Source organism: Nelumbo lutea, chromosome 1, assembly GCF_056320005.1.
Source record: "Nelumbo lutea isolate HS-2025 chromosome 1, American lotus-T2T, whole genome shotgun sequence".
Taxonomy (NCBI): domain Eukaryota; kingdom Viridiplantae; phylum Streptophyta; class Magnoliopsida; order Proteales; family Nelumbonaceae; genus Nelumbo; species Nelumbo lutea.
In genome coordinates, this window is record NC_142684.1 from 208,044,218 (window position 1) to 208,188,396 (window position 144,179).

General features: G+C 38.6%; 2 protein-coding genes and 2 pseudogenes across 6 annotated transcripts in view; 1 reads left to right on the plus strand and 3 right to left on the minus strand.

Moving 5' to 3' along the window:
• The first annotated feature begins 12,892 nt into the window (after nucleotides 1–12,892).
• On the plus strand, nucleotides 12,893–15,156 carry LOC148880661 (E3 ubiquitin-protein ligase ATL4 pseudogene; annotated as a pseudogene). The gene has a single exon (XR_016104626.1). The product of XR_016104626.1 is annotated as an E3 ubiquitin-protein ligase ATL4 pseudogene (transcript).
• Nucleotides 15,157–17,744: 2,588 nt separating this feature from the next.
• LOC148880662 (MraZ) lies at nucleotides 17,745–116,863 on the minus strand. 4 transcript variants are annotated; one of them, XM_088962637.1, is made up of 23 exons: nucleotides 116,653–116,863; nucleotides 112,651–113,737; nucleotides 109,474–109,586; nucleotides 100,696–100,904; nucleotides 96,587–96,706; nucleotides 93,980–94,108; nucleotides 93,763–93,888; nucleotides 77,887–77,942; nucleotides 77,682–77,781; nucleotides 75,671–75,788; nucleotides 75,328–75,537; nucleotides 71,108–71,432; nucleotides 50,058–50,151; nucleotides 49,009–49,117; nucleotides 48,334–48,602; nucleotides 48,083–48,210; nucleotides 46,799–47,033; nucleotides 37,340–37,528; nucleotides 36,970–37,256; nucleotides 21,068–21,275; nucleotides 20,731–20,970; nucleotides 19,164–19,249; nucleotides 17,745–18,387 (listed from the first exon to the last, which is right to left on the minus strand). In XM_088962637.1, exons 2-23 carry the CDS (start codon nucleotides 113,496–113,498, stop codon nucleotides 18,228–18,230), a joined length of 4,359 nt encoding a protein of 1,452 aa, XP_088818763.1. In that variant the 5' UTR covers nucleotides 113,499–113,737; nucleotides 116,653–116,863; the 3' UTR covers nucleotides 17,745–18,227. The 4 variants fall into 4 exon arrangements, with proteins under 4 accessions (XP_088818763.1, XP_088818762.1, XP_088818764.1 ...); XM_088962636.1 differs by having other exon boundaries at nucleotides 112,651–113,821; nucleotides 116,653–116,862; XM_088962638.1 differs by having other exon boundaries at nucleotides 19,136–19,249; nucleotides 112,651–113,821; nucleotides 116,653–116,862.
• A 13,493-nt stretch (nucleotides 116,864–130,356) lies between these two features.
• Nucleotides 130,357–144,179, minus strand: part of LOC148880663 (proteasome subunit alpha type-6) — a 22,503-nt gene continuing 8,680 nt past the window's right edge. The window contains exons 7-9 of the mRNA XM_088962640.1: nucleotides 141,162–141,257; nucleotides 138,584–138,643; nucleotides 130,357–130,680 (exon numbers count right to left, since the gene is read on the minus strand). Coding sequence (XP_088818766.1) covers nucleotides 130,588–130,680; nucleotides 138,584–138,643; nucleotides 141,162–141,257 — 249 coding nt within the window. The 3' untranslated portion in view covers nucleotides 130,357–130,587. The remainder of the gene's footprint in view (nucleotides 130,681–138,583; nucleotides 138,644–141,161; nucleotides 141,258–144,179) is intronic.
• Nucleotides 142,320–143,836, minus strand: LOC148880664 (putative pectate lyase 13 pseudogene; annotated as a pseudogene).

Here is a 144,179-nt window from a genome sequence, read left to right on the forward strand (position 1 = left end):
TTTTTATTTTTTAATCAAAAGCCCACTTGAATGCAAATTTACTTTTTTTTTATTGATATATTTTTACATCTTATTATCAATATAAATATGCATTGATCTGTCATTTGTCAATGCATAAATGTAATGTTGTCAAACACAGGCAAAAGTGAACTAGATTGCAAATTTACCTTGAACTGGGATTTACACTCCATTTGCATCATTTCCAAGCGCAGCCTTAGTGAACTAAAATTTTAAAGTCATTGCATTTAAAAAATTTGCCACCTAAACAATGCTATCATAAACAAACCATACTTTTCCCTATTGATGCTCATCTAGAATTTCATGTGAAGAGGGAGGTTTATTACAAAAAGACCATCTTGACATTTTTATAATTGGGGATGCTACAACAACACCCCTTTGATATGGCACATTGAGAAGTAAAAAAAGCAATTAGGGATGGCAATTTTCCCCATCCCCGATGGGGACCCGACTTCATTGGCCTGATGGGGTCGGGGATGGGGATTGAGGTCCCTAGCTCGCCCCAACCCCAAATATATATATATAGAAAAATATATTAAAAAAATTATTTATAATTTAAAATTTTTATTTATTTTAAGTAAAACTATTTTTCAAATAAATACCATTATCTAAAAAAAGTTTGGGGATTCAGGTCCCCACGGGGAACCCATTCCCATCGGGGATCGGGGATGGAGGACAAATTTTATCCCCAACGGGTATCGGGGATGGGGGTGGGGGTTAATTTCATAGTCGGGGTCAGGGATGGGGAATATGATTCCTGCCTCATTGCAATTCCTAAAAGCAATATGCTTTTAGGGTGTGTTTGTTGTAAAATCATTAGCTATTTGAAGGAAAAGGCCTGGGATGTTTGGGAGCTTCCTCTACATGACATATTATACCACTTAGTGTTAATGTGTTCAAAACAAAACAACTGCTGCATCAGCAAAATCATATTATTTTTGCTAATGTGGCATTTTTTATTTTGAAAAGCAAAATCATATATATTGGTAAAAATCCATTTAACTAGTTAGAGAAAAAAAATCAGTAATAGAAGTATTCAATTTAAATATCATTACGGTTAACCAAAATGAAATTTCATTAATTATTGGGTCCCTTAATTATTTTGACTACCACATCAGCAAAATCATATTGCTTTTTTTGCTGATGTGGCAGTTTTTCTTTTTTTTTTTTAATTTTGAAAAACAAAATCATACATGATACATATTGGCAAACACCCCCCTAAAGTAGTTAGTCAAAGCTTAATTGCAAAAAAAAATATAAAAAATCAATAATAGAAATATTCAATTTAAATGCCATAGTGGTTAACCAAAATGAAATTTTATTAATTATTTTGACCATAAAAAACATAGCAATAAAACTTAAGAATATTTGCACATAAAAAAATAAGGGTAAAATACAAAAAACTCCCCTAAAGTTTCTGACAATCATAAAAACCTCATCTATAGTTTCATTTTAACAAATATCTCCTCTGAACTTTTGAGACCTTCCTTCCGTTACCTTTCCAGATGGAAAACGTTAGACTAATGCACCAGCTTCTTGAAATACCCATTCTACCATTTTATAAATTATTTTACGCATAAAATTACTGAAATAACCATATTTTAACTCGACAAAAACATTAAAAGATGACTGTTAAAGGAGGTTTTTGTCAAATTAAAACAGAGTTATTTAAGTATTTTTACATGCATCAATCTAACGTTTTCTGTCTGAGAAGGTGGCAGAAGGGAGGTTTTTGTCAAGTTTCTCAAGAGTTCAGGGGAGGTATTTGTTAAAATGAAACTATAGGAGAGGTTTTTATGATTGTCAGAAATTTCAGGGAAAGTTTTTGTGTTTTACCCAAAAAATAAATATCATTAAAATAATTAAATCAATGAAACTCCAAATATTTTGAAGTCTCTATTAAAAATATTCTAACATAAATTGAATCATTTGAAATTTTAACCAAAATGAAGATGGCAAAATATTCAACTTTACATTTCAATATAACTCATAAAAACTGAAACAATCTGAAAATATGAGAAGTCTAAAACCATGTTCTCATGTCTCAAATATTATAAGAAATATTGGTTGGCATTTGGGTGGTTACAAACTCTGTCTCCTAATCCATTAATTCAGTTTCTGCCTGAGTACAACAGTCATGTGCTCCCACGCGCAGATGTATACATAATCATGTGAAGGGCCTTGCCTTAAATATTGGGTAGCCCTGGCACAAATAGGAGTATGTTAGTAGTTACTTTCTTTGAGACAACTTGTTAAAATCCTTCTTAATCTCTCAAGTACACACAAGACATAGCTTTGATCAGAAAACTATAAAATAAATAACTACTTCTGAAGAATAGTATCCATGTTTTTTATAACTATTAAATAATTATTCATCTTGTACTTGATTAAATTTGCCCAATTGAATTGAGTTTTGGTGTCAAAAATCTAGTAAAAATTTCGACATTTTGTGTTGTATATGTAGTGATCCAATGTACTATGTTTGGATTTTGGATGCCCAAAGTAGTATAAACTTTATACTATTTACAGGTAATAGTTAATACAATTTCAAAAGATCAAGTGGACAGTTGATGGAGCCTCTGAGAACTGTCTCCATTCACAATATACATGAAAGACCAAAAATCCTGCCTTCATCACTTCCATTGCCTTGGAGATGGATATGGGGAAATTAATCTGTGTAATTAATTGTAATAAGTTGGGTCAATAAAAATAGATAAAAAAACAAAAATTCAACTACGATGAATTCATTAATATTGATTGCATATTGAATCTAGATTTCAACCAATCATATTAAAGGTTTCCTAATAAAATAATGCTTCATGTTTCACAAAATGTATAATAATCGATCACGTCTTTTGCTGCATGGTACAGCTCATGCATTATAGATTTTTCTAAAAAATTAATAGAAAAAAGAAAGGGATAAACCTATTGCCACTCCCCTAGTTTCCAGTTCTCACTCTATATTTTCATTGAATTTAGCCTTTCAAGTTATGTGGCGTTCGATAAATCTAAAAAGTTAAAAAGATATTATTTGTGTCTGAAATCTGAAAAGCAACATGGATGCTTTTCTACTTTTTAGAGGTTCTGAATGGTTAAGTTTGTTTGTATTGGATCATTCCTTTAGCATTTGAAATTCCCTAATTTTATTATTTTACCCCTAGAATAGACAATTTGGTAATTTTGAGTTCAATTTGCACGAGTTCATAAAATAATTTATTAAATTCAAAATAATATTGAAAAATACGAATAAATAATAATTAATACAAATATTTAATAGTTAAAATGATCAATAAATAATTAATAAAAACTATTAAAATCATTAATAATTAATAAAAATTTTAAACAATTAATAGTTAATACAAATAACAATTTAAAAAAATAAAAATTATTAAATTCAAACTAATATTTAAGTTTATGAATAAATTATTAAAAATAAAAAATAATTTAAAAATACATATAAACTTAAAAAATAAAAAATGAATTATTAAAAAATAAAATAATATTGAAAATACAAATAAATTCCACAAATCCATTAAACAATATTTAATAATTAATAAAAAATGAAGTAATCAATAATTAATATTTTTAAGACTAAAAGAATTGTGGAATCCCATCACCATTGTTCATCAATCCTTTTTTCCCAAATAGAGACAACACAACAAAGTACAACACGTTAAACCCAAATCAAAAAGTCCAAGTACTAGGTGAGGAACACCAACACGTACAACTCCTATGTCTTAAGCGAAATCCCTAATTACAACACTAAGATTCAAGAAGAAGAAGAATTCAGCTCTACCACCTGAATCAACTTAACAAAAACCTAGAAAACATTGAGGGATTTCACTTTGGGAAAAAAAATTTCTCTAGTCCAAATAGAGAAATTTGCATCACTTGAACACAATTTGGTAGTGTAGATTTTGAGAAGCAGCACCAGGTTACTGAATAAATGCGTACGTCTATCTCTTGCAAGTCGAAAGATATTCATGGCTATAGAGATTGAATCAACTAGTTTTGTGCCCTAGATTTCAAAATTGGAATTGAAGGAACGAAAAACATCAGGACCAAGGAAGATTGTGAAACCAGATTGAAGAACTAAAAGTGCAGAATGACAAGAAAACCGGATGCAACAAATGCTTTTCTACTTTATGAAACTTTGGATTGAAAATGCAGTGTGGCAAGTTCCCTTTGTCATTCAAGAGGAAGAACTCGAATGAGATAATTTGGGGTTTAAAACATGGACATACCGTGTCTTTTTGAAATTATTTAGGCTACGTTTGGAAACGATGTAAATAGAGTGTAAATATCAATTTAGGGTAAATTTGCAATCTGGTTCACTTTTGCTTATGTTTGTCGACATTACATTTATGCATTGATAAATGACAGAAAACACATTTTCCAATGCATATTTACATTGATAAGATGTAAAAGTACATCAAGTAAATTTGCATTCAAGTAAGATTTTGATAAAAAAAGGCATATGTTTTATTGGAATTCGTATTTGCATCCATTACAACTAAAAGCCTATTTGGTAAGAAGGTAAATTTGTTAGTGCAAAATTAACCCAACTTTACAATTTATATGAACCATCTTATACTACATATTTACATTCACACTTATTTGCATCATTTCCAAACACAGTCTCATGGGCATTTTGGACTTTGCACCAGGTCTGAAACATGTCCAAACATGTTAAGTGTTGGACTACAGCCTTAGAATTTAAGATATGAGAATATATTTCAGATTCAAACACAAAAATAGGTGATATCTAAAAAATAACATTTTTAGACTTCAAAGTCTGAAAAATATTATCAAATGCCATCTTAGTGAAAGGGGAGTGGTAATAGCAAATAGGGTTATTATAAAATTATAATAAAAAAGATAACGTGAGAAGGAGTAGAAGAAGAAGCTCTGTGATTGGGATAAGCATTTGATTAAGGTATCATGGGAACCTAGGTAGGAAGTAGTTAAGGTATCATGGGAACCTAGGTAGGAAGTAGGGGACCCTGGAAAACACTGCACAAGCTTCTAATTTATTAGAACTGAATCATGTTACTGCAATTATGATGGGTGTAGATGGGGTGAGGGCGTACGATAGCACATTGATTTTATAAAAAAACGGGTAATAGAAAATGTGGTTTACTTCACTAAAAAAATAAGGGATTGTTGATATTATATTGTTTGGATTTTAAGCTTTAAGTTGTTAATTAATGCTTTTAATTAATGGGCATTCAAGCCATCACTAAACAATTAAAAGCTTAAAACCCTCGTGTTGACAGAGCCCTAATCATGGATTCAAAGAGCATGCCTTGATTGCAAAACACGCAATTTGGACAGTAGAGAGAGATGGTACCAGTGTACCATCGCCACTACAACCAACAAAATCATCATCATCATCATCATCGTGATCATCATATTCTTATAAAAAATAGATGGTGGGCTAGCTGTGGTACTACAATATTATAATACCACAAGTCTACCGGAACATACACGCACGCTTGCTGCCCTAACTTCAGGTAACAATCTGATCTCATGGGTGATCATTCTCTATCCTTTTGTTTAATTCAGGGTGAAAATTACTTAAACAGCCTTTTGCCCATTTAGTGGAAACACTTCCCTTGAAGGGGCACTTCAATTGCAAGTTTCAAGTTTCGACCGCTGGATTGGTGTCATCGAACGGGGATATGGATGTTATATAGATTCAATCTGACGATATACAATGAGCCTCCCTGCGTAAGGAACAAATTTGTTAGAATACAAAAAACAGAATGATCCTTGGTTAAGACTAAAAGAGTACATACATGCAGCCAAACAATAACTTTATTTGAACATTATCTTTAGTGTCTGCTTGGCGCCATGCATTATTCCATGGATTCTCAACTACTCAAACTCAAATAAGGGCCCACAGATATCCGACAGCCCAACTCCATAGCCCATAAAGTCTTTGTGTGCAGAACAGCAGAAGCAAGTCATTTACCAATACCACGATGGTCACCATCTCTCTCTCTCTCTCTCTCTCCATTACTGGTTTGATTAACCATTGAAGATGTTGATCTGAATAACTGAATTTGCTTTTGTTATAAAGAATTAAGGGTCCGTTTGATTCGCAGTTGGAATTGCAATCGGAACCAAAATCCTACAAAATCGAAATTGGAGTGCTCCATTCTCATAATCTGTTTGGTTCAGACAAAAATGGGAATATGAATTTAAATCAATAAGAATAGGAATTCATTCTCAAGGGAGGGAAGAAATGACTATTCCCTCAAATAGGAGAATGCCATTCCAGTAGGAATGGGAATGAGATTCCGATTCCATCCAATTATATAGTTGGAATCGGAATAGCCCATTCCTATTCCGATTCCAGACCCCTATTCCCACAAACCAAATAGGCCTAAGATGTTTTGAGATTCCTCATGAGGTGCTTATCAATGGAAGTAGTGTTGCCGATGGATTGGGTTTGGTTTAGGTCAGGCCATAAATAGACCTGACCTAGTAAATGTGTAGAACCAGTTCCAAACCGGACAATATTGGACCAATAGTTGTGGTCCGATAAGACCCGATTTTAATTATTTTGATAAATAAAGACCCCTATATATAATTTTTAATAAACTTACCTATTTGTTAAATTGATGCATTGGACGTATAATATAATAACATTACGATTAGATTGTGAGAAAAAAAAATATCATGGTAAAAGAGAAAGTATAAATTGTATAGTAACACAGACCCAAACCCTATATTAACTGGGTTGGTTCAATTTGGGTCTTTTGGGAGAGATATGATTAGCTGAACGCAATAGCTATGAAATCAATAATAATACACCATGCCAGTCATAAAATACATGAGGTTCACAACTATATTTGTCAGTGTGGGGTTTATACATTTTGTCACAGCCATGATTTTCAAAATCGGATCGGATCGGACAGTGAGATCAGAAAACTAGGAATCGGTCAGGTCCATTTTACCTTAAAACCATTATTTCTCCTAAGACTATTGATTTGGTCAGTAAACCATTGACTTGGGAGATCGAATTATTCAAACTGTTCAATGGTTTAGCTAATTTTTATTTTTTAATTATTTTACTTTTATCAGAACAGTCCATTTGTTTGATTTGAATCAGGAATCAGACTCCTGATCCATTCATTATATGAGTCGGTTTTAAAAACCTTGGTTACAGTCAAACATTATCATTCATTCCACAGCGTACTATACACAGTTAAAACGTTCAACTAATCCAAATTCTTTTCGCACTGTCCGGCCATTGACAGCTTTATTAATTGTTTTTCAATTTCTTTTTATATACGCAGTAAAGAACTGTAGTGGGCGGCAATAGGAATATTAGAATAAGAGGAAGAGGAAATATACGAAGAAGAAAAACCAAAGATTATTAATATTTTACCTGTTTGATCAAGCGTAAAATATGTCTGAGACTCTGTAAGTTAGTTTTAGGAATCCAACGAGTTAATAAGGATCAGGTCAAGGTAAAATATTAATTGTTTGACCATTCTCTGTATATTTTGAGGGCCTGTGGATTCATCCGAAGTGTGAAGTGTTTGAATTTGGGAGTGATTTAGGGGTTATATTAATAAAAAAATAACGCTTATTGCCCAACTTTAGGGTCTGAGACTGTAAGGCTTTTTTGTTTATTAACCCTCGAGTAGGGGGATTTTGAAGTTGCTCTTCTTCTTTCCATTTACATCCGAAGGAATAGGAAAAGTGTGAAATTTTCTTTCCAACTCAGTTGATTGACCTGATTTTGTCTTCTGTTTGCTGTCTTCGTCACTTTCTCTTTTGTTTTCTTTAGTCGGGAAGAATGAAAGACATGCTTTGGGCTGATGATCAAAGTTCAACATGAGTGAAATTTGAGAAGAGTGGTCCAACCCCGTTTTACTTGGCTCTATTTTTTTAATTTTATTTTTTTTTTTGTTTTTTTATGAAGTGATGGGGTGTTTTTGAAATTATAAACAACCATGGGATTATGTCTTTAAGGCTGCGCTTGTAAACGTTGCAAATAAGTGTGAATGTAAATATTAGAATGTAAAATGGTTCATACAAAGCTGAGTTAGTTTTGCACCGATGAATTTATCTTCATACCAAATAGACTTTTAGGCTGTGTTTGGAAAAGATGTAAATTTACCTTGAATGCAAGTTTTGCATTGACAAATTTACCTTCTTACCAAACAGACTTCTAGCTGTAATAGATGCAAACATGAATTTCAATAAAGCATATACTTTTCTTTTTTATCAAAAACCCACTTGAATGCAAATTTTGCACTGACAAATTTACCTTCTTACCAAACAGACTTCTAGCTATAATAGATGCAAACTTGATTTTCAATAAAGCATATACTTTTTTTTTTCTTTTATCAAAAACCCACTTGAATGCAAGTTTACTTCTTTTTTATAGATGTAGTTTTATATCTTATTATCAATGTAAATATGCAATTGATCTGTCATTTGTCAATGCATAAATGTGATGTTGCCAAACATAGGCAAAAGTGAACCAAAATGCAAATTTACCTTGAACTGGGAATTACACTATTTGCATCGTTTCCAAACGCAACCTTAGCTGTAATGGATGGAAACATGAATTCCAATAAAGCATATGCATTTTTTTATCAAAAGCCACTAATGCAAATTTACTTCTTTTTTATTGATGTACTTTTATATCTTATTATCAATGTAAATATGCATCGGAAAATATGTTTTTTGTCATTTGTCAATGCATAAATGTAATGTTGCCAAACACATATAAAAGTGAACCAGAGTGCAAAATTACCCTGAATCAGGATTTACACTCCATTTGCATTGTTTCCAAACACAGCCTAAACATTTTCCACTTAGTTTAGGTGATAATGGTACGACTTTCAGATGGCGAAATAAGGGTCCGTTTGGCTTGTTGGAATAGGGGTTTGGAATCGAAATTGGAATGGGCTATTCCGTTTCCAACTGTTTGGTTGGGTGGAATTAGAATCCCATTCCCATTCCTATTGGAATGACATTCCCCCATTTGAGGAAATGGCCATTTTCTGAAACCTCTCTTGGGAATGAAATCCCATTCCTTCCTGTTGATTTTAATTCTCATTTCCATTCTTGTTTGAACCAAACAGACTATGGGAATAGACCATTCTGATTCCGATTATGAACCAAATGGACCCTAAATACTTTCTAATGAAAGATGGATTAAGTAAATAAGTTATAAACTATAAGAGATATTTTAGTAAAATAAAAACTATAAGATAAGTTTAAATAAATCCGTTAAATTATAAAATTTAAAGGATCAAAAATTTTAGTTCTATCAAAAATTTTAAATTAAAAAAATGGAGAGAAGGATCCACACTAATCACATTGACAAATGTTGGTCCCAACTGTTGCCTAACTCACTAGACAAATGGTCCCTAGCTAAAGCAAATTAGACGAGACACTTTGCCCTCTCTGAATAGATTGCTTTTCAGATCTCCTTGAATTTTGAGACAATTTAGGGCCAGTCAACTTCAGGATCTTTAATTTTAGCTCTAATGTATTCTTTTCCTTCTCCGAGAAACAAAGTGGGTGCTGTTCTTTGAGTGAGTCAAGATAAGTATTAGTTATAGTTTGAATGGAAGAAAGTATGAAAAGATTTTGTATACAAGCGATGTGACAAGACTTAATCCTATATGGCATTTAGGTTTTATTTAATAAGTAAAAAGAATCCTTGACTTTTCATAGTTTAAATCCTCTACAGTTCTACTTGTAACATATGGCCAAATCACAATACGTTAAGTCAGCTTCCAAATATGGGTCCCACTCTTATGTGAAAGAAGTTGATTTATGGGTTATTGGTTAGGTCACCTAAAATTATATAGAAAGATAGCAAAACAAGCGCCATGAAGAATTGAAAATTGAAAAGTGAGAGCTCGGGTAGATGGTGCAGATGCCCAAACACCCCCCAACATTGCTTTCCAAAGCATATCAGCATCAATTGCGTTGATAATTGGACAAAAGCTACAGTGGTTCTAGCAAAACTCCCATGTCGATATTACTAAGAGGGTTTCTAGAGTTTAAAGTCATAGAAACCCTCCAAGTATATACAGCATTTTAATAGAATGAAAACCTGATATGATATATAATGATACGTTGTGAAATTTTTATCTTATTAAGATATGAAAATCAAAGATATTGGTAATTAACAAAATATTATGATTTTTAAAATTGATTCGGAGATTGAACTAGTCAGGGGTTCGGTTATTAGGTCGAATGGTCTGACCATTCGAATTAAACAGTTGGTCTATTCTAACAAAAAGTAAAAATATTTAAAAAATAAAAACAGTGAAAACCGTTTAAATGATTAACTGCCTGGGTCAGCGGTTTACTAACCAAAATCAATAATTTTTGGATAAAATCCAGTTTTGGGGAAAAACAGAACCGATCACCTGACCCGATTCCTAATTTGTCCGGTCTGACCATCCGGTCCGATCTGGTTTGAAAACCATGTAAATCACAGATTAGTTTAATGTATAGGCAAACGGAAATTAAAACAAAACTAGTCGTCATTGGTCATGAAAAGGGACAACTACACACCATGTGTATAGCAGGGCTAATTGATGAAGGGGATCCATCATCCATGCTCAGGTTCAACGTAGAAGATGCTAAGAATGTGCTTTCAATGTAGAAGAGCTAGAGACAAGAATCAGCGACAATAAGCTTGGAATCCGGGACCCTAGTAGACGTCGCACTCTTTGGAGACTGTTTGTGGTATATAGCTGCTGAATAAATGATCAATCAAGGTCAAGAATTTGATTTGATTCTATACGAGAGATTGGCCGTGCCCATTAAATGACTCAATCCAATCCTTTGAACTTTCAAAAAAGAAAGCTAGGGATTAATCAAACCGTGAACATATTTTTGAAATGGAACCGACTCCAATGGTTTTTTGTATTATGCCGAATTGAATTTGATGAAAGGTTTTTTGGTCGATGATTCAGAGGTAGAAGTGGAAGATTTTTGCTGGATGAAGACTTGAATGTCGAGTTAGGAGTAGATTGGGTGCCAAGCTAGTTTGATTGTTGAGCTGGATAGCTCTTTAGAGAAACCTACAAAGAATCAATGTTAGAGGACCCAGGGTGGCTAACCCAGTGAGGTCATTTCGATGATTAAGTTAGTACTCTCGTAGTAGATCGCGAGCTAAAAAATCATAAAGTACGAGAACTAAAATGTACTTACTCACCTCTCTTGTGTCATTAGGGTTGGTGCCTTTATATAGGCATTGTTTGGTTTGGGCCTCATGCACTGCATCTAAGATTTCCAAGAGGTCGTGCCTAACCGGTCCGAGATCCTCGGAGGTAACCGCTATGCACGTTGACCATTCTCTGAAACATTTGATACATAGGCCAACTTCTGAGAAACTTGGGAGCATCGGGATATGCATGCCGAATTTGTCGGTGAGCACATCTCGTAGGTCATCGCCTGGTCCCCATTCAGGTTGGCAAGCCCTTGATGGATGTCGCTCCTCTAATTGAGGTCACTTCGGCTGGTGACGAGGTGCTACAGGCTAACCTTGGACGAGGTGCTGCAAGCCAACCTAAGTTGTGGTCGAAGTTGCTAGGTCGGTATAAAGGCAAGTCGCCAGGTCAGGGTAAAGACGAATCGCGATCTAGGACCCCAAATCATCACTTTGGTGGTGTTTAAGTGTCATCTAGCTATTCTGAGATGCCATGTGTCACAATGTCATTGGAGGGCCAAATCTGCCTTCATCAGAATTGATTGGTTAATTGATGATTAATCAAGTCATTTCTTTGGTTCTTCACCTTTCATATTTATAATATATATTACAAATAAATATATAGTTGTTGGGGGGGGGGGGGAGTCTATTGCTCCATAATCTTCTTCAGGCAAGCTAGTTGTACAATGGGTTGGGGGTAGAGGTGTCAATTGGATTGGACTTGGTTCAACTTAGTCCAGTCCAATGCGATCAAGTCCACTTACGAATGGACTGGACCCAATTTAATCCAAATCCAATACAAACTAAATCCAATCTAAACTGAATGAAATATAAAAAATTATATAAAAAACAGAACATATAAATAATTATAAAAATATATTTAAATGAAGAAAATATGAAAATGACAAAAATATATCCTTTTGGTATTGAAAAAACATTTTTGTAAAAGCAATTTTATGAAAGTACTTCGTAAAAGTGCTTTTGTAAAAGTACTTTTATATAAGTGCTTTTGTAAAAATACTTTTGTACAAGTGCTTTTATAAAAGTACTTTCATAAAAATATTTTCATAAAAATGCTTTTAAAGAAGTGCTTTTGTAACAGTGCTTTTATAAAAGTACTTACATAAAAGTGTTTTCATAAATGCATTTTTATAAAAAAGTACTTCCATAAAAGTGATTTCATAAAAGTGCTTTTGTAAAAGTATTTTTATAAAACTATTTCTGTAAAAGTGCTTTCATAAGAGTACTTTTGTAAAAGTATTTTCATAAAATTATTTTTATAAAAGTGCTTTTGTTAAAGAAATTTCATAAAAGTGATTTTATGCTGGCTTCAGTTATGATTGATTTCAATTTGGATAAGGATTTATCATTATGATTAAATTATTGGAAATTTGGTTTAGATCCAATTTATACAAATAAGAATATGACCCAATTTATTTTAAATTGGCCCAATCGGATAGACCATTCAAATACGATTCGATAAAGTTTGGATTGGATTGCATCCAATCGACACCCCTAACTGGGGGTAGGCTATCCCCGTGGGCGCATATTAGTCATATCCCCTCTTAAAATTGCCTCATAGAGTTATAGTAATTATTCTTTTCTATGTAACCTTAGGATTCACGTCCCCTGACGCACTGTTAATTGCTCGTAGCCCTAGCATACTGAGTAGAAGGGAGAAAAAGCATCTCTCTCACTCGTGTATAATTATGAAGTTATAAGGTTGATGGCACGTGCGGAGCAAAACTAAGCTCGTGTAAAACTTAAAGCGAATAAACAAACGCTATCGACCAGAGTCCCAACCCTTAAATGGCGAAATGAATTGAAGGCTGCGCAGCATTTAAACTCATATTCTCTCTCTCTCTCTCTCTCTCCCTGCAATTGAAACTGAAGCTTTGAAGCATCATAGCTCCATCCTCTTCTCTTTCACACTGGATCTTCGCGGTCGAGGCAATTAGTTTCTGCTTCTCGAGCTTAAATGTCTCGTCGGCTCGATATCTTCATTTTCGCTCCTCTCCCATCGCCACCGCCTCCACCTCCGCCATTGCAGGATAATGTAGCAAGAACGGGAGAAGCAACCTTCGATCAAGCTCGCAGTCATGGAGGCGATTCTTCATCCAGTAACGTGAAACCTAGCTTTGAAATCCTGTCTCTCATCCTTGCCGTTGTCATCTTGGCTTCCTTTTCTCTCCATCTCCTGCTCCGCTGCCTTAAGCGATCCTCTTCTTCCGACGATGCTGTCCTCGCGTCCGCCGAGCCGCATCCGGTTTCTCGCGTCTTCAACCGCCAAGTGTCGCCGGCTAATCAGTCGCTGATCGAGTCACTCCCTCTCTTCTCCTTCGATTCGGTCTCTGGACTCCGCAGCTCTTCCTTTTCGCCCGAGTGCGCCGTTTGTCTGTCGAAATTCGAGCCGCACGACCTGCTCCGCCGTTTGCCTCTCTGTTTGCACGCATTCCACTCTGATTGCATTGATACGTGGCTCGCCTCACATCAGACCTGCCCCCTGTGCCGATCTGCAATCCACGTGTCCGAATCAGAACTTGCTGCCAAGCTGTCGTCTTTGTCCGCCCGCGGCGATAGTTTCCGGATTGAGATTGGAAGCGTCAGCCGCGACAGAACGCCGACGGATCACAACGCCTCCCGGCGGTCGTACTCGATGGGAGAGTTCAACTATGTGGTGGAGCAGGAGTGTGAGGTTGTGGTGCCACAGACGCACAGGCGGGGAGCTTCGGAATGCATTTCAAACGTGAAGGAGAAAGATAGCGGAGGTGGAGGCAGAGAGCCTCCTGTGAATACGCCTTCTCTTGAGCTTGCGCTTGCACATGCTCCTGCTTCTGCGCCTGCTCCTGCGCCTTTGTTTACGCCTGCACCACCGGGATCTGAATTGGCAGCAGAAGTAGCAGGCGGGAGAGCTTGGTTGAAGGATTACGTGGATAGGTTGGCTTCTTCGGCCTCGTCTTCATTCTCCTCGCGCACTCTCTCATTGGGACATTCCGGCAGGTTTTTTAGCGGAAGCAGCAGCCGCCGGAGCGAAGGCTTCGGGGGAAGTAGTCGACGAAGTGACGATGGTGCCGCTGGTTTTGGCGGCGGGAATTGGGATTTGGAGGGAAACCGGGTGGGCGAAGAGATCAGTAGCTTTTTCCGGTGGTTATCGGGGGTATGATTCGTAATTTCCTATCAACATTGGAGCAACTTCAATTCGAGGTCAAAATGACGGAAATAGCCTCTTCTCGAATGGTTTTATTATCCTGTACAGAGGTTAATTAGGAAGCGAAGGACAGTGATGGCACAGAAAAGCGAAAACGCCCTCAATGGTCTGGGAGACTTGGATTGGATCATTGGAATTGGAATCCTACTTTCATGGGCATAATCGCCATAACAACTTAAGAGGTGAGCATTTCAATGATTTTACTGAAATGCCCCTATAGGACAGAATTGTATTCTTAAACTTGTAAAAATTAGCTTGCGAGTTGCGACAATCAAACGGTTTGCATTAAAAGTTGGGAGGATTAGGTCAATAAAAGGAGCGAGTGAGATCATCATTCATCAAACATTAATTGGAGTGATTTGAGTGGAGTAGAGAGAGCGACCAAACCAAACTCACTTTTGCTAGGTCCAGAGAGAGAGAGAGAGAGAGAGAGAGAGAGAGACTGTTTAATGAATTATATGGATCACAGAGGAAGGGGTATGTATTAAATGGGCCCCCATTTATGAGAAGTCACAGATAACTGGTTTCATTACGTGACCTCTCATGGGAGATAGGCGGCTTTATCAATTTATCATATTCATGTGTGTGATTTTCTAGCTTGTGAGTTGTTTAAATGTGTAGTATATGTGTTAGAAACAGGACCCTCTACGTGGTGGTCCAAATGGGAGGTCCCTAACAATTTGTCTGGATCGAAGTTTCCCAAATGAATGATCAATTGCTTGTTCCTTTTAAATTTATTTTTTCTTTGGCCAAACTTAGAAAGTAGAAACTGTATATGTTTATTGATATCAACTCTGTAAGTGTATCATATGTCGTATTTCTGTACATTTAGTCTGTCTCTATGTCGCCTTGTAGTCGTCCCTACCAAGCCAAGTCTTCACTCTTCGCTAAGGAACTTTCAGGTGAACAGTAAGGAAATTGAGGCTGTCGTCAATCTATCAGCTTCAATGGGGGTGGGGGAGGTTTCTTGGTAGTTGGTCAAGAAATTCCGGGATAGAACCCTGGTATGGATGCTATCAAAAGGTCAGCTTTGAGGGGGGTCGAGGAATTAAAATACGTATTTATTTGATTTGATCTGTGGGAAAGTTCCAAGCAAGGGTCCTCTAGTCACTATCAACCTACTAATCTGTGTAATTTTGTGTATAAATTGATTGCTAGTTTGGGTCAATAGCATTAGGTCCTTGTCCTTCCCTTGCAAATGGAGTTTGTGCTTTAATGAGCAAATAAATAATAAAAATATAGCCTATAAAGCGTTGAATTCTTTTAGAATAAAGCTAGGTATACTGTTTACGAGCTAAACTTGATGTTGAAAAGCTTATAATGGGCTGGAGTGAGGCTTTTCCTTTTCCTTTTTCTTTTTTTTAAATACCACTTTGGTGTGAAAGTAGGGTTTATTAAAACTTGTTATAGATGGATCATAAGATGCATCCTAATCCATTTTATTCAATAAATTATAAGTGATATTAGTATATATCGTATACCATATATTATATGCTTATTTTTTGTTGTCTGCAATATCTTTGTCTTTACTCCTTAGTGAGGAGTAAAGAACTTGCAGATGAGCTGCTACGAAGCTATCGATAAGCTTCAAAGCTTGAAACCTTTCAGTATTTGATAGCACTGGAACCTTGGTATGGGTAGCTATTGAAGCTTGTCTTGGGGGATGACCAAAGAATGAAATTAAATAATCAATCGTTTAATCCATGAAGGCACCGATCTAGAGTCAATTGGCTCATTAGTCTATGTAACTTCATGTATAAGTTGGTTCGTAGACCCGTCAATCACTTTAGGCAGTTACTGGATAAAATAACTTTTCCTTGAAAAGTGTAATTTAATACAAATTAACAGATGAATGATAATATTCTTGAAGAATATGAGGCATTGAATTCTTAAAAAAATAGAAGAGAGAAAAGATATATGGAACGATTTGCGTCTTACGAGCTACGCTTGAAAATGTATGATAGGCTGAAGTGGGATTTTGTTCCTAAGACTTCAGTAAATTTAAGTTTTAATGAAACTTGATACAGATGGATCATAAATGCACATTAATATCTTTCTTTTCGATGGGGTAGTAATATGGATTAGAATAAAAAGCACAAGTCAAATTTTGGTAAGAGAATTGCTTAAAGCCTCTAGAGTTATCACATTACAATGGTCAAGATAGCTTCATTTTACGTGCTTAATGCCTTGTTCAAATGAACGAGGAAATATAAAAACTGTATTGGTATTGATGAAATCAAACTAGGGCTACGAACAGCAAAATTGGTGTTACCATTAACATGCTTTTCGCCAGAGCTGGCGCAAGCTTCTCGCACTGTTCCCGGGGCTTTGTTGTATCTTGAAGACCTACTCTGACTCTCTGAGCCTGAGGTCTCTGTGCAACAGTCGATTAATGGCTTAATTCGAAGGGCACAAAGTCCTTTCTTCTGCGTCGCAAATGCATTCCAATTCTCTAGAGACAGAGGAGGAAAAAAAGAAAGACAAAATGGTTCCCGTTTTCTCTCGTCTTTTTGTTGAAATCAGAATACGATACGACTACAAGGTTGCCGACTTGACACTTGGCCATAGAGTAGTTACTAGTTAGGGTCTTTAGGGAAGACAATGCCACTCGAGTCTTGGAGTCTTGAAAATGCTGGGGTTACGGTATTGCTTTTGCAGATAATAATATTGCGTTAATGTGAAGCTTCTGTTTAGTTTATTACAATATGGTCGGACTTAAAAGTCTGAAACACAGCTTTTTTACAACATCGAACATTATATCACTCAACTTGCCCTTTTCAATGAAGAGATTCCATGCCGAAAACGTTTTAAAAAGCTACATCGGAAACCGCAAGGCCCGGGGGGACTTCCAGATAGGAGCTGGTGGATTAGCTTCCGCAATACCAGCAGATTCGTGTAAGATTCTTGGGGTTTTTATCAAATTTCATAGGTAGGGTACCCTGACAGTGGAATCTATCAGCGATGGATCGGGAGATGTTTTGTCTTTGGGGGCCAACAACCATGTGCCCTTTTCAGCGCTAACCTTCCAAATTGTGTTAATAAGGTCTGTTTGATGGAAGCAATGTGAAAAAAAAGGCTGTTGAAATATCACCAATCCCAATGTCACGGGATAGCGGCATTCCTTGGTGTTCATTTCACATATACGACATACTTGTCGATTGCCTTGTACAGTTTATAAATGCCATCATAAAACACTCTTAAATCTTGGTAAGAAGAAAAAAAAAAGATTATTAAAAATCTATTACAGAAAATTGAGATCTTACATAATGGTAGATCATAGAATGATAGAAATTCTTCTAGTTTGAATAAGCTTCATGCTCATAGACTCGCAAACATACCCAACTTTTTCATTACAGCTCAATCAAATTGCTAATGCACCATAAATCCTCAGCATTTTTTATCATATGTAAAGGTATCCTGGTAGAAAAAAATATATATGAAGGTCAATACAATGGATGGCTACAGGTTGTCCAGTTAATTTGTGTTCTTTATCTGCTGGCAGATTGGATGAAAAATGACTGCCCGTTCACTCATAAATTAATAACTAGTGAAAAAAGAATTTTGACCTTTGAGTTCTCTTCTACCTACTTATTCACATGGCTTTTTCTTCGAAATCCCTTAGGTGGTAATACAAGCTGAACAGAAAGAACCCCACGCAATAACAAATGCATTTTACAAATTTAGACATATTTACAGTAAGGATGATATGGTTGGGCTTGAAGAAAATTCTCCACCTTCATTTGAATCTTTTAGACTGTATGGTCATGCTTGCTAATTCATTCTGAAGCCTCTGATTCTGCCATGCTACGAAGGATTCTCATGGAGCCAGAAACTCTCAGGATCTCTACTGAATAAAGAAAAATCCTCAATTTCCAGATTTGCTATATGCCAGTCAACAAAGCGTGCTTGTACTGCCTTGACCAGAAGAAGGAAAGTAGGAAGAATCCACCATTTATCATCCTCCCTGTCCATAAAAACAAGACACAACATGAGACAAAAAGAAATGGGAGTAGGACTATGTAATATTAAAAGTAACATGTACCTTCGTAAACTCTAGAAGGGCTAGGGGCAGACAAGAAGGACATGGGTCGAAGTAGTAAGAAATGATTTACACGCTCATAATTTAACGTTGGATATGACATTAAATAGAATGGAATGGAAAAAATGGATTTGTGTTAGAATAAGGCTTAGATGATAATGATGACAAAGGTCAGCCAATAAGCTAGTGATTTTTTTTTTTTTTGAGGAAAATAACCTAGTGGATGAATTGGCTCAAAAGGGGATGAACATGAATAGTTTGTATTGGGGAATTATCCCCCATGGAGGCTGAATGTAAGACTTAAATCATGATGAAAGGGGGATTAGGTAGCTGGGTTAGCGTAACACTTATAAGGGTGCATTGTTACCCATTCTTTTTCATAAATTGATAAAGTTTATGGTTAACAATAAAATAAACATGACCTACCAAAAAACAATAAATAAATATGGTAGTGGTTGTCTCGACATTGAGGTATCTAGTGCCGCAAAAATGTTTACATTAAGGAATATATGGTTTGCCACAAGTTGTGTTATCTATGTAAAGTAGGCTAGACCATCAAATGAAGCAATATTATTAACTTCAGAAGGCTCTTTTACAGAAATCTCTTTGAAAGTTCTACCATGTATGCAAGCTAATATAACTTGGTCAATCAGCCTCAAAATCTAAATCTCACATCATCTAAAGAGAAGTTGAAGCAACACCTTCTAAGGTTCCATGAATTTTCCTTTTGTGGTGGCTGGGAAGAGGAGAAACCATAGTGCAAAATGCCACAGACAAAAGCCACAGCCTGCAAGATTACCACAGCAATCTCATCAAACAGACAAATATGTACCCCAAATAAATACTGAAAATTAACCATGGGAAGCTGTAAGATCCTTATCACTATATCCATACTTCCCAAGATACAAAAAGGTCGCCAACAATGCCATTGCAACTTAATCTAGAGAGATTTGTACTTGATTTTATGGTATTTTCATGATAAAACATCAACACACACCTTTATGCACAACTGACAAAATAAACAGTGCATACGAGGAAATAACTAGGGGTGTCCATGGTTCGGTTAACCGAACCATGGGCATATTTTGCAAACTGAACCGGTGGTACCTGTTTTTCCATTTCTCCAAACCGAAACCAAACTGGTACCACTGGTTAACCGGTCCACCGGTTTCAGTTTTTGACCGGTTCGGTTCTTCGGTTTTTTATATTTATAATATATATTATATAACTATGTGTATAATATTATATTATAAATAATAAATGATATATAATATATTATAAATATTTTAAAAATATATAATATATAATATATTTATAAATAGATTATTATAAATATGATATAAGTATATATTTATATATATATATAATGAATATATATTTATATATAATATATAGAAAATATGTGACATATATTAAAAATTATATAAAATATACATATAAATATATATACTGGTTGGTTCAGTTAACTGCCAGCTTTTTTGTAGGTTAACCGAAAACCGAACCAGTCCTTCGGTTTTTCAAAAATTCCAAACTGAAACCGAACCGATCGGTTCGGTTAACCACATTTTGTGGTTCAGTTTTCTTGGTTTGGTTCGGTTTTTTGGTTTTTCATGGACACCCCTAGAAATAACAATCCACCTTAGAAGAAGAAAAAGTAATTCAAGGGGGGAAAAGTAGTTGAAAAATCATATATGTTCTTTCAGCTAATCAAAAGTGGTAATGAATATTCAGTGAGTTTCTTATTTTTACTTCAAAACAAACATTTATGAAAAAATATCACTGAAAGGTTTCATGGGGCTTCTTTCTTGAAAGAGATGCAACCTCTAAATAGGCCTATGCAACTGAAAATCATACCCTATTTACAGAAAAGAGAAAAGGGAAAAAAGAGAAAAAAGAAACACGGACACCAAAGAAGGTTAAATGAAAACATGTCAAGTAAAATATGTTTTTCTTTTTTTCTTTTCTTGCATAACATTTTATATGACAAGAAAAAGGGAAGAAGAACAATTAGCATCCGACTAAACACTCATAGGACGCAGGAGCAGCAGACATCTCAGATACCAAATAAGAAATAAGAACGCTCAGAAATAAAATCAGGGCAGAGAGGCCGACTAGAAACAGAAAGTTAAAACAGGATTCCATAAAAACCTAGATAGAAAGCATAGGAAATTGTATGATACATCAACTAGAATTACACTCTAACATGCAGAAACAATGATTTGACACTTCTCATGTCTATTGAGGTAACAAACTTAAGATATAACTTACAATGTTGGACAGAGATGTAGCATTCCACAATGCATAAACACGCGAGAGTGAAGCTCTTTTAGGACCTTGACTGAAAAGACCATTCAAACCAGCAGGAAATGTAGAGAGCAAAGACAGAGGAAGAATAAGAAGGACAGCAAGAAAGGCTCCAAGAGAAATCCAGTAGAACTGAAGCAATGTAAGGAGAGTGATGATAAGATCTCCTAAAAGCATGATAGAGATCAGGAATTGAAGACTTTCCTGAAACACAGAGATATCCAAATATTAAATGAGTAAATAACAGAAATCCGATTACCCATTTTATTATATGAAAAATACATTAGCTGCATCTGCTTACCTGAAGACCAACAGGTCTGGTGTTGTGTAATAAAAGAGAAAATGGGAATAGGAAATCCCTTTTATAATCCAAGGATTTTAATGTTGCTTCATTTAAAATCCCTCCACTCACTCCTCCAGTGATTCTTTTACGAGACAATGCATGGCCAATGAATGGCTGACCCTGTGGCAATTGCTTGAGGCTCTTCCGTGCGATAGCAGAACTTTTCCTGAGATGTGAAGTCCATTCAAGTCAACCATAATTCTTATTGAATATATTTAGCCACATGAACAAAATCAACAAAATAAATAACAGCTTCATCACTTAAGGAATAAATAAGAACCAAGGGGATTAAAAGTGTCTACATGGGGAAGAAAACACAGAGAACACAATCAAGACCCAACTTGCATGAGATATATTTCCATCATTTTACAGTAACTTTATTTCTGGAGAACAAAACTTCCATGTTACCTCTTTTTTGTTTTGGTCAAATATATTAAGAAAGCATATTTACAACGAAATGAAGACCATTGGGCATAAATTTTGGAAATGAGGTTTCCATGTGCTCATTCAAAACCAGATGTACAATGTATTTTGTTCTCTTTAATAATAAAGTGAGACTTTTCTTTACAAGGCATTCTATTTACAGTTAAGGTTTCAAATTTCAACACGATGCACCCAATACGGGGTGTATTGGTGTTGCTAGCCCTTGGAAACTACGAATTTCAGTTAAGGTCTTTGGTGTTGGCCACTCTTGAATAGCTTGAACTTTTTCTTGATCCACTTCAATCTCCTTGGCTGAAACAACATACCCCCAAAACACCAACCGACCTGTCACAAAATTACACTTCTTCAAATTTATATATAGCTGATTTTGTCTCAAGACTTCTAAGATTGCTCTCAAGTGTTCTCAGTGGCTGTCATGATCTTTGCTATGGATGAGTATGTCATCAAAATAAATTACCACAAACTTCCCCATAAACAGCCTTAAAACTTGGCTCATGAACCTCATAAAGGTGCTAGGAGCATTAGACAACCCAAATGGCATAACCAGCCATCCGTAAAGACCTTCCTTAGTTTTGAATGCAGTCTTCTACTCATCCCCCTCTCGGATACGAATTTGATGGTATCCACTCTTCAGATCTACCTTCGAAAAGACTTGTGAGCCAGCCAATGTGTCTAACATGTCATCAAGGTGGGGTATGGGAAACCTGCATTTCACTGTAACCTTGTTAATGACACAACTGTCAACACACATTCGCCAACTACCATCTTTCTTTGGTGTGAGCAAAGCTGGTACAGAACATGGGCTTAATCTCTCACGGATCAGCCCCTTCTTCAACAACTTTGTTACTCTTTGGAGCTCCTCGTGCTCCTTGGGGTAGGTTAGGCAATGCTTCTCCTGGTATTAAATCTATACGATGTTGTACATCTCTTAGGGGAGGAAGACCATCGGGTAATTCTTTAGGCATCACATCAACATACTCATGAGCTTCTTCACCAACTCTGGAACATGTGTTTCTTTGCTTTCTTTTGTAACCAGCAAGTAAACAACACCCAAATTCCCATCTTCTTGAGCCAATTTATTTGAGGTGAAGAGAGTAGTGGTTGACTTTGTTTCCTTCTTTGGAAATGAATCAAGTTGCATTGGTTTAAGAGTTGTCTTCTTATCGTCTTTCACAAAGTTGTATGTGTTCTTGTCTCCATAATGAATGGTCTTACAGTCATATTGCCAAGGGCGACCCAAGAGAATATGGCATGCATCCACTGGAACAACATCACACCGTACCGATTCTTCAAATATATTACCAATAGAAAAATGAACTAGGCATTTAGAAAAATCTCTTACTTCACTTCCTTTGTTAAACCACAGAATACGATATGGTTGGGGGTGTTGAACAATCTTGAGCTGTAATTTATCCACCATCTCTTAAGAAACAAGATTCTCACTACTCCCACTGTCAATAATCAGGTTACACAACTTCTTGCTAGCTGTACAATGTGTTCTAAAGATATTCTTTCTCAACCAGTCCCCTGGTAGTGGTTCTTGAGGTGAAACCATAAAGTGTCGTATCACTAGAGCTTCACCCTCAATATCCCCATCCAAGTTTTCTTCCTCTGAAGCATTAGCTCCAGTAGTTTTAGCCACTTGCCCATCCTCAACATGGCCTATATTATCTTGTTGTTCATTAGTGACTTCATTAACCAAATGTGTTTGCCCTTCAATCCTTCTCTTAGGACATTCATTTGAACGATGTCCAACTCCATACACCTGAAACATCTAATAGTAGGCTGCCCTTGACGGCTCTTTTTTGCATTTGAAGTCCCTTGGACTGTAGGTCATGTTTTGGTTGATCCCACAACCCCTAACAGCCCCAACACTTCGACCTACTGATGAAGATGTACCTTGGACAGAACTTAGCCTCTGCCCTAAGCTCCGACTCAATTGAGCTTCAACCTTTAGAGCTAGCTGATATGCATCCTTTACCTTATATGGGCAATGTAGGCAGACTTGATCTTGTATTGGCAACCTCAAACCATTGATATATCTACTAATTTTTTGCTGTTCAGTTTCTGACATATTACTCCAAAGAGTTAATTTATTAAACTCTTTTGTGTACTCCTTCACACTCTTTTCCCGTTGCCTTAAATTCTGCACCCTTTGGTAAAGAGTTTGCTCATAGTCTGATGGTAAAAATTGGGATTTCAGCTTCTCTTTCATTCTTCCCCAGGAACTAACCTTTCTTTTCCCCTTCCTTTCTCTGTCCCTTTGGTAATTTTTCCACCAATCTTAGGCTGTCCAACGCATCTTTGCTGTTACAAGCTTCACTTTTCTTTCTTCATTCATTTCTTTCCAATCAAAATAATTTTCAATGCTGTCCAACCAGTCTAGAAGCTCTTCAAGTTCCAACTCACCATCAAACTCAGAAATATGAAGTTGAACACCATGACCTTGATTGGATTGTAAAGCTTGCACTATTCGATCTTCCTACCACTGGTTGTTATTACTTCCATGCTGATCACCTTCAGGTTGTTCAATGTCTTCACTTGATTCTTCACTAATAATGTTAGTGAGTTGTTCATCAACTCTAGGAGCTTGTCTTCTTCTTTCTAGCCCCAAATCATTTGCTACGTTACCATCCCTAGCAGCATTTTGAGCTACAAGTTGAGCAGATGTTCAATCTGTTCTTGCAGTCCTCTTATAGCCTCTTGGAAAACCTCTACAGTAACATGTTGTGGACTTCTACCACTCCTACCACGTCCACCCCTTACAGCCATGATAATATAGAAAAACAGAAGAAGGAATGAACTTTGAACCAAACCCAAGGAACGAACTTGCTCTGATGCCACGATGTGGACAGAATTACATGCAATACCTCAAGTATACAGCAATAAGCACAAGAAATACCAAGCTGAAAACAACAAAATAAGTTGGAATTTTATGGATTTCAAACCTGAACCTGAAGTAAAATTCCTCCTGGAACAGTTTCGCTACAGTAACAATGGCAACGGGTTGGCCTCCCATGTGGACATGCAGCGCTAGAGGGATTGGAAGGTGCCAAAATGGGTTGACTCCTCAAAACCCAGCTCCCAATACTTGAAAACCCTAATCGGGGCTGAGCTACAACTCAAACAAGAGGGAAAAAACCAAAAAGACCCCTATAGAAACAGCCCCCTTCTCTTTTATAAGACTTACTGGCTTTGCTGGACAAGCCAGTTAAAATATTTACACAAACCCCCTAGAATGTTTCCCTCTCACAAGCAACTCCTTGGGAACAAAACTAACTTCAAATGAACCCTCAAAAGATAACTTTTGTTACAAAAAGACCCAAGAGACCAAAACCCAACAGATATGCACCCAACTGCCCCCGACCAAAAATCTGACTTATAAAATGACGAAAATATCCCTGATCCCGAACTGTCAACAAAGCTACCCAAAACAACAATTTGGGGTCCTACTAAAAAACATACAAAACAGAATATATCTACACATTTTTTTGTTTTGTTTTTTTTTTTTTTTTTTTTTTTTTTTTTTTTTTTTTTTTTGCCTCGTCATAGTTAGACCAGGACTCTAGTAGAGGAACCCCAGTGAGGCTAGGATTCCTGCATAAGTCTCAAAGTAACATCAAGAAGAATCTTAATTGAACTAGGACTCTTGGGGAGGAGCCCTAGTTGCACCAAAATTCTAGTAATCTGGTTCTAGAGGAGTCTAGAGTGGATATGGGAAAAGCCTTTGTGGCACTAGTAGTCACAAAAAAGTTTCTTAGGACTTGTCTTGTAGTGTCCTGATTGAACTGGAATCGTTAACATGCCTAGGTGATCACATTCTAACAATAACATTGAAAGAGCTTCAAAGCAAAAGACTAAGTTTTAGATGGTTTCCCCATTGGAGTATGACTATTGATTAAATCCCATTTGATGGTGATTGATCTAGACTATGATTGTACGACATCCCAACCAAATTTGGACATTGTAATGCAAAAGGATTGCATTATAAATTTACTTTGCATGAAAGGGCTCATGTGATAATTTCCAAGACTCGAGGACTTAACTACAAATGTGTTGTTAGACTGCTTTGCAGTTTTAGGAAGTCTTTCTAATCCTGACCAAAGATTAGAAAGAGTAGTTGGAAGATTCCAATCCAAGAGTAGAGAGAAGCTATCTCCTGGGAAACCCTAATAGGATCTCGCACCCCCCTTATATTTTTCTTCTCTTAATATACAAGTTATTAGAGAGCTCAAAGGAGTGCAACTCAACCATCCCTCTTAGGTGACCTCAATCTACACTTTTTGGTGTCCAATAGATCTAGAACTGAGTGTTGAAAAGTTGTAAAGGAAGTAATGTGACTTCCATTGGGGGAATTGATCTGGCTCGTTGGATCGAGCAATTTAACAGTTTTTTTCAATGTTTTTAAACCACCATTGATCTGGATGGTTGAATCGTTCAACCTGATAACCAGTCACTAATCTGGTTCCATTTGTCTTATAACCCAGTATTATAACAAAAACCATTGACAATGTCAGAAAACCCTTAACCCAGCCATTTGAACTGTCAAATCATTTGGCCCGAACAATGGTTTGTAGGTTAAAAATGAATTCCCACCCCACTACACTTGCTTCCTCTCTCAGATCAAAGACTAAAATGGCATCTGACAAAAAGTCGAAAAGGTGAAAAGGTTGCAAGACTCAAAATTTGACAAAACCCATTAACCATATTACAAATTTTAACTAAATTAAAGGAATTATTCATTGAAGATCATTGGAACAACCCTTTACACTGCCATGTCTTTATGAGAACCATGTCATGAATAAACAAATTATTTATTCAGTTAATCCAATTGTTTAGCAAATTCTAACGAATTGTACTTTTTCTCTTCTGATGTACAAGGAGGCAAACCCCATTGCGCTTTTAAATATTTTTATTATATTTATTTCATCATGGGGTAATCCGTTCAACCTAGACGGTTGAACTGCCAAACTGTGACCTAGAAGGAAAAACGGTTCCATTTGTGGATTGTTTTTAAAGCATTGGTTTTTTCTATTCAAGAATTCTGTTTCGGATGTGTTAAACAAGTTTGTATAGGCATGAAATAAAAGAAAAATTAAAAATAGTCAAATATTTTTAATTGATTACTTTTCTTTTCTATTATTTCATTTTCAATAGATAGTGGATTTCTAAACAAAGCTAAACACCAAATAAAAACTGAATACATGAATAATTTGATTAGAAATATCATGCAAAACACACAAGTTTTCTTTATACATAAATGTAGACAAGGAAATAGGGTAGCTGATGTTTTAGCTAACTTGGCCTGTGAGCTTTAGGACAATTTATTTTTTCTGACTTGAATTCCTTGCTTGTTCATGATGACAGGTTGTGTTTGTCCTATATTCACATTAGATCTTACTGTTCTTTTCTTTAGACCTTCAAACGTTTTATTGTATATTTTATGAGTTGGAAGATCTCCTTGTATAGCTTTTTAGAGGTAAGGTTTTTCCCCTTGTAGAGAACACTGATATGGACCCCACATCTATAGTCCCACTGTGTTCATAGGGTAGAATGTGTTCTAGTCATCCTAGGGTTAACTGGTGGTCAGTTGGTTATTTCAGTTTTATTTTACTCTATTTGTTATGTAAATACTAAGGGCAGATCTGTCCTTTCTATGTAATGAGCATAACCTATAAATACTAAATAAAGTGGCGGCGGCAAAACATTAAGATTCTGTCCCTCCTTTCAACTCGTGTTCTACTGCTCTCTCTTCTCTATACTTTTTCTTCTATTTTCGAACCTGAAATCTATTAGGGTTCAAGACTGATAGCAGTCTTGAACATCCACTTGGTATCAGAGCTAGGGTTTCTCATGTGAGTTTAGTCCAGCCGATCACATGAGAACCATCTAAGGCTGGAAGCTGAGAAAGTAGAGTTCATTGAATGATTCTTGGAGATCGCCAGAGAGTTTAGCAGCTGTTTGAAGATTTTCCACGGTTGCAGAGTGTTGGTGATCAGGAAGAATCAGAGAAGGCTAGGTTCGGGTAACCTTGGAAGGCAGCGAACAACATTCTCTTGTAAGTTTCTTATTTTCTGAGAGAAGTACTATCAGAGAAGATAGGTTGGACCTATCTAGAAAGGGCAGACGAACCACTCTAGGGTTTTCTTCCTTCTATTCTCTAGGGTTTTGTCTTAACCCTGCGCAAACCCTAATGCTGGGCCGAACCTTGTGATCTACCTGTGAAGCTTTTTTTAAGTTCTCTCCTCGACATTGATCAGTTTTAGGGTTTCATATTAACCCTACTACAAGTTTTATCCGTACAATACTGCCTAGAATGTGCGGCTGAGAATTTTCTTTTAAGGACTAAAACCCTAATTCTGCTTTAGCATATCAGATTATTCTCCAAGCTGTTTTCAGATCTTTTTTGGGGTTTCGAACCCTTCTAAGGGGTGAAAACTGTACGGACTATTGCTGTTGTGTTTGCTAATTGGTTTCAGATCAAACTTATACCTGTTTCATGCACATATACCATGAATACAGATTGGTTCTATACTGATTTTTTATTGTGATTGATAGTCCAAGTGCCGTTTTTTACTGTAGTAACCCTATTTTTTTAGACTACTGGTTCTTGACCGAAATGGAGTTTAAGAATCAGGTAGAAGGCAGTTTTGGGAACATGAGTTATGGTGGTGTTTCTGAGACAGGTTTTCAGATTACAACCGTAAGATTTGATGGATCAAACTATTTGGAATGGGCCCAATTAGCCATGATGGCTATTGGGGGAAGGGGTAAAGTAGGGTATCTCTTGGGAGATGTGAAAGAACCCTCCAAGGGAGACCCCATGTATAGCAAGTGGGTCCAAGAAAACTACTTGGTTATGACATGGCTGTGTAATTCTATGCAGACTCATATCAGCCGAAATTACTTGTGGGCAAAGACAGCCAAGGAGATATGGGATGCTATGAAAGAAACTTACTCCCAACCCCTTAATGTTGCTAGAGCATATGAATTGAAATGTGAAGTGAATACTCTTAAACAAGGAGAGAAACCGGTTTCGGTTTACTTCTCTACCTCGAAGTCCCTGTGGCATGAGATTGATCACTTAGAAACTCTTGAGTGGGAGAGTCCCAAAGATGCACAAACCCATAGAAAGTACATTGAGACAAACAGGGTGTTTGAGTTTCTGGCAGGCCTGAATTCAGAGTATGATATTGTGCGGCAACAGATTTTGACCAGAGATAGTGTGACCCTCTCTCAGGCATACTCCTTAGTGCATAGTGAAGAGACCAGGAGGAAAGTCATGATGCAACCTCAGCCTCTTTCACTGGCCCTTGTAGCTGTTAAACCCAAATCAAGGGGTGATTCAGAGAGGGACAGGAAGAAGGAAGATAAAATGGATGTGGTATGTGAGCATTGTAAGAAACCTAAACACACAAAAGACATGTTGGAAGCTGCATCCTCATTTGGTCCCGGCAAAGTTGAGAAGCAAGAAGGGTAATGCTCATGTGGCCGTGACTACTGATTCAGCATCCTTGTCTGGCACAAGAGGCACACCCTTAGAGACCTTAGCTGCACTTTGGGCTGCTCTAATACAGTTGGAAAAGGAGGTTGGGAACTCAACTCAGTCACCGCAGTCACCATCAGCCCCTGCCACATCTGCTTTCGCACATTCAGGTACTCGAGCCTCAGCTCTAGGTACTACTGAACCCTGTTGGGTAATAGATTCAGGTGCATCCAACCATATGACTAGCTTGCCTTCATTGTTTACCACTTATCATTTATCTTCTGGTAGGGATAAAGTATCTATTGCTGATGGCTCTCTTGTCCCCATTTCTGGCAAGGGTGACATCAAACTGTTGGATACTATCTCCTTGTCTTCTGTCTTGCATGTTCCTAAGCTTGATACTAACCTTCTTTCAGTTAGTAGTATTACCAAACATATGAACTGCTCAGTAACTTTCTTCCCTAACCGATGTGTTTTTCAGGACCTGGAGATGAAGAAGGTGATTGGGATTGGCCGTGAGACGAATGGGATCTATCTGCTCAGGGAGAGTTCTCGTCGGGAAGAGTCGGTGGATAAGAAGTCACTTGTTTCTCAGATTGTGAGTCTGGTTATGCTTTGGCAGAACCGATTAGGTCATTTGTCTTTTCGGTCATTAAAGAGTCTGTTTCCTACTTTGTTTGAGTCTGTTGAGTTGTCCCAGTTGAAATGTGAAAGTTGTGAGTTTGCTAAACATTGTAGAAACTCTTATTCATTGAGTAATAAAAGGAGTAATAGTTCCTTTGATATTGTGCATACTGATGTTTGGGGACCATATCACATCCCTTCTATGGGTGGGTACAGATATTTTTTGTTATTTGTTGATGACCATACTCGGTTTTCTTGGGTTCATCTTATGCGTTCACAAGATGAGGGTCCCGCCCTGACCCAAAACTTCCACTAAATGATCCTAACCCAGTTTGATGCCAAGATCAAAGTTCTTAGATCTGATAATGCAAAGGAATACTTTGCTAAGCCATTGGCATCTTACCCTCTTAATCATGGGGTTATCCACCAGAGCACTTGCCCTCATACACCTCAGCAGAATGGGGTTGCAGAAAGGAAGAGTAGGCACATCTTGGAGGTGGCTAGAAGTATTATGTTTACTTCCAATGTCCCTATTCTCATCTGGGGTGATGCTATCCTCACGGCGGAATATCTTATTAATTAGGTTCCTTCCCGGGTTCTTGATATGAAACCTCCTTTTTCCCTTCTATACCCAAATGAGGAGTTGTTTACTTTTGCCCCTTAAAACATTTGGTTGTACCTATTTTGTTCAGCTTCTCGGACCCCATCACTCCAAGTTCGAACCAAAGGCCTCCAAATGCATCTTTCTTGGTTATGCACACACTCAAAAGGGTTATTGTTGCTATGATCCTGTCTCAGGGAAGAAGTTTGTCTCCATGGATGTTACTTTCTTTGAGGAGAAACCCTATTATTCTCGGGTTTCTCCTCAGGGGGAGAGCAGTGAGAGTGGGGATTTGGGTCCATTTCTTTAGGGGGAGCGTAGTGAGGGTAGGGTTAATACTTTTGGGGCTGTTCCTTTACCTATTCCATTGGGTGATGAGGGCTGCTGTAGTGAGGGTGGTCAGAGGGATCAAGAGTTGAGAGTCTATCACAGGTGATGTTGGCAGATTGATCCCGTTCGTCAGTAGTCTAGGCCAGCTCCAACCTCTTCTATGGCTCCAAGTCCAGGTATTACACTCCCAGGGCCCATAGAGACTCCTTCCATTGTTGCCACTTCACCCATTGTTGCCACTTCACCTCCTATAGACGACCTTGACCTTCCCATTGCACCACATCTACAGCCCACTGCATTTCCCAGTTTTTATCCTATGATCGCCTATCTCCCTCCTACAGGTCCTATCTTACTTCCGTTGCTAATGTCCCTATTCCAAGAACAGTGCAAGAAGCCCTATCAGTCTTGGAGTGGAAAGGTGCAATGCAAGTTGAAATGGATGCCCTGTTGAAAAATAATACCTGGGAGCTAGTTGATCTGCCCAAAGGAAAGAAACCAGTTGGATGCAAATGGGTATTTACTGTGAAGCACAATGCGGATGGCTCCATTGAGAGGTACAAAGCTCGGCTAGTTGCAAAGGGTTCACCCAAACTTATGGTATAGATTACTTAGAGACATTTGCCCCAGTAGCCAAGATGACCACCATTCGAGTTCTATTATCTCTTGCATCAAGCCACACTTGGCCTTTGTACCAAATGGACGTTAAAAATGCTTTTCTGAATGGAGACCTGCAGGAAGAAGTTTACATGCAGTTGCCTCCTGGATTCTATGATACAGAGATAGGTAAGAAGGTTTGCCGGCTCAATAAGGCATTGTATGGTTTAAAGCAGTCACCTAGAGCTTGGTTTGATAGATTCAGACTAGCCCTTGGGAAATTCGATTATGTACAGGCCCAGTCAGATCATACATTGTTCATCAAGAGGGTGGAGTCCTCTCTGACACTACTTGCAGTATATGTTGATGATATCGTGGTGACAAGAAATGATAGCCATGAGATTGAGTCCCTCAAACAGCTCCTTCATCAAGAGTTTGAGGTGAAAGATCTTGGTGCACTACGGTATTTTTTGGGTATTGAGGTTGCTAGATCTAAACGGGGGATATTTGTCTCTCAGAGGAAATATGTTCTAGATCTGTTGGCGGAAATTGGAAAGTTAGGTGTCAAGCCTGCGGATACACCCAGCTCCTATATCTCTGTCTCACTCGGCCAGATATCAGTTATGCAGTTAGTGTTGTCAGCCAGTACCTGCATTCTCCTAGAACCACACACCTTGTAGCAGAAAGAATATTAGCATACTTGAAGAGATGCTCGGGTAGAGGTATATTGTTCAAGAACAATGACCACATGAAGGTGGAGGTCTATACGGATGCCGATTGGGCTGGGAGTGTTGATGACAGAAGGTCTACCTCTGGATATTGTGCCATTGTGGGATGTAACATTGTCTCTTGGAGGAGTAAAAAACAGAGTGTTGTCTCCCGATCTAGTGCTGAAGCTGAATACAAGTCAATGGCTAACGGAGTGGCTGAAATTCTATGGCTGAGATCACTACTTGAGGAGTTGGGTATTGAGTATGAGAAGCCCCTGATGTTGTATTGTGATAATTAAGCGGCTATTAATATAGCACACAATTCGGTGCAGCATGACAGAACTAAACATATTGAAGTTGATTGACATTTTGTACGAGAGAGGGTCTCATCACAAGAAGTGTCTCCCGTACATCACATCCAACATGCAGCTAGCAGATATCCTCACCAAAGTTGTACCAAGGAAGAAGCTAGAGGCGGATCTCTCCAAGTTGGGAATGATAAACATTTATTCCCAACTTGAGGGGGAGTGTAGAGAACACAGATGTGGGCCCCACAGCTATGGTCCCACTGTGTTCGTAGGGTAGAATGTGTTCTAGTCATCCTAGGGTTATCTGGTGGTCAGTTGGTTATTTCAGTTTTATTTTACTCTATTTGTTATGTAAATACTAAGGGCAGATCTGTCCTTTCCATGTAATGAGCATAATCTATAAATACTAAATAAAGTGGCAATGGCAGAACATTAAGATTCTGTCCCTCCTTTCAACTCTTGTGTTCTACTGCTCTCTCTTCTCTTTCTCCTCTCTTCTCTATACTTTTTCTTCTATTTACGAACCTGAAATCTATTAGGGTTCAAGACTGTCAGTCTTGAACGTCTACTCCCCTCTAGGAGAATTTTGGGGTTAAAAGAAGAATAAACCCGGGTCATCTTCTAAATGGTTGATGGACATAAAACATGTGTTGGTTTGTACAAAGGCCACTAATCTATGAATTGATGGCCAGAATACCATACAGAGCAGCCATGGATCTACCTCCACCTTTGATGGGAATGAACTACCCAAAAAAAGCCCTTTGTGAATGCTCCACTTGGACTCATACAACCACATCATAAAAAAGGCTTAACTTAATTAAAAGCATCTTCTGATGCATTCTTTCCACCATCTTGCATCTGGATCAAAGAAGCTGGATGACTCCAATTTGCTTAATAGATTAGCATATTCCTTCTGCCGTTCAACCTGTATATTTCTAGTCTCAGAATATCAACTAATTTGTAAATTGTAATGTCCTTAAAACTATGAGCATACAGTTTAGAAGAGATCTTACAAATTTTTCCAATGCCACACCTTTCATCTCCCTAAAATCTAATTCTTAAACAATAAATTTTGTAAAATTAGGACAAAGTATCCATTTGTACTCAATGCAGTTCTCTTATCTATTATTAATGGTAGGGTAAATTACAGGGACCACCTAGTACTATTTTTGGTGAAACTTAGCTCCTTGTACTTTCATATCATGACAAATCATACCTTTTGTCACTAAAACCATCAGACAAGGTGACAGTATTGTTCTCTAAAACAAAAGGGCATTTTAGAATTTCAGAAATATTTAATAATGCACATGGCATGCACATGGATATTTCTATTTATGATCTTTTAGCCAAGATCTAGACCATTGATTGAACCCATGTCTCAAGATCAATAAACTAATCTTGAAGATCCCAATGATATGCACTGGTTCCAAGTAATATGGGCCATAGAAGTGGTAGAGTAAAGAGTTCTTTTCTCAAACTTTTATTTTTACATAATTGTAACATCACTTATTCATTACCTATATGTGTGCGTATATTAAAGCAAAGTTTGCAAATAGGAGGGTTTTTCCCCTTCAAAGACATTGTCAGGCCACCCACTCAGGAATCAGGGTATAAAAAAATTTAAGGGAAAATTCGCGATTAGTACCCTGTACTTTGGGTCTAGTTCCACTTTGGTCCCCAAACTTTAAAATGTGACAATTTAGTACCCAAACTTTCAAAGCATGACAATCCAGTACCTGCCGTTAACTTACTGTTAACCAGCCATTATGTGGCATTTGAAAAAGACAAAAACGCCCTTTGAGTGTCATCTAATTTTCTTTATCAACCATCCAAACATTGACAAAAAATTAACAGTCCCAAATCATTGCCTCTTCTGTTCAAGAAAGTTGGGGTCACCAAAATGCCCACTCAAATGAGACCCCAACTTTCTTGAATGAAAGAGGCAAGGATTTGGGACTGTTAATTTTTTGCCAATGTTTAGATGGTTGATAAACAAAATTAAATGACACTTGAAGGGCATCTGTGCCTTTTTCAAATGCCACTTAACAGCTGGTTAACAGCTAGTTAACGGTAGGTACTGGATTGTCACGTTTTGAAGGTTCGGGTACTGAATTGTCGCATTTTAAAGTTTGGGGACAAAAGTGGCACTAGGCCCAAAGTACAGTGTACTAATTGGGATTTTTCCCAAAATTTAATTCAAAACAAATATATTTAAGGCAGTCTAAGTCCGACACTAACTTCAAAGTTGATTTGTCTTCTAATTCAAAATAGAAACTTATCTCATATACTTTAACAGCAAATCAAATCTAATTTAGTTTCTCAATTCCAATAAAAAATCCCACCACAAAGACTCCAGACATTAGATTGGTGTTGGTCCTATTATTCTAGATAAAGTGGGTTGTTTAATTACAAATCAACCTAATTTGGCCTCCTAAATCAGATTAAAAACATTGCCTACTCCTAATAGTGGGTCCCAAACAAAATATGCATGATTTTTTTTTGAAGAAAGGTAAAGTAATTTTATTAGAATCAGAATAAGATTACAGAGGGGCCCTACTATAGGTGTCATAAACAGGGGCTAGAACCCCAAACTATATTACAACTCAAACAGGCTTCTAGATCCTCAGCTGGGCTCCAAACACCCTGGTCTGGAGACCTTTTGCAGCTGCAGTCCAAGAAACTAATTTTCCAAAGGTACAGGAAATTAGACAATTTACATCCTTTGATCTGTTTTGGAAAATTCTATTTCTTTCTGCCCAGATGGTACTAATCACCACTGCAGGAACAGACTTTTTGCCAGCTTGGACAGGCCTTGGAGCTCCCAGCACCAATAACAGGTCCAACACAACATTTGGCAAGACCCATGATACACCCAAGGAAGAAATAAAGTGCCCACAGATTGCAGCAGAAACAGGGCAATGTAAACAAGTGGTTGTTATCCTCCTCCACCCAGGATAAGCCCAAACAAAATATGCATGTTTAGTTGTCCCATACTCAGAACAAGGTCATTAACTAGAAACAAATAAAGATTTTGAAATTAGTGTGTTTGCAAACAATCCAGTACTGAAGCTATACCCTTAATCCACCACCTTTCCCTATGAGATCCCCAAAAAAATTCCAATTATATTCCAGTCCTAAAAAGTGGATCTCTTAGGTGGCGTTTGATAAATCTGAAAAGTTAAAAAGATATTAAAAGTGTTAAATTAATATCTTAAAACTATTAAGATATCTTAAAGACCATGAAGCAATAAAAAATTAATAATTATCAAATTAATATCTTAAAACTATTAAAATATTTAATAATTAATAAAAATTAAAATAGTCAATAATTAATACAAATATTTATAAAAAATAAAAAATAATTTATTAAAAGAAGAATAAAATTGGAAAGAACCGCCACTGTTACTGAGAGTTGCAGAGGCGATGGCAGGAAAGAAGAAGAAGATCTGAAATGTAGCATCACCGGGAGCAGCATCGGCATTCTCTTTGGATGGATCTGCAGATCTGTAAATCAGAGGACGTAGAGAGGGGGAGAGAGAGAAGGGTGGAGGGAGAAGCTTGCGCCACGCCGTCGAGTGGAGGAGTCGAATGGCCTAAATTTTTGGCTTATATGAAGGGCATTACAGGTCATTTCAAATTTCTATGGGGGCTCTTTTGTCTTTCGCCCACGTCTGAAATGCCTCTTAGTGCGTTAAGAACCTAGGGAGGCTCTTTTCTATTTAGATCTGAAATTGGGTTTCAGATCTGCTAATCAGACCCAACCCAAACATAGGTGGCATCTGAAAAGCAACATTTCCAGACTTAAGAGGTCTGAAAAGTGCTATCCTCCAACTGGTTAAAACCCCCTTCTGTGCTCCTCCAATGGGCTAAAAAACTTATCTCAACTGAGTTCTCAATTAGCTCCTAGCCCCTAGAGATCCACCTTAAAAAGAAGAATTTAGTAAGGGCAGCATATCTACGACTCTGATCCATCCCCTTCTTTACTTGCATGTTGAGAGTTACCTTCACCTGCAAGGGAGATGTCACCCCTTCAATTCAAACCCTTCAAGCAAGAAGGTGAGCTCCCATCCCTTGCCAATGTCTCAATCTCTTTATCACACATCAGTTCAAATGTGATGAGCTCAGCAAAAAAAAACTATTAAATATTATTTTATTTGCCAAGTCGTCAATAAATAATAATGAGATTCTCTCTAGATAAAAAGCCAAAAATTAAGATCAAGTCTTTTGTCTCTGTTGATGATACTTAATATTAAAATAACAATGCTCTTTTTCTATTTTTTTTGTTTTCTTCCTAGTCCAAGTTCAAAATTCTTGTTTTACCTTCCAGCATTCAGCATCTTTTAAGTAATGATGATTTTGGTTTACCCTTTTTTAGACTTAGATAATTTAGGGTGCATCAGATGCCTTTATTTATATGATCTGATGGTCCTTTGTATAGCTTCTTTGAGGGGTAAGGTTTTTATGCCCCCCCCCCCTCCTAGGTTTTTCCCACTTAGATTATATTAATAAAATCCACAGTGGCCACTCCTCCACCAAGAGTAAATTTTGGGGATTAAAAAAAAGTTTGAAATTCTTGTTACATCTTGTCCTTGGGAACAGATGTATAGTTATAGCAACAATTCCAGGCAACTTTTTCTGCCCAAAACAATACAGTATATTAAGAGCTTATGAATAAAAAGGAATAAGATGCTATAAGAACTGTATAATAAACCATGTCTAAGTTCTCTACTTTGAAAAATCTTAATGGCACGATTCATAAGTACCTTTGACGGTCACCATAACTGGTATCCAATGAATCAGACTGGCTAATGTTGTGGAGAGAATAAGTACCAACCGCTACCAAGATACCCAGCTGGTAATAACCAGAAGCAGTGGCCTGGAACCATCCCAACTCGATTCTAACACCATGGAACTCAAGTTGGAGATTTCCATGGCTATTTATCCAATTCATAACAGGAAGTAGAGCAGAACGGATTGATCCCTGTCTCACCGTCCTCAACTGAGCATTCAAACCAGCAACAAGGCGATTCCAAATTTCTGTAGGGATGTGCTGGTAAAATATTTTCTACATGTGAGGTGATTTTAATTGATATTACTAATGCCTATGAAATAGAAGAAAAGCAAGATTAATACCTGACTGAGAAGATTAGACAACAACATATCACTATGAAGATTGTATGGTGACATGTAGCTACCATCCCCACCAAAAATAATGCACATAGGGAATCTCTTCTGTATGCTGGAGGCTGCATCTAATCGTCTCTCATCACCACCAAGGAAGAAATCAATATATGCAACCATTAAGTCTGGTGTTGCTCCAACCTGCATTTGTTACATGACAGAGGAAGAACAAATGACAATTCACAATACTTGAGGGGAGTCTTTTTTTTTTTAAATGTGGATATATATTCACAAAAGGCAGGGAAGGAAGAAGCTTCCGCATGTATGGTACACAGAAATGGAGGAGAGGGAGGGAGTTACCTTTTATGCATAGTTTTCAAGGCGCCAAGGCGAGGCTAGGTGACAGGGGGCGCCTAGGCGGTGGATTTTTTTAAGTAAAAACATGTATCCTTGGGTAGTTCCCTAGGTTCCATAATCATATTTCCTTAATAAATATCCATTATTTTCATAAGAAAAGTATAAACTTCATGTTGAAGTACAGAAAATCAACATATTCCAACATATTCACGAGAGGAAAAAGAAGAAAGAAAAGAAAATTCAAAAAATATAGGGGCTGAACCCCTATTTCTGTTATAGGAAAAGAAGAAAACAAAACAAAACAAAAAAGAAAAGAAAAGAAGAAAATGTGTTGATTGGACAGCATTTTATGTTCTTCCTTACTTATTGGTTCAGGTTTTGAAGTCTTTGAGGGTTCAATATAGCATTTAGCAATGTTTGTGTTGTTTAAACCCTAACAAATAAGAAAATAATAAAAAGAAATTAGTATATAAACACACAAAATGAATAATTTAGTTTAAAATTGTCTATTTTATAATTATTGTTAGAATGTTAGAATGAAATCTCCTTTGTATGAGTGTTCGACTGATAAGAGTCTTATTAGCCCATACTTTAGTTAAGTTGTCCTGTAACTAGGCCTGGATTAATGGGCCTAAGTCTGTTTAATGTTTTAAGTTAACTGGGTGTCCCATCACTAATCAGGGGCATTCCAGTAAATCCTTGTATCATTGTACTACATTTGAATATAAATAATAGCTGTTCGACTGGGCAGTTCAGTTCGACATTTCCAGCATACAAGTGGGTTTCTTCTTCTCCTCTCTACTTCGAATACTGCATTCAGCTCACAATTATAACCTAAAAAAATCAAGAATATAAAAGTTTTTTATAACACACTATAGAAAACTGCTTGGCGATTAGGCAAGGCAAGCCTCCAAGGGCACCTTGTTGCCTAGGCGTCGCCCTCACAACTATGCTTTTGTGGTCTCATTAGGTGGATCTTGAAATCCAAAATTAATTCAGTTACATGATCATAAATGTATGGCCCATTTTTCTAGTATAAGAACTATCCCCTAAATATCTAGGTCATTTCTCTTTGCATCTTCATCAATTGGATGTAAAGAATACGTTCTTGAATAGTGATCTCAATGAGGAAGTATATATGGTTCAGCCTCCTGGATTTCAGGTAAAGGGTAGTGAGGATAAAGTCTGTCATTTGAAGAAATATATGGCCTGAAGCAATCCCCAGGGCATGGTTTGAGAGGTTCAATAGTATTGTCCAACAAATTGGTTTTGTACAGTGCCTAGCTGATAAACATTGTAAAAGGAAGAGGTGAGCTGGTTGCTATTCTGATTGTATATGTGGATGATATTGTGATTACAGGAAATTGGGAGGAAGAAATTCAAGAGTTGAAGAAATTTTTTGCTTCACAATTTGAAGTAAGAGATCTTGGACCTATGAAATATTTTCCTCGGTATTAAAGTAGCTCGGTCTGACAAGGGTATTTTATCTCCCGAGGTATACCCTTGATCTGTTAAAGGATACATGGAAACTAGAGTGTAAACCAACCAATTCTCCTGTGGATCCAAGTCATAAACCTGGAAATTGTGAGAGTTAGACAGTTCTAGATGTTCATCAATATCAAAGACTCATTGGGAGGATGTTATACCTCTTCATGCCTTCGCAGGATATTGCCTTGGCAGTGAGTGTTCTGAGCCAGTGTATGCACTCACCTAGACCTACTCACTTCAAGGTTGTTGAGAGGGTTCTAGCTTACTTGAAGAAGCACCCAGGAAGGGGCCTCCTCTTTACCAAGCATGGTCACACAAAGTAAAAGGCTATACTAACATTGACTGGGCAGGTTCTATTGGTGATAGGTTTACTACTGGTTACTGCACTTTTGTAGGAGGAAATTTAGTCACTTGGAGAAGTAAGAAAGAGTCTGTGATGACAAAGTCAAGTGCAGAATCTGAGTATAGAGCTATGTCTCAAGGAGTTGCAAAATTGTTGTGGTTGAAAAACCTCCTAAATGAGTTGGGTATATGGAATTCAGATCCTATGTCATTGTATTGTGATAACAAGGCCACTATCAGTATTACTCATAATCCAGTTCTCAATGAGTGGACCAAACACATTGAGATTCACAAGCACTTCATTTGTGAAAAAGGGGAAAGGGGTGAAATTTGTATACCTTTTGTTGAACCAAGGGAACAAGTGGTGGATGTCCTTATAAAAGGACTGAATACCCTGCGCCATGAAAAGTTATGTCTCAAGTTGGGTATGCATGATATCTACAACCCAACATAAGGGGAATGTTGTAAGGGGTGTTTTTATGAATATTTCAGGCGCAGGGGGTTTCTTGTCATTTTCTTTCTTCCAAGGCCCACTCTTTAATTATTTATTTTATTATTATTATATTAGTGTGAAGTGGGAGCCGCCACTAAACCATTCAATTTTCCTTCATTCTGTTCGTTGTCTCCTTCCCTTCTCCTCTCTTCCTTTCTTCTCTCCTAGAATATTTTGTGATTAATTACAGGTAGTGTTGAATGAAGGGGGAGAAAAACTACTGTAGTCTTTTTTTTTTGATAGGAAACAGTAACTTTCATTAGATAAAACCATAAGAAACAACTGTCACCTTCCAAAGTAAAAGGTGACCCCTGAATAACAAAAATCTTACAACACTGCACAAAACAAAAACTCCCGATTCACCCCTTGTTTTGCTAGGTAGTCAGCTAAAGCATTTACTGACCTCCTAGACCAATACACTTTTGCATCCAGCTCCCTTGTGAGAAAAACTACCGTAGTCTTGTAATAGTGCCTTACCATAATCTGTTATGGTTATTGTATGAAAACATGGGGTTACCGGTCTAGATGCATATTTGGTAGTTAGCATCTATATTTGGTAGTTGTGTAAAAATAGGAATGTGTGAATATGTATTCCTAGGATTGTGGAAGAGTATAATCCCTTAAATATGGGGATTAAAATAGTTAGTCCCTTAATTATAGATTGATTTAGGAAGATGTTTTCTATTTATTGCAGCAGCTTACTGTGTAAATATGCCGGTTGGCAATGGAATGATAAGATCAGTTTTTTACCATTTCAAAACATGGTATCAGAGCTCTAGGTTTGCCAACCTTGAGATTTTTTTTTTCTCCGACCTTCATTGCCAAATCTTTCCCCTGCTTTTCTGGCCTTCATTGCCAGTTTTTTTTTTCGTGTTTTTCTGGCCTTTAGTGCTGATCTGTAATCAGCAGTGTTTCTCTTCCTCCATTGACAATGCCCGACGTGACTGCAATAAGTGCTCCCGTCCAAACCGATGAAGGAGCAACGAATTCTCATCCTCATACCGGTGATTTGCAGAATATTCAGGCAACATATAGACTGAATGGCCAGAACTATTTGAAGTGGTCACAACTAGTGCGTACCTATTTGAAGGGAAAAGGAAAAATTGGTCACCTTCTTGGAACAGGGCCAAAATTGGGCGAGCCAAATTTTGATGCTTGGGACGAAGAGGGCTCCATGATTATGTCATGGTTGTGGAGTTCAATGACATCCGAGATTAGCGATACTTGTATGTTTCTTCCCTCTGCAAGGGCTATTTGGAACGCTGTCTGACAAACCTATTCCAAAGCCCATGACACTGCTCGTGTCTATGAGGTCAAAGTGAAGACAATGGCGGCCAAACAAGGGAGCAGAAGCGTTATAGAGTATGCAAATCTGCTGCAAAATTTGTGGCATGAGCTTGATCATTATCGGGTTCTTGAGACAAAGTGCCCTGATGAAGCTGTGATCTTGAAGAATTTTATTGAAAGAGATAGGGTGTATGATTTTTTTGTTGGACTGAATGCTGAATTTGATCAGGTCCGAATACAAATTCTCGGCAAAGAAGAAGTGCCTCCACTGAATGAAGTTATAGCCCTTGTCAGAGCTGAGGAAAGCCGTCGTGGAATCATGCTTGAGCCTAAAGATCCCGAAGGTTCTGCTATGGTGGCAAGGGAAGGAAATTACCGTGGTTCAAAGGGTGAGAACAATCACAACTTGACTCGTGACACAACCACCCGTGACTCTAACAATAACCTCTGGTGCACCTATTGCAAGAAGCCTAGACACACAAAAGATCGCTGTTGGAAACTTCATGGGAAACCTCCCACATCCAGCAAGGAATGGGGCAATCGAGGAGTTTCGAAAGCAGTTCAACAAGCCCATAATGTCTCCACAATCCCGCAGCAAGAACACTCAAGTCAGGGGCTATTTAATGATGAAGAAATTGAAAGATTAAGGGGTTTCCTGGGATCCTTGAAACCAGGAAGTGATTCTACCTCTCTTGCTCTCTCAGGTGAGTCTTTATCTCTAGGATTACATGTCTCGGCTAGTGTTTTTCCATGGATTCTTGATTTTGGAGCTACTGACCACATGAAACCCTCTTCACTACATTTTCTCACCTATACACCCTGTCCTAGTAGTAGGAAAATTTCTGTTGCTGATGGTTCTTTCACCACAGTGACAGGAATTGGGAATATTTAGATTACTCTATCCCTATTACTTAAAAATGTTATTCATGTTCCTAAGTTATCCACTAGCCTTATCTCTATACATAAACTCACCCAGGATGTGAACTGCAATGTTGTGTTCTTTCCTTCTTACTATGTATTTCAGGACCAGGTTTCGGGGAAGATGATTGGACTTGCTAAGGAAAGGGATGGGACTCTACTACCTTGAAGCAACCAGCAAACCATCTCACACTGTTATGCATGTCACACACGAGTCATTCTTATCTACCTCCAATAAAGATTTAATTTGGCGTCATCACTTTCGTTTCGGTCATCCTTCATTTTCTGTTTTAAAAACAATGTTTCCTTCCTTGTTTAAAGGGATTGATGTTGAAACCTTTCATTGTGAAGTTTGTGAATTTGCTAAACACAAAAGGGTATTTTTCCCAATCAGCAATAAAAGATCTTCAATCCCTTTTTATTTGATTCATTCGGATATATGGGGCCCTTCTCGAATTCCTAACATTACTGGTTCTAGATGGTTTGTCACCTTTATTGACGATTGCACTAGGGTCACATGGATTTTTCTTCTAAAGTCTAAATCTGATGTGGGCACCATTCTTCCCAACTTTCATAACATGGTCCAAACTCAGTTTGGTGTGAAAATTAAAAGGTTTCGATCTGATAATGCTACAAATTATTTTAATCAGAATTTGTCCCCATTTTTCCAGAAAGAAGGCATTGTGCATGAATCCTCCTGTGTTAACACTCTCCAACAGAATGGGGTAGATGAGAGGAAAAATGGCCATCTATTGCAAACCACCCAAGCCTTTCTCTTTCAAAACCGGGTCCCAAAACAATTTTGGGGGAAAGCTGTCCTTACCGCTGCATACACCATAAATAGACTACCATCTAAAGTTCTTGACAACCGAAGCCCAATACAAGTCCTCTCTCAATTCTACCTTGATATTCGAACCTCAAATAATCTCACACCAAGAATTTTTGGTTGCACTGCCTTTGTTCATGTCCATAATAAGGGAAAATTAGATCCACGAGCAATCAGGTGTGTCTTCTTGGGATATTCCCCAACTCAGAAAGGTTATAAATGTTATCATCCAGCCACCAGAAAATTCTACATCTCCATCAATGTCACGTTTGAGGAGAGACAATGCTTTTTCACTCAACCTTATCTTTAGGGGGAGCCCTCATTAATGGAAGATAAGGCCTCGGATCTACTCTCCCTAGATGTATTACCCTCCTCACAGTCATCCAACCGTCAAGAATCACATCCTTTTGAGTCACATTCCTCTGAGCCCCATATTTCCGAGCCTCAACAAGAGTCAAACAGCCCGACCATTGAACCAAATCCAGACACTGTTAACCCCACCAATGATGTGCATGATGATGTGAGATATATGTAGGTTTACTCTAGGAGAAGAAATCCAGATCCTCAACTTGTGCAAGTCCAAGATTCAACTCCTAATCCTAGAACTGAGGGATGTTCAAAACCTGAACTTGTACCTTCACAGTCTGAGTATGAGTATGACCAACCTATTGCCCTGAGAAAAGGAACCAGAGAATGTACCAAATGCCCATTGTACCCTTTAGCCAAATCTGTGTCGTTCCAAAGATTCTCGGAACCCCATAAAAGTTTTCTAGCCAACCTTAACACCATTCCAATTCCTAATACTCTAGCCGAGGCACTTTCTAATGAGTGGAGAAAAGCCATTAGAGTGGAAATGGAGGCACTAGAAAAGAACAACACGTGGGAAGTTGTGGATCTACCGAGAAACAAGAAGGTTGTAGGATGTACATGGGTGTTCGCAATTAAGTACAAATTTGATGGATCATTAGAAAGGTACAAAGCACGACTGGTAGCCAAGGGATATACACAGACTTATTGGGATAGATTATAGGAGACTTTTGCCCCAATAGCTAAAATGAATACAGCAAGGGTGTTGTTGTCTTTGGCTGCTAACTATAATTGGGATTTGCAACAGTTTGATGTAAAGAATGTGTTTCTCCATGGTGATCTAGAAGAGGAGATATACATGGACATTCCACCGGGTTTTGGAGAAGGCATTAAGGGGAACAAAGTTTGTAGGTTGAAGAAAGCACCATACGATCTCAAACAATCTCCAAGAGCATGGTTTGGAAGGTTTACAAAGGTGATGCTTAGTACAGGTTACAAGCAAAGTCAAGGTGACCACATATTGTTTCTCAAACACACAGCCTCAGGGGTAGTTACTGCTCTATTAGTCTATGTGGACGATATAATCGTTACTGGGAATGATAAAAAGGAGAAGAAATCATTGAAAAACTACCTTGCCAGAGAATTTGAGATAAAAGACTTGGGGAGACTAAAGTATTTTCTCGGAATTGAAGTTGCACATTCTAAACAAGACATCTTTATCTTTCAACAAAAGTATGTTGTTGATCTTTTGAGAGAAACAGGAAATATGGCATGTAAACCAGCTTCCACGCCTATAGATCCCAATCATAAACTTGGGGAATCCAGCGAGAATGCAAGTGTAGACAAGGAGATGTTCCAAAGACTGGTTGGAAAACTCATTTATCTTGCACATACACGGCTGGATATTGCATATGTTGTAAGTGTAATAAGTCAGTTTATGCATCTCAGTTTATGCATAATCCTAAAGAAGTTCATCTACAGGCTGCTCATCGAATTCTGCATTTTTTGAAAGCCAATCCAAGGAAAGGAATTTTATTCAGAAGGAATGGGGGACTGGCTCTTGAAGCATATACAAATGCCGATTATGCAGGATCTCCAATAGATAAACGGTCCACTTCTGGTTACTGTACCTTCTTGGGAGAAAACTTAGTCACTTGGAGGAGTAAGAAGCAAAATGTAGTGGCTCGGTCGAGTGCAGAGGCAGAGTTCAGGGCTATGGCACAAGGAGTGTGTGAATTACTCTGGTTGAAGATAATTTTAGAAGACTTGAAGATTCCTCAAGAAGAGCCTATGAAACTATATTGTGACAACAAGTCAACCATCAATATCGTTCACAATCCTGTTCAACATGACAAGACGAAGCACATTGAAATTGATCAACACTTTATAAAAGAGAATCTGGACAGCAAGTTGATTTGCACTCCCTATGTATCTACAAAAGGACAACTAGCCGATGTACTTACTAAAGGGCTCAATAGTACAGACTTTCGTAGAATTGTAGCCAAGCTGGGAATGGAGGATCTCTATTCACCAGCTTGAGGGGGAGTGTTGGAAAATGTGGGGTTACTGGTGTAGATGCATATTTGGTAGTTGTGTAAAAATAGGAATGTGTAAACATGTATTCCTAGGATTGTGGAAGAGTATAATCCCTTAAATATGGGGATTAAAATAGTTAGTCCCTTAATTATAGGGATTGATTTAAGATGATGTTTTCTATTTATTGCAGCAGCTTACTGTATAAATATGTCGGTTGGTAATGGAATGATAAGATCAGTTTTTTACCATTTCAAAACAGTTATATCGATTTTGGTAATTGATCGCCCTTCATAAATATCTGAATCATCTGGACTGTTTAATATTTGATTGTATTGGCTTGCTAGAAGGACAAAACAAAGGAAAAAGAAAATAAGAACAAAAGAAAAAGATAATTGTTGCAGCGAACCCAAGATCTAGAATGATTGGCAAATATAGAAACAAAAAACTCAGCAACTCAAGAACACACAGAAATTTAATGTGGTTCAGCCTGTTGCCTATGCCTACAGGAGGAGGAGTAGAAATCCACTATATTAAGAAGTGGCAGTGGTGGAGGAAGCAAAGGAGAGGGGGGGGGGGGGGGAGAGGAAGGGGGTCCGTAGGGGTTTAAAAATTTTGTATTTGCTTTTAGTTAATTTTTATTTATTTCGTTGAAAAGTAAATTACAAAATCCAGCGACTGCGGAAGACATCCCAATGAATCTATCTTTTCCCACCATTAAAACTGCTCCCTGTACGGTGATGATCTGGATTGTTCTCAATAGTTTTTTTGGGTGAATAAAATGAGCTTTTATTAATCTTTAAGATAAAACTTTACAAGCATCCCTTAGAGAGGCACATGATGCTACCTCTCTATAAATAGCCCAGGGTTCTCAATAGTTAAACAGCCCAGGGTTCAACCCATCAAGCTCAGCAGATCCAGACTCCTTCTAAACTGCCTAGTGCCTATCTGTAGATGATCATGTAAGCAATAGTGCAATATCTATACTCATCTCTGTTGCACAACCTGTGGGTGACTTTAACGCTGATAAAATCTATCATCACATCTTAGGTTTTGTCTTGTTTAGGAAGATTTTATCATTTCATTCCTCTCATGTGTCCATAAAACTGCTACCATCACATCTACACATAATATTTATTATAACTGGTATAACAATTATAGCTGTATTAAGTTATTTGCATGTGGGCGATGGTGAAAAATAATCATAACAATTATATCTGATGATATCAACAAGATAATTATGGCAGAATTAAATGCACTTTTGTGTCTCAAGTTGTTTATTTGATAAAGAATATCTAATAGTAATGCACCAAATGCTTCAATTTAGCATTCATCAATCAAAATCTAAAAGCAATTTACATTCTTATAGAAAACTATTTGATATTTAATTTGTTGGAAAGAGGGGCATTATCAGCCGAACCTTCATCCCTTTGTACAGAGCTCGTGATCTGCAAGAACGAAGACATGAATGATCATATTCTGATTTCACATATTCCTGAAGGCGATGAATCTTATTTCTCCGACGCCATTGTTTCCAAGACCAGGCACAAGGATAAGCAAGCACTGAAAGTATGCTGTGCACTGACCCTTCCCACCACTCATATGCAGCAACAGAGTTAATCTCATCAATAAATCTGTTGAAAGCATCTTCATACCTGTCAAGGGATTTTAAATGAATTGTAGGGCATATGAAAGGAAATAACAAGAGATTTCCACTGTATATGTATGTATGTATGATATTTTGAGTCTCAACTATCAGATCATTCATTGAATGGACTTTGCTAAAGAGGGCATCATGGACTGATAAGCAAGCTGTTTGAACAAGGTTGTTCTTTTAAACACTGAAGAATCATTAGAAAGAAAGTTCCATCAGATGGCTATTTTGGAGAATACAAGGGTGTATTTTGTAAAGTGGTTCCTTATGCAAAGATTAAAGTGTAATTCTAGCTTTGTATGGTGGCTATTCTATGATTTCAATGTATTATGTATTGGAGGCTTGTTTAAGCCATGATTGCTTCAGGTTATGGTTGAGAGAGTGAATGAGATGGCTGGATTTTCATGAATGTATCTTCAGTTATTTTTCTAGTATAATGGATCAAGCCCCCCTCTCCCAACAATGTAGGATACAAAGCTGAACTGTGTTAAATTTGTATACCTTTTTCTTCTTGTTCTCTATCTCATCCAAGGTTTAGAATGTCAGCGTCAGTGGAAATATTAGCCATGTCGGAGATGTTGAATATATCATATAGAAATACAATAAAAATTATATAAATAACGGAAACATTGTTGAATATGTGAAAACATAGAATGATATTCTGTGAAGTGATAAAAGAAGCATAGGTATACCTTTTTAAATTACTAACTTGTTTCAACCATCAAACAAAGCTTAGAAGCTAGGTTAATAAACACAACAATATGCTGAGAAATTGTCCTCTAAACTCTAAGAGTAGGCTATAGAGCCAAACCGCATTAAATATGTTCTCTTTTCTCTTTGATTTATCTTTCTTGCTATTTCTTTCTTCTCTATTGATGACAGGCTAAAATAAATGATATTCAGGAATGCCTATTGTTTGAATAGATCAGGCCCCATTGCATGTGCTTAGGTATAGATATATAGTTGCTCTTACAGTACCTTGTACCATCCCTTCATTTTATTATATTTATCAATTCATTCCACTCCCTAGAAGTTGAAATGATTCCTTACACAATCTCAATTATTGCATCAGGTGGAGAGTAAGGAAGATGCCATGGTTCTCTGAAGGTATTGGGACCCATGAAGTACATTCTATGCACATGGCTTTGAGTTTCTTCTGCTCTGCTCGTTCCACGCACCTGGGTTTTAATGCATGCATCAAGTACAAGAGTCTCATTACATGATACCATTAGCATACTGTTATATTCCAAGAAATGGAGAAACTTCAAAAGAGGTGGTCTGTATGAAGTTATAGAATATACCTCTGCTAGGGAAAGGAGATAGGGCAATTGGTGATGATTGTGGTGTTCCATAGAATCTGCAGTATGATAGGGATAATCTGGTCCAACTAATTTAATTCTCAAAGTAGTTAATAAAAGAGTTAGAAGCACCAGAATGAATGACAGGGTAAGGGCAAAGGTCCATGGCCCTCCAAATGTATATACAAGCTCTTCAAGAGGTGTATAACAATTTGGCATCCTATACTTGTCAGATATGCATTTATATGGGCAAGATGGCTGAGTAACTCCTCCTGCAGTTATAGTCAACACGGTGCATGAGACAAGGAAAAAATTGAATAAAATAAAAGGCAAAAGGTAGTAATTCTCCTTGACAAGGGATGGTGTAGATAGGTCTGATGTGGTTTAGGGGGTTCCAGGCACAAAGGCTAATATATAAGATTCTCATGTAAATTCATGAGACTGGTTTCCCAATTTTTAGCTGCTGTACATGTCTCTTGTAATCTCAAACAGCACTCCAGGAGATTTTGTACATTCACCATATGAATAAAACTCTGTCAATCATGTTTCTGATTAAAAGAAGGGGTAGTAATTTGAATATACCTAAAATAAAGGAAATTTTCTCTTTTCAAAAGTGCACTTTTGAGCACGTGCCCAACTGACTACCTTACAAGAAAATGGATTCCATTGCAGAATTACCTCGTACATATATAAATTCCGCACGGTGCGGTAGGTACTCAAGAGAGCAAGGAATGCAAAGAGATACATCAGAGCCTTCGATATCTTTGTAAGTCCCAACAGGGCATTCCTGAGAATACGTTTCAGGCAGAAAAAAAAAAGACATTAAATTGGAGCCACTTCTTGTCTAAATATCCAATTAAGCACCAAGAAGAAAGGAAAAAGGAAAATAAAGGGAAATAATAGAGGATAAAGGACTCAAATAGAAAGTGAAGACTGTTGACTCTCAATTCTCAAAAATATCTGTAGGGAAAGCAATGGATTGGACAATAAGATCAAGTGGAGGGGATTTGGGGGAATCCAGTTCCTCCCAGAATGGAAGCTTTCGCTTGGTTAGTGGCTTTGGACAGCATACTTACTGCTGACCATCTAAAGAGCAGAGGGATTTCCCTAGCAAATGTCTGCATATTATGTTGGGAGGGCAAAGAAATTGCCTTTCATCTGTTCTACTCTTGGAAGACATCAAAGCTCATTTGGAGATTCTACCTCTCTTTATTTGGGGAGAGTGTTTTTCCAACATAGCTCTACAGCAGAAATCTTCTCTTCCTGGCCAAACTTAAACAGAAGCAGGAAAGCAAGGATAATGTGGAGCTGCATTCCTTTAGCAGTGTGCTGGGTTCTTTGGAATGAAAGAAATAGAAGACTTTTTTAAGACAGATCAAAGAACACTGAAACACTAGTTGCTCTGGTTGGGAAGCTAGTAGCGGGTTGGGTTTGGGTGCTACCAGAATTTGATCAAATCAGTAGATCTGAAATTGGGAGGAATTTTTGAAACATTCTAGAAATTCAGCGGTTGTAATTTGGATTATTGTCTGCTCTTATTAACAGTTAGTTTGTTGTGTGAGCAGTGGTGACACCTTGTCACAACCAATACATGGGAATGGAGAACCTAAAATATTGAAGTTTACTATTGTTCAAGTAAGAAGTCATTTAAAAAGGAGATAATAAAAGAATTAATAGGGCATAAATGAAATAAAGGCCATGAAAGAAGAAATTCAAATTAGCCATACATTGCAGAATGTACCATAAAGTCCTTTGGGACACTTCTTCCCTGTAATGGAGCCTGCCCCTCCACAATGACCGCCACCATCCCCAACTCCTCCACTGTTAGAAGTGAAGTAAAAAAATTATAATCCAAGAGATTTGATAGAAAGAGATATTATGGACGAGGTTTTTTTTCCTATATTGGATATCAAGATAATAAATGTATAAAATAAAATTCTAGTGATAAATTCTGAACTGGAAAAAAAAATCCAAGATCTGAACACTTGCTTTTATGGTAGATATCACAGTTATTATACCATAAAAGCTATTATCTTTATTTTATTTTAAGCATTTATACGTATGGTGGTATGTTATGGAGCATATACCTTCTGAAATTATATAATCATTCCATCTTTTTAATTGATGAGTAAGATTGAAATTTTATAAAAAAAATTACGAGTATTCTTTGGTTTCCCATAATAGTCAAACACTTCATCTTTTACATCCACCTGATAACCTTCTCAAAGGCCCCCTTCCACTTAGAAGATAATAGTGCATAATGCACCATGCTTGTGGAGAATGTCATAGCAGCTATTCAACTCTCCTCCCACTAAACAAGAACATATGCATGATGGGGACTGACAATGTTGCGACCTGCTATCAAGTTAGATCATACTCAAAATTCAAACACCATTCCTTTACTCTCAGCTTGCTAAACATTTACCTATCAGTATCAGTATCCCAATCGGTAGTTTTATGGTAGTCGGTTTCTTCCCCAAAAGCCTGAAGTGATGAATAATACATGGAGAGTAATTTTTCCCCTTGCCAAGTATTATTTACTTCTGTGCACAGATGATAAATTCTGGTAGAGTCCTAAGCCTGTGAATGTCTCTGAATTCATCCCAAATTGCTTTAGCAGTAGAGGAACAAAAACAAATTCCTATTTATGTATGGCTGCATAGAGCTAACAAGCCACAACATCACCATCAAATTGAAGTCACATCTGCCCCCCACAGAATGTGCCCCAAAAATGTCCCACAGCACATCCCAACCGTGTATTGGGAACATCTCCCAATGACAAGTACGGGAGATGTTCTCAATGCACGCTAAGATGTGCATGTGTTGCATTTTTGGGGTGTGTTCTGTGGGGGGAAGATGTGAACTCCAAATTTTCTTGTTCCCACTTTGAGTTTTTGGGATCTTCTGACATAATCTTAGACTCCTTGTCAGATATTCCAATTTATTCATTTTACTAATATACATATTGGTGGATTGATCCCATTCAAGATAATTTGTTCCGTCTAGTTTCAAAGATGTCTTCTTCATATTTAGGGCATTACTATATCCAGTCTTTGGCCTACTGTGCTTGAACTAGCATAACCAGACTGGCCACTTGATTATGTCTTCACTAAGTCACTATGGCAATACAACTAGGGCTGTTAAAGAACCAGTTTTGGATTGGACCCAATCTGAACCGAAACTAATCAAATCGGTTTGGACGGTCCAGTATAATATATTGGGTTGGATCAGCAGCATCAATTGGTCTGCTTCCTTATTGGTTTGAGTCAAACCTAACTCGAACATCCAATAAACCAATCAATACAAAGCCAAAACCCTAGTTCAATGAACCAAACCACAGAATTCTTTGATCAAAGGCTCAAAGTCTGAAACCCTTGTTTGAAGTCTCAAAGCACTGAAGCAGCAACCAATGAGCTTTCATTCTCTTCAACTAGAACTCTGGAAATTTGGAACCAGGTTTTTCTCACTCTCCGAGGGCCCTTCTCTCTGGCAAACAATCTATCTCCAGTGTAGGCAAATTATCTCTCTCGTCACCCTTTCCTTTCAACGAGCATTCATTCTCTTCAACGAACTCTCTTCTTCCAGCTGAAGAGGTGAATTCTATGCTCATGCTTGTACCTTTTATTTCCCTTATTTAGTTCCGAGTGGATTGCTCTTGATTTTGCATTTTATTTTCTCAGGATCCTTTTTTTTCCTGTTTTGGTAGGGTTACCTCATTCTCCCACCTAATTTTTTTTTTCTTTTGTAAAAGGTAATGTAACTTTATTCGAAAACAAGCTCAAATACAGACTGAAATCAGACCCATGAAGGCAGTCTGAAAACAGCCGGAATTACAACCTCCACCAGGAACAAGACGGAAACAAATAAGACAAGTTTAGATTTCTGAATTCCTCAGAAGTAGAAATCCAAGAAATCAATTTGCCCACTGCTCTCTGAATTACATCATCAAGACTTTTAGATCTATTACAGAAAATTCTACTATTCCTTTCTGCCCAAATGGACCACAAGACAGCAGCAGGGAGTAATGTGTAGAAGCATGTCCTACATTGGTTTGGTGAATTAAACTTTTAGTTTGGGGTTACAAAATACTAGATTGGGTGGTGCAGAAATCTGGGCAAATCGCAACGGAAAATGGAGGGGAAGAGGGGATTCAGAACCATAGGAAAATGGAGGACTGAGGTGGTGATCGAAGCTAAGACCTTCAAGTTTGAAGAGGAATGGATCAAAGGTAAGGAAGCACTGAAGATTAGAGAGAACAGCAGGGTGACAATACTGGTACCAAAGGAGGTCACAGTATGGATGAAAGGCTTTATAGACAGGGCTATCAACTCCGATAATGTGAATGGCTGGAAGAACTCAATGTCAGTTCCAGGCAAGAAATATGTAATTGAACTGAAAAGAAATTGGAAGGGGTGGTTCATCATGGTGGAGGAGTTCTTTGGAAGAGCTGGGAAACAATTGCTCTGTGTGCTGGAAGGAAGAATGCAGAAAGGGTGGAGGATTTTTGTGAAGGTGTTGCAGTCCTTCCTTGTAGCAATGGAAAAAAAGAAGATAGAAGGAGTGGAGGTTACTGGTCAAAACTCCAAGGACCAGGGTCGGAAGGATCAGGAAGAGTCGGTTTCGAGTGGAACTACCAGGAGTACAGAAGCTCAAAATACCTCGACTGCTGGTGTGGTGGTGGTTTGTTCTTCTGTGCATCGAAGAATTCTGGTTGGAGCAGGGACGGATGTTTGGAAGAAAAGAATGGTTCTGGTGGCTGACAAAGAAGTGTCAGACTGGAAGAAAGTGTTGAATGCAGTAGCCGGAGAGATTGGAATTGGAAACGAAGCATTGTTGGTTCCATTTACAGACTCAAAAGCCGTTCTGGATGTTGGCGACCAGGAACTAAGCTTCAAAGCTGTAGAGGTGGACGGAGGTCTGATACAGGTCCAGAATTGGAGTCCCATCTGTAATGAAGTTGCAGTACAAGATGGTTGTGTTCGGCTGAAGTTTGTAGGTCTCCCCTTCCACCTTTGGCGTGACTCTGTTCTTGAACATATAGTACAGAGTTTAGGAGGAGTCTTGGTGGAAGCTAATAAATGCAGCTTGGTCGCCGTCAAGGTAAAGGTGGCTGGGATTAAGCACGAAGATATGCCTAGGTGCTTCGAGATATGCTCGGATGAAGTTTGGTATAAGGTGTGGGTAGCTACAGAAGTGGAACAGGCATGGCAGGGAAGAGGGCCCAAGGTTGAAGACGATGAGCTAGAAGGGTGGCGGACACGTGGAGGGAAGAGAGTGGGCGGTCAAAAAGGGGTGCAGGTGGAATTTAAGGAAAGGTTTAATGGGGTGGCTGGGGTAACCCAAACGACAAGTCATCTAATTAAAGGAAATAATTCAAATGTTTTTGAAAGGATTAAAGCTAAGGCAGGCTCCTTGTCTTTCGCTGACGTGGTGAAGAAGTGAAGTGGCCCAGGGTGCAGTTTGGTTCCGTCCAAGCCAGTCGAGTTAATAGGAGGGTTGGGCGGGCCGAAGGATAAACCGGGGTTGATTTTAAGTGACAAGTCTTCTGTGTCCTTTGTTCCAGATTCAGCTCCCGTTCCATGTCTTGCAGCCCATGTATGAGCAGTCAGTCAAAGTGGTGAGACCTCTAAAGCTCTGGGAAGGGGACTGGAAGTTAGTGGAGAGGTGCGGGAAGGAAGGTATAGAAATGAGAAAGTTTGGGAGATTATTGAAAGAATATTTAATGAGTGGAAGGACATATAAATTGGAGAGAGGGTGGAGAGGATAGAAGAGGGGAGGGGAGGGGAGGGGAGGAAAGGAGGGCGGGGGTGGAAAAGATAATATGGAGTGCACAAAGGAGGTGGGGGGTATTATCATAAGGAGGAAGGATGGAGAGAAGAGAAGAGGGGAGGAACCTAAGGAGAGGAGGATAGGGTTGAAGGGGAGTGTGTAGGAAGGGTGGGGGTGGGGAATCTAAGCAAGAGGATTTGATAGTGGATTTTGTGGGGAAGTTGGGATGCAGATTAGAAGACTTGAATGTGCTAAAAGATGGTCTTCAGAAGATGAAGGAGGTTAGAACAAAAAAGAGAAAATTGAGTGAAGTTGAGAGATTGAAAAGATATGTGGAAGGTGACAAGAAGTTCGGGGCAAAAGGAGAGAGAAGGAAATGGGGAAAGTAGTGGTCAAGGGTAGAAGGGAAGTAAGAAAGAAGTGAGAATGAAGATACTAAGTTGGAATGTGAAGGGGATAGGAAGTGAGAGGAAAAGAGCAACAACAAAAGAGGTAATAAAGAGGTTCGACCCAAACATTGTTCTATTGCAGGACTCCAAGAGAATGGAATTTAATAATAGGTGGGCAAGGAGTGTATGGAAAGCCAGGGGGATTAGTTGGGTGGCTGCTCCCTCTTGGGGTGCTTCAGGGGGGATAGTGACAATGTAGAAGAGGGAAGTGGTTGAAGGCTTGGAGGAACTAATTGGAAGCATGGTTTCAAATGTTGCCAAATGTCACTAACGTCGCCCGACATATGTCGATGTCGAGGCTCACCGACATGAAAATGGATGGTAATATAAAAATTACATTATTTCGGTCGACATTTCCTATATTTCGAAAATGTCGACCAAATCGGTCCAAATAACAAAAAAATGCAGTTTTTCCTATTATGTCAATAGGATGTCAACTAATTTCGACAAGATGTCAACTAATGTACATTAATAATATTTCCATTAATAATTTCTATTTAATATTTCAAAGAAAATATTTATAAAAAATAATTAACAAAATATAAAAACAAAAGAATAAATTAATTACTTTATAATATAAAACATAAAATATTTTTCAAGTAATAAAATATTAACTAGTTAGTATTTTTTAAAATATTTATTAAAATCAGAAAATGTTTATTAAAATTTATAATAAATCATATTCTACATTTAATATAAAAAATCGGGATAAATTTAATAAATTTTGTACTAAATCATAATTTATTATAAATTTAGTACTAAAAATCATAATAAATTCATTAAGTTTTATAAGAAATCAAAGTTTATCATAATCTTAATACTACAAAAAGGAGAATCAGTTTATTAAATTTATAATAAAACATAATGTATTATAACTTTAATATTTAAAAAATCAGAATAAATGTATTTCTATTTACTAGTGTGAAATAAATACATTAGAATTTAGAATAAATCAGAATTAAAAATAAGAAAAGAAAATATCAGATAACCTTGTAAAAACATCAAAATGCATAATAAATCAGTAAATCATCATTTACTAATTTGTTATTGATCTTAGTTTCTTAGCTTTATATAATGGTTGGGAATAAGATAATAGTCTAGAAATATGTATTCATGCTTCTTTTATCATTTTACAAAATATCTTTGCATATTTCCACAATGTCTCTAATTTTTACAATATTTCCCCACAACATTTCCGACAAATGTCCTATATTTTGGTAAGCGACATTCCCATCGACATCGACATTTTAAACCTTGATTAGAAGATACACAGTATCCATGAAGTTCAAACAGAAGGAGGATGGATATGTGTCGGTGCTTACAAATGTCTATGAACCAAATGACTACAGAGAGAGGATTTGTGGGAGGAATTGGTTGATGTAAGAGGATTGTGGGAGGGCCTTGGTGTGTGGGTGGAGACTTCAATGTGATCAGATACCCAGAGGAAACTAATAAGACCAATCAGAGGGTGACAACAAGCATGAGGAAGTTTAACAAGCTTAAGGAGATACCATTGGCCCAAAAGACATTTACTTGGTCAAATCTCCAAGCTAGTCCCATGTGCTCTTAGTTGGATAGGTTCCTGTTTTTTGTGGAATGGGAAGAACATTGTGGGAACTTGACATCTAGAGCTCTACCTAGGGTGACCTCGGATCATTGGCCCATAGTGTTATGCAAGGAAGAGAGGAGCGGAGGACCTGCCCCATTTAGATATGAAAATATGTAGTTACTCCATCCCGGGTTTACCAATAGAGTAAGGGAGTGGTGGAATGAGTGTAACCCATTGGTGGAATGGGAGGGGATGAGATTTCATAGGAAACTACAATTTTTTAAAATAAAGACCAAGGAGTGGAATGTCCTGGAGTTTGGGAGGTTAGAAGAAAAAAGGAGAGATTTGATGGACCAACTTGAAAGCCTCGACTCTAAAGAATAAAAGGGAGAATTTGGAGAGGAAGACAATGAACTAAGAAAGGGCTTGAGAAGACAGTTAGAGGATTGCCTACATAAGGAGGAAATAAGTTGGAGGCAAAAATCTAGATGTAAATGATTGCAAGAGGGAGACAGGAATACTAGGTACTTTCATTCTTTAGTAGATGGAAGGAGAAATTTCATCTCCAAAGTGGTTGTGGATGCAACCGAGCTAATCAACATGAGGAGATAGCCAAGGCATGTGTAGAACACTTTAAATCCATTCTAAGAAGGCCTGTAAATGGAAGGGTGTGGGTAGAAGGTTTGGATTGGCTAGATGTACGGGGGGATAATAGGAGTTTGGAAAGGAACTTTGACTTGGAAGAGATTAAGGAGGCTGTGTTTTCTATGGACAGAACAAAAGCTCCAGGGCCAGATGGGTTCACAATGGCTTTTTATCAGGACTGTTGGGATATTTTGAAAGAGGACCTTCTAATGGTTTTTGAGGAATTTCATAGGAGAGGAATTGTTAATCCGGGGGTAAATTCTACTTTTATAGCTTTGATTCCCGAAAAGAAAGAAGCTTCACATCCAAGGGACTTCAGACCAATTAGTCTGGTAAACAGTCTGTACAAGATTATAGCAAAGGTGTTATCTTTGAGGCCGGAGAAGGGATTGCCAGACATAATTGAACACAATCAAGGTGCCTTTGTAAGTGTAGATAACAACTCAAATCCTCATTGCTAATGAGAGTGTGGAGAGTTTTAAGGAGGATAAAAGGAACCTGGTGGATTGGGAATTCGTAAGGAAAGTTATGTCCAAAATGCGGTTCGGGGCTAGATGGTGCAAATGGATCATGGGCTATGTTCGGAATAGTCATTATTCAATGCTAGTGAATGGGACAATGGTAGATTTCTTCCCAGCCACTAGGGGTATAAGACAAGGAGACCCCTTATCTCCTTTTTTGTTTTGTTTCTTTTTTTTTTATCAGTAAAAATCTTTCATTAATAATAGAGAGATTAAGATATAATAGCTAAAGATTGCAAAGGAAATTGAAATCTCCAGCAATCAGTTACAATTCTGCCCAATACAATGAAGATCTATTTGCCCTTTGTTTTGCTAGGGTATCTGCCATCCCATTTGCATCCCTTTTAACCCAACCAAACTGAGAGTTGAACTTCCTTGCAAGTGTGTCAATTTCTCTGAAAATAAACTTGAGCTTCAAAGGTGCTGATGTGATGTTTTTGGCCCAAGAGATGACCAATAGATAGTTTCCTTCAATTTCTAAGTTTGTTGTTCCTATCTACTCAGCCATCTTTAGACCTTGAAGTAGGGCTAGAGATTCAGCTTGTATTGAGTCACCATAACCTATTGGTCCAGAGTAGAGTGCCACCACCACACCTAGATAATTTCTAACCACACCCACCATGCCTGCCCTTCCAGGGTTGCCAAGAGAACTACCATCGAAATTCAGTTTTAGTTTGTTCCGTGCTGGTGGCTTCCATTCCATGCTTACAAAAACTTTGGGTACATTTGTTTGTGTTATTTCAGCCCAATTCCTTAGTATCTCATTCGTGGAGTAGTTTCTAAAAATCTCCATGGTCTTCACCCAATGTGCAGCTCTGATTTTTATGGCTTCAATAACTTCCTCCATTGTTTTTCTTATTCCTGAAAAGATTCTTAGTTTTCTTTCCTCCAAAATAGTCCATACTGTAGTTTCTCTCACTGCCTTCCATATACATTTTCCCCTTTTCTTCTGTTGATACGGGAAAGAGGGGCTGAATAGATTTACCACATCCTGTGGGGGAGCCTATTTGCATCCAAAGAGAGAACAAATAAAAATCCAAATACCAGAAGCAAAAGAGCAGGATAATAGCAAGTGGGTTAGAGTTTCGCCACATCCCAAACAAAGGACACACATGAGGAGAGAGGCAATTGTTTGGCCTCCTTTTCTGTAGCACATCACAAGTGTTTACCTTCCCTAGGAACACTTCCCAACAAAAAGCTTGTACTTTTGGAGGGATCGGTTTAGTCCAAATTTCTCTCACTGGGAAGTTCACCCCCATTACCTTCCCTAGAAACACTTCCCAACAAAAAGCTTGTACTTTTGGAGGGATCGGTTTAGTCCAAATTTCTCTCACTGGGAAGTTCACCCCCATAGGGTTAATATGAGTGAGCAAACCAAAGAAAGATGCACAGGAAAACAAACCATCAGAAGTTGGGGACCACACTCTACAATCAGCTATAGATTGGTCTAAGTAGACCCTCTCAAGTGTTGAAATCAACAGCACTAGAGACTCACACTCATTTTCCCTCAACCCTCTTCTAAAGCCAAAATCCCAAGAGATCCCTGATTCTAAAAGCACACCAAAACTAGCAAAAGGTTTGTTTTTGTAGTTTGATAAAGAGTAGAGGTCTGGATATACCTCAAAGATTGCCAGAATAAAACTTTGTTGCCACAACCAACATCAAACCTGATAAATTGAAGAAAAGTTGGATATACCTCAAAGATTGCCTTCCAAGGAGAGGATGGAGCTGCATTGGGGGCCAATTTTGCATCCCAGCCGTTATCCGCATCACCATGTAAGCTTTTAATGACCCTGTGACACAACCTTTCTTCCTCACAAGGGAACCTCCATAGCCATTTCCCTAGGAGGGCCTTGTTTCTCTTTATTAGGTTCCTTGTACCTGATCCACCCTGGTCCTTAGGGTAACAAACTTGCTCCCATTTCACTAAATGATCTTTCTTTTCTTCACCTGGCTCCCACAAAAAGTCCCTCATAATCTTCTCCAATTTCCTAGCTATTTTCACCGGGATCTTGAAGGTGGAAAGGAAGTAAGTGGGAAGGTTTTCAAGGGTTGATTTTATCAAGGTGATTCTTCCCCCCAAGGAAATATAATTTCTCTTCCGCATTGCCAACTTCTTCATGAACCTCTCTACCATCGGTTTCCAAAAGCTTTCAGCCTTTGGATTCCCACCCAAGGGCATTCCTAAGTATTCCAAAGGCCAATTTTTCACTTCGCAACCTAGCAGATTTGCAAAGGCTTGGATATCCCACCCTTCAATGTTGATTTCGGCTACACAACTTTTTCCCTAATTGACTTTCAATTTGGAGGCCTACTGAAATTCATCCACCAATCTTTTCAGATTCCTTAAACTGGCTTTATCACTGCTTTCACAAAAAATAATTATGTCATCAACAAATCCCAAATGAGACACCACCACTTCTAATCTACCCATTCTCCAACCTTTAAACTGGTTTTCTTGATCAGCTTTGGTGATTTGTCTACTCAAAACCTCAGCCAAAAAGGTGAATAAGAATGGAGATAAGGGGTCACCCTGTCTTAGTCCCCTTTTAGCCTGGAAGAAATCCTTTGCTACCCCATTCATTAGAATAAAAAAATGTGCTGAGCTAATACATTCTTTAATCCACATCCTCCATCTTTCACCTAGCTCCATCTTTTCCATGAAATTCAACAGGAAGGACCAATCCACCATATCATAAGCTTTTTCAAGGTCCAATTTACAAATCAAACCTTTGTCACCTTGTTTTCTCTTAGCTGCCACACACTCATTTGCCACTAAAATTTGATCCACAATTTGTCTCCCCTCTACAAAAGCTCCTTGGTTTTGAGAGATAATATAGGGCAATATAGTCTTCAACCTACCAACCAGGACTTTAGCAACGATTTATACAAGCTACCCACAAGACTTATCGGTCTGTAATCCTTGGGGGTTTTGGCCTCCTTTTTTGGCACTAAAGCAACAAAAGTTGCATTTGCTCCAGGCGATAATTTCCCTTCTTGATAAAACTCCACAAATACATCCATTAATTCATCTTTCAAAATTTCCCAACAATCTTGATAGAAAGCCATTGAAAATCCATCTGGCCTCGGTGCTTTAGAACTATCTATCCATCGAGAATATTGCTTCATGTATCTCCTCGATAGTGAAGGCTCTTTCTAGGAGGTTAACTTCGAATTCTGGTACTCTGTCCCACTATAAATCTCCCAATTCTGCCATGTTTTCATCAGAGGATGCTAAGATTGACATAAAGTGATCCACAAAGCATCTTTCAATTTCCTCTTTTGCAGTTATCACTCTTCCATCCACCTCTATATTGGAAATTTGGTGTTTCTGTCTTCTCCCATTTGCTAGAGAGTGGAAAAAACTTGTATTTCCATCCCCTTCCAAAAGCCATTTACATCTAGATTTTTGCCTCCAAGAAATCTCTTCTTTTCTTAGAATCTCTTCCAATTGCACTTTTAAGTTCCATCTTTCTATTCTATCCTCCACCCCACAATCTTTCCTGGCCTCCTTTTGGTCCACTTCCTCTATTTTCCTGGCTAAATCCTCCTTTATGACCTCAAATTTTCCAAATTCCTCTTTGTTCCACTCCTTGACCTTTTCCTTCAATCTTTTCAATTTCTTAGAGAATCTCACCACTTTGTTTCTAGCCCTAATCCCATCTTTTGACCACCATTATTTTACCCTTTGCAAAAAGATTGGAACTTCTAGCCACATGTTTTCAAATCTAAAAGGTGTGGGCCACCAATAAGATTTTCTTGGTAAAGGCTTAAAGGGCAATGATCAGAAGTCACTCTAGGTAGGGCTTTTAGTGTCAAAGTGCCCCACAGCTCTTCCCAATCAATGGAGTACAGGAATCTATCCAATTTTGAGCACACTTGATTTTCTTGGAGATTTGACCAGGTGAAAGAGGCTTGTAACAAGGTAGGCTCTTTTAGTTCTAGGGACTCAATTAAGGAATTGAAGTGTTTCATGCTAGATGTTAAGGGTTGGTTGGGGTTGTTTGTCTCATTTGTAGATCTTATTACATTGAAATCCCCACCCAAACACCACGGACCCTCCCATAAGCCTTCGACTGCAGCTATCTCTTCCCAGAATGAGTTCCTCTCTCTATATGAATTCGGCCCATACACATTAGTCAAGACCCACTCCCTTCCATCACTCATCCTCTTGGCTTTTATTGATACTGAGTACTGACCTATTAGTTACTCCTGACAGTCAATTTCCTCATTCTTCCACATTGTAAGGATTCCACCCGAGCCACCCCACGATGGGGCAAAAGACCAACTTAGACCCCTGCAACTCCAGATACTTCTTATCCATCTTTTGTCCAAGTCCGAAAGCTTTGCCTCCTGTAACATGACTATAACCAGCCTCTCCTTTCTTATCACATTCCTGATGACTCTCCTTTTCTTTGCACTTCCTAAACCCCTTACATTCCAGCAAAGCACTTTCATTTCACTCTTTTTACCCCGACCCTAATTCAATCCCAAATCCTATTATCCTCTTTTCTTCTCCCTTTTCCTATTTATAGTCTTCTCATAGGACACACCACAGGCTAGCCTTTCCACCTCCTTCATTCTTCTTTCTTTTTTTATCATCTTTTACCCCCTTTCTAAGATAGACCTTTCCTTTGGTGAACTTCCTTTTGGCTTCTTTTTGTTCCTCTCCTTTTACTTTGGGTATCTCTCTACAGCCTTCTTCTCCGTCATCCAAACAGCAGTCTTCCTTTTCCTTCTCTTGGGTACCTGCAATAACTTCATTTCCCCCCCCCCCCCTCATCCTTTTCCAAAACCATCACATTAAACAATTTCTCCTCATTGTCTTTTCCACCACCCCCTCCTTTTTCTATTGCACATGGGTCATTATCTGCCACCGGTGACATTTTAGCAGTTGGAACTGCAAAATCCAAAGGCTGAAGATTACTACAAGGATCAAAATCAAATGAGTTTTGACAGAAAAGTTGAGGCGAAGAAAGAACTAGATTGAGAGGAAGGGGGGAAGAGACTCCCTAATCTTAAATTTGGATTTCATCGATTCCTCCAAAGACAAAACCAGATGGTTCAAGTTCAAGTACAGTGTCCACCTGCGTAGCTGGGGGGAGTTGTTCCTCAAGTGGTTCCAATATCGGTTTGCTATGGAAACCCATCTCCACAAAATTGCCACCCCATCTTTGCTCTTGATTTGTGTCTATTTTCTTCTCTCTCTAAGAATCTCTTGTAGGCCTTCCACTTTCCGCAGTAAGGTTACCAACCCCCTGAATCCTGTATCTCCAGAATCTTCGTACCAGCATCTTCAGAGAAGAGCAGTTCAGTTCCGAAAGCTTCAGAGTCTAAAAGTTTGCAGGTCTTTGTCGAATTGATGCTACCAATACTTGACAACAGATCACCCTCGTCTTCTTCCACGTCTCTTAACGCCTCCCAATCTGAGTCATCTTCAGAGCCTCCTTGTGGGACCCTATTGTAGCGAGGGTTTGGCTCCTCAGGCGTCATGGAGTTTTCTTCAGTCGTCGGCCTCCAATGCAGCTTCAACCCAGTTGTCGATGTCTTTCCCGCAGCCAAAGGAAGAGGAGGGGAGGGTTTTCTGATCATCGTTCCTGTTTGGGGATGATTCGAGCGGATAGGCACACCTTGGAACGATGATAGACCACAATCATCATCCCCCATCGACGCAAGGGAGCATTGCGCATGACTTTTAAAAGGGTCACGTGACCCAACTTGAAAGACCTGGCCCAGATTAGACTTTCGGATCGGGTTATGTAGACCTAGGTCCGACTTTTTAATTGATTTTGTAAATTGAGCGCGAGGTGGCCCTTTTTTCGATTACAGCACCTCAGCATAGTATTTCTTTTGGGCCGTTGGATCTCAATCGCATTTTTTCAAAAAATCTCCCTTAAATGGCCAAGCAGTCTCCTTTAATCTATTGCCCGACTTTTCTATTTCCATAAACACCTTGTCAACTTAACCTTTTGGACGTTCCACCCAGCTCTCACCACATGGCCTCCAACAATCCACGCCATCATCTTCTTCTACCTCCAAACTGTACCACAGCCTTGCTTTAACTTCCGACGCCAACCACACCTTTCTCCAACAGTCATTCGCAAAGATGTCCAGGCTTCTTGGGATTTTTTCCAATCTTCCACCTGCAACTTTAATCTTTGCCGCTTGAAGGTTTTGCATGCAAAAACCTTCCAAGACCCCACCACAAGCCACCGTTATCTTATGAAATATGTGCTCTTGCCAAAGGTTGAAGGGTAAACCCAGAATCTTGATAACTATGGTCTTCTGTGATATATTCAATTCGTTACAGGAGGGCGACCAATTTTCCACTGCAATCTGGCCAAGTCTGGTTTCAAGGATTCTGCTCACAGTCTAAAGTTCGGCCATGTCAAGTATTGCCTTATTCTTTTCAAATGGGATGAGGGTGATTTTCTCTTTTGGCTGAAGCGTCTCCAGTAGGATTTGCAATACTTCTTCCCAATCCTTAACATTTGCTTTCACTTTCACAACTTTCCTCTTAAACCAGTCCCCATTCCTTCCATCCCATATTATTTTTTAACTCGTATCTGTCGTAAGTACTGTTATAGGAGTAATCTTTTTAGTTTGCTTTTGCTGGTTTGCTTTCCCAGTTTGGCTCTCACTCACCTCCCTAGATTTTTGTTCTTTCCTCATAGTTTGCTCTTAAGTATTCGAGAACTCCCATTTTTTCTGGTTGAAATCATCAAGTGCACCTGCGACCATCTTCCACCCCTATTTAGCTTGTCCCTCTAGAAGGCATACTAGTTGTTTTCTCCCTTTGCCACAGAGCAAACTCTAGGGGTCTCATTAGAAGCTGGAGGGTTGGAAGGGAGGACATCCCACTCACTCACTTACAGTTTGCTGATGATACGATCCTGTTTTGTGAAGGAGGTAAGTGAGCTTTATTAGGAATCTGAAACTTGTGATCCATCTATTTGAGCAAATGTCAAAAAAACTTTGGGAAGAGTTGTGTAGTGGGTGTGAATCTGGAGGAGAGAGAGATTAGAGAGAGTGCAGAAGTACTTGGGTGTGAAGTCTCAGGGTGGTTGTTGAGTTATCTAGGGTTGTCCCTAGGTGATAATCCTAAGAGAGAGAGCTTTTAGAATCCAGTGGTGGAAAGATTTGAAAAAAGACTTATCCCTTGGAAAAAGAATTCTCTCTCTGTGGGTGGTAGGATTACACTGATCAAGGCCATGTTAACAAACATACCCATTTACTTCCTTTCAGTGTTTAAGATTCCAGGGAAGGTTTGTAGTAGGCTGGAGAGGTTGATGAGAGATTTCCTTTGGAAGCCAGGAGGAGAGAAGAGGGACCATAGAATAAGCTAGAAGGTGGTGTCTAGGAGTAAAAATTTTGGGGGTTTGGGGCTTGGGAACATTGGGAAAAGGAACTCGGCCCTTTTGGGGTCATGGTTATGGAGGTTTCCTTTGGAAAGGGAGAAGCTATGGGCTAGAATAGTGGCAAGCATACATGGGTTGGAGCAAAATGGATGGGATGTTGGAATCAGAGCAAGGACCACAAGCACTTCACCTTGGAAAGCCATTCATGATCTGCTTCCAGTTTTCTCCCCTCTTGTCAAATATGATTTGAATTCAGGTAATTCCATAAAACTTTGGGAACAAATTTGGGCGGGGGATGCTCCTCTTAAGGACCAGTTTCCTTCTTTGCATGCTCTTTCTAATCTTAAACATGAGCCAATTTCTTCTTTCATCACGCATTCCTCTTCCAATTCGAGGTTTGCGTGGAACCTGGGTCTGAGGAGGGCTGTGAGGGATTCGGACCTTAATAGTATTTCGAGCCTCCTTGAACTTCTTGATAATGTGTTTGTTGAAGATTAATTAGTTTTATGATGTTTTTCTGAGTAAATGTTTTATGTTAGTTGTTAGATAGGAGGTGGGGACCACAGTAGTTATGTGAGTCCAAGTTTTATAATGTTTTTTGAGTGTTATATATGTTGTTTTATGTTTTTCCGCCCTATAAGGGCAGAGTTGTCTTTGTACTGTTCTATTATTTTAGTATAAATAATAAGTGAAGGGGGCGGCCAGATTATTGCTCTCTTTTCTTTCAACTTCCCTTCTTCTCTTCTTCTCCTTCTCTTCCTTCTCTTCTTCTCCTTCTCTCTTCCTTCTCTCTTCAAGAAACTACTTTCTTTCATATTTTTTTAATTCAGCAGATTTCTACTTGGTATCAGAGCATCGGCTAGGATTTCTTGAAGCATTCTCATGCAGCCCTAGATCAGCCGACTGCATGAAGTAGTAAAGGGCAAATCGATCTGCTATAGATTGCCCAATTCTTGGAGTTTTTGGTGGGATCTAGACATCAAGAAGGATCTATTGTTCGGCATCAAAATCATGAAGAACGGGAGTACGGGGAAGAGTCCCAAAAAGTTGGACTCTTTGTTTTTGATCTGATCTTGGGCGCCCAGGTATTGTTAGTTTTCTTTTGATTTTCTAAAGAGGGCGGTTTGGTTTCTGAAATTTTCTAGGCCTCCCAGAGTGATCGATTCACTTTTCTCTCTGCTGGGGGGAGTGGGGAGGAGAGAGATTTCCCTCCATCTAGGGTTTTCTTCTTCCAAAAGGGTTGGTTTCTATGTGTGTGGTATTAAATTATTTTTTGAAGGCCTCCAATCTATTTTTTTCTTACTGTTGAACTATTTGAAGTAAAATGGAGAGTTGGAATACCGAGATGAAATCTACCGGTACTGTGGGACTGGGTGTTGGAGGTAGTAGTGATAATTTTGGGTTTGGGATCATTACTACAGTAAAACTTGATGGTACAAATTATTTGGAGTGGGCACAATCAGCTAAGATGGCTATTGGTGCCCGTGGAATATTAGGGTATCTCACTGGGGAGGAGAAGAAACCTGATACCAACTCTTCCCAATGGGTGCAAGAGAATTACATGGTAATGTCCTGGCTGTGTAATTCTATGGTACCTCATATTGCAAAAAATTTCCTATGGGCCAATACTGCTAAGGAGATTTGGGATGGAGTGATTGAAACCTAATCTCAAAAGCAAAATGAAGCCAGAGCCTATCAGTTAAGAAATCAGGTGATAAGTATGAAACAGGGAGAAAAACCTCTTGTTGTGTATTTCTCCATGCTGAATACCCTATGGCAGGAAATAGATCACTTAGAAATTGTGGAATGGGAAAATGTAAATGATACAGCAACTTATCACAAACTGGTAGAGAGGAATAGGGTTTTTGAGTTCTTGGCAGGGCTGAACCCTGAATTTGACATTGCTAGGCAGCATATTCTTTCTAGGGAGGGTGTGACACTTCTCCTAGAAAGAAGATGATTGGGAGTGGTCGTGAGGTGAATCGAGTCTACCTTCTGGATGAGATTCTGAGGCATCAGGGACATCATGTTAGCAGCAGCAGTAGTAGTGGGTCAGAGTCAGTAAACCAAATTATGCTTTGACACAATCGCTTGGAACATCTTTCTTTTAGTTATTTGAAATGTCTTTTCCCAAACTTGTTTGAGTCTGTTCAATTATCTACTTTGGCGTATGAGAGTTGCCAATTAGGAAGAAGTACTTCTGCTTTTAATATTGTTCACACTGATGTATGGGGCCATATCAAATCCCTTCCATGGTAGGATTCCGTTACTTTCTCTTGTTTGTGGATGATTATACACGATATTCTTGGATATATTTGATGAGATCACGTGATGAGGTTCCTAACTTAGTACGACAATTCCACCAGATGGTTCTCACACAATTTGGAGTAAGAACTAAGGCTTTTAGATCTGATAATGCTAGAGAGTACTTTGAGAACGACCTAACCACATATCTCTTAGAACATGGTGTAGTTCATCAGAGCAGTTGTGCATATACACCACAACTGAATGGAGTTGTTGAGAGGAAAAACAGACACATTGTGGAGGTGGCAAGGAGTCTTATGGTGTGTGCTTCAGTTCCTATGCAGCTCTGGGGAGATGCAGTTCTTACAGCCGTGCATGTGATTAACCGTGTTCCTTCACGGACTTTGGGGTTTAAGGTGCCATTTAGCCTTCTTTTTCCAGATGGAGAGATATTTCATATACCTCTTAGGGATTTTGGCTGTGTTTCTTTTGTTCACATTCTTGGCCCTCATCGCACGAAATTGGATCCTAAGGCCAAAAAATGTGTTTTTCTTGGGCATGCTCAGAACCAAAAGGGGGCCCTAGTGTTGAAGAGCAGATTGTCACTATGGATGTTACCTTTTTTGAATCCACATTCTTCTTCTCGAGTAGTTCTCCTTAGGGGGAGAGTTTTGGGGAGGAGAACTCATAATTTGTTCCTCTTCCTGTTTCTGTGGTGCCACCATCAGTTCAGCCACCACCTACAGCATCAGTTCAGCCAACACCTACACCTCCAATTTCATTACCTGAGCCACTACGGGCAGCCTCACAGCAATATCAGCGCCGGATGATGATGGTTGACTCCACACATCCTCGACCCACACCACTCTCTGTCAGTTCTTTTGAAACTCCAGATTCGGCAGATACAGTTCTAGGTATTCCTCTTGAACCTGAGCATGTTATGTTTTCTGATGATAATGTTTTTGTCCCCAACACCATTGTTGCAGCTGATCCCACTGACCTTGATCTTCCCATTGCACTTCGTAAGGGGAAGAGAAAGTGTACAGCCCACTGCATTTCACACCATCTTTCCTACAGTGCCTTATCACCCTCCTACCGTGCTTTTCTTTCTTCCCTGGATCTGTGTCTATACCTAGGAATGTTACTGAGGCTCTCTCCAAACATGAGTGGAAAACAACCATGCAAGATGAGATGGATGCTTTGGTCAAAAACCAAACTTAGGAAATAGTTGATCTCCCCCCAAACAAGGAGACAGTCGAATGTTGATGGGTATTCACAGTGAAGTATAAGGTTGATGGCAAGATAGAGAGGTACAAGGCAAGGTTGGTAGCAAAAGATTATACTCAGACCTATGGTGTTGATTATCTGGAAACTTTTGCACCGGTAGCTAAGATGAGTTCAGTTTGTATCCTTTTATCTCTAGCAGCCACCTATTCATGGCCCTTGTTCCAGCTTGATGTCAAAAATGCTTTCCTCAATGGTGACTTACAAGAGGAGGTATATATGGACATGTCAACAAGCTTTTATGAAAATGTTGGTAAAGGAAAGGTGTGCAAACTTAGAAAATCTCTGTATGGACTGAAACAATCACCTAGGGCTTGGTTTGACAGGTTCAAAGGGACACTCATCTGTTTTGGATACACATAGACACAGTCTGATCACACCCTCTTTGTGAAGAAGAGAGATGCTTTGGTGTCAATTTTGATTGTGTATGTGGATGATATAGTGGTGACAAGAAATGATTTGGAGGAGATTGATGATCCCAAAAAATCATTGCAGCAAGAATTTGAGATCAAAGATCTTGGTGAGCTCAAATACTTCTTAGGGATTGAAGTAGCAAGATCCAAGCATGGGATCTTCGTTTCACAGAGAAAGTATGTACTTGACCTACTGTGAGAGACTGGGAAGCTGGGGACCAAACCAGCAGACACTCCTATTGATCCAAATCACAGAATTAATGGTGTGGATGGTGAATTGGTAAAAGATGTGGGGAGATATCAAAGAACGGTGGGCCGACTGTTGTATTTGTGTATGACACGACCAGATATTTCTTATGTTGTCAGTGTTGTGAGTCAATACATGCATGCACCTCGGGTTTAGCACTGGGAAGCTATTGAGAGAATACTTGCATATCTGAAAAAGCACCCTGGCAAAGGCATTCTTTTCTCAAATCATGAGAATCTAAAGCTAGAATCCTATATAGATGCAGACTGGGTAGGATGCTTAGATGACAGGAGGTCTACATCAATAGTGTGTACCTTTGTAGGTGGAAATTGGATCTCTTGGAAGAGTAAGAAGCAAGAGGTTGTAGCAAGGTCAAGTGCAGAGGCTGAGTATAGATCCATGGCTCATGGTGTCTCAGAACTTCTTTGGGTTAGATCTCTTTTGAGTGAGATTGGTGTGAAAGCAGAGGAACCTATGATGTTATACTGTGACAATCAGGCTGCAATCAATATTGCCCACAATCCAATTCAGCATGATAGGACAAAACACATTGAAGTTGATAAACACTTTATAAGAGAAAGGGTAACAACCGGAGAAGTTTGTTTGCCTTATGTCTCTTCAGAGTTGCAGTTGGCTAATGTTCTCACTAAAGCGGTGGCAAGGAACAAGCTTGAACATGATCTACGCAAGTTGGGAATGTGCAACATTTACTCCCAACTTTAGGGGGAGTGTTGAAGATTAGTTAGTTTTATGATGCTTTTATGAGTAGATGTTTTATGTTAGTTGTTAGATAGGAGGTGGGGACCACAGTAGTTATGTGAGTCCAAATTTTATTATGTTTTTTGAGTGTTATATATGCTGTTTTATGTTTTGCCACCCTATAAGGGCATAGTTGTGTTTGTATTGTTCTATTATTTTAGTATAAATAATAAGTGAAGGGGGCGGCCAGATTATTTTTTGAGTGTTATATACGCAATACTTCTTAGAATGATCTTCCATTTGATTCTGGAAATTAATATATATACATGTGCATGTGACATACATGTATGTATAGATCAGTATTTTAAAAGGCGTGGGAGGTGGTGCGCCTCCAGGCAAGGCGCTCCCAAAACGCCCTGGGGCATACGCCAGAGGCATTGACACCTCTGAGGCATATGCCTCATGCGTTTTTTTCATGAGGCATGCTAGAGGCATACGCCTCATGCACATCTTACTTATATAAAAAGACAGAAAAAAAAAAAGAAAAAAGAAAAAGAAAAGGAAAGGAAAGAAAAGGAAAAGAAAAGAAAGGGAAGGGAAAGAAAAAGAAAGAGAAGAAAAAAAAGAGAAAACGAAAGGGAAGAGAAGAAAAGATAAGGGGAAAGCAAGTGGTTTGACAAGACTCTCCCTTTCAACTAATGTTATGCATCTTTATTCTTCTTAATATAAAAGATTTTTATTAAAAATAAAGAAAGAATGAGATCCCCCCTTACTCTTCATCCTCCTCCCCTTCCTCCTCCTAACCCCCCTCCTCTTAAGGAGGTTTACGCCTCCTTGTGTTCAGGAAGCTTACGCCTCTTGTGTTCTGAACTACGCCTCACACCTCCGCATTTTAAAACATTGGTATAGATAGATAATGGATTGGACTTTACTGGCCTAGCAACACATTTTGTTCTCACCAAATATTACCAATCCAAAAACTTCAGATCTGTTTTTTTATGAAATTTCAGAAAACACATCTCTTTAGGCAATCATACTTGGGCAGAAAAAATTCAAAAAAAAATCTGTAAGAAGGCCCCTAATAATAAGGTAATTCAGATGTTGATAGTCTGATTAGTCAGTTTCCTTAATCCACCATGACTCCTGACCTATAAGTCATATGGCTTCTAACACGTGTGCTTATGGAGCAGTTCTATTGGATCAGAGCTCTGACACCAACTTGAAAATATTAATTCTCAAATCAATAAATGAAGACTGGAAACTAAGAATGAATAAAAAAAGAGAGAATAAAAGAAGAGAGAAATTGACATGAACGAGTGTAGCACACTTGCAGCCATCATTTGCTTCTTTTCTATTTATATGTTGGGTTACAAAAAACTCAATAAAAGACAAAAATACCCTCCATAACTAAAATATACAAACAGACATAAATAACCAATGATAAAAAGATACAAATACCCCAAAGCACTCAAATATAAAATACTAACTTATTCTCAGCATAATTAATGGTTAGATATGCATAGACTTTGTTGGTAGAAATATCACATCAATTGCATGTATGACTAATAATGCTAAATACTTGAATAACTCCATTCATACCTACTGTCAATGGCACCATTTATGGTTGCAATTGGAGCATATTCATCTCCAGTGGCTATCGTAGCCCAATCAAAATGAACTCTCCCACCACCTCCACCACCGCCACCAAGAGGACCACCATTGCCCCCAGAAACCGATAAAGAAGAATTTTCACCAAGTGAAAGTGCTTGAAGAAAAAGAAGAATTGTCCCACCAGAACCACCACCAATTCCACCCACCAAGTTACTATTGTGGTCTCTTATTGCTTTACCATAGCTTTGACCATCAGCCATTAAAGATCCATAAATGTCAAGCTTCAAGAGGGGCCATTGAATGGACCCTATTACTAGAAAATCCAAAAAAAAAGACATTAGTAGACAAGGTTTGGATCTCATTCCATCCAATAAAAATTGTAGAAAAACATAGCTGCTTGCAAGCTACTATATCAAGAACATCAGATAACCGGAGAAAAGTGATTCAAGTCACAAAAAACAAAAAAGAAAAGAAATGTGTTCATGGAATATGGTGAGAAAAGCACAACAACTTGCTTATATATTCAATAAAATGAGCCTATCATGTTAAACTTTTTAGTCTTTGTGACCCTAATTTGGATTACTTACTATTTTAAAACAAATTAATTCATAATTTTTCATTGCATCAGTTATAGTAATATCTTTGAAGAGAATGAAAGTAGTGGCAACTTCTCACAAAATAAAGAGGTCCCCTATATGATGTTGGCACTGATGCAACCAGATGAAAGTCCTAATGCTTGTACCAACAATTTCAAGCCTATGGAATGGATTACTAGATTGAATCGCAAGCAGGTTTTTCCAGCAGTCTCAAATTTTGATGGACATGTTTAAGAGCAACTAGCACAGAAGCAAGTAGATTCCCAAAAAAAATATTATTTTTCTTTCTTTTCAGAGTCTATATTGAAAAGATACTTTCTGTGCAGGTTAGAATATCTTAGCCAAAAAGAAAATCTTAACTACATCTACATGTAAACTTTGGTTGGTAAGATTCAATCCAAGGTTGAGTATGTAGTGGCAAAACTCTAGGCATTAAAACTCTCCTTTGTATTCCTAATTATAAACTTTCTACTCTATTTAATTCTTCCTCTTTCCCTCCATTTTCATGAAACAAATTTATTGTCCCAGTGTAGTCAAAGCGTCGCCTAGGCATCAACTATTGCTTAGGCTTTTTTGGAGACTTATCGCCTAGATAACCAATTATGTTCATTTATATATTTATACAAACGTGTAACCCAATTTCAGTTGATAGGAGTATATGTAGATCTAAAAATTAGGGCTCTTAACCTTGTTTTGATGGTAAAAAATGCCACATTTCCTCTCACTGATCCAAGGCCAGCCAATAGTCAAAATGTCATTCTTAATCTTTGTGTATATTTGGGGGATTAATAGACTGATCATCGAGGGAGACTCAAAAACCATGATAAAATGGTTGCAGAAAGGGGAAGGAGTTACCTGGCAGCTGAAGAATGATTTCAGAAGGTTCAAATGGATGTCAAGGAATATGTCAATTCAGGTGGGTTGGGTTTGGTCACATTTGCAATTCTGTCCTGGGTCAGCTTCTATGCTGATATCTTTGCAACTTCTTGTTGCATCTTAAAGCATCTTAATTAATGAAAATTTTCAGAGTTATTGACCAAAAAAAAATCTTTGTGTATATTTGTATTTTCTTTTGGACTGGGGAGGTCATTCAGAAAACTTGTGATTATTTCTGAAAATCAAGAATAAGTTGTCATTTCATCATTTACTGATTTAATCTGTGGTCTAATAGTTCATGATTAACATGAAATTCCATAATACCTATTTATGGTTATATACACATATTATAAAACAAGTATATATCTACTTATTCATTTTTGTTGCTTAGGCAACACCTAGTTGTCACCTAGATATCAACTCACCTTGCCAGGCCAATACACCTAGGCATCACCTAGATGCCTTAAACTACACTGCTCCTTTGATCATATAGGGGAATGAGGGTGATATTCGAGGACTGTCAATGGTACTTATCCAATGAACAACTTTTGCTCAAAATTTAATATTTGAATTTTGACAAGGGCTTCATGGAGTGGGTCACACAAAGTTGGACAGAATTTTCTTTTCCTTCTTGAGATAAATTGAATTAGGAGAGTTCTTATTTGTTTTGTTTTGCTTCATATCATATAGGGGAATGAGGGTGATATTCGAGGACTGTCAATGGTACTTATCCAATGAACAACTTTTGCTCAAAATTTAATATTTGAATTTTGACAAGGGCTTCATGGAGTGGGTCACACAAAGTTGGACAGAATTTTCTTTTCCTTCTTGAGATAAATTGAATTAGGAGAGTTCTTATTTGTTTTGTTTTGCTTCATATTCACTTGAGCATGAGTGATACTTCTGCTCCAACTTGATGTGTAGTGTTGAAATGTATATGTATATACATTTATATATACTCAGATGAAGGATGTTAAATGGTGCATGTACATGTGCATGACACCAAATAAACATCATGGTTTCTGTTAGTAAAAGGACACTTTTGTCCTTTTGCAGTTCTGTCAGTATGCTGAGACCATAAAAGCTGCTTAAAGATACTTCCTCTTCTACCTAAAACAGGGCTACATCTACATATTATCATCGAAACAGATCATGTAAGCATCTATATCAGTGAAGTAAAACAACAATAGATCTAGGGGTGAGAAAGGAAAGAGACGTTTGATAACCTGAATACCTGATACAGATGGGTCTAAGACAGTGACGACAAAGAATCAATAGATGAAATTCAAGAGAAGGCTGCAGAAGGGATTGTCAAAGTCAACAATCCGGTTTCTGGGAAAAAACTGCATACCAAATTCCTCTCTCAATCAACTGTTGGATTGAATTGAATTTTGGATATGTTGAAGTTCGAGGAAAATAGGCCTTAAAAATATCAAGATGTTCAGAAAAAGTGGGTGTCCTTCATCAATCTGCTTTTCATGACCTTCCCATGAGGTTGTGGTTACCTTGTATTGGGTCCTTCCTAGTGAAGAATTTATCTAATTACATTTTGATAAGCTGCAGTTTAGATAACCCAGGAGCTTCAGGCATTGGATGAGTCTTTAGAGATAATAATGGATGCATTTTGGCATTGTACTTGGGACCCAAAGGATAATGGGAACTCTACACGAAATTTTCTATGGAGGGAGATTCAAAGGTAGTGATTACCTGGCTGAAAAGCCTGAAATACAACAAATAAGGATCTTGGAGAAGAGATGGCACTTACCAGCCTCACTAAAATGGTACATTGACGGATCATGTATTATATATAGCTAACTCACTCTTTTCTACCAATTAATAAAATTCATGTTATTCATCAGAAAAATAAACAGTGGTCAAAAATCAGCCAAATGTTGATCATGTGGACCCCACCAGCTGAGTCGCCCATGAATCTAGTAGTTTCTATTGGAGTTTCATTAATCTGAGTCTAGTAATTTAGTGAGTTAGAGTGGAACTTACAGTCAAAGGAAAAAGAGGTCAGTTTGTCTTTTTAGTTTGTTATTTCAATTTTACTGTTTTTAAATAAAAAATTAGCAGGTTGATCAAGGGCAATTTACAGAGTTTAATCAGTATCATAAGGTTTAAGGAGACAATAAAAGTTACCAAGGCCCCGTTTTGCGCGTCTTTCCGTGTGGTCTGCTGGCTATTTACAAGCTCGGTAGACCGTGATTTCGGCCTTTTCCCGTTTGGTTCACGGTAGATCTAGCTGCCAAAAGCCAACACACCGAAAAGATGCAAGAAGCCCAAAACGGGCGATTTTCGGGAAGCTCTAAATGGAGCTTTTGCGTTATTTCTATTCATCTTTTCGCGGAAAGACACACAAAAAGACACACCTTAGCCAAACGGGCTTCAGGCTGCTCAGATCTTAATGCAAAAGCTCAATGCGTCTTTTAACTGTCAGAGCTACCAGAAGATCTTCCCAAAAAGACTTGCCAAAACAGCCCCTAAAACCACTCACACAATGTATATCTTATTGTTATTATTCAGCTTTCTAATCAATAAACAAAGCTTTGAAGTTCCATATATGACTGGGTAAGATCATCTTATTCTTCTACTATATTACTGTTTTGAGGAGTTGGTTGCATTACAACCTAATCCTAAATAAGAACACGACGATGACTACCAATGGAAGCCTTTAATTATGCCACTAATGCAGACAAAACTGATGGAAGGGAAAAGTTCTTGAAAATGTGTTACCTATCATCCCCCCTCCAGAAACATGACCATACGTTTTACTAGGCCCCACACTTCCACTTCCCAACTCACAAGGAAGATCAGCATCACCATATTCTTTACCACCTTCACTAAACCGTCCATTGTAAAATCCAGATCCTCCTCGCCCCCCATGTCCAGCACCACCTCCAGCTCCATTTGAAAAATTTCCTCTACCAAGGCCTTCATTGCAACCTAAAAGACAATTCCAACAAGGTAGAAACACAAACACAGATAGTTAAGCCTTGTACATATACCTTCTGTGTTAACATATTAATGGGCATTGTCTCATTTCAAGAAAAATCAGGCATTGAAGGCTTTGGATTACCTAATTCTGATGCACTTATCATGCCATCTGTGTCAACAACAACAGTCCTTGCCCTGTGAATTTGAAGAATGCTACCTTTGACAAGGCCATTAACAGTGAGGTCTTCAACACGACAAATCTGCCAAAAATTACAGCCTGATACAATAAGCTTACTAATGAAACGAACTATGTTTAGTAACAGCCGTAAATATTTTTATATTTTTATCAGTAACAACAACAGGTAAATATCATATTTGAATTAGACCTATAAGGCCTTTCAGATGAATGGGTGACAGGCAATCAATGTTTTACAATGATTGGAAATATCGGATGGAAGTTGCGTACAAGAGTTGTCATCCATAATTGTGACATGTAAGATTATTACTGATGTTTAGATTTTAAATAGCATAACAGTAAAAATTGTTTCAATGAAAGACTTGAAACAAAATACCAAGTGGTTTGTCTAAATTGTTATTGTTCATGCATGATCTTAGACAAGCAAAGTTTGTTTTCACTTTTTTGGTAGGTAATGACGCAACTAATAATCAGGTAAAAAAACTAAGACGAAACATATCTGATTTAGAGGAAAGTAGATGAATGCAGCCAATGCACAAGAAGTAGGAACTTTCTGTAGAAAAATTTTACACAGATAATAATTATCCCTAGTAATCTAAACACTGCATATACTCAATCAACTAAATACCAGTCCACAACACCCGAAAAAAGGGTTGCATTGCTTCTTTTAAATTGAATTCTTCATAATTTTTTTATGACAAGGGCTTCATAGTAATTCCTTCAATCTGATTGAAATAGTTGAATAAAAAACATTTTACTGTGAAAAAGTAACTAGTTTATATAACAAAAAGGAATGTGTTCATAACAAGATATACAAGGCTTCATAAAATACAGATAGTCCTAATTTTTATGACTCTTAGGCGGATAGTCCTAATCCCATATAAAAACTACATGTATAAGGAACTGTCACTTCACAAATCTCCCCCTATTCCTGATTTATCCAGCCTATCCACCATAGAAATTAAACTCCTCAATATCCATCTTATTCAAGTGTTTTTTGCTGACACTATTTCCCTAATCACATTTAGAAAGTTGGCCAGTCACCATGGTCCATTCCCCCATAGCTTGAAACTGTTCAATGGAATTTATAAAACCATCTTCTACAATAACCAATAAGCTCTGAAGCTGTGTAACTCGAGAAGCTTGTCTGGGAGGAATTCTGACTTAGACCCATGAAATCTTCATCTCCTATGAGCCAACTAAAATCCAAAGAATATGCCCATCAACCTTGATGAAACTATATATATGTACGTATGTATGTATGTATATATTATTTTGGCAGTTAGTCATGCTCAATTCTATACTTTTCTATAGTGACCCATATTTTTGATCCCTCAGTTGGAAGACTGCACTGTACTCACCACCCATAATTGCATGGGGGCCTAGTGTAGTTAATTCCTTCCAAAAAACATTTTTTAATGTATTTCCTTCTATCTCTGTCTACCTAAATGTCAATATATATACACAGCATACACACATCATTCTTTGTAAAGAATGAGAAGAAGGAGATGGCACCAGGTTGTCCATATATTCTCATAAATATTATATAATAATTATCAAAAGATAAAACTAATATCACATCATGAAAAACACAAACAAAGGTACTTTCATATATTCTAGGTAGGCCCTGCACATGAATGACTAAATAAAGTACAACGTTCTAGTCTGACACATGCAATGATTGTTTCGAATGGTCATCTTAAATGCAACATTCTTGACCACAAAAAATAATGTTATTATATGAAATTAAATAAAAAAGAGGGAGGGAATTTGGTTTAAAGAAGATGAGTGACAATTCTAGAAATATAAGTATAGGGAGGAAATCTTAATGGGTAATTGGAAGGTTTAATGGAGGGAAAAACAACCAAATTTTGGAAAATGTGGGAGGAAGGACCAAAAGGAGCAAATTATTCCAATATCATAGGAGCAAATTATTCGGAAATAAATTATTACTTACTTGCAAGGAAAAGGACAATGTATTGTTAACATGGCAATCTTCTGGAGGAGCTATCAAATCCATTGGACATGTCTGACTCTCACAACGGGATTTAGTTGCCCTGATGAGGACCAATCTAAATAATTAGATATTCTTAAAGTTTTTGATCATGCTCATAAATGTACACAATCTGCTCCAAACAAGTGAACAAAATCACACAACTTACAAATTACGACCAGTTTCATCATCCAGTGGAGCCTGAAGTAAGGCACCTCGCCCGACCTATCAAATGAAAAAACAAAGATATCAAACAAGGATGAAGACTAAAATGACCTCAATAAATAGAGACAGATTAACAATAACACAGAAATTAAGCAATTGCAAAGTTCTGACTATAACAAGTTATAAACAGAAATGCATAGGAAAACCAAATAATTTATGGTCAACCCCACAAGTAACATGCATAATACATAGACAAAAAAAAAATAGACATGCCCTGTGCTGCCTGCCCTAGGAGGGGACTATGTGGATAAGGTTGTCCTGGTTTTCCTGATTTCCAAGGTTGAAGAGGAAGCTAAGTGCTGCCATCCTCTAAGAAGATCATCCACCAAGTAGCATTTATAAACATGAATGGTTTTTACCCAATTAACTGCCTTTATCATGATATTCTCAATCAAGGATTTTATAGGGTGGACCTCTTCCATGAAGAGTCTAGCATTTCTTTCTTCCGAAATTGGCCATAAGATGGCCATCTTTTTTTTATCAATAACAAAAATTTTCATTAATGAGAAATAGTCAATTACAAAAGAGGGGGGAGGTAAACTCTCTTAACTACCCCCCAAAAAGATACAACATTACAATGTAGCCCAAAGTAACTGATCTCTTCCCACCCTTTGTGCTTCTCCATAAGGTGGCCATCTTTGTGCTTCTCCATAAGATCTTTCCTCTTCTTTTGATTGGGGATAGGAGAGAGTTTTCAAATAAACCACTTACATCCCTTAGTGGGTCAACATGCATCCAAACAGCACAAGGAAAAAAGAAAAGAAAATTGTTCCCAAATGCTAGAGGCGTAATTATAGGAGATTAGTAGATGGTACATAGTTTCAGAACTTCCCTTGCAAAGCATAGATGAGGGCACAAGCACCAGTTTAGCCTCCTTTGAAGAACCTCACAAGTGTTAAGACTTGAAAGAAAGGCTTCCACCAAAATGCACTTATCTTGGGTGGTATTGGCCTGCACCAAATTGCTTAAGAGGGGAAGAGGAAGAAACTAGAAAGAGAATGAAAGAACAAGGCGCAATAAAAGGACCTGGAATTAGAGAAACCAAACACTCCTATCTGCAACACACAAGTATCAGATACACTTCCATCCATATGTGGAAAAGTAAGAGTTAGAGAGTATTTAGAACCCCTCAACCCCAAATTCAAAGTTAGACTAGCTTCATGTTAGACAGTTTTGTATGCCCCTAGCATCAATCAAAATGTACTTTATGAATTTATTGTAAATGAATAAAAATGCATATTTGATTCATGTTCCCTTTGTATGTTTCTACGTAATACCCTTAAACCGGACACTTAATGAGACTGGTGTTAGTTTAGAATGTTCACAGCCAGTGGGTCGGTCTGGGAGACCCATCCTGACAAGGCTGGCACTGTGGTGCCACCAAGTCGGTTGGAGTGGCTTGTCTCAGCTACCAGGGTGAGACCCTAGGCACATACAGTGTGGGATTAATTGAATCTTTGAACTGGACCAGATTTCCAGTATTTCCCTGGACCTTGGAGATTGATGGGCAAAACTAGAAAGTTACACCCGACCCCTAGACTCGATTATGATACTATACTAGATGTCGGATTGGGCTGTCTTTGATGTACCAATCAGTGAGATCCTTAGCGGGGGTCAAAACCTGGGTATGTTGGGACAGTCTGAGAATTCATCTGAGTGGGTGACCATAGTGACAGGATCAGCCCCTTTGTCGGACAAAGGTAATGATCGGGGATGCACTCTCACTGATGGAAACCAAGACTGCCGACAGCCGATTTCAATCGTTGAGATTTGTTTTGCAAAATATTTTTTATATGAGATATAAAAGTATATATATATATATTATGGTTTTGAAATGTTTGCAAAAAGGTTTTAATTCCCGGGATCCATACTTGAGAGAGTGCAACACTGTTCCTTGCAGCCCAGGGAGAGGTCCTCTCTTGTCGGGCAGTGTATGATCATTATGGGCTGAGAGGTTAAGTGTAAGGCCATTGAGGATAATGTCTGATGGGCTAATCTTGCATCTGCCCACAGTCACTGGGTGTTACAAGGTGGCTTGGCCCAGGGACCACTTAGGGTAAGTGTTGGGCCCATAGAGCCCATCTGATGGGTTTCAGAGGGTGCACTGTCCATAACATTGTATTCGGCCAGGCCTTGTAACAAAGGCTGGGCTGAACCCATGTGGCTGATGTGTAGATCAATGTTTGGGTCCCACGCCATACAAGGAAGCCCAACTGGGCAGCAGTTTGGAAGGCTTAATGAATACATAACCCTGAATGGGCCTTAAGCCCATTTCGAACTACGCTAATTTGATTAGTCTTTAAGGGGCGAATTCTGAGATAAGATCAGCTGATAGGATTGAGCCCACACCCTATCCACTCAGAGAGTCCAAGATCTAAATGAGATTTAGATTTGGAAACTTCCTAATTAGATTAGGAGCTGGCTGATCTAATCTGCAGATAAGATAAGGATTATCCCTTATCTTAAAGGGACTTCTAATCCAAATATGGTTTAGGTTAGCAACTCCTAATGGGATTAGGAGTTGATCCCTTTAAGTCTATAAAAAGGAAGAGGGGGCGGCAGCCTTTAGACACACATCCAACAGACACAAGTCTAGTCTTCAGAGCTGAGATCACAGAGGAGAGAATTCTGCACCCTGCAAATTCTCTCTAACCGCCTCCTTCCTGCAGCCGCCGCCTATAGCAGTTCGATCTCCATTGTTTGGAGAAATCAAGATTGGATCTTGATTCCAATCTTTTGCAAAAAAGATTGGTAGGAGTTGTATTCACAAGCCGTCCAGGTGATTCTTAAGAAGAATCAAGATTTTAGGAAGGACACTGTTGATTCTACTCCACCCTGCCTTGCGCCATCTTCAGTGGGAGCAGTTTTTGGTTTCTACCTTGGGCGTGAACATCTCTATTGAGAGATATTATTTCTCTGTATCAGGTATTATTTCTCTCTCCTCCTTTTGGTTCAAATCTGGTTCAGTTTATGGTTCAGGAATGATCCTTGAAAATATGATTTTCTAAATAGGGAATTCGATTCCCAGTTGAAGGGAAAGAAAAATTTTTGAAATCCGCCCCCTTTTATTCCGCAATCTTGGGCGTCCATATGATGGATTTCCTATCCCTTCACTTCAGTCAAAGATACAGAGAAAGCAATGGGTTGGTTTTATGTTTGGATGTGGCATAAATAGAAGGGGATTTATTTTTATCTACCAAAAAAAATAGAAAGGGAATTATCCATTAGAGGTAAGTTGGCCCACCATAAATCTTCCCAGAATATCACCTTATCCCTGTAGAAGGCATCATAATGAAAGCCAAGAAAGATCCATAAATAGAATGAATAAATTTCCAAGGGTAGGCCAAAGTAGCATAAACCGCCACACCAGCATCCCAGTTGCTCACAACTGAACCATGGATGGTTTTGATCACATTATGCCACAACTTGGTGCCCAATACCTCCAAAGTCACTTAGCAAGAAGGGAAACATTCCTATACACCAATCCTCCAAACCTAATCCTCCCTCCTTCCTACTTTTAATCAAATCTGAATTCACTAAATAGATCTTTTGGATTCACCCAATTTCCACAAAAACCCCCACATAATCCTCCCTAACCTTGTACTTGTAGCCACTAGCACCAGACTTTTAAAAACTTAGAGAAAATATTGGAAGATTTGAAAGAGTAGAGTTTAGAAATGTAATCTTTCCTCCCAAGCATATATATTTCTTTTTATAAGTGGACAACTTCTAGAGAATCTATCCAACACTGGGTTCCAAAAGCCTTTTGTCCTAGGGTTTCCCCCTAAAGTTAGTCTTATGTAGGTTAAAGGCCAGTTAGCTACCACACATGCCAAGATGTTTGCATTAACTCTCTTATGACTACCTAGTTAAATTGATGCGTGTAAAGGTCCTATTCCCCAAGTTTAGCTTTAATTTGGATATTTTCACAAAACAATTGAGGACCTTGAAGTTTTGAACTGCATGCTCCCCAAAATCCTCACTATATTAGTACTCAACTCCTTTTTACTGTGTTTTCTACTTCCCTCCAATTTTTAACTCTCTGTTACTACACCACCATCGCTTTCCAGATTTCTCATCTTTTTCTACTGCCATTGACACCAGTCCTAAGTTTTCTACATGGTGAGAGAGTTCAATGCATAGCACAGTTCTCACCCTCCGTTATCCATGCTTTCTCTGCTCTCCCTCTATCTTTGATAATGATAAACTCTTGCTAAGTCCTAGAGATCGTTTGCCCTCCTCCCAAGTCTCTTCCTGCTGGTATGTGATGATAACTTGCCTTCTATATCTTGCACACAACTCCATGAGTTGTATTAACTTCCTATTTTTGTTTTCTTCTCTCTTTATAAACTGCTCCATGTGATTCCTTCCTCTCTTAGCATCACCATTCCTCTTCCTTTCTCTCTCACCTTCAAAACCAATCCTGAGTATGCTGATACCTTTTTTTTTATAAGTAATAAAGTGATTTATTAAGAATGATTAATATGAGCCAACAAAAATTACATAATAGAGATCCCACAGAGAGGTGTGAGATGCTGCCTCAAAAAACAAAGCAAAATTACAACTGAGTCCAGAATAATTGATCCCTATGCACCCCTTGCTTGGCAAAGAAAATCTGCCATCCCATTAGCTGATCTCCTTTCCCACTGAACTCTAATTGTTAATTGGATGTTAGCCACCTAAATTTCCTCATTACCCTGGCTCTTTCAGCCACCCAATTACAAGTTTAGAGTCTCCTTCAATCACCAATCTCGTGAAGTTTAAATCTTTTGCTAGCTGTGCTCCTTGTACGACTGCTTGGACCTCTGCACTAACTGCATCCCCCACTCCTATTGGGCCAGCAAACAAGGCAACAACCTGACCCTCTGCATTCCTAAACACACCTCCAATACCGGAAGGCCCGAGATTACCAAGACTGCTACTGTCAAAGTTTAGCTTGACAAAGCCTTCTTCAAGGGTCCTCCATTAGAAACCTTTTGGCTTCTATATTGAAGATCTTTCTCCACTTGGTCACCCAGGAGAACTCTTCCTTCTCCATTTTCTTTCTCATCACCTTTTTCTGAGATTCAAGAATCTTTCCTTAAGAGCTAAATATCTTATCTATAATTAATGGGATAATTCTATATGTAAATATTGAAAACCATCATAAATGTAATGGCATTATCAGATCATCAGTGATCCTTCTCTTTCAGTAATAGAGGTCGAAATACCTGAACAGAATGGAGAGGAGATGGAAACAGGGCCTGGAACAAGTTTTGGGGAAAATGAAGGGTGTGAGTCAGGTTTAGGGAAATATTGTTTGTACTAAGAGGGGCTGGAAGGTTTAGTGAGTGGACTTTAGGTGTTTGATTTTTATGGGTGGCATCTTTTCACCTTACTGTATATCTTTACTCTTCTTTAATGAATTTTTTTTATTTATCTATTACCAAAAATAATGGCATTATATGCATGCATTTGTGCTGATTGCTGAGGACAAAGGGGTAGGGTGTGTATTGATCAGGCTAAGGGGAGCAAGGTGATTGGCCTGTGTGGGAGGAGAGGGGTTCAGCTTCCAGATCTTAGCTGTGGCTTGTCACCTGTGTGGGCTCTTGCCAGAGACGGTTTTGAGGCCAATTATTTAACAGTAAAAACACCATCTCCACCTCCATTCATCATCCATATTAACAGAGATAGATTGCCTCTGTAACAGTTGCAGAAGGGCCAACAGCTGATCCATCGCCCAATCAAAAAGATTTCGTCTAAAAAGGGGGCACCAGGAGATTGAGTCCCCAACCACATCATAGATATCAGCAATTGAGGCCTCAGGACTGAGGGCACAATGAAAAAGTAGCGGAAAGGCTTCAGCCAGGGGGATGTCTAAACACCAGGAGTCCTTCCAGAACTTCAACCTATATCCCCTACCAATCTTGAGAGCTAGACCATCAGAAAAGGATCCAAAGATTTCCAAAGTGAGCACCCCCAGCTCTAAAAAGGATCCAAAGATTTCCAATTACCCCAATCCACCCCATGTTTAGATGCAATTAGGGTCCTCCACCAAGCATTCCTCTCAACACCAAACCTCCAAAGCCATTTACTGAGAAGAGAAGAGTTGAAAACCTTCAACTTCCTAATTCCCAACCCTCCATCCTCCACAGGGAGGCAAACCTGATCCCACTTACCGAGATGGATTTTTCTTTCTTCCTCCCAACCTCTCCACAGAAAATTTCTCTGAAGGAACTCCAGCTACTTTGTTACTTTGGAAGGGATGGCAAAGAGGGATAAGAAGTAGGTGGGTAGGTTTGAAAGAGTACTTTTAAGGAGAGTAACTCTACCCACCAGGGAAAGATACTTGGCTTTCCATGAGGCAAGTTTCCTTTCCATCCTTTCTACCACCGGATCCCAAATAGCACTCAAGGTACACTTGGCCCTGAGAGGGAGCCCTAGGTATTTCCCAGGGAAATGGCCCACCTTACATGCAAGGACTTCAGCCAACTCATCTAAGCAGTCAAGGAGAGTAACTCTACCCACCAGGGAAAGATACTTGGCTTTCCATGAGGCAAGTTTCCTTTCCATCCTTTCTACCACCGGATCCCAAATAGCACTCAAGGTACACTTGGCCCTGAGAGGGAGCCCTAGGTATTTCCCAGGGAAATGGCCCACCTTACATGCAAGGACTTCAGCCAACTCATCTAAGCAGTCAACTCGACCCATTGGAAAAAGAACACTTGTTAAGGGCCCGGGAATAGGATCTCGTCATGGGTCGGTCCATGGGAAAACCCTCTTGTTTCCCCTTGTCCCTTCCTTTTCATGAGGTACCTATCTTGGCGCCTTGATGGTGATTTGTTCAAGAGATCACCAACTCTCCTTACTCTCTTCTTGACTGAATATTCGATGCCTTCATTGAATAATAGCAGCTCCTTAAATAGGAGATTACAAGAGGTAAGAGTCCTGCTCTTAGGGAGACTCCTTGCTGATTAGGGAGACTCTATCTTGATAAGATAAGACTGATAAGATAAGATAAGCCTCCCTTAATTCTAATCTAATAGGATAAGGCAATCTATTCTATCTTGATAAGATAAGACTGATAAGATAAGATAAGTCTCTCTTAATTCTAATCTAATAAGATAAGGCAATCTAATCTAATAAGATAAGATAATCTGATCTAATCTGCCGAATTGATAAGAATATTGTTGCTGCCGAATTGGATAGGGTGAGAACACCGGATCACTATTGCTGGACTAAGAGCTTGTCCTCAAGCTCAAACTCGGGATATGTGGCTTGGAAATCGGTCAAGGGGATCCAGGTGGCTTCGGTTGACGGTAGACTGTCCCATTCTACCAGAACTTCAAGAATACCTCGATTGATACGGGAGCAAACAAGAGTCCTAGGTTGGGGAATGAGTTTGCCTTCTTTCAAGGGTGGCAGGGAGAGGACTTGGTCCGGAGGAGCACCAGTAAATGGTTTTAGCAAGGAGATGTGAAAAATATCATGAATCCGACTGCTCTTCGGCAATTCCAGCTGGTATGCAACTGCGCCGATCAGCCGCAAAACCCTGAAGGGGGCATAGAATTTAGGGGCTAGTTTAGGGGCAGCCCTGGGGCGCAAGGAGCATTACCAGTAGGGATGAATCTTCAACCAAACAAATTGGCCTGCTGTAAGCGAAGGTACACGTCAGCTAGAAGGGCATCGCGCTCTGGTAAGGAACGATCAATCTCCTCCAAACGAGTAGAACCGGGTTCATAGGATAACAAGCAGGGAGGGTCTCGACCATAGATGACGCGAAAAGGGGTCATGCCGAGGGAAGAATGATAGGCAGTGTTGTAACAGTACTCAGCCCAAGGAAGCCAATCCACCCACCGTCGCGGTTGGTCACCCACAAAACAATGAAGATACATCTCGATCGTGTGGTTTACCACCTCCGTTTGACCGTCAAACTGAGGATGATACATGGAGGAAAAAGCTAAGGTGGTGCCATGGAGCCGAAACAGTTCCTTCCAGAAGGCACTAGTGAAAACTGGGTCTCTGTCGCTGACAATGGATTTCGGTAACCCATGTAAGTGGAAAACATGTGTAAAGAAAGCGTGGGCGACTGAAATGGCATTGTACGGGTGCGATAGAGGAATGAAGTGGGCATATTTAGAGAAGCGATCCACCACCACGAACAGAACTGATTTGCTGCCTACCTTGGGTAGTCCATCAATGAAGTCCATGAAGATGTCAGCCCAGATTTGTGTTGGGATCGAAAGGGGATGAAGAAGACCAGTCGGGTGCAGGTTTTCCCATTTATGTTGTTGGCACGTGGAGCAATTTTGGACAAAGTCCTGAATAGAAGCCTTCATACCTTGCCAATGGAAATCAACCCGGATGCGATGTAGCGTTTTCTGAATGCCTTCATGGGTGGAGTTATGAATACTGGAGATGATGGAGAGAATCAAAGAGGAGTCTAGTGGGGGATGTACCCGACCCTTATACAGTACCAACCCATCATGAAGAGACCAATTGGAGTCGGTGGCCCCAGACTGAATTTTTTGTACAAGGAGCGACCATTCTGGTGATTGCGATATTGCCTTCCTAATGTCGTCTAATAGAGTGAACCGGGGTTGGGAAATTCCGCACAGAAGCATAGTGTCCTCATCGCGTCTAGACAAAGCATCAGTGGCGGGATTCAAGGATCCCGCCATGTAATCCACCCGAAAATCAAAGCCAAGTAGTTTGCTAACCCAATGCTGCTGAGGAGTGGTGAGTTGTCCTAATGTCGTCTAATAGAGTGAACCGGGGTTGGGAAATTCCGCACAGAAGCATAGTGTCCTCATCGCGTCTAGACAAAGCATCAGTGGCGGGATTCAAGGATCCCGCCATGTAATCCACCCGAAAATCAAAGCCAAGTAGTTTGCTAACCCAATGCTGCTGAGGAGTGGTGAGTTGTTGCTCCAACAAGTACTTGAAGCTGTAGTGATCGGTTTTGACGACGAATGACCGCCCCCACAAGTACGGTCTCCAGTGTTGGACGGCTCTAGCTAGCCCGATTAGTTCGCGCTCATAGGCTGGTAGTTTTAAATGTCAGTCGGCCAGTTTGCGACTAAAGAAGGCAATCGGGTGCCCTTGTTGCTGTAGTACGGCCCCAATACCCATTCCGAATGCATCGCACTCGACTGTAAACTCGAGAGCGAAGTTCGGTAATTGCAGAATTGGGGTGGAGGACAGGGCATCTCTTAAATTCGCAAAAGCTGTATCGGCTGCGTCGTCCCGACGGAAGGAATTTTTCTTTAGTAGGTTGGTTAACGGGGCAGCCAACAGACCATAATTCTGCACAAATTTGCGGTAGTAACCTGTTAAACCTAGGAACCCGCATAAAGCCTTGGCGGATTGAGGCTTGAGCCACTCCTTGATAGCTTCAATTTTGGAACTGTCTACTGTCACACCCTGCCCGTGGATGACGTGACCCAAATAAAGAACCTGTCACTCCCCAAAGGAGCACTTGGACCGTTTAAGGAAGAGTTTGTGTTGGCGCAGGAACTCGAAAACGGTCCACAAATGGTGCATATGTTCTACCCATGATTTACTGTAAACTAAAATGTCGTCAAAGAACACTAAAACAAATTTGCACAGATGGGACCGAAATACCTCATTCATCAGAGACTGGAATGTGGATGGGGCATTTGTGAGACTGAACGGCATGACTAAAAATTCAAAGTGGTTGTGATGAGTTCGAATGGCAGTTTTCTCAATGTCCTCAGGAGCCATTCGGACCTAGAAATACCCGAACCTGAGGTCTAGCTTGGAGAAGTACTGGGCGCCATGCAATTCGTCCAACAGTTCGTCCACAACGGGAATGGGAAGTTTATCCTTGATCGTCCGGCTATTGAGCTCTCTGTAGTCAACACAGATCCTCCAAGTTCCATCCTGTTTTGCTACCAACAGGACCGGCGAAGAGAAGGGGGAGCGGCTATTGCATATGATCCCCTGTTTCAGCATTTCAGCACATTGGTTTTCTATTTCGTCCATCTGTAGATGCAGGTAGCGGTAAGGCCGGACGACAACTAGTTTTGAACCCATCACCAGAGGGATCCGATGATCACATACTCGGGGAGGAGGGAGTCCCTTGGATTCCTGGAACACATCTGAAAATTCGGCGAGGAGTCTTTCCATGGCTGCCATATGCGTCGTTTTTCCCTGGAGTGCAAGAACCTGTGGTTTTCTTGCTTTTACCCGGATACCCTGCCAAGGGACTTGCCTTCCATTCAAGTGGAATGTCATTGTTAGGGTGTTGTAATCCCATAAAATTGGGCCTAGGGTGATCAACCATTTGACCCTAAGAACAATATTGAATCCATCCAAGGAAAGTACGAATAAATCAGCAAAAAATAGTTCAGATTCGACCTGTATCTAGACGTCCTTACAGATTCCTGGACTGTGAACCTTCTCACCATTTGCGACAGCTACCTGTAGTCGTGGCCTGAGTTCCATTGGAATTTTTAACTGAAGGGCAACTTGTTCACTTACGATGTGTGTGCTTCCTGAATCAACGAGTATGCGCACCGGTCTTCCTTCTATTCGTGCCTGGAACTGCATGGTCTGAGTGGTTTTTATCCCGGTGATTGCATGGAGAGAGATCTCCAACTCGAACACAGAGGGTTCTTCTTCGTCCTCCTCTTGCCCATCCACTAGAAGGCAGAAAAGCCTCTTGCACCTATGTCCTGCCGAGTAGAGATCGTCGTAGTTGAAACATTGACCCCACGCCCGGCGTTCTGCCATCTCACGCTTAATGGGGGGAGCCACTACGTACACTCGTTGTCGATATGGGAATGTTGCTCATATGAGACTTTTGTTCTCGGCTCGTTGCTGAAGGAGTCGCTACAGATGATTTCGGGGGTGCCCATGATGACGGCGGTCGTCCCATACTGAAGGTCCCGCAGCTGAGTTGCAGCTTGCGTTCAAACGCACGGCCTAGGTTCATGGCCGTAACCAGGTTTGGGGGATTCTGCATCTCCACGTCCACCCTCAGGGGTTCTGCTAACCCTGCGGTGAACATATCTACCTGCTGATCCGATCGCACTGATGATGCCCTGGCAAGGAGGGTCTAAAACTGACATTGATATTCTGCCACCGTTCCAGTTTGTTTAAGGTTGATCAGCTCGCCTAAGGGGTTGCTTGTCAGTGGGGGCCCAAACCTAAGAAGGCAGTAGGATTTGAACTGGGTCCAACTGAGCCCGGGTTCTTCTTGTTCCAATCGATAGAACCAGAGTTGTGCTTCCTCCATCAGGTGAAAAGCGGCTAGGCTTACCTTGTCTTAGTTGTCCGTCCGTTGATTGCGAAAAAACTGCTCGCATCGGTACAGCCAACCCAAGGGATCTCCGATGCCGTTGTACGACGAAAATTCCAATCTGCTGTATTTGGGAATGACCGTGGCCCCCTGGGTGATGATCTGTTGCTCACCGAACGACTCAGACAAATCTGGTCGGTGGCCGCTAGTGGTTGCTGCCCCTTCTGTGTTCCTCTCCTTGCAAGAAAGGAATAACTCCATCAGGCATCGTAACTCCATGACTTCATCTTTGATTTCACATACTTCCGAGCTAGTCTCCAAGAGCCGGTGCTCTAGTTCGTGGACCCTGGACGGCAACTGCTCGAGATCACCCATGACGCCTTGCTCTGATACCAAATTGTTAAGGGCCCAGGAATAGGATCTCGTCACGAATCGGTCCATGGGAAAACCCTCTTGTTTCCCCTTTGTCCCTTCCTTTTCTTGAGGTACCTATCTTGGCGCCTTGATGGTGATTTGTTCAAGAGATCACCAACTCTTCTTACTCTCTTCTTGACTGAATATTCGATGCCTTTATTGAATAATAGCAGCTCCTTAAATAGGAGATTACAAGAGGTAAGAGTCCTGCTCTTAGGGAGACTCCTTGCTGATTAGGGAGACTCTATCTTGATAAGATAAGACTGATAAGATAAGATAAGCCTCCCTTAATTCTAATCTAATAGGATAAGGAAATATATTCTATCTTGATAAGATAAGACTGATAAGATAAGATAAGTCTCTCTTAATTCTAATCTAATAAGATAAGGCAATCTAATCTAATAAGATAAGATAATTTGATCTAATCTGCCGAATTGATAACACTGTTGCTGCTGAATTGGACAGGGTGAGAGCACCGGATCACTGTTGTTGCCAGTGGTGGTATTTCCTCCTGATAAACACGTCCATATCAACACTTTTCCCCAAATTCACTTTGAGCCCAGAAACCACTTCAAGCCATCAAAGGATCCCCAACATACTCCAATTGATCTCGAGAAACGTCAATAAAACACAAAGTGCCATCTGCAAATTGTACCAAGTGCACCATCTCCCCCCCCCCCCCAAACTCAAAAAAACAAATTGGGCTGCATCGAAAAGGGGAAGGCGTGCTAGAGGCGTACGCCTCATGCACATCTGAAATAAAAAGATAGAAAAAAATAGAAAAACGAAAAAAAAAAGGAAAGGAAAAGAAAAGAAAGGGAAGGGAAAGAAAAAGAAAGAGAAGAAAAAAAAGAGAAAAGGAAAGAAAAGAAAAGGAAAGGGAAGGGAAGAAAAGATAAGGGGAAAGAAAGTGGTTTGTGTTATGGATGCATTCGTAGGAAAGGCTTACCGCCGCCGCCAGCAGCAGCAGTAAGGAGGGGCCCACAGGACAGCTCATCCCATATTATCCCTCATCCCATATCCTATCTTATCTTATGATCTTAGTAAGAGTTTTGTTTACCATTAGAAGTAGGAATTTGAGTTTGATTTAGAGAGGGATTATCCTAGCCTAGCCGAATACAACAAGGAACCCCCCTCTTGTAATCTCCTATTTAAGAAGCTGTGAATTGGAATAAAGCATTCAGTTTTCTAGTGAAGAGAAGAGTGAGGAGAGTTCGGGTGGTCTCTTGGACAAATCACCCATTTGGTTTTCCACAATAGGGTCTGCACGCAAGGGAAGGCACAAGGGGAAGCAAGAGGTTCTCCCCGTTGGCCGACCCGTGACGAGATCCTACACCCGGGCCCATAACAGTTTGCCCCCTGCCCCTTTGGTTGGGGGGCGAAGCCCCCCACCCCCTTTTCAATGCAGCCCAATTTGTGGAGGGTCTTGCTCCACTCTGGCGAGCGAGCGAAGCAAGCTCACCTCCGCTTCAACAAGACCCCCCCCCTTTCAATTAATGTTATGCATCTTTTTTCTTCTTCATATAAAAGATTTTTATTAAAAATAAAGAAAAAAATGAGATCCCCCTTCCTTCTCCTAACCCCCCTCCTCTTGCGTTCTGAACTATGCCTCACACCTCTAGGCAATGGAACGCCTCCACATTTTAAAACATTGGTCCAAACATCTCCAATTCACATGGTCATAAGCTTTCTCAATATCCAAATTACAAATCAGGCCTGGTGTCCCAAATCTTCTCCTAGAATCAATGAGCTCCTTGGCAATAAGGACATTGTCCAGCATCTGTCTACCAGGAACAAAAGCACTTTGACTTTCAGATATCACACTAGACAAGGCCTTTTTCATCCTCTCAGCCAGAACTTATGCCAGAATTTTATAAAAGCTATTGAGAAGACTAATAGGTCTAAAGTCCCTGATGTTAACAGCCCTGGCCACTTTAGGAATGAGAGAAATAAAAGTGGCATTTAAACTTCTTTGCAAGGAGGCACTACTATGGTAATTCTGGAACACATTCAGCACATCTTGCTTGATGAACTCCCAACACTTCACATAAAACAGGTTTGTCAAGCCATCTGGCCTGGGATATTTCTCCGCCTCCATCTTATTAATTGCTTCTTTAACTTTCATTTCGGTGAAAGGTCTTTCTAGAAAAGCTTTCTGTTCATCAGAGAGCCTTTTGAAATGGGTGTGAACAAGAAGAGGTCTAACCGGCCAGGGTTCTTTATATAACTTCTTATAAAAAGAAGCCAAAGCTTTAATTTCAGCAGCCAAGACACCTATTCTGCCCCCACTCTCTAACTTACGGATCTTCTTAACTCTATTTCAAGCATTGGCCATTTTGTGAAAGAAGCCGCTATTCTTAGCCCCCACCTTAAGCCAAGTAGATTTAGCTCTGTCTCCACCTAATTTCATCTTTAACAGCTAGTTTATCAAAAGTCACCTTGGCTTGACACCTTTTCAGCCTTTGATCTTGAGAAATCTGACCAGCTTCTTCATCTCTATCCACCTCTTCAATCACACTGAGACATGCTTTTTTTTTCAGTTTCCAAAGACAGTCTATTCTCCAGATTCCAAATTCTGATTTTCTTTAATTATCCCCAGTTTTTGGGCTAAAATGTGGAACTAGTGCCATTCACTTGACATTCTTTCATATTTTGTCCAACAAGGGTAGGAAACCTTCTTCCTCAAACCAGACATTTTCAAATCTGAAGGGGACCTTGATTTTCTCTAGAGAGCCACAATTTAACTGAACTGGGCTATGGTTTGAGACAGGTCTGGGAAGAGCAACTGAAGGAGGGAAACAACTCATCCCAATCAGAGGAAATCAGAAATCCATCCAATCTGATCAATGTAGGAGAATCCTGGTTGTTTGTCCAGGTAAAATTAGCACCCACCAGCAGCAAGTCCATTAACTCAAACCTGTTAATAAAATCAGCAAACATATTCATTGCCCTTGATCTTGTACCCCTTGTGTTTTTCTCTTCAGTGGACAAAGTCACATTAAAATCCCCTCCAATAGCCCAGGGACAATCAAGATGCCCTCTAGAGGTTGCTAAATCCTCCCAGAGCTCACTTCTTTGGCTATTTTCTGTAGGACCATAGACATTTGTGATTTGACATACCCCCCCCCCTTCTCCAGTTCCATGACAACCAAGATTGAGAAGGTACCAATTTTGTGAGACTTGACACTACATTTTGTTGGGTCCCACATGATTATCAAGCCCCCAACCACTGGTTTTGAAAGCCACTTCACCTGCCCATTCCACCAAATACTGCGAATTGTAGAGGCATCCACCTGATCTAATTTAGATTCTTGAATGAGAACTACTTGAGATTTGAACCGCTTGAGAAAATCATGCACTACCATCCTCCACCTTCCCAACCCTAAACCTCTGACATTTCAAGATAAGATTCTCAACTCCATTCAAACAAAATCAAGAAAACCCCAGGACCCTAAACCTCACTTAAAATTTGTCCCTCCCCTTGAGGGGCCTCCAACACTACCCGCCTTCTCATTGAGCCCCCAAGTTAATCTTAATATTTCTGTTTTTTTTCAACATTGACCCCCCTTTTTTTGCTGTTTGTTTAGTTCAATGCCTTCCAAATTCTTTATTGTTTTTCCTAAGGCTTGCAAAAAAGGGCTTATTTTTATCATGTACTAGGTCTTTTACACCAAAAGTTGCTCCATGCACAAAGTATTGTCAAAGGATCATGAGGAGTCCTTTTGGGCTCCAAACTTATTTTCCATGTGCAAGACTCCTATGTTGTTTAGGGAAAGTATACTCCACGATATTTATCAAAAAAAAAAAGGTATACTCCATGACCTGACTAAAAAACCTATTCCATAGATATCTATACAGACATGTACATATACCTTTCACATTCTGTATACGATAATTCTCAACTTCTCATTTTGTCTCTGTAAGATCTCACCTTGTGTGATTTCTAGATCTTTCATTAATCATCTTTTTCCATTTTTCTATTTGTCACGAATAAGAGCATTAGAATACAAATGTATAATAATCTAATGCAAAATACATTTGCATTAGCATTTCAGAAACAAGATGCTTCATTATGACTATTTCAGAAAAACATGGCAAACTGTGTGGCATACTGATGTCATAACTGAACCAGTACCAAGGCCTTCCCATAGATTAACATCTTACAGTTATGTTATAAAATAGTGACAAGGAAAGTCTCTGGCCTTTGATTGCATCACCATGGCCAGTCAACCTCAAAAGCCCTTGACCATAGACGCCCAAGTTTGCGTTTGAACTAATGATGGAATTTTCCTGCCAGAAAAAAGGATTTTAAATCACAGCACTTAAAAAGCTAAGAGAAAAACAGACCATGTATATTTATCTAAAGCAATAATTACAATACCCTGAGAACAACAAGATTCCGGACTTCAAGAACAGATGTAGCAACATTATCATTCCCCCCACCATCTATCTGAATTTTTGAGTTCCACATAAGTAACATCTTGACAGCCATCCTGAATGCACCATATACCTTCATCCATTAAAAAACAAAAAATCAGAGAACCAATAAAGAAAAGAATGGCATATTCTTTTGCAACAATACCTAGCATTTAAAAGCAAATTTGAGTTTAAACAACCCCCATTTTTGTGTCCTCCAAGGTATCTTGTTCTTAGAGCATCTTTGGTCAAAATGAATTTTCAAAAACCGAATTGATTCAATACTAGATCTTATACCATCATTTATCTACATCCATAAACAAATATCTCATGCATGTTTGCTTTTCCTTTTTTTTTTCATTTTAACTTTATAGCTTTTACAAGAAATGTGATAAATTGTATTAACAATTTCTTTTTGTTAAATCTATCAAAAAGAAGATACTAAGTATAACCAAAGAATAACAATCCCACTAAAAAGAACCACTAGACTCCCTGAGAATGTAAAGATGTCTCTTGATCTATTTGAATGATTCTTATAGGTTTCGTAGAGAGATTTGTGTAGTTTTCCTTAATTTGAAAATCAAGATTGCAAGAGGATTATCTGGAGTCCAAAAGAAACCTTATCAATTAAAAGGGTTGAGATTGGCAATCTTTTGCAAATTCAGCTCAATGTTTAAGTCCATGTACACATGTCATACACCCTAGTTGGTTGCAAATGTATTTTCTCCTACTTTTAGGGTAGTTTTGTAATTGTGCATTAAGTAATCAATAGATGGTTGTTTTTGGAGAGGCGATAGATTGTGCATTTTTCCATCTCTTGGTTATCTTTCTCTTCCTTCCCTTCTTCTCTTATACTTCCTTTTCTTTCTTATCCATTCTCCTCAGGTTTCTTAGAAGATTTGCAACACAAGACACTACTGTTTACAAATCCTAACTCTTTTTGTTTCCACTGTAGCATATGGAAGGTCACTCCTAAACTTTCTCCCGAGCCCGTTAAACCCCTTATCTTTAAACTGGGACTTTGGGTTTCGTAGAGGATTAAGGGATGGTGAGTCGAGTTGTGTTATTGAGCTAATTCGTTTACTAGAATCCGTTTGCTTGGACCCCACTTCTTCTGATCAAAGGGTTTGGACTCCTTTTCCAAAAGGTACTTTTACTTGCTCTTCTTTTCTAAAATCCCTCAGTTCTAACCCCATTTCCCAAGGATTCCCTGTCAAAGAAGTCTGGGCGTGACCTATTCCCCCAAAAATTGTTGTATTCCCCCAAAAAGAGACCCTCGCTTTGTCTTTCCCCAAATTGGTGTTCCTTGTGTAAGGCTGAGAACAAGGACTGTTTCCATTTGCTGATCTCTTGTTCCTTTGCTACAGCTATATGGAGGTGGAGCCTTTGTTTATTTGGAGGTAGGTGGTCTATGCCTTCTGATTTAAGCTTGTTATTCAACCCATCTGTCTTTGTTTGGCACACTAGAAGAGGCATGGTCATGTGGAAATGTGCCAGGGCAGCCACTCTGTGGACTCTACGGGAGGAAAGGAATGCAAGATTTTTCTTAGAGAAGGAAAGAGGGTTAGATGAAATGAAGGATTGTATCCTAACAAGAGCAATCCATTGGCCGAAAACTATGGATATCTTTGATGACTTGTAGAGGAATTGGCTAGTAATAGCTAACACTTCAACAAAGAAGGATAGAATTCTGCCAGAATGGATTCCACCTTTGAAAGGTGTCATCAACTTGAACTTTGATGGAAGCAGCCAAGGCAACCCCAGGCCTTCAGGTATAGGGGGTATCCTGAGAAATAAGGACAGCAACATGATTTCCCAATTCTCAGGACCGGTGGGAGTGGGAGATTCCACAAGGGCAGAAATCCTTGCTGCAATACAAGGAATTCAGATCACCAACCAGCTTGAGGTGGAGCATCTCCTAGTTGAAGGGGACTCTCAGGTGGTAACAAGGTGAATCCTAAACTTGGATACCACCATTTGGGGCTACAAAAATAGCAATATGAGAGTTGAGGTAAAATGGGTTGGTAGGTCTGCTAATTCTTTGGTTGATGCTTTAGCCAAACAGGGGGTTTCTAGGGAAGACCTTTTTTGTGCTTCTATGTAAGTTGTTATTAATTTGGAAATCTGTACTTAACTAGCCCGGAGGGGTTGCAACTCGTGCCTTTCCTTGGGGACTTTGTACTATTGTCTATTGCTGATTAATAAAATTATTTCAATTATCAAAAAAAAAGGAATATAACTGATGTAGAATTTATGGATGACTTCTTTAACAAATTAAAGGCGGACTAAAATTGCTTGATCTTGTCAATAATTCTAAAAAAATAGAAGCATTTATTGTGAATTAATCATATTAAGTTTGATGGATTGATGAAAAGATCTCAAGAGGAGTGGTCAATAAAACAAATGACTTCAATTCAAACAAGGATCTTTGCATCTTATATGACGGCACAAAATGCAATAATTAATAATAGAAATAGACCATATAGAAAACTTTTATATAAACACCAAACAATAAACATTTAAGTTATCGAACAATTAAGAAAAATAGAACACAATAAAGAAAGTTGGATACCTTGATGATGGAATCACTCATTAGAAGTTCTTCTGCTACAAGCTCAAATTCTGACACTGGATAGTCAGACAATCCAAAGCTGATGCTACCCCCACAGAGAACACTGATTTGGCCTCTCACCTTTAGATAAAAAGAATTGAATTCAATAATAATAAAGTTACTCATCAAGATGGAGTACAAGAGCTTACAGCATATGGAGAAATGAATCCAGTTCTTCGGCCTCTAGGACCTAGAATCGCTTATTTATATTACCAGTTACAACAAGTGGAGTGAAGCTGCAAAGATTCTGAAGCATATAAAAGGATGCTTAAAATGAGAGGATTTATGTATTACTTTTTAATAACAACCTTGTGATATGCAAAGAACATTACAATACCATTTCTACATTGCATAATGACAATAAATCTGGACCTCCTTGTTTAATCTTAAGAAAAATTCCTCTTTATACAAAGCATGGTGGCATCTAAAATATGACTAGTTATCTAAAGAAGAGATATGAAACAAATCTGGGCCCTCCCAAGTCTAATAATAAATAGTAAATAATAAAATATAACCTTTTTTGATTGGTAATAGATAGCTTGTATTAATTGAGAATTTAATTAGCAGTGCACAGATCTAAACTGGAGCCAAACCCCACAATCATCTTATGAGTACAAATTAACCCAATAAATATTTCTCCCTTGACACCCCTTGCTTGGATAAAGGCATTAGCCAAAGCCTTTGCTGATTTGTTGACCCACTTAAAGTGGCCTTAACCGTTTTGAAGGATTAATATCACTTAGCCCACTAAGAAAAACCAATAAATTAAATAGCACATAAAACCTAAAAGAAACTTCAGGTGTTGCATAAAGTCTTATTTGTGAGAACCAGAAATGAATTTGTATACTGAAACTTGTTGGAAGAAACTGATCCAAAAACAAACTTGTTGGGAGAAACTTAACAGAATGTAGAGATTGTAGAGAGAATGAGGGTATTTGGAGAGAAACAAATGTTAGGGGTAAGGATATCTGGGTCCTTAACATTTAATTTCTTATGAGGGTAATTTAGTATTTTTGTAACTCGTGTTTATATATTGATTATCATTAGAGGGGAACACCAGCCCTAATTCAAAATTAGTTCTCTCAACAAGTGATTGGACTGGTTTTTCTTCGCTTTTTCTCTATTCCACCTTCTTCTCTCTCTCTTCTTTTCCTTCTTTTTTCTTCTTTATTTCTGATTTATACAGAATACATAGAAGAACCTTGAACCAGGACGATTGTAAATATCTAAGGAAGAGGAAGAAAAATTACACCTTTTTCATATTGCTTCCAGAAATGTTTGGGGCAGTGAACTATGACAGAAAAGGGGAAGACATAAAGCCTTTGACCCAAGCAATACTCAACTACTAACAAATGGTTGGTTAGATAGGAAGGGGTATACCATGGAGAAAAGCAAAAACATGATCTGAAAACTAACTCAACACCTTTTTCATGTTACTTCCCACAAAATTTGTGAGCTGAAATTTGTCAAGAAAGACACGCAAGGCCTTTAAGCAAGGAAACATTCAACTAAGTCTTGTCCCAACTATATAGGGGTTAGCTACATGAATCCTGTGCCTCCATTCTGCTCTGTCCACTGTCATATCCATTGTTAAGTTATGGGCCCTTAAATTCTTTCTTACCGATTTTATTCAGACCAGTAATAATTCCTTCAAATCATTAGAGCTTGATGCACAAATGTACGAAGAAAAAGGTACAGAGCACAGGAGAGGAAGAGGAGAAAAGAAAAGAATAGGTTGAGAGGGAAAATCCGATTGTGGGCTGTCTAGCAGTCCCCACTCCCTTATTATCGAACTGATCATAAAAATAAGTACATTGAACAATCTGCCCCTAGTAGATAACAGCAATAAAAAAGAACAAAAATGGCCCCAGTGGACCCATATCCAATCAGCCCAATAACTAATAACAAAAAATAAAACAAATTAAAGGCCCACAATGTCCCTACAGCCCAAGATCACTCAATACTTGCTACTTCAACCCATGTCCTTTTTGGTCTGCCCCTAGTTCTTCTAAACCCTTCAACTTGTAATAAATCACTTCTTCTCACTGATACTGTAGATGATCTTCTCTTAATGTGACCCAACTATCTTAGACTACTTTCCCTCATTTTATCACCTATCAGAGCTACTCCTAGGTTCTTTCAAATAAGTTCATTTCTGATCTTATCTTTTCTAGTCTTCCCACTCATTTTTTGGACATGTTATTTTTTCTTTTCCCAAACTCAGTTCATACAACCAGTGATTTAAAGGCGTGCCTACACGCACAGGCAAGGCGCATTTCAGGGTATTCGCCTCGCCTAAGTCCTAGGTGCAGCAGCCCTTTCAAAAGGCACACGCCTGGTGCGCCTAGGCATGCGCCTGATGCGCCTTGCGCCTCAGCCCAGGCATGCGCCTTTTGAAAATTTGGCGCTTTTTTTATTTTTTTTTAACATAACGGCTGGGCCAGGGGCTCCGCCCCCGGACCCCCATGCCACGCCCCTCGAGGAAAGCCCAAACAAGTCTTCGTTAGTACTTAAATTCTTAGTTTTCACAGAAAAAATAATGATTTTATAGTTCTAATTGCTTTTTAAGAAGACATTTTATTAGGATGAATGAATGAACAACATTGCTTTTTAATTGCCTCAAGGGGCGTGGCACAAAGGCAGCTCGTAGAATCAGGAATGTAATATGTTTTACATTACATTAGCTATGTGAAGTACTGCAATTGAGTGAAAAACGAGATTAGAGGTTTTACATGCTTGAAAATGTTTTATATGTTTGATTTTATTTTTAAATTCTCATTTGAATAAGCTTTACATCTTATGTTTATGTATATTAATTTTATATAATAGATTTTTTAAAACATTATTTTAAAATTTAACTTTATATTTTTTAGTAATGTTATGTTTAATATTTTTTGACATTTTTTTATTTTTTTGCGCCTTGCTTCAAAAAGACGCGCGCCTCGCCTTGCACCTTGCACCTCAGGCACAAATTGACCCCTGCGCCTTTTTTGCACCTTGCGCTTTTAAAACACTGCATACAACATTATTGACCTTATTACCATTTTATAAAATCTTCCTTTTGCCTAAGTGGCATTCTCCCATGACATAGGATATTCAGTTAGTAAGATTTGAACCTATATCTCCCATGTTCAAAGTCCAATTACTACCATTGATCCACTCTCCAATGTCATCTCCAATCAAATAGAATTCCAGATGCACCCAGCACCCCTACATTTCGTCCATCTCACTCTAATTCTATGGGCGGCATCCACTTCAATCTCTCCTTTCTTATGAATTATCAAATCAAGGTAATGTAAAAATATCACATTGAAATATCTCTTGATCTCCAATCCTAAGTGTACCTTATTTTTTCTCCTATTATTATTAAATTTACATTGCATATATTCTGTTTTAGTCCCACTTATTTTAAAACCTCTTATTTATAAGGCATTTGTCCATATATCCAATTTTGCTTTTGATTCTTCTCTAGTTTCATCAATTACTACTATTTTATCAGCAAAAAACATACACCGCCTTACCTCCTTCAGTATATGTTTAGGAAACACTCAACTACTAAGATATGATTTAATAATAAATAAAAAATTACAAAAAAAATAAAACAAACTGCAAACGGGGTATACCAAGGGTAAAAGAAAAATGAACAATCTTGCACTCACTAAGTTCTATGGTCAATACTGAAACACCAAACAAATGATCAGTATGATGACATAATAAAAATAAGCTTCAGGAGTAGCCTTAACCCTTAAGGTTACAGATTAACTGCTTTATTTTTTTTTTTTCGGACTGGTTGTAGCTCAGCCTGTTGCAGGTCTTGCCTTTTGGTGATCAATGAAATTCATTGTCACTGATCAAAAGTCATCATCATTATCTAAACCTTGTCCCAACTATATGGGGTCGGCTACATGAATCCTGTTTCACCATTCTGTTCTGTGCAGTGCCATATCCATCATCCAATGAGACAACATCTAATTGTGCACCACTGTCTAGATAATTTATAAGAGAGCAAGCACATTAATAAAATCATGTGATAGATTAAGAAATAACATAAGGGACTAGAGACTGATGACCTGAACTCTGGTCCAAAGAAGAGGAACCAAAACTTTTGCATTATTCTCAACATAAACATTTGACCATAGTGGACTTGTAGGGAAATCCAGCAAAGGAGTTTCTGTTTGTGTTGTGACATTGTCATTGCCAACCCTTAAACTCAATAAAGTCGCATCAAAGGAAGTGCCTGCTCCACCAGCATTCCCAGGACAGCCAATACTCTCACCACCTGAGTAAACATAAAATATACACACTCTAAATCAAAACAACAGAAACTTTTATTTATAAAAGAAAAATATCTGGAGATAAAACTTTATTCTAAATAGCATGGCCTACTAAAAGTATACCTGATATTAGATGCATATGAATTAAATATGTTTCTCACAAATCAAAAGAGACATCCAGTTAAAGGCAAAATAGTTGCAGATGCAAACCACATGGAAATATTAGTCTCAGATAAGATAGATAAAAACATATGAAACAGAAGTCAGATGGTGTTGGCATGAACCCACGGACATAATTAGGAACTCATTGGCATAGTACTACTACCAATCTTCAACCATTAAAACATTAGAACTTGCCAATGGGATCAATGCCAGGAATACAAGAAATACAATTAGGAAACACATGAAAATTTTAGGAAATAGGTAGAAACAACAGAATTTTTTTATGAGTGCGTGAGTGTGTATGTATGTATGTATACAATATATATAATATATATACTACAAACAAATAAAAAAAATATTAAACCCCAACACCAGTGCTTTAAAAGCAAGAGGCTCAAGAAAATCATGAGGGCCTTCTAGAACTAGCATACATGGTGCAAGGCAAGGCACACACTTGGATGAAAGAAAGCAGAATAATGTTATTAACAAATGCTGACCATAACAAAGGAAACTTGAATTTTAAAAGAAATTAAATGTTTCAAAAAGTTTATTAACTCAAACCAAAATATGTAAGCATAACATATAAAACAATCTCAAGTGAAAGCTCAACAATTCAAGCGTGTGAAACCATTAACTTGTTTGTCAATCTTCTAGTTGCATTAATTCAAGTAGCTAGTATAATGTTAGATGTCTTTCATTCGGCCATTCCTAACCCTAGGAGTTTGGGGCCTTCACACTGATCTCTTTAAGGCCCCTTGAGGCAAGTCCAAATCAGCCCTTGCAAGGGAGGTATGAAACACATAAAAGGCAATTTAGAAGTTAATAGACCATTACAAAGGTTTAAAACACAGAAGAATGTATAAAATAACCAAACAAGCAAACTCATAAAAAGAGTGAACCTAGCCAAGGTGCAAGAAGCACCAAGCACACCAGGCACACACCCTTTGAAAAGGGCTGCACCTAGGTTAAAGCAAGGTGCATGCCTTAAAATTTTAAAACACTACCCAACTACTTGAATTAAATCAACTATTCATTTATATGTCCTGTAGAGGAGATGGGCCGAATGGCCCATAGACTGTCATTTCATGTTACGTTATGTTTCTCTCTATTATGAGCCTTATTCTGGGCCCATACTCTGTAATGTTCTGTTTTTTGTATTTTCCTGCCCACTCAAGGGCCTCTCTGTAATTTGTCAAAGATTAACTTCTTAATAAGATGTTTAGAGTGTTAGAGGGAGGTTATGTTCGAACCTCTTACTCTCTAACACTCATTGCCGCCAGCTCTCTCTTCTCTTCCTCTCTTGTTTGTTTATTTTCTGGTTTGCATCTAATCTCAAACAGTTCCATACATCAAGTGGATTGTTTTTCAATTTGGTATCAGAGCGGGCCATTGCTTGGCGTGTCCCTCATGTGGTTCTAGTTCAGCCAACTGCATGAGGAGGTTCTAGGACTGAAAGTTTACAGTCATCCGCCTAGTTCTTGGAGGTCATTGGAGGGTGGCCCAAGTTTCTACACACTTGGAGAAGGGTTCGGTGACCAGGAAGAATCAGAGAGCAAGGTGTTCGGCCTTATTTGAAATCAGAGAAAAGGATTTCGAAGTTATCTCAAAGAACAAGTGTTCGGCCTGGTTTGAAGTTCAAACCAGAGACTCTCTTACTGTAAGTTTTTTCTCAGTCCTTTCCTGGGTTATTTTTCTTGTTTGGGAGGACTGTTAAAGCATTCAAAGCCCACCTTCATTCGGCCCACTGTTGCTGGACTGATTCTACTCAGAAATTTCTGGGTTATTTTGGAAGTGCTATTCGGCTGATTATTGGACTGCCAAGCTGCTGAAAAAGATCTAAACTAAGTGGTACTAGTCTCATCTTCATCCCAGCCTCTTCTTGGACCTATACTGAACACTTTGAAGTGGTTTCTTCTAGTTAACAATAGGCTGTTAACTACTGCACACTAAGTGTTCGACAAAAGGTCTCTTACGGACTGTGGCCTTTTTTTTCTTCTCTTTGGGACTATGGTTGTTGGGAACCTGAAATACCTTGTGATTGGAGGTTTGTTGGGTGTCCTTTGAATGCTGAAACAGTATAGCCACCGAGCTGGACTGTCACAATTATCAAGGTTGAACTAATTCTGTGAGCTGGTTGTTGTTGCCTATTCAGCTCAAACTAAGCTCATCAAGACCCCCAGTACTTTGGGAAACCTATTAAAATCCTAATTGGAGCCTTTACATGATGGATTTCTCAAACCTTGAAAACAAGAATGCTACTGAATATGGACAGCCAGTCGATTCTATACTGGTTATAACTACAGTTAAACTTGATGGGACCAACTACTTGGCTTGGTCACAATCAGTGAAAATTCATATTTGTAGCAAAGGAAAATGGGGTTTTATTTCTGGGAGCAAGAAAGCTCCTCCAGAGGATGATCCATCTTATGAGAGATGGGTGCAAGAAAACTACACAGTGATTGGGTGGCTTGTGAACTCAATGCAGCCACAGATTAGTCAACATTATCTGTGGATGAACTCGGCTAAAGAAATCTGGGATAATGTTGCAAAAACTTACTCCTAGAAGTTGAATATTGCCAGAGCCTACAAACTGAGAAGTGATGTGAAGAATCTAAGACAAGGGGCGAAGTCACTTGCAGCATACTTCTCAGCCCTAAAATCTCTATGGCAAGAGATTGATTTGATAGAGGCTGTGACATGGGATACCCCTAAGGATGCTGAAACATACAGGAAATTGGTTGAAAGGAATAGGGTCTTTGAGTTCTTGACAGGGCTGAATTCTGAAAATGACATTACAAAGCAAAACATCTTGTCCAAGGAAAATGTTTCATTGTCTCAAGCATATGCTTTGGTCAGCAGTGAAGAAAAGTAGGAGGCAAGTGCAGGTTCAAGGAGTCAATATCAATGTTCATTTTGCAAATATGGGAATTAAACCCAAAGAGGTTACAGGAGCTTCCAGTGGCACAAGAAAGAATGAGGTTGTGTGTGAATATTGCAAGAAGCCGAAACACACCAAGGACGAGTGCTGGAAATTGCATCACAGTCTTGTCCCTATTCGATTCCAAAAGAAGAATGATAGTAGAAAGACAGGAAGTGCACATGCAACCACAAGTACAGATACAGAGGTTGAATCTGTCAGTGCACAATTGTCAACCATGAAAGCTGAATATGAGAAATTTGGAAAGATCATCAGCCAACTTGAAGGTGTAACTTCATCATCCAACCCTTCTGGAAGTCCAGCCACCACCGCATTTGCTCACTCAGGTATAAGGGCTTCTGTTATCCATGCATCCAACTCAGGTAATCCCAAGACCCCTTGGATCATAGACTCAGGTGCTTCTGATCACATGACCAACATTTCCACTTTGTTTGCTTCATATGATTTGCTTCCTAGTCGTTACAAAATCACCTTAGCTGATAGTTCTCTTGCCCCTATTTCTGGCCAGGGAACTGTCAAGCCTACAGACTCCTTACTCTTATCTTCCACTCTTCATATACCTAAATTAAATACCAACTTATTATCTGTAAGTAGCTTTGACCAAGTCATTGAATTGTTGTGTAACATTTTTCCCTTCTCACTGTGTGTTTCAGGACCTGAAGCGAATGGAATATACTTGCTCGACACCCCTGGCCAATGCTTTGATCATCCCAAGAACGTTGCTTTTGGTTCTACTTCTTCAGAGTCTGTTAGTCAAATTATGTTGAGTCATTATCGGTTGGGTCATTTACCTTTTTCTGCTTTAAGTCATTTGCTTCCCAAACCGTTTAAGGGAGTCAGTGTGTCCAGTCTCAATTGTGAGTCATGTCAGTTGTCAAAGCATCGTATAAACAATTACCCTGTAAGCAATAAAAGATCTTCTTTTCCTTTCATATTGTACACTATGATGTGTGGGGGCCCTACCAATTATCCTCTATGGGGGGTTACAGATATTTTATCATGTTTATTGATGACTTTTCTAGATTCACTTGGATATACTTAATGAAATCCCGGGATAAAGTCCCGAGACTTGTGAGGCAATTTCATGAGCCTGTTTTAACTCAATTTGATACCAGAATTAAGGTTTTCAGATTTGATAATGCAAAAGAGTATTTTAAGAAGAGTTTATCCTTGTATCTCTCTGACATGGGGGTTATTCACCAAAGCTCCTGTGTTAGAACCCCTGAACAAAATGGAGTTGCTAAGAGGAAAAATAGACATATTGTTGAAATTGCAAGGAGCATTTTGTTTGCCTCACATGTTCCCACAAGATTTTGGGGTGATGTTGTACTTACTGCTATCTATCTCATAAATCGTATGCCATCCAGGGTTTTAGGGTTTAAATCCCCTTTAGTCTTCTTCATCTAGACAAGGATCTCTTCCCAATTCCTCTTCATGTGTTTGGTTGTACCTGTTATGTTCACATTCCAAGTGTGCAGAGACATAAGTTTGAACCATAAAGCCCACAAATGCATCTTCCTTGGTTACTCCCCCACACAAAAGGGTTATTGTTGTTTTGATCCAAAGACTGACACCCGGCATGTCTCTATGGATGTTACCTTTGATGAACTTTCTCCTTTTTATGGTTCCTCTCATGAAGGACATTATCAACAGGGGGAGAGTCTGTCACAAGTTTTTGCTCTTCCTCTTCCTGTCCCAGTTGAGTCTCTTGACAAACCTGTATCCTCACCAAATGAATCAAAGGAGGATCAATCACTTCATTCCTCTTGTCCTAGTGCCCCTATTTCTTTACCTCCTCGTCCTACCCATAATCCCAAAGTGTGTCAAAGGCAGAGACCCAGGAATGAGCAAGTAGTTTCCCTTACAACAGATGAGGCTCATACATTCTCAATCACAGATGAGATAACAGGTACTGCTTCAACTCCCTTGGAATCATCCTTCCCAGATCTTGATGTCCCCATTGCTGTTAGGAAAGGAAAGCAGAAGTGTACTGCACACTGTATTTCCAAACACCTTTCTTATGACCTACTTTCTCCTTCATACTGTGCCTACCTCTCTTCAGTTTCTTCTAACCCCATTCCTCGGTCTATATCAGAAGCTCTTGGGATTCCAGAATGAAGAGATGCCATGCAGACTGAAATGGATGCTCTACATGAAAATGGTATTTGGGAGGTGGTGAATTTGCCTGAAGGGAAGGATCCAGTTGGGTGCAAGTGGGTTTTTACCATTAAATACAAGGCCGATGGGACTATTGAGAGGTACAAGGCCAGACTTGTTGCAAAAGGCTACACACAATTATATGGGATTGACTACCTGGAGACTTTTGCCCCTGTTGCTAAGATGACATATGTGAGGGTTCTTTTATCTCTGGCAGCTCACTTTGATTGGCCTCTCTATCAGTTAGATGTAAAGAACGCATTTCTGAATGATGACTTACATGAGGAGGTCTACATGTGTCTTCCTCCATGAATGTATAGGAAAGGTATGCAAGGAAAGGTATGTAAACTGAAAAATCTCTTTATGGCCTCAAACAATCTCCTAGAGCCTGGTTTGTGAGATTTAGAGCTGCACTTGTTAAATTCGGCTATGTTCAGACACAGTCAAATCATACTCTTTTGTGAAGAAAAGTGGATCTCTAGCAATGTATCTCATTGTGTATGTTGATGACATTATAGTGACTAGTGATGATGCCCCAGGCATTCTGGCCCTTAAGTCTTTCCTCCGTACAGAATTTGAGATTAAGGATCTGGGGGAGTTGAGATACTTCCTTGGCATAGAAGTTGCCAGATCCAAGGATGGGATTCTTATTTCCCAGAGGGAATATGTCATTGATTTGTTGTCTGAAACTGGAAAAATGGGTGCAAGACCAGCTGCAACTCCTATTGATATGAGTCACAAACTTTCAGCTTCGGATGGAACTTTGTTGGAAGACAAAGGGGTCTTTCAGAGACTTCTTGGGAAGCTTCTGTACCTGTGCATGACTAGGCCAGATATTGCGTATGCTGTCAGTTGCATTAGCCAGTTCATGCATGCTCCTAGAGATACCCATATGGCAGCAGCATAACAGATTTTGTTCTATCTGAAAGGCTCTCCAGGAAAAGGAATTCTATTTACCAAGCATGGTCATCTGAAACTTGAAGCCTATACTGATGTTGATTGGACTGGAAATATTGATGATAGAAGATCTACTTCAGGGTATTGCAGTCTGGTGGCTGGTAATGTTGTCTCTTGGAGGAATAAGAAACAATCAGTTGTGGCTCAATCCTCCGCAGAAGCAGAATACAGAGCCATGGCACATGGAGTATCAGAATTGTTGTGGCTAAGGTCCTTAATGGAAGAACTTGGGATTGATCATGACAAACCTATGATGTTGTAGTGTGATAATCAGGCTGCCATCAACCCGGTACAACATGATAGAACCAAACATATTGAGGTTGATAGACACTTTAGTCGAGAAAGAGTCTCCTCCGGTGAATTGTGTCTTCCATTCATTACTTCTGAAGGACAATTGGCAGACTTCCTCACCAAGGGCATTTCCAAGGCAAGGCTTCAATATGACACTAGCAAGCTGGGCATGATTAACATCTATGCTCAGCTTGAGGGGGAGTGTAGAGGAGATGGGTCGAATGGCCCATAGACTGTCATTTCATGTTATGCTATGTTTTTCTCTGTTATGGGCCTTATTATGGGCCCATACTCTGTAATGTTCTGTTTTTTGTATTTTCCTGCCCACTCAAGGGCCTTTCTATAATTTGTCAAAGATTAACTTCTTAATAAGATGTTTAGAGTGTTAGAAGGAGGTTATGTTCGAACCTCTTACTCTCTAAAACTCATTGCCACCAGCTCTCTCTTCTCTTCCTCTCTTGTTTGTTTATTTTCTGGTTTGCATCTAATCTCAAACAGTTCCATACATCAAGTGGACTATTAGAATCTTATAAGAAAATATAAGATGAAGAAAACACAAAAACGAAAGAAAAACTTTTAATCATCCCAAATGTAGAAAATGAAAGAATAAACTAAGAGCTAGACCTCATGCTACTTTCCCAAATAAGTGCACACAACCAGTCCCAAAAACCCAGATTTTACCTAGGGGTTTAAACCCCAATACAATTATCCCCAACAAACCCCTCCTCTAGCTAGTTGTTCTGCTAAGGCATCAGCAGCTCTAGGAACCCAGTGAAAGAAAATAACTGTACTACATTTGAGTTTTGATCATATGTATGGATAAAAATGGAAATTCTTTCTTCATCCAAATAGAACCCACCAAAGGGAATAAAGGAGAAACTCCCTAAAAGTTTTACCTCTAACCCCAAAAGACAGAAAGCTTGGCCGCAGCTAGATGTCTGTTATCTCCCAAAGAAAGATCAAGAACAAGCCAAATAGAGGAGGATAAAAACCTCTGTCTTAATATACTTTTTATGTTTTTATCAGTCAAGGGATAACAATTTTACAACAGAATGTGTTATTGTTTTTAATTGTTAATTGAAAATTTTATAATAAGAATGAAAATAAGGACATAATACAATACAAAAGTTCTCAAACAAAGGAGATCCAAACCAACAAGCTCAAAGCAAAGAAGTACAAAACAAATACCCAAAAACCACAAATTTACAAAATCAGACTATCAGAGATAAAGATACAAATAGATCTAATTAAGTAAATCAATAGATCAGTTATCAAGTTCTAATATGTAACTTTTCGGGGAAACCACAAGTTTCTGTAAAACTTAGATAAGAATGGCAGAATTAGAAGCCTTCTGCAAAGAAAATGCTCTTTATACCACCAACTATTTTTCCTTTTTTGGGGAGAAATTACAACTGCCACTCTGCACTTAGGGGGTGGTGACACTTAGCCCCCTGAACTTTGTTTTGCAACAAAGACCCTCCTCCCCCCAAATTTCCCCTTACTCCATTAATGGGGTTCACAGTGAAGGTAAAGCTACTAAATTTCCAAATCGAGATTCAATGGGCTAAGAGTAAAAAGCTATCAAAATGACAAAAATGGGCATGCTAAAGCACAGTATCACTTTTGGACTGGGTTACTGTGCTTCCAAACCCTCATCAAAGAAGAAACAGAGCTAATCATTCTCAAGGTGAATTCTGCTGAGAGAAAGATGGGAGAAACAAGTAAGAGATAGGATTTTATTAAAAAAAAAAAACTTAGATAACAAGGCAAAATAGTCTCATAAAATAACACGGGTAGTTTGGGATTTTGTAAATATTTAAACAAGCACATTTCAGTCACATGGGAATCTTCTGTGAAGTTAACTGATGGAATGGGGGCAAAATGCTGGAATCCAGAAGAACAGATGGGTCTTTGTCACAAAACAAAGCTTGGGGGCTAAGTGTAACTAGACCCTAAGTACAGGGTGGCTGCCTGTAATTTACCCTTTTATGATAGGTAACCAGAAATATACGTGTGTATGTATAAATTTATGTATGTATGTAAATGGCATTTCTGTAGTCAATACAAACCATGCACAGTGATCTTTACATCTTGTATGCTGTAGCAGTCCAGAGATATTCTTCCACCTCCACCTCCACCCCATCCTCTACCACCTGCTGCACTAATAGTACCAGTACCTTTCCTGACCAATTTAACACAATGCACAAATTAAAGCAAGGCAAATAGTGAACCAAGTGAATCAGAAGTTCTTTGGAAAATCGAAGTGTACTTACATTATTAGTAATATAAAGGAAATGGCAAACTAGAACACAATACTAAAGGTTGGATAATGAAAGATGAGAGGAACAACATGGACATTTAAAGTTAAAAAGAAAAAGATATCCATAAACAAGCAGCTAAGTTTCTCTCCTCTTAATGTCAGATTACAAAACTTCTCATCACTCCATAGTTGCATGAATCAGGTAATGGGAAATCAAATTTTATGACATTCCTGTTATAGTCCTATGGTAGTCACACTTGTTACTTAAATGTTGTGTATGAATAATAGCTTTTCAGTTCAACAAGTTGAATTTCTAACATTATTTTTCAAGAAATGATAGATTGGAAATTAATTGACCACCACCACAAAATATGAAAGATAATGTTCTAATTCAAGCCATTAGTAATCTAGACATCTATCGAAAGTAAATATGCACACAGAAACATTTTTAGAACCAAAAACAAAAAATCTAAATCTTAGCAGAAGTCATGAAAATATTGGCAAAAAAAACTCCCTAAAGACAAAGGTATATGTTGCAGGTGGGTTTAGTCCTGTCTCAATTAAATCCCAGGGGAAAAGGTTGAGAAGAGTGGCTGAAGTTGCACAGGAGTCTTTCCTACAGTCCAGCCTAATAGTCCCAAGCAGTAAGGTTTTGGTGGATTTTTTCACAAGTTAGAACTCTTGATTTACTAAATATTCACCAAGTTTCAGCCAAATCAATTGAGCACAAGTACGTTTTCTGGACATACCTTTGGAGCTGCTTTTTTGAAGACTGCAGGTTTTGGTCAATGGTTAAAGTCGACTGTTTGATCAGTGGGCCACACAGGTTGAATTTCCCAAGGGTATAGTATTATTGGTTCCAGTTTCATCAGTTTTGGTTGAGGAATAAGTGACGTTTAGTTAAGTCTTCAATTAGGTAAAAAGAGTGTTGCATGCACTCTCCCAAGTGGATGAAATGTTTGTTCCATATATGCATCAAACTCTGACACTCCATGAATTCCAGAAGGGCACTCCTATTTGACATGTCTCTTTATTCTCCTTGCTTATTCAACATAAATGAACAGTTGGCATACATAATAAATATCATTTTTCTTATAAAATGTTATCGAGTAACAAAAATAATCTTTAATACCTTTTTCCATAGGGTTTATAATGTTAAAATTCAAAATAAAATATGGATTATTTTAATAGTCCATACTTTTCTAATAGACATAACCAATTATTCATGAGTAATTGTTTCTTCATCTTGCTGAGTCAGACTCCTGGACACATGTCGGATTCTAATTCCTGTGTCATTCTGGTAAAAAGAGGACAAGTTTTCTGTTTGTTCTTTATAAAACCATTGTAAGGGTATATTAGGACATTAAATTGGTAATTTTGGTCTGTTTTAGATCTTGATCTTGGGAGATCAAAATCTTGTACTTTTTCTTTTGCTTCTTTTGTCTTGAGGTGATTCCTCATCATTGGCTTTGGATGTAATCTTTTATTTGATTAATAAAATTTTCTTTTTTATTTAGTACCAAAAAAAAACAGTTAGTGTGGGATGTCCCATGGTAGTTTATAGAATTTGTTTTAAGAGTTTGTAGAGTTTTAGGAAGCTGTTATTTTAATATTTTTATATCTTATTATGTGAGCTTTGCAAAGAGGGGCAATTGTTGTAATTGGAAGTAATAATAGGCCATTCTTCTTCTTCTTCTCCTTACCTGCTGAACCTAACACCACTTGATGAGATTTAACTCACACAACTGACGAAGTTATGATAGGTTATAAAGCAAAAATCAAGACAAACTCTATGAGTCAAAGTCCCATCATTTTCTTGTAAGTTTTTTATCTTATTTTTCTTCTATTTCCTTTTCTTCCTATCCCTAGTTCCCTACCAGTGCTGGTAGTTTGATTTCCATCAAGATGTCAACTACTATCAAGAGTTTTACAAATTCTGATTATTCGTCTTTACATGTAATGTTATAACAACTTTATGAATTTCTACATCCCCAAAAAGAAGTAAAATCTACTTCCATATCCTTGGCAGCTTCATAAAATGACGTATGATAGTCTCAAAGTTCAAATTTTCGATACAATATATGCCAAATCAGGCATATCATATCGTATATTTTCATGACCGATATGCTGATTTTAGTAGATTTTAAGAAAGCTTTTTCTAATAGTTGAATAACATTAAAAAAACCATTTTTGAAATTTTGAAAAAAATAAAAAATAAAAAATAAAAAGCAGAAGGTTAAAAGTATTGATACACCCCTTCCACCATATCAGGGCATATCAATATTTTGAACCTTGGATAATCGTCAAGTCTAAGATATTATAGTTTGCAACAACTTGAATGCTGCAATCCCATACATATAACCAAGAATGTTTTGCTCATAATTTAGCATCTGCATTATTGACATGTTTCATGTTCCAGTGTTCTTTAGCCTCCAGATGGCAAGCTTTTATTTTGTGTGTATGTGGAGGGATATAAAGGGGAAGGTGCTAGCTGTCTCATCTGGTAAAGTCAGCGGATATAGTTCCAACTAACCTCAAGATCGAATTCCACCTTCAACACACACATACACTCCAACTTTCCCTAATATCTGTAGTTCTGAAAATAAACACAAAAAATTACAAATATACCTATGCTCATACCATACATATAAAATTACAAATATACCTATGCTCATACCATACATATAAAATTACAAATATACCCATGGCCAGTGGATGTAGTTCCAACTAACAAGGGGTTTTTAGGGAGAATTTGTCCTGGGCTGTGTTGTTATTTGTTTATCATGGGGTCAACACCTAGTTCTGGGTGGTTGACAGTTGTATTTCTTTAATTTCCTAAATGAAAGTAATCGTTTCCAATTAAAAAATACCATACGTATAAAAAGACATAAAAAAAAGAAAGACTTTGAGTGTAAATAGATAGATAGGTAGATACCAAGAAGTACAAGCATGACAAGGATCTTAGAAAAAATGGCAGTACACTTACAACTTCAAAGCCTGTATAATGATACTTCCACCTGATCCACCTCCCCCTTTAAGCCCCCCTTCACCTCCATCAGCTGTAACAGATCCATTCACATATAATACATCCTTCACTTTAAGCATGACTCGGCCTCCCCCATTTCCTCCAAATTTTTTTTCAGCAGATGTGCTGCCCCCCTTACTTCCATAACTCCATGGATGAGACAAAGTAGACCAAGCATAAACATCCCCACCCCAAAGATTTGTCCTGTTATTTTTCAGACAGGAAGCACCTCGACCTCCATGCCCTCCACCAGCTCCATCATAGCCAATTGGTGTACCACTAGTTTGAGAAGGTGGTGACCCTCCCAAGGACGTTGTGTTAATAGTTGAATGGTAATCCAGAGTCAGATTTGTGGCATAAACAATTACAGAGCCGGCAATAAGAGCAGCATATTGGCCCACTTTAACATTTCCAGATATGTTGAAACTAATCAAACAGCCTTCAATAGGACAGATAATAGAAACATGAGGGAGTATCTCTAGGTTTCCCGTTCCAATTACATGAAGATCATTGTCAAGATACAGATTTGAACTTAGCAGGCAGGTCGTGTTCAACGATCCAACACCTTTCAAATCCTCACAAGACACTGAATTATTCAATGGAGAAAGAGATGTTGACAGCTTCATATAGTGAAAGGATCTTCTCTCATATTCATTGCTTAGAAATGATCCAAAATAATCATGCAACAATGTTTCTACTTCAATTCCTTCACTCATATAATGCCCTGAACTGAGGAAAAGCTTGGAGATGAGAAGAAGACCTGACAGAATGTAGAAACAGAAGTACCCATGGTTCAGCACTGGATGCATTACCGTTCAGAAGAACACCAAAAATACCAGAAGTCTAACTATTTCTCTTGCACGCATACAAAACAACATATAAACATTGGTCTCCATTCAGACTCAGAACAGTTGCACTACTTAACATCTACATTGATGCAGGGGAGTAATTTTAAACCAATCTCCACAGAAGGCCCTGATAGATCTGAGAATGACAGTGAAGTTGTTAAGGCTACAATCCCCTTGTACCATTTGTAGCAGCATGTATCCTTCAATTAAGACATCCAGTGAAAAAAATTAAAATTTGCAGTTGCAACAATAGCATAACCAAAGATGCAAGTACTGACCACAGCCTACAAAATGAAACAAACACTAATCAGATGATAACAATGTCAAAACTAAAGATAGTATCAAGTACAAACTATTTTCAAACCCATAACATGAACATAGCCCATTCAGGTACAAAAAGAAAAAATAAACAGAGAAATTTAGACGAAAAAAAGTAGGAAACAATTGGGCCAATAGGTTTGGCCTTACCACTTGGACAGGAAAAAACAGATAAATCCAATTTTTTAATGAAACTTTGAAACTACAAATCTCATATACAAGAAACCTTTTATGGACTAATGAGTACCACACTAATGAAAAAAAGACAAATATAAAAATTTTATAATTAAGGCTTATACTCTAAAATCAAATGACCCTTTTTAAATAATAGCAAAAGGATTTCACTGTTAGATAGGAGGGAAAATTCATAAGCTAAAATCAGCTATTCTCAACAAGCAATCTGTCTACAGTGATCAGTCTACAGTGATCAGATGGTCAATATCTCTTACAAACTAAATTGAAAGTCCATTGCTTCTCATATCTTGGAATTTGTGTAGCATGGAAGACCAAAATTTCATGGATATCATAGAGCCATGCATCCTATTCTGTTCCAGTTCTTCCATTTTGTTTATGGTGGGTATTCTTAGACATTTAGTCTATAACATGCATGCATAAAAAGATGTTAGATTGTGTACTATATTTTGTATATTCTCCTTTCCCATGTTTCATTTCCATTAGTTCTGAAACATTTCCAACTTGGAAGTTCAAAGGTTAGCAATCTGCTTTGACACTTCAAGGACTAATCCTCTTAGAGGAACCCAAAAAAATTATTGAATAACCCATGCAAGTTTCAGCCCCTTTCAGCAATAATTCATGGAAAATAATGAGACAACACCATTTGTATAGTTAGTGAACCTCTAAATTATATATTCAAGGTGATTTAGTCTTTTTTTTTACCTTAAGATTTCAAAAAAATATCTTAATTATACCAAAAAAGAATTTGGACAATAATTTCATCTATCTAGTCAATCAAATGATTATTTTAGAACTCACCCATGGACCCAACTTCAGCAGAAACTCATCTTGTGATTATTGTATATAAGTTGGACCAGTATTTTAAAAGGCACACAGGTGAGGCATATTTTAAGATATGTGCCTCACTTGAACCTAGGTGCAGCCCCTTTCAAAAGGCACATGCTTGGTGCATCTTACACCCCAACCCAAGTGCATATGCCTTGTTAAATATGCCTTCTTTGTTAGTTTTTAGATTCCTTTATGTTTTATAACTTTGCAATGAGTTATCAACTTCTAGATTACTTTTTATTGTTGTTTATACACTAACAGTGGTCTATTAAATTTTAAAATAAACAAAAGCAAAGACCTTTCAAAGACCTAGAGCCTTAGTTCTTGCTAACAGGATCTCAATAGCAAAATTTCTACAAAAAAGCAGCAATAATATAACTAATATCTGATCCCTAATCCTATAATAGAATGAACTGCAACTAAATTCACAAAATCAACCCTTCTATATATACAGGACAAAAATTTAGGTCAGGGATGCTGCCCCCAAGCCCCTGCATAAAATTGCTTGAGGAAGGGGCCTTTATATAGAAGCGGTGAGCAAACATCCTAGGATCAGGAATGCAAGATGTTTAACACCACACTAGTTGCTTGAAGTAATGCAACTAGGAAATAAATAACCAAATTGAAAGTTTCACATGCTTGAATTGTTGAGTACCTGAAACACTTTGGTGCGGTCCATATATATCTGCTTTCACTTTAAATATGTTTTATATGTCATGCTTATTTATTTTATTTAAAGTCAATAGGCTTTTTCAAAAACATTTAATTTCTTTTAAAATTCAGGTTTGCACTTTTTACGTATTACTGATTTTATATTTTCTTGGAGTTTTTTCAAAAATCAGCACCCTGTTCCAAAATAGCGTCTCACCTTGTGCTTTTCTTGTGCAGTAGCACCTTGCGCTTTTAAAACATTAAGAGCAACCTATATAAGTATACTAAGCACCAATACCACAAATACAGGATAAACATTGCAGATCTTTGCCTATTCTTCCTCCTTGAGACTAAATGAGATTTATCACACCTGGCGAGTTATACATAAATGCATCCTGAGGTAAAATGACCATCATTACAAGGGATGAGTAATGGGTTTCACTATAGCTCAAATCTCATGGCCTGAGATAATGTAGACATTGAACCTTATCTTGTCCACTGCAATCTCAGAACATGTTGTTTGTTTGTGTGTTATCAGTTATTGCCTTTGCAATTGAAATTTGTCAAGAACTGTAGAGCACTAGAAATAAGCGTATTTGAGAAGGAGAGCAAAAGATACAAAATCCAATCCGCAATGTACATAGAGTAGTATTAACCATGTTGATTCGTAGTAGAAGTCCAGCTGCCCATGCATTGCAGATCAGACATTTAAAATTCCTACCTAATTCATAGGAAAAGAATTACTCATGAATGTTCTGCTTAACTTTAAATTCGAAACACTCGTAATATCGGTAAAAAAAGAAACAAAAATAATCTCAAGAATATCGGTGACTTTGACAAATGACAATCACCTACTCAACAGTCACGAGATCTATCATTCTCATTGTCGGAGTTCACATTTTCACAAAAAAAAAAAAGAAAAGAAAAGAAAAGAAAAGAAGGCAATAAAATTTGATCCTTGAAAGCATCGCTTAATCACAGGTTTCAAAGTAAAAACTTCCATTGAGAGATCGAAGATCAAAATAGTTCAATTACACCAATAGATCGTACAAAACTCTAAGAAATTGCTTGTAATTGAACAAATAAGGAAATTTTGGTAGATTAAACAGAGCAGAAAGCGTACAACGAAATCTCGAGACCGAACGATGAAGCGTATAGATAGTTCTTCTGAATCCACTGAGCTCCCACTCACTCTCTGTGTATCTCTTCCTAATCTTTCTTTCAGTTTCTTTCTTCCACCTTTAGACGGTCTAAATGTCTAATAGTTTTTCCTGCTCTGCTTTCTCCTTTTGGGCAACACAGTCTCGACAAGTCCAACAACGTATGCTTCGCTGGACTCCTCTTGAAATTTCCCACTCCTTTATACCCCAGTGCTTTACCGGAACTCCCCTCCGAATACCCGAATATTTCGGTACTGCCACGCTTATTCCGCTTTCAGTTCCATTAAATAATGGAATTCATTAGCTCCAACCCTACTCATTAAATCCGGCGCCACCGTTACCAACCGGTAAAAACGGTAAATAACGATCTGGAATTCTGTCAGTCTCTTTCCAACCTAAGCTAGTTCAATATCGCATTAACTTAACTTGATGAGTTGGGACTTGCGATCTCTGCCAATCAAGCGGCATCTGCTCCTGATAAATTGGCGCCTCACAGGCACATCCACCATGTGTGTGTAAAGCGCCTGTGAGACGCCAGATGCGAGGAGCAGATCCGGTCTCACCAAATACCTTCGAACATCTCATCATGAAACTGAGTCTCATCACTCATCATAAAACTAGACCCGCCACGTATGAAATATGCGGTGCAAGATTATCTTTAGAACTTGATAGCTGTTTTTAAAACTGTGGGAGCCTCGAATATAAGTGAGAAAATGAATGGTTTTCGGCTACAAAAACAGTAAACAGCTATCAAGTTCTCGGATCGGAGTCCGGATCTGCTTTTCACGCTGCTCACACCTATTTCAAAGCCAGTAAGCGACATCCCACCGTTACTGTTAACCGTACACGTGGTGACTCCATGAATTATAGACGTTTGATCCACGTGTAAGAGTTGATATGATGTTGTTTCTTAATGGTAGCTTAGACGCATTTAAGTTTTGCTTAATTAAGGTAACTGAAGACCTGACTCACGTGCATATACGTAGTACTAAGGGTGTCAGTGGATCGGTTTTGGATTGGACCCCGTCCAGTCCAAAATCAAATTGGATGAATTGAACGAACGGATAAGACATTGAATTGGACCAATTCGGTCCAAAACATTTATTAGATTGGATTGGACCTGGTCTGTTTATAACAAATTTATATTGGATTGGATTGGATTAAGCCAATATCTGGTCCATTGATATAAGATAAGAATATACGTGTCAATAGATTGGGTTTGGGTTGAAACTAATATAAATCAAAATGAATTTAAACAGATTGGATGGTCCAGACATTAAATTTGACCAGTCCAAATTGGTCTAAAACATTCATTGGATTGGATTGGACCTGATCCGTTTATAATAGACTCACATTGGAGTGGATCGGATTGGACCAAATCCAATCCAATCCAATTGACACCCCTAAGTACGTGTCTTATGGGTGGATAAACTAGAAATCATGAACTTGCATTAATCCACGTAGCTGGATATGGATTAAATAATGGGCGTTCACTGACCACTCGCCCAAGGCAATGTTTCGAAAACCGGCCAGACCAGTTAATTGAATCGGATTCAATTGGACCGGGACCTTTCAAGTTCCAATACGAATATTTTTTTCATGAAATGTTATTTCTTTTGTTTTTTTTTTAGGGTTTTTATAAGGGCAATTCTTTGCCTTAAATATTAATAAAAATAATATTTTTATAAAATAATCAAAATATAGTAACTTAAAATATATATATATAGACAATAATACTGTTCATTGTCTTATTCTGTCTATTATTTATCCGAATACACTGTTCATGCGAGAGGCTGAACAGGGCACAGGCGCGTTCTTCTTCACGGTTACTATTCCGAAATCGCGGTGACACCATTCTCTTGAAGCTGAGCATCACATCGGGTGTGAGGTTTTCTCTCTCTTTTCGTTTCTCCCTAGATTCAATGTTGTTGCAGAGGAGAAGACTGAAGAGGAAAAACAGATCTTACAACACACGTGGTATAAAGAATGCAAATTGGTTTCCAGATCCAGGAAGTTTCGAGTTTTCCAATTTCTGAATCCGAAAGCTTCAGCACACGAGATCTTTATGAATCATGAAGCTTCAACATGCGACGCCATGAGAGAGGGGGACCTGCTCGAGATGACTTCAAACCCAATGTGGGACTTTTGAGAGCTTGAAGCTTCCTGGATCTTTATGAAACTTTTGAACCTTCATAAGAGAAATAAGAGGCCTGAAATTTTTGAAGCTTATTTGTCCTTTTCTGCTAAAAACCCTTATTTTTAAATGCTGTAGTAGGGATATCAACCATTCTAAATTTTTAAGACAGTGGTTTCTCACTAATTATTTTGATCATGGTTTTTAAAAACAAACCGGTGATAGAACCGGTCAGGGGTCCAGTTACCGGTTTGAACAGTTTGAACGATTGGTTCGTTCTGACAAAAAAATTAAAATTTGGAAAACGATCAAAACCGTTCAAACGGTTTAAACGATTAACCGGCCAGTTCAGCAGTTTGCTAATCAAAATCAACTATTTTAGGAAAACAAACAGTTTTAGAAGAAAACGAAACCGATCAAATAACCAATTTCCAATTTTTTGGTCCGACCATCTGATCCGATCCGATTGTAAAAACAGTGATTTTGACATTTTCAAATGGGTATTTAATGTTTTTTTTATTCGGTGTTATTAATAACTTCCCTCTTCACCCCTTTGATTCGATTCCACATTAATGCTGGAATAAACCAGTTGGTTATGTATATCGATGTAATTGATGCTTTTTCTTTTTCTTTTTTTTTTATAGATGTTAAAGGGTATTCAATATTTAAAAATATGTATTCATATATGTCTACATACAACGTTGTAAATATCATAAATTGTTTTTAAAGTTTATATAATTCCTTATAGAAATGACTTTTGTCAAAATGATGGCTGAATGGTGAATTGCTTGAACAGTTTAATGGTTTTGTTTTCTTATTTTGCCATTTTTCTTGTATTCTATGATTAGCGATTTATTTATGGTTTTGAGCTAACATGACAGTCAAATCGGGCCAATTATGAACCGGAGGCTTTGTGTGGGTCAACACGCAAGCCAGTTTTTAAAAACATTAATATAAGGTTGACCATAGGACATCGTCCATGGGTACAGCCATGCAGGGGGTAATGTGAATGGGACGACAATAAGTAAATAATTCCTTCAACAACTGCACTCATTTGTGTGATTTCGAATCTGAATAGCAATTCAAATTTAATATGTTTATAATTAAATTTAATATATAGATCTACCCAAGTAAGATATCCATACAATAATGTTTAAATAATGTCTGTTTGTATCTACATAAAATTAATATTAGTAGATTTGGTTTCAATATTGTATGTTTACTTAGAACTAAAGAGTCATAGGGCCTAAGCAGTCAAAGTCTCACAATAATTATTTTAAGTCATTTTATTCAATACAATATATAAAATGCATTTTTAATATGTTTGATTAATAATATATAATATTCTGATTTTTATTTGATTTATTAGGGATGGTTTTGATTTATCAAAGCCTGCTACTCCGGTATTATACTTTTCTAGCATCATAGATTTACCTTAATATTAAATATCCAAATACAATCTAAGTCTAATGGACAAGATTTATGATTCCATTGGACTGTGGACTGGCACAATATTAATAAATCAAAATTCAATTTAATTTACTTGTATTCTTAAAAACAGTGTTTTAATCCGTCATTAATCCGGTCCGTTGAATTGTTTAAATTGTCATTCAGTTATGATTTTGGGTTTGGTTATGTTGAAATCCATCCTTTGGCCAAAAATCATTCCATCTAGGTGATTTGACCGTTGGCCCATTCAACCCAGTCACCGAGTTGCGGGCTGCACACTTTATGTATAAATTTTCAAAGGCCATAGCTTTGCACTCCGATGTCCAATTGGATGACATTTCTTCTTGACAACTTTTAGATATCTATGCATCTTAAGGTTTCATAGGTGTCTTGCCCCATCTTATTCGTGAAAAAAAAAACTATTTTTTAATATTTTATAAATAAAAATAAAAATAATACATATATTAAATATATAGAGTGTTAGACATAAAAAGGTCTGACTTATTCGATGCAGATGATCAAACTAATAATTAATAGGTTGGACAGATTTGTGAGTATAAATACAAACTCTAGCCTGCGAGGTGTGAACTTAATATAACTTATTCCAATTTATGTGTTTTGTGCTAAATGTTGTTATACACTTCTATTTGTATGATTGTATCCCAGTCTCCCAGATCTTTCTCTCAAGCCTTCCAACGGAAGGGAACAAAGTTTTTATTTTTTTCTTCTGAATTTCTTCTACCGTCCAATTCAATATTCTCGTGGGCCTAGGAAATCTACATTACATGCATGTTGACAATTCAGAGGCTTTCGACTTAGAAAAAAGTGGATAGAAAACAACGTCCCAAACACTATCATTTCTTTTTACATTTTTTATTGAAGTAGTTGAATCAAAATGTTGAATTATTCGACCTGTGACTAAAAGAGGTTCCCTGTTTAGTTGGAGTCTTATCCTCTTTATGTAGTAAAGAATTAAAATTTTAAAGGGTCATATTGTCAACTGGTTAATAAATAGGAACATACACCAAGACCACAACACTATCAATTGCCTGTCATTATCTGTCATTTTCTATTAAATTTTAAAAAGCTCATACCATATAAAATTTTAACCTGGGTGTCCCTTCTCTCAAAGATTAAAATATACCGTATATGCAATGTACTTAAATATGCTTGAATATATTAATACATATACGATTTAAAACTTTATAATAATATATGAAATCTTCTATTACTTGTAAAATAAAAATAAATAAATAAATGACATTTGGCCTATCAATATATACCAATTCCTATTTAAAGATGTATCAATATTTTAATCATTAACTATATTCAGGCCTTGTAACGTCTATTGTAATCACATTTATCTCGGAGTGACCTAAAACAATCGATAGATTCAGAGTGAACCCAATCAGGGATTCACATCAATCAACAGCCAGGTAGGTGCTAGGTCACCAAGAGTTGAGGACAAGTGATCGGTCCACAAATTTCTTGCCACCAAACAATTTCTAGAGAATCTTTTGTCTTAGCATCTATTTTACTGAATATTTGGACGTATTCTCTTCTTGGAATGTATCGGATAAGCCTGAGTTCAACCCAAAACATGCAATGGAAAAAGAAACCCAAGAAAGTTTTCCCTTTCTTCTTAAATTTTAATCCATCTTCCATTCCCTTTCTTTTAAAATGTTAATCCATCTTCTATCGATAACATTTGGAATTGCTTTGGAGGGCAGAAAGAAACCGGATAAGATGGGGTACGGTGCACTACATTTACTTCAACGAAATGAGGGCAATTTGGGTATTGCAAATCCGTTTCGACGACGGAATTTTGTCGCTTTGGGCTTTATTACAACTTTTGGGTCATTTGAATTCCGGGGAATGATGTTGAATCTTTTGTTTGGAGATTTCTTGTACGAAGTAATTACTGAATATGCCTCGGTGTATCAGATCCTGTTTGCTTCTTGAAAATGAGTTAAGAATCAATCGGTTTTGCATAAAAACAAACGGTGTACATTAATGGCGAAGTGATTTTCTTCCGTTTAGTCAGGGGTAAAATGGATAATTTGGGGAAATTAGGGGCCTCTTTTAGATGCTTCCCTAAAACAATACAGTCCTCGTTGTCTTGGGCTTTTTTTGCAGTGCGGGTCCCACGGCAGCTTCCTATGGGTGCGGATCAGTTGCTTTAGGAAAAGGCCCGGGTCCACCATCACAGTTTTGCCAAGCGACTAACGGTTGGGGACCGAACCCCGGAGATACAGAAGAGTTAGACCTAGATGTGTAAAGTGGGCCGTGCCGTCCTCCCGGGGGAAATTTTGGGGGTCAGCCTGGCACGGCCCACGGCCTAGGCCCAAGCAGCCCTGGGTCGGGCTGGGCTGCAGGCCGTGCCGTGGGCTTGGATCGTGTTAGGTTGGGCCATAGGGTGGGCCTTGGGCCCAAGTCGAATCGAGTTGCACTGTTTTCTTTTTTTTTTGAAAATTTTGATTTTTTTTTCTAAGTAAAATTGTAAAACTAAAATATTTAACTTTCCTATTAACTTTGAGAATTAGAAAATACTTAAAAATTAAGCAATGAGAAATCTAAGTTATTTAATACATAAATGAACAAAAAAAACTTAACCAAATTGAAATAAGAATAATGAGATAACAAATTGGAAGAAAAATATGAATTTTATTTTATTTAAATATGAATGGTACAAATTAGTGAATTACAAATACAATGATTGGATCATTGCATACTTGTATGAATGAAATATAAAAATAGAATAAATTAATAAGATATAAAAGATACAATATGGTTACAAATTGAAAAAACAAAATTATATTGTTAAAAAATTAAAAAATATATCAAATAAATTAAATAAAATTTAAAAATTTTACAACAATTTGAAAAAATGAAAAATTCTACAAGTAATCAAATCAGGAATCATCATTCATGACTTTTATCATCTGCTTCGGGTGAAATGTCCAGTGTTGTATCATGCCCTCCCTTGCCTTGTAATTTATCTTCTGCATCTAGCCAATCCTTGAAGCATATGCACATCTTTATGCTCTCATCGTTCATGCAGCTTCTTTTGTCATCCAGCACCCTGGGACTTGCACTAAAACAAAACCCTGATGGAACTGTAGATACCAAAGGGATTAATAGATCACGTGCCATGGCGACGAGAACCGGATAATTTTTTAAGTGTTCACTTCACCGGGCTAAAATATCAAAATTATTTGATACTTCACCTTAATTAGAAAAATTTACTTGCAAATAAAAAATAAGTTCAGTAAATGAACTTGTTGTAGAACTAACAGATTTCTACCTTCTACTTATTAAATAAAAAAGTTTTTCTCTTCTATTACTGGGCTCAAAGTCAAAAGGAGAAGAAGATGATAATCAAGTTGTAAGAATATTTCTTACAACTTCATATTCATACAAACTATACATTTCAAATAATAAATTATTAATTTCTTCTTTTTTATTTCCTATATCAATATTCATATTTTCATAATATGTTTCAAGTAGGGTTGTTCATAAGAAGACCCAACCCGACCAAACCGACCAACCTAACCCGAGTTGGTCGGGTTTTCTTCAGCACTGGTCGATTTTGGGTTGTAAAAAATCATAAACCGATGGTTTTGGTCATTTTCAATTTTCATATGTGAAAACCAAAACTGAACCGAACCGACTTAGTAGTTAGTAGTTAGTAGTTACAACCTACTTAGTTCCTACTTAACTAAATTGTCTTTATCCTAGCTACAACCTAACTTAATTTTTAGTCTTTTAATTAAGAATGACATTAATGGCAAGTATTGTAAGACAACAAGACAATGAATTTTTTTGGAAAAGTTTAAAGAAAAGAATCAAAGGATCCTAGTTTTTATGGTCTTTTACACCAAATAGGCAACCAATTACAATTAGAATTAGGTGTCATTTTTTACTTAGATTAGAAGGTTTTTTTGAAATATACAAATTTCAATCTTCTTTCTCTAATACAGTTTGACTTTCTATTTTCCTAATAACTTCTATTCTAACTTGGTTTGCCTCCTACCAATTTCAGTCTTCTTTCTCTAATAGAATTAGGTGTCTTTTTTTACATCAAATTTCAGTCTTCTTTCTCCAATCTACCAATTTATTACCATGGTTGAATATAGAGCCGAAACTGACCTAAACCGACACAACCTGACTCAAACCGATTAGGTCGGTTTTGCTTAACCTAGAGTCAATTTCGATTTCAATTTCAGGTAACCTGATCAAGTTGGATCGATTGGAAAAATCTCAATAAATCGACCCAACCTGACCCATGAAGAGTCCTAGAAAGGACACCTCTCCTCCCGTACAAACTCCATCTTTGCATATAGAGCTAACGCGTGCTAGTTAGCGGGGATCTGAATCCCATTCCCGCTCGACCCTCTTTTTTGACTCGGATTTGGAGGAGAACCCCTATTTACCGTCCTTCCATCTCGATCAAAATCTACTATTTTTTTCCGATGAAGACCTTGAGATTGAACTTCACAATCGCAACCAAAACACTAGATTTGAACAATTCATAGCTTTGCCACAACTAGATACATGGGATTGGACTCTTTAGTTTCTCCTCACTTTTCTCGATTACAGCTTCCATCATTGGAACAACGGCAAGTGGTGCTTCAGTACAGGGGTTGAATTCACTCCACCTTGTCGGTGGTGATAAAAAACCTTCCCTCGTATGTTTTGCGATGAAGGCTCAATTTTGAAGCAGTACAAATATAAATGCAAAATATTTATAAATGCAAAATATTTATATTTGTACTCCTTCAAAATTGAGCTGAAAGAAAGAAAAATAATAAGAATATGAGTGATGATTACCTTCAAACGGTGGAATGAATGCTGGCGTCTGAAAAGTAGATTTCGATCGGAGACAGAAGGATGGTAAACAGAGGTTCTCCTCCGAGTTTGAGTCAAAAAAGAGGGACAAGTAGGAATGGGATCCCCGTTAGCTAGCATGTATTAGCTCTGCATGCATAAAGATTGAGCTCGTGCGGGAGGACAGGTGTCCCTGTTTCCCCGTGTGAGGCACCTGTGGGGCGCCCGACGGTGGGGTGTTGATGCAAATTCCATCTCCAGTAGCCCATCCTCCAACCTTTGTGTTCAATTAAGCCCAATTAGACAGTGAACAACATGCGTAAGGGTTTCTTTGGTTTATAGTCTGAATTGGAATGAAAATCAGAATGCTCTATATCATTACATCAAAAATGGAAATGGGATTCCAATTTCACTCAACAAAATAATTGGACCATTTTTACTTAAATTCAAAATCCCTATTCACCAAATGGACCCTAATTTTTTTTTTATTAAACTAGACTATGAAGATAGTTTTAACAATTGACAATGGATCGGTTTTATTTGGGTTCAAATTTAATTCGTTTATATTCAGATTAGAAATGAACCTTTTTGTGTTTTATATACAAGGGGTTAAAATCAAATTTAATAAGAGAAAAATTTCCCCCTAATGGGGCGTTCTTTTTCTGGATTTTGAGAGGAGGGAAAGTTGGTCAATGATATTTTGATTCCCATTGACCAAGAATCCCATGTTCTTTTTTCAGATTTATGTAGGGATGAGAGAAAGTTTATGTTCCTAGGTAAGTGATACCCATCTCTTAGGTGGGTAAAAAACTTTCCCACTTGGGGGAAAAATTGCCAACACTTGAATGGGACAAAAATGCCCATTTTAATAATAGATTTTTATGGCTAAAATGGTCATTGCCTTATTTACATGGAAAATAAAAGAATATGGGTAAATGCACTTACCCGGGTAAATCTTTCCTGGAAAACATAGTCAGGTAAGTGAATTTACTTGGGTAACTTACCGAAAAGCAAACGGGGCCTAAGAGATATAATTTGCACGGTGTCTTTCGAATAGGCAATATGTATTTGTTTTGGGAAAATTCCTAAGCATTACCTGAACTTTGGGGGTTGTGTCATGTTAGTCCCCAAACTCCAAAACGTGTCTCTACAGTATCTAAACTTTCAAATTGTATCTAATAAATCTATATTGTTAGTTGACCATTAGTCAATACCATCACATGACATGAGGTAAGCATTAAATAATTTCAAAATGGAAAAATTACTCCTTATAATATTTTTCTAACCATTTTACCCATTTCGTTTGAGTGTTAGAAGAAGGAAAGGGGAAGAAGGGTTATGAAACTAGACATTGATTAACTGTTAAAGCTCTCATTTCCCCATTCAACAATCAATTGTAACGAGACAATCAACTGTAACCGAATTGGTAATTTTGCCATCTTGAAATTATTTAATGTGCACTTGATGTCACGTGATGGCATTGACTGGCGGTCAACTGATGATAGTGACCTATTAGACACAATTTTAAAGTTCATGGTATTATAGAGACACATTTTAAAGTTCGGAGACTGACTTGACACAACCCCCAAAGTTTAAGGTATTATTAAGGAATTTTCCCAATTGTTTTTTGACGATGGATTAGGCCAACGATTGGATATGCTCCTCACATAAGCTCCTTAGACCAATCTCATAACAAATTCAGCCGTGAATTAGGAATATCTCTCACACATGTATTTTGTCATTCATAGAATCAGGGGAAATGTTCTCAATACAAAACTGCAATGTGCTTTGAGTATGGTGTTAGGAGGACTCTTCGAAGAGCAAATCCAAATTCATTAGGTCAAACTTCAAAGGCTAGGGTTCAAATGGACCTCATCAGAGGACTTGTCTAATGATCAAAATGGCACTAAGACATTAACAAAGTATAGTAAATTGTGTTAGCCCACTAAACATTACGAGAGTTTGGATTTACACTTTCCTCATACCTTCTTCACAAAACATCGGAACCATGTATTAGGAGATCAGATTCAGTCCTCACAAAAACACCATACTTGCAACCACTTATAGTTGTGAATTGGAAATATCTCCCCATGAATAGGGATGCAAATGGATCGAATCATATTTGAATCAGGGTATATCTGAATCTGATCCGATGAATTGTAGGTTTGATTTGACCCGATTGAATCTCACAAATATTGATTCGGATTTGAATCCAATAAGGATGTCGGATACTGAATATGATCCAATCCAATCTAATTAAAATTTTAATAAATTATTAAAAGAAAAAATAAATATAATAATTTAAATAAAGAAAAACAAAAAAATATTGTTCAACTATTTTCATAATGTATATACATGTTTTATACAAAAAATAATAAAAATAACATATTTATAAATAAATAAAATATATATGGAGAAATCTATATCATTTTTAATTGAATTCGATTATCTTATCTAATCCAAAATTCCGAAATAAAAAACAATTACAAGTGGTTGTAAATACAGTGTCAAAACCTTTTTATATGGCCTGAATCCGAATTTTTGCATTAGAAATATTTTTTCATGACTAACCAACAGATCGAATTCAGTCCTTTTGCATTGGAAAGATGTTATCATGAATAACTAAAAAATCAACTGATGTAATGAATTGAATTTATTGCAAACATTAAGTACTCACATTTCCTGAATTATGAATTTATCATGCACGACGGTGGCGCATGAAATGCAAGCTCCTTATACACACTACCCAAACCTGATACAAAATTACTGTAGCTCCGTATGGGGTTGATACGATACACGAACTTTTCGAAGTTCAGTAGCATCGTGGAAACCGGAAATTTCTCCATCAGAAGACTGCAGCTTCGTACTGTATAATCATCTCACCTTGTCGCTTGTGGGACAATGATGTAGGTGGATATGGGTCAATATGACCGAATTAAAATCATAGCGCGGCGTATTAATGGGAGACCGCCGACCGGATTTGATCCTCACTCACACTAAACCTCGCATCACGTTCAGCCGTGCAGTGAGAATATTATCCGTACACGTATCAGTTCTCACAAGATCGTGATCACATCATATTTAAGGCCACTTACAACCAATGTTATCCGTACGTATTAGGGTTTTTACTCTTAAATCCACCCCAACAAATCTCAGCTTCAATGCATGAACGAGTATTAACATTATAGGTGGAGGTGTTTATTAGATGGTAGGGTGCAATTAAAGGATTCTGTCTTGGTTTCCGCTCTTCAGTATTCTAATATTGACTTGGATTTGGATCGTTAGAATTACATAATTAAGTGTTCTTAACTTTTATTTTTAAGAAAAAATTTTTAATTTTAAGGCTGCATTTGTTTAACGTGTAAATTCAAATCTTACATCAGAGAAAAATATAAATCGGTTTAGTGATGGATGGAAATTAGGACCAGTTCATTTTGAAAATTTACATTGATCATGTTTGGTTTTTTATGGTATAAATTTTCAATCTAGGTCAAGACAGAAGTTGGGTCTCAACCGATGCAATGTTGTAAACACTAATAGGCATGAGTGAGCAACGACCATAGATACCGGTGAGCTATGTTCTCACATCTCCGCCACTCCCACGACATCCTCTTCCCTTTTCTTACCTTCAACTTCAAGACCCGACGGTGACTGCCACCGATCTTCCATCCGAAGAAGTTATTTCCCTGAAGCTCAAGGATTTCAAGAAACACAAGTCTTCCTATCACGGTCGGAATCTCGCCATGGAATGCATTATAAGGAATGGACAATACCCGAAGTTGCAACAGGTTCCCGATTGACGGAGCCAGGGTTCCACGAGCCTATTGTCTCTTGTGGTTGAATTGTAGAACTCCCTTGAAGGGGTAGTCAAAGTCCTCGTAAGATCCAGAGCAATGACTACTAGAAAATGGACTGCATTGAACTCCATACCAATCGCAGTGGTTTGTCACAGGATTCCAGTCAGAAAGAAGGTTCAATGGATCGAAAGAAATAGAGCTCTTGAACTTGAGAAGCGACATTGCATCAATAGGCAAGGAGTTGACGGATTCCGAAAAGCAAACCTCCAATGAGACAAGGAGAAAGATGAAAAGTGTCATTTTCGCCGAAAAAAGTTGCGTGACATTCGGGTCCGGAGCTGCACGACGCACCGACCGGAGAATGCTGGTTTAAGACAAAATGTTAAGAAGAGGCCTGTCGAGGCAGGATTTAGCTGTAAGAAAAGAAATGTATGTTCTCGATGACTAAAGACTAATGAGTGATATTTCAGAGAGACGAGGCAGAACGCAAACAGAAGGGTCAACACTGTGAACAGGGTAAGTCGTAGGTAGGCGAAGAAGGAATAGAAGAAAAAAAAGAAAAGAGAGGGAGAGAGGGAGAGAGAGAGAGAGGCCGGAGAGGGAGTGGAAAAATGACCCGGCCGAAGGTGGGGGATGCTACCGTTGCACTAGTTCACTCTCTTCTTCGATCGAACAAGGACATGTAACCGTTGGAGAGGAAACGCAAGGTAACCGTTGGATAGAGGAAGAGGAAGGTAAAGTTTTACATCGACTTTATCTATGTAAAGTTTCCACTGATTTTTGATGAAAACACTAACAAGATTGGACTTCGACACCTCTCCAAATGCCTATTAAAATCGAATCTGGGTGTAAAGTTTTACCCTGGTTTGATTTTACACCTCTACCGAACACAACCTAAGAGAAAAATGATTGTATGTTTCCTTTTATCTCTTAAAATGCAATTAAGTTGTATTTTTCTAGTGAAATGAATATTTAGTAATTTTCAAAATTTAGAATTCAAAACAACATTAGAGTTTATGGAAAAAAAAACCAATACCAACACTTTCATATGTAAACTTAAGAACAAACGAACAAGCCCTAAGTGTAATGGGGGTGTGGATAGATGGGATTTATTATCTGTGGAATTTGTGTTTTTGATAAAAATAAAAATTTTGTTTTGGCTACAAGTAGTATTTTGGGTTCGTATGACCCTGCGGAGTCTGAATGTGGAACAATATGGAAAGCCCTTGGTATGAATAAGGATAATCAATGGAAATCCGTCCCTATTTTGTCTAATGCTAAGAATGTTGTTGCAGCATTTACTTATTCTAAAAAGTTACTAGTCAGGATTGTCTTTGGAGGGGCAGCCCAGCTTCATGTATAGAACAGTTTGTCGTCTTTTTATTTATCAAAGAAAGAAACCCACCGAGTGTGGTAGATTTCGTTTTCCACGCATTGCCCAAAAGACTTGCACCACTAGATTCTAATGCAATCGCCTATGCCAAAAGTAAAATTTCCGGTGAACAAGTTTACAGAAGGGTTATGCCTGAAGATCATGAAAATGTTCTCTGATGATAGGATCAGGAAATCTTAAATTGCTAAGTTTGGATTCAACATCAATAATTATGGTAACAACAAAAAAATAACAGATTTGTCTTTAATCAACCTGCAGGAGAGTTTATGCCATGTAGCTCTGGTACATACTCAGCGACTCAGTCACGCTCGCTTATGGCTGTCAAATGCTCATCAATCTCCTCCGTGGACAACACTCTGAAAACTGGATTTTCCTTTCTAACGACTCCCACCTATAAACATCCAAATGTCCCAGATGATTGCATGTAATTTTCTCCATAAAACGCACGCATGCAAATAAATTCAAGACTATTCCATTTCTATAATCATTCACCTACTAGTAGTGATGCTAGGGAATAATCCAGTGTATTATCTGCCCATGTAGGTCATATTACATATGTACATCATGACTTCCCCATTAACAAGAATGGGTGGAACTGATCCAAACGGAACAAGAGATGCAACTGGATCTTTAGAACCAATTAGGCTTGTTGCTAGTTGCTACAATTAACAATTTCTTCCCTCATCCAAATTTTTTTTTTTTTATCAATAACATCAATTTCATTAAATTAAGAGAATAGAGGGAAAGGAATACAAAGAGAGAGAGAATAACTTGGCTCCCCAAAAAACAGAAAACTCGAAAAGCAAAGAAAATTAAAAACTAGCCCAGAAAACAGCCTCCCTAGTCACTCCTTGCTTGGCCAACCCATCCGCAAATGAGTTGGCACTCCTCTTCACCCAGCTGCATTGAATCTCTATGTCCCTACCCAGCCATAAGAACTATTTTTCTCATTGTTAAAGTTCCACAAACCACTGTCTTCTGTCTTCAACCAATTAACCACCACCTTCGAATCACCTTCCAGAATCAAACGGCTAATATTTAGATCTTTTGCTCTTCGAATTCCTTCAAGCGCTGCAAGGATCTCAGCCCTAAGAGAGTCACCTTCTCCAATAGGGCTAGAGAATAAAGCAGTAACAATCCCTTCCTCATTCCTGAAGACTCCTCTAATCCCAGAGGGCCCTGGATTCCTTACACTGCTGCCATCAAAATTCAACTTTATAAAGCCCGCGGGGGGAGGGGACCATAACAGACAAAGAGTCCTCTTGCATCTTGCAGTGGAAGCAATCTCTTTCCAATTTCTTAGCAAGTCATCCATGGGACAATCTGAAAACGACTCCAAAGATTTTAGCTAGTGGACCGCTCTAATAAGGATCTGGTCTAGCAAGTCTTCCAAAGTTTTTTCCTTGTCAGAAAATATGTGTGAGTTTCTTTCTTCCCACAAAAACCAGCAAACCGTTGCCTTAATACACCTCCACATAGTCTTCCCTCGCTTCTTAGGCCAACTAAAAAGAGATGGGGAAAACAAACCTTGGACAGTCTCCGGAGGATACCAAGAACACCCAAAACAGGAGAAAACCCACTCCCAAACAGATTTAGCAACCTTACAAGAGACCACGAGGTGGTAGCCAGATTCCCCATCAACTTTACAAAGAGCACATCTATTAGGAAGTAAACAATAATTGGGTCTCTTTCTTTAGAGTATGTCTAAAGTGTTGATTCTTTCCAAGAAATTTTCCCAACAAAAAAACCCCACCCGAGGAGGAATAGGTATGCTCCAAATTTCCTTAACTGGAAAGTACAACCCTAAGGGGGTAGGAGGCTGAGTTAAAGTTTCAAAGAAAGAAGCACAAGAAAATGTACCAAAGCTAGAAAGGGTCCAAAATCTGGTGTCTTCCTTAGCAGGGTTTAGGAAGACACTCTCAAGGGAGGCTAGCAGAAATGGGTTCATTTTTCAAGTATGAAAGAGCATACAAGGAAGGAAACTTGTCTTTCAAAGTAGAATCCCCGACCCAAAGATGTTCCCAGAAATTTATTCGGTTACCAGAGTTTAAACCATACCTGATCTAAGGGGAGAAAACTGGAAGCAGATTGTGGATGGATTTCCAAGGAGAAGTTGCTGAAGCCCTTGCCAAGATTCCAAGATCCCATCCATTATCTTCCAACCCATGAATGCTAGCAACAATCTTAGTCCACAATTTATCCCTTTCCAAAGAGAACCTCCACAACCACTTCCCCAGAAGAGCCATGTTCCTTTTCTTGAAATTACCAATCCCTAGACCTCCTATTGTTTTACACCTAGAGACCACCTCCCAACTCACCCTATGATCTCTCTTCTCCTCTCCAGGCTCCCAAAGAAAGTTCCTTATTAATTTTTCCAAAAGGTTTGAAACCTTTGACAACATTGACAGAAAGTAAACAGGAAGGTTAGCTAGGGTAGATTTAATGAGAGAGACTCTTCCACCTAAAGAAAGATAAATCCTCTTCCAGGCCGCTAGACTCTTCTCAAACCTCTCAACTATCAGAGCCCAAAAGCTGACACTCTTAGGACTATCTCCTAAAAGGAGGCCCAAGTAAGTCAGAGGCCAATCCGTAATAGCACAACCTAGCTCATCTGCAAATTCCCTTAAGTCTCTTTCGTTCACATTCACTCCCGCCACACAACTCTTGTCAAAGTTTACCTTGAGGTTAGAAATCTGCTCAAAAAGTTGTATTGTCAACTTTAGATTCCAGATCCAACTGAGGTTCCCTCCTCCACAGAAAAGGATAGTATCATCTGCAAACTGAAGAAGAGTTAATGGAACCTCCTCCCTTCCTACTCTCCACCCTCTTATCAGATTCCTCGAGTCTGCTCTATGGATCAATCGCCCAAACACATCAACAATAAGGGTGAAAAGAAAAGGGGAAAGAGGATCTCATTGTCTTAGACCTCTCAACGCCGAAAAAAAATCCACCACAGTCCCGTTCACCCTAATAGAATAATGACAAGTCCTAACACAGCCCCAAATCCACTTGCACCACCTATCACCAAAACCAAAACTCCTCAACACCTCCATCAAGAATGACCAATCAACCAAGTTGAAGGCCTTCTCCAGATCCAATTTGCAGACCACTCCCTTCTTCTTTGACTTTCTAAAGCTCTCCAAGCTCTCATTTGCAATGAGGATCTGATCGGTGATCTATCTTCCCTCCACAAAAGCACTTTGGTTGGGTGCAATAATAGAGGGGAGCACCTTCTTTATCCTGAGAGACAACATCTTAGCAATGATTTTATACAAGCTAGTCACCAGACTAATAGGTCTAAAATCTTTTGGTTGGGAGGCATCTTTCTTCTTTGGGACTAAGGCAATGAAAGTTGAGTTCAATCCCGAGTTTATCACACCCCTCATGTGGAACTCCTCAAAGACCGAAGCAAGATCATTCTCCAACATATCCCAACAATCCTGGTAAAAGGCCATTGTGAACCCATCTAGACCCGGAGCTTTTGTCCTACCCATAGAGAAAACTGCTTCCTTTACCTCCTCCATATCGAATCTTTTTTCTAGCCACTCTCTCTTCTCTGCACTAAGAGTCGGCCAGTCCAAACCCTCCAACCACACTCTCATTCATAGGCCTTCTAAAAATAGATTTGAAGTGATTTACTAGGGCCTCTACAATTTCAGCCGGGTGAGACAAGACTGTTCCATCAACTTCCAAGTTAGAGATGTAATTCTTCTTTCTCCTTCCATTTGCCACTGAATGGAAAAACATTGTGTTTCTGTCTCCCTCCCTTAGCCACTTACACCTAGATTTTTGCCTCCAACTGATTTCCTCCTTGATCAAGATGTCCTCCAACTTTCTCCTTAAAACCCATCTCAACTTCCTTTCTTCCTCTCCAAAGGGGCCTCTCTCTTCCTTCAGGTCCAAATCCTCAATTTGCTCCACCAGAACTTGCTTTGTCTCTTCTAATCTTCCGAATTCCAGCCTATTCCACTCCTTTAATTGAGATTTTAGGTACACATATTTTCAAACTTGAAAGGGGTAGGCCCTACTCCTCTTAATTCCTCCTTGACCAAAACTATTGGCCAATGGTCTGAAGTGAGTCTAGGGAGAGCCCTAGAAGAAATGTTGCTCCAATGATCCTCCCAATCAGTTGAAAACAAAAATCTGTCCAACTTAGAGCAAATTGGCTGAGATTGAAAGTTGGACCAAGTGAAGTTATTATTTAGGAAGGGAAGTTCTTTGAGATTAAAAGAGTCTACAAATTGGTTGAACTTCCTCATACTTGTTGTCACTCTCTGTCTGGGGTTGTTGGTTTCCTCCATAAATCTCACTACATTAAAGTCCCCTCCCACACACCAGGGTCCATCCCAAAGGCCTATAATGTCACTCAATTCTTCCCATAATTTCTCCCTTTGCCTATAGTCATTGGGGCCATACACATTTGTTAGAACCCATTCATAACCATCGACCACCTGTTTGAACTTCAGGGAGACAGAGTGATCTCCAATTAGATCCTCCACACCTAAGAGAATCTCTTCTTTCCACATGGTCACAATTCCTCCCGAGGAACCCCACGAAGGAGCAACCACCCATTTAATACCTCTAGAACTCCACACACTCCTTGCCCAACTGCAATCAAAATCCATTCTTTTGGACTCATGAAGCATAACCACATTCGGATTGAACTTCTTAATTACCTCTTTGATTGTTGCTCTCTTCCTAAAGCTGCCCAACCCCCTCACATTCCAACTTAGGATTCTCATTGAAAACTAAAGGCTTTAACCCTAAGTCCTCCAAGAACTATTTAGACCCTTTTCTTCTAATCCCTTTCACTTCGAACTTCTTGTCCCCCTCAATATCTTTTTTTAATCTCTCCACTTCACTCAGCCTTCTGAACTTCATCTTGTTGTCCTCTTTATTTTGCATGTAGGCTTTTAGGTCATTCGAGTTCTTCAGCTTGCACCCCAACTTTTTCACAAACTCTGCAACAGACTCTTCCCCAAAAGTTTCCTCTTTCCCTAAAGAAGCACTCTCCTCACTCCTAGGAAGCTTCTTGTTCCTTCTCACTTTACCTCCGACCACAACCCTGTCTGTCCCCTCCAGGCTCCCTCTCTGCAAATTCTTCCTTTCCACTTCGCCCAAGAGGTTTTCTAAGATTTCCCTAATTATTGTCTCTCTACATGATTCCTCACCCACTTCCCCCCCTTGTAGACTCAATGTGGCTTTCAGACTAGGGGCTTCCGACTCTTGGTTGGGAAGAGAATCAGGTACAAGAGATACAGAGCGCTCATCAGTATCCAAAACTGAATTGACAGAGTTGAGGGATTTACCTGAAGTAGAGAAGAGAGGAGAGAGCACAGGCAAAGGAGAGGTAGTCACTTTCTTTTTTGGGAAAACAGAGCACTCTGTCTCCCAGCGATGGGGGAGGGAAATCCCTGTCGCTATATCAACACAAAGACCCCTTTCTATACCCAAGTATGTACCTCTCTATGAAGTACCCTTGTTCTGCTCTGAGAAGACCCGAGCAACCTCCTTTTCGACCTCATGCAAAGCACTAGAACTGAGGGGGGCTCAGCCACTAATGGGTTAAAATCAAACACCCGCACCTCCCCCTCCACCTTTCCTTCCCCCACCGAATCCCCTAAGAACAAACAGTCCAGGCTAAAAGAATTGTTGTTCTAATCTTTAAGTAGAGCTTCAACTGCCGCACTGCCTGAACTCCCACAGTCATCTGAACTATCAACATTATCAGAATCTGAACCGCAGCTCAACCAGCCTTGATCAGCATCTTCTTTCTCTTCTGGTCTGCCTCTCGAATAGCGCGGGTTCAGGCGATCAGAAAGGTTGTGATTTTGCTCATCGCCGGCTGCTCATTGGACCCAGCACAGAGGCCAGCGCTCTCCAGCCTTGTTCACAAATTTTGCCCCTCCATAGTCGAGAGGGCGAGACTTAGACGATGATAGATGAAAGAGGTCATCTATCATCATCCCATGCCTGCCTTGCCCCACGTGATGACTTAAGTTGTCACGTGGGCTTTTAAATCTGCAAGGAAGTTCACCCACTGGCCCGACTGGCTCGACCATTCTTAGAGCCGGTTTGGAGAGAGACTTAGCGCGCGAACCACTCTTTCCCAAGTTAGCCACGTCAGCATAGGACGGGCCACCCTCTTTACACAACCCTTCTTCAAAAAAATTGAAAAATAAGCCAAAATAGAAAGGCTTCGAGTCTTGGAACACCCCTACCACTGTTCCCCTTCCTCTGTAAAGCGCCCACACTCAACATACTTACCCGCCGGCCCCTGAAGGCCACGTGTACACCTCCCTGCGAGCTTGTCAGATTCTTCAACCTCTGGTCGTCTTCCCCAAAGCAAAGCTTCAACTTCTGAAACTAGCCAGACCTTGTGCCAAGCTTCTTCTGAGAGGACTTCGAAGATCCGCGGCAAGTTCTCCGGATTGATCCCAACAACCTTAAGTTCCACCGCTCTCAAGTTGCTTAAGTTAGCCTCCAACAGAACTCCACCCATTGCTCTAGCAATTTTCCCTAGAATAAGGTCATTCCAAAGGTTGAAGGGAAGACCAAGAAGTTTAATCCAAAAGCTGCCGGCTCTGGGTTCAACTTCATTGCAATCTGGAGCCCAATTCTGGACCTTAATCAGGTTTCCTTCTACAAGGAAAGAATTGAAGAACAAAGTCTTACTTCCAATATCTAGTAGGGCTTTCTTTTCAGCAAAAGGTAGCAACAAAACATCTTCCTCTGATCCCAACCTCTCTATCAAAACTTCTAAAACTTTCGTCCAATCTTCTATCACCCTTTCTGCCACTAAAACCACCCTCTTCTCCCAGCTCCCTCTCCCTTCTTCCACTGCTACTCGTCAGATGACAAACGAGCTGGACACCAAAACTTCAGGGTGAAGCTTTGAGCGGAGCACAGAACAAACCTTCGAGCCAGGGGCTTCTTCTACTCTACCTTCGACCTCCAAGAGAAAAGCCTGAAGATTAGAAGCAAAAGAAGCCCACCCTCTTCGCTTCAGACCTTCTGGAATACACATCACTTGCTTTTTGTTAAAACCAAAGAGTTCGGTGACCATAATGAACCACCCTTTTCCATTCCTTTTTAGCACAGCTTCGAACCTCTTGTTCTCACAGGTCAACGAGTTTCTCCAACCTTCTTCTCGAAAGGAATTCACAGCTCCATCTACAAAGCCTTTCAGCCACACACAGGCCGCCTCTGTTAGAAGAATCGACGCCCTGCTCCCTTCTCTGATTTTCAATAGAGCCTTCCCCTTTGTCCTTCCCTGCTCAAAGAGGAAAGATTTTGCTTCAATGGACAAATCCAGTCTCCATTTCCCCGCCAGCTTGAACTTCCTCTCCTCTCCTATGCCTAACTCGATGGAGACTGCCCAGTTTCAGACTTCAATTTCTCAAACTGTTAGTAATCCCTAAGGTTAAAACTGCCTGAACTGCAGTGTTCCATCAATCCCAGTGTTTTCCCTCATCCAAATTCCAAATAACAGCATTGATCAGACAATTGTCAATCTAGTTAGTTTTAAGACCAGGCATAAATTTTCTTTTGGATCATTTCCCCAACCCTTTCTTTTCTTGGGGTGTGGGGATTCCCACCCATGTGAACTGAAAAATGAGAAGGTCAAGAATTAGAAAATCAGGCACAGGTCAAGATAAAAAACCAAAAAAAGAACAAATTGAGGGAACACATCAACAGGTTCCTTTTGCATCTGGACGACCATCATGTCAGCATTAAGGAAAGAAACCCAGAACCTAATGCAGGGAAAGGTGTTGGATTGACAGGTTGACACAGAAATTTAGATGTGGTCCCCAATATGTATGATTTTTTTTCAAAAACAAAAAATAATCTGCCGCATCAGCAAAAGCATATTATGATACATAACCGTATAACAAAACAGAAGGAGCATTGAGTGGATGCAGTTTTTGAAAAAAAAAAAAAAACTGATTATTCATGACAAGTTTTTTTGAGAAAGCCTAAATTGATAGCCCCAAAATTTCAACAAACTCTTGTCTAGTAGAAAACAAGAAACACAACATAAGGACTTGCATCATTATCCAGCAAGAGATAAAGAAGTAAACAAGTGGTGAAAAACTTTGCAACAGAAAATAAGTGAATAATCTACTCAGTGTTTTAAGACAACTACCTAGACAGAGCATTAATACCCCTTTCACAGGAATCATAAATCATCGGGAGTCCATAACACCAAATGTAATATTACCAATACAAAGAACTGGATTATGAAAATTTTGCTTACACTACCAATGAGTTGAATGAACAAAAGAAGTTGATACCTCAATTTCAGTGGCCTTGAAATCCTCTTGTAAAACTGATTGCAGAGCAGAAATTGCAGTCTGAAATATAGAAAAAGTGGCAATATGATGCTTGAATAAAACTAGATAGTCATGTATTACTTGATAAATGAACTACAATTTATATGTAAAATAATATTAGTAAAATATCAATTAAAAGTTAAAGCTAATAAAATGTGTAATTCAATAAAGAACCATTTATGGGAAAAACGACTAAGAACCAACACATATTCTCTAAAACAGAAAACCCAGTACCATGGAAATTTTGTTGAGTTCACTCAAGAATGAAATATCAAGTTTAATTGGCCAAAAGCTCAATTACTCAAGGATCTAATGGCATGTCCAGTATACTCGAAAATTCAAACTACTTGTTTTTTCATCACTAAAACGCCTGTTGAATTGTATTAGTCAGAAAAAAGACCCTGCTAAAAGAAATAGCAGGGGGAAATAGAAAACATCTGGAAAGGTGCCAACCAGCTGGTTGGTAAGGTCGCCTGCTGGTCGTGGCGGAGACTTGGGATCGAATCCTGCCTGCACCTGGGTTGGGGGATGGGCTACCCCCCCCCCCCCCATTGTGTAGCCCTTCAGAAGATATCAAAAAAAAAATGAAAGACTTTCTTTAAAATAGAAAACATCAACTTCTGACATGCCAGAAAAAACGATACAAGACTACTACAAAATCATATGAGCCATTGGACCAGGTAAAACCTGACTAGCAACCAGCCCCTTCTCTTGCTAGTGCATCAGCAAGAAGATCTTGGTATCATGCAAATGAAGTATTATATGAAAGAACTAATGATCTTTTCCACAAGACCTACTGCTTTCATCTTGCAGTTTGATGGTAGTTTGAGAAATACTGGTGAAGGCTGGAATTGGGAGGGGTTATCTTGAGAGCTGATAGAATTCTGATTAGGGCTATTAGTGGTTCTGTCACTGCAAGGGATGTATCTGAAGCTGAAGTTCAAGCCCTTATTGAAGGTCTCAGATTTGCCAAAGATCTTATCTCTGGTCCCTTGCTTGTAGAGGGGGATTCTAGGATTGTGTTTGGCTGGGCAATGAACTTTCTGCATGAAATACATGATCTTTCGGTTTCCCTTGGCTGCTACTATAGATGGATTCCGGGAAATCTGAATCAAATAGTTGATTTCTTAACTAAATTGGGTCTGGAGAGAAATTGTTTGAATAGTTCTAACAGCTTAAATATGTCTTGATTGGGCTTTTGGCCTTTTGTATCAAAACCCTCTTCTTGTATATCCTCTTTATATTTCTCTCTTTCACACCTCTTTCTATGAATAGTCCATATGCCTAATAGCAGGAGCTGAAATCGCAGTGCTGAAAAAGATCATGGCATGAAACATCTACCTTCCTTCAAAGTGCATGACTCAGGAGTCAGGTCCTGTAAGTCCATACCTCTTTTATATGAAGGGGTATGGACTATGGACTATTCATAGCAGAGGTATGAAGGAGAGAAATATAAAGAGGTATTCAAAAGCCCAATCAAAGACAAACCAATAGCAAGAGGTATGGACTTACAGTACCTGAGTCATACACTTTGAAGGAAGGTAGATGTGTCATCCCATCAGCTTTTTCAGCACTGCAATTTCAGCTCATAGATATTGGACTGGAGATTTTTGGAAGTCGTATGGTGTTTTTCAGGATTGGTTAAGCAGACCTTAGAGGGGTGACAGCTGAGGATACTCTAGCTTTTATGTTGAAGTAATGCTCCTAAATATAGCACCTTGTTGTATGATGGCTCTATGTAATAACAGCATTCTTCTAATAAGGAAATGAATTACTTATTCAAATAAAAAAGTTCTGAAGAAACTAAAAGCATGGTTCAAAGTATCGATACACCTGTGTATCGGTACTTTGATACACGTGGAAACATGGTTTTTTTTTTCAAAATTTGGTTTTTGAGGAGTTAAATACATTTATTTTTCATTAAAAAAAATGGGGTCCCAAAACACCTGTAAACAGGCGTATTGGGACCCAAAAGATACGATATGATAGCCCGATACAGGGTGTACCGTATCAAAATTTTGAACCTGGACTAAAAGGCAACTCCCGATATAATTCTGAAAGACTCGGGACAAAGCCTTTCTTTCTCCCCTTAGAAGAAACAAACAACTTAACAAAAGCCATGCCCCAACCAGCCTTTAAAAACTTAACTGAACATTGACCCATAAAGATGGTCAGGTGGCAGGTTTGGTGGTTCAACCAGGCAGTTGCCCTGGCAAAATGTTCAAAACCATCAAAACCCAAGACATGGTAGATATCCAAACACCAATTCACTAGTACAATTGTTTGGGTAAATGCCAGGACGAAAAAACTAGTCCCACCTATATGGGGTTGGCTTCATGAATCCTATTCCACCCATTCCACTCTGTTCGGGACCATGCCCATTGTTAAATTATGTGTCCTCGAATCATTTATCACTACTTCAATCCATGTATTTTGGCCTGCCCTAGCTCTTCTAGATTGTTCAACTTGTAAGATGCCACCTTGGAGATGCCTAAATGACCAGTATACATGTAAAAATTCATTAAGAAAGATAGCTTACCTGTACGGTCTCCTCGTAGGAGAATGCAGGATCATTCTTCATTTTCTTCTCTAAGAAATTAATTGCCTCTTGTTCTTTTAAGCCAGCACTTGTAGCCTGATAAAGAAGTAGGTAGATCAGACATTTGTGCCTATGTACATGTTAAATCAAAATAAGGTTCCAAATGCGTCAACTTAGTAGCCAACTTAAAACAATTACAAATGTGAAATTCCTCTTGATTTCATTCAAAGAAATGTATATAGAGTCCTTCTAAACAAAAACAGCAAATCATCATAGGTACATTAATGTAGAAAATTGAAAGCACTCAAAGCATTCCAGAATGTTTAGAATAAAGGAGATAACTACAACAGATTTTTCTTCTCTGAAACAGATCAAGTATTGTATTGTATTGTATTAAATATGAGAGAAATCAAGAAACATCAGCCCATGTAGAATGAGAGCCTGTACATTGGGAATATACAAAAGATTCAACAAAAGAAAGGTCCAGCTTGCAAAAAAAAAAAGAGAGAGAGAGAAGCTGGACACTCATGAATGCCCTTTGTACACTTAACCAGGAACACACAAAGCCTAAAACCTTGTTTCTAACTGAAGTTACATCAGAATAATTGTTATCAAAGATTTGGTTGTTTCTTTCCTTCCAGAGAGTCCACAGGATGGCAGGTTAAGACAGCATGATGAAGAGTAAGTATCCCAAATTACAATTTACCCGCAGAGCCCCACAAACCAAATTATTCCTTGTAACCCTTTCACTCCTTATATAAATTTCAGGCCTTCCTGTACGGGCATTGGTTCCTTTTTTTCCCAAGTAACAAAGGATCTAGAGTCCCCAATCTGTAAGGGGAAGAAACAAGTGAAACTATGAGGTCCATCTATGAGATCCGTTTCTCATGGATCATGGGGCTGGTTAGGAATAATTAACTATGACACCCATGTTTGATTAGGGTGAAATCATGGAAAGTATAAAACACTGCCTTAATGTTATGTGCTTATATAATTATATGCTCATCAAAAGGGCTTAAATAATTAAATGCCCATGGATTTAACCACTTCACCAATATGCACACAGATTTACATGATTATACGCTCATTTGGAAAGGTATATACAATTATAACCAATACTCAGAGAACCAGACCGGACATAGAACTGGAGAAGGGAGACGTTCATGGGTCAAAGGTTCAACCAGGATCGAACCGTGATGACATGTATATATATATATATATATATATACATACTACGGATTATATAAATACTATATAATATATTTTATAACTTTTAGGGTAAATTACAATTTACAAAGACCCCCCCACACTTTGTTTTGCGACAAAGACCTCCTTGTACTATGACCATGAGACAAAGACCCCATTGACCGTTAAGTTAGATGACGGAATGCGTTAAATTACCAAAATACCCCACTAAACTTTTTCTATTTTCTTTTTTTTTTGCCATTTTTCTCTTAAAACCTATTTAACCTATTGTTTTCCCTTTCTTCTCTTCTTTTCCCCTCCCTCACCGTCCTCTCTTACCTTTCAATTCCAGCAAGAAAATAACACCCAAAAGAAGTATCTCTGATGAAGAGGTAAAACGATAACTTTGGCAAGAAATCTCTACTAAAAGAGTGGAAAGAAACATGAGATCAGAGGATTGCAGCGACGGCGGATTCAAACTCATCACCGACGCCTCCGCTTCCACCGGCGGAGGATTGCAGCGGCATCCCTCTTTTGAAGACTCCTCTGTCACCGCCGAGGAGTGAACAACCCAAGAAGAGAGAAAAGGCATACCTGCTTCCTCCAAAGGCATCGACATTCATGGTTAACTGGTCAATGAGCCTAGCCGATTTGGGCTCCACACTCGACGCCTTGGCGTACTTCGCCCCCATACCCTCCCCGGATGGCACAAAGAACGCTCCATTTACCATTATGTCGCCCTCCGTCCTCCAGTTCCAACTCGTCCACTTGCCCTCATCCGTATCCACCCGCTTTGTCACCTGCTCTGACCCAACCCACACCACAAAGTGCACATTAGCAAAAACACAGCAACAAGGGTGCATGGTATCGATAAATCCCTAATATTGTAGTCTGTAGTACTGTTACTATTGTACCTCCTTGGCATCCGGGTTCAACAGCACAATGTAACGGTTGCCCTGACTGTTGATGGTGGGATTGGCACTACCGCCGATTGCGTACATCTGCCATTGTGTGAAATCGTTGTTAACAATGTGGATGTAGCCATGCCTACACCTAGGCATTCTCTGTATGAACCCCTCACCGAAGTGATTGAACGCAATGGTCACTTGCATCCCAATATCCAACAGATACTCGTCGTTGTGTCCAAGCAACATTACATCATTGTGATGGGAAAAGTAGTTGTTGGATATGGTAATCCCGATGGACCCCATGATGGCATCAATTAAACCATTTGTGCAGTAGGATAGCAAATGGTCACTTGCATCTCGAAATCCAACGGATACTCATCGGGTGGAGGTGGTAATGGATGCAAGGTTGGCGACGACAACGGCAGCTTGTGAGTATAGTTTATGTTTACTCTTGTACTTGCAGAAACAGAGGGTAGAAAGTAGTTACGTCCCTCTTTTGAAGACTCCTCTGTTAATCCATGTCGACCTTCGATTCCTCCATGGCTCCTCCACTTCCACAACCGCCTCTGCCTTCAAACCCATCATCGATTTCCAGGATTCGTTTTCTTTTTCTATTTCATCTCCTTCCCACAGTTGCCGTGACCTCTATCACCGTCGAACCAGTTGTTTCCTGCTACTGTTAACGACTTGAGAGAAAAACAGGGGGGAGAAACGAGAGAAATGTGGAGCATCTTGACCCGGTACTGAAAAATAAGACTCGTAGAGGGAACGAAATTACAGAAACAAAACAGCGATAGGGCCGACAAAGAGGAAGAAGAGAGATCAGGAGAGAGAAAGTGAGGTTGGGGAAGATAAACAGTATTTTTTCTCGTCAGAATAGTTAATTACAAGGGTAGTATAGAGATTAAAAAAATATTACAGTGGC

Bases quoted from the DNA above. Each gene is read 5' to 3' on its own strand.
- LOC148880662 (XM_088962637.1), bottom strand. From the start codon at position 113,498: ATGCATCCAGTGCTGAACCATGGGTACTTCTGTTTCTACATTCTGTCA. The intron at 96,707-100,695 runs GTCATCAGTCTC...TTTTATCTAAAG, and splicing joins TTCTTTGGACCAGAGTTCAG to GTGAGAGGCCAAATCAGTGT. The intron at 77,943-93,762 runs GTAAGATGTTAA...TTCATTTGATAG, and splicing joins CACTATTTTATAACATAACT to GTCGGGCGAGGTGCCTTACT.